This window comes from Notothenia rossii, assembly GCF_949606895.1.
Source record: "Notothenia rossii genome assembly, chromosome: 9".
NCBI lineage: Eukaryota > Metazoa > Chordata > Actinopteri > Perciformes > Nototheniidae > Notothenia > Notothenia rossii.
Window position 1 is genome coordinate 44,591,734 of NC_136907.1, and position 144,179 is coordinate 44,735,912.

The following is a 144,179-nucleotide window of genomic DNA, read 5'->3' on the forward strand; positions in this document are numbered from 1 at the left end:
ATGGCTGTTTTCTGGGTTGCTTTAAGGATAACTTTCCCAGCTTGTGCCATTTCGTCTGGAGTCCGAGGTAAGTTACATTTATGCCAGCCTTTGCACTTGCTGTCTTGGTTTGAACGTTTGTAGGATCTTGCCATGTGTACGAGGAATGCAACTCCTCTTACCAGTGAAGTAAAGGTGGAGAAGCGCTCGAAGCGTCCGGAGTTGAGTACCGATTCCTCCAGGTGGGTAGCAGAAGTTTGTACCTGAGGTCGGATTTCTGAGTCCTTTTCAGGGTCGATTAAACTGAACCTCTCAGCTGTCTGCGTTTTCTCTGCCGGTGGCTGACACAGGAAGGAAGGTCCAGTGAACCAAGAGGTCTGCGCCAGGCGGGATGCGGGTAAAGACCTTGATGCGTGGTCAGCAGGGTTGTCTTTGGTACATACGTAGTGCCGTTGCTCAGGCTTTGAGGACTGCCGGATTCGTTGGACTCTGTTGTAGACATATGTGTAGAATCGTTTTGTTTCATTACAAATATAGCCAAGCACTACTCTGCTGTCTGTGTAAAACTTAATGGCATCTAACTTCAGGTCCAGCTCATCCTGGATAAGGTCTGCCATCTCTGCTGCCAAGACTGCGCCACACAGCTCAAGCCTGGGTATTGTCGGTTCTGACAGGGGTGCCAGCTTGGCCTTACCCATAACGAAACCTACTTCAGTCTTCCCATCTTCCTGCACCACCTTCAAGTAGGCCACAGCCCCGATGGCTTTGATTGACGCGTCCGAGAACACACACAATTCCCTGTGAACAGCTTTCGTGAGGGAGGTTGTCGTATATGTGCGCTGAACGTGAAGCTGTTTCAGGTCTTGGAGGGAATCTCTCCAATCTTCCCATCTGCTTGATTTGTCTTCCGGGAGGGGTGTATCCCAGTCAGATAGTTCAGAGGTAAGCTCTCTAAGGAGGGCTCTTCCCTGGATCGTGACAGGTGCCAGTAGACCCAGGGGATCAAAAATACTGTTGACTGTGGATAGGACTCCACGTCGAGTGAATGGTTTATCCACGGTTGATGCAGAGTAGGTGAACGTGTCAGACGTGATCTCCCACAGTAGACCTAAGCTCCGTTGTGTGGGTGCAGTTTCTCCACTTAAATCCAGGTCTTTGACGACTGGAGCACAATCTTCCAGTGGAAAAGCCTCTGTGACTTCTGGACTGTTTGATACGAACTTGTGCAAGTGCAGGTTTGATTCTGCGAGAGAGGCCTGTGTTCGCTGGAGGAGGTCGATGGCTTTGGCTTCAGATGGTAGGGATATTAGGCCATCATCCACGTAGAAGTGTCTTTCTACAAACGCGACAGTATCGGCTCCATGCTCTCGTGAGCCCTCTCTTATGGCTCTTCGTAGCCCATAAGTTGCAACAGCAGGAGATGGTGAGTTGCCAAAGACGTGGACCTTCATCCGGTACTCAACAACTTCCTTGTTCACGTCACTGTCCTTATACCACAAAAACCGGAGGAAGTTGCGATGGTTTTCGTGCACTAAGAAACAATGAAACATCTGTTGGATGTCTGCAAGAATTGCAACCCTCTCTTTCCGGAAGCGTAAAAGCACTCCAAGGAGGGAGTTGTTGAGATCGGGTCCAGTGAGGAGCACGTCATTGAGGGAGACACCGGAGTACTGGGCACTGGAATCAAAGACAACCCTGATCTGATTGGGTTTCTGTGGGTGATAAACCCCAAACGTTGGGAGATACCAGCACTCCTCCCCTTCTGTCAGCGATGGTGCTTCCTCTGCATGTCCATTTGCAAATATCTTCTTCATGAATGTCACGTACTGTTCTTCCATTTCTGGTTTTCTTTTCAAGGTTCGTTGCAAGGATGCGAACCGATTGACTGCCTGCCCTTTGTTATTTGGTAAAGGCTGGCGTAGTTCTCTGAAGGGCAGTGGGGCGACCCAACTGTTAGCTTCATCTCTGTAGACGTTTGTGTCCATTATCTTCATGAAGATGGTGTCTTCCACTGATGGAGCAGGTTTGTTGTCGTTCTCAGTACGGTTGAACACTGTCTGTCCTAGCATACTCTCTGGTGCTGTACCAGACCTGTTAAGGCTACGGGGCGTCTCCTTGACATGCATGAAGCTTGTACAGGGTTGAAAGATTGAGTGGCGACCGCTGTCTAGCACGTTTGTCTTGAACGTGTTGACTGTTGGTTTATGTACATTACCCAAGCACACTTCTCCTATCACTACCCAACCTAAATCCAGACGTTGGGCAAAGGGGGCATTATGCGGTCCGTTGACCTGCTGCCTTACCTTGTGTGCCCTAAGGACATCTCTTCCGAGCAGCAGTAGTATTTCTGCCTCTGGGTCCAGTTCAGGGATGTGCTCGGCAATGTGATGGAGATGAGGCTGGTGAAGAACAGCGTTCGGTGTTGGAATCTCAGACCGATTATTCGGGATCTCATGACACTCAATGAGTGGTGGGAGAGAAATGAGCACTGTGCCGTCCAGTGACTCGATTTCGAATCCTTCTGCCCTCTTGCCGGATGTTTCTATGATGCCGGAGCAAGTTCTGAGATGGTACGGGAATGGTTTGCTCTTCACACTGAACAGCTTGAAGAACTCTGGTCTTGCTAATGAGCGATTGCTCTGGTCATCCAGGATCACATAGGCTTTGATGGCCATGTCCTTTGAACCCTTGGGGTAAAGCTTTGCGAGACACATCTTTGAGCATGAGCGGCTCCACTGGCCTGGACTGCAAACTTCTGTGCAGCTTGCTCCAACGACAGCAATGTCGGGATCATCTTCTCCCTCCCCGCCGTACTCTCGTGACGGTGAAGGAGCCTTGACGGTTTGAGGAGGTGGGCCAGGGTGCATGGCTGTATCATGACTGGTGCTGTTGCATTCAAAGCACTTCACAGAGAACCTGCAGTCTTTGGCAAGGTGAGAGATGGAGGCGCAACACTTAAAACATATTCCTTTCTCTCTGAGGAAGGCCTTTCTATCATCAAGGAGTTTATTCCTGAATGTTCTACACCTTTTAAGGGGATGGGGTTTGTTATGTAACGGGCAGTTCTTGTAAGGGTCGTTGGTTGTGGAAAGATCCGTTTTGTGCACTGAGATGGGTTTGTTGGTGTTAAAGTTCCGTGAAAATGGTTTGTCAGGTTTGGTGGGTGTTGTGGTGCTGCCTTGATGAATGAAGCTAGGGTCGCTACGCTTTTTTGCCTCGTAGCTAACAAAGTTGCAAAAATACTCGAAGGGGGGGAAACGCCCGTCGCTTCCTTCTTTGTACCGTGACCCTGCGGACACCCACTTCTCCTGAAGCCCGTAAGGGAGTTTGTCCACGATTGGTCCTATCCCGCGAGAGGTGTCCAGATAGGACAAGCCGGTCAGATATCCATCTTCTTTAGCACCTTGGATCTCTGGAAGTAGATCCCCAAGCTCACGTAACTTCAAGTGATCCTTGGCTGAAATCTTAGGAAAGTTGTCCAGGCGCTGGAACATTGACTTTTCGATGACTTCGGGGGCAGCATAAGATTCACGCAACCGTTCCCATGCTTTGTCTAGAGCCAGATTGGGGTTGTTGACATGCACCGATCGCATGCGTTTAACCTGTTCACTAGATTCTTTTCCAAGCCATTTGGTCATGAGGTCCAACTGTTGGGTTGCTGTTAGGTTGACTTCGTTGGCTGCACTTGAGAAGGAGGAGTACCATGCACGATAATTCTCGGGCTTGTCATCAAACTGGTACAGCCCTGAAGTCACAAGGTCTCTTCGTACCAAATACTGTGCCAAAGGCTCCCCTAAATTGGACGTGGGTGTGCCAGTTTGAGGGAAATGTCGTGGAGTATACGACGGAGCATGAGCATTCATGGTGGGGTTGGCTCTACTAACCTTAGCCTTTGTTTCAGTTTTAGTTGGGTCAAATAATTCTGGTGGAGACGGTTGCTTGATGTCTGCATTTTCCCTGCTGACAGGTTGTAATTGTGAATCGTCTTCCACAGGTGGATGCCATGATATGAAGCTGTCATGTGACCTTGCTTTGAGTGAGGGAGCAACGGGTAAGGGTGAGGAAGGAGAACGATTTTTAAGGCTGATCTGGGATAGAACGTATTCACTGGTGCGTTCGATTTTCCCCTTTTCGGATTCAGATTTCCCGTCTTCGATAACAGACTGCATCGCCTCTGCGTCTTCCAACACTCGAGCTGTCACTATGGCTGCGTCAGCTTCTCTATGAAGGGTTAGCACTTCCAACTCTGTGTCTAACCTTATAGTTTCCAATTTATTTTGAGCGTCTCTAGTAGCTCTTTCTGCTTCTCTAGCAGCCTTTTCCAATTTTAGCTTAGCCTCCTGGCTAGCATATGAAGCTCTCACCTTTGCTGCTTCTGCTTCAGCCCGAGCATGGGCTGCCCTTACTGATGATGCTGATGTTTTGCTGCTCCTAGCACTGCCGACAGCCGACCTGTTGCTTGTTGCCATCGCGACCACTTCAAAACATCCAATGCTGCCTTTTCACTGTAGTGTTCTCGTGCAGTGTGTCGAAACTCTGACTAAACACTGAGTTAAACCGTAGCCAATGAGACAAAGTCGTAGTAAGCTTGACCTTTTACTTTCACTTCTTCATCAACAGACGGTGAAAACTGCAAATACAATAATACAAAAATATTGTGTCTATTTATGACAACCTTATGACTAACATCACGTTATGCATAGTTATAAATAACAGAAACTGTCCAATACTGAAATGAGGCATTCTGATTGACAATTGCATCACTTTTTAGCTTGTATACAACTACAACTCAAATCGCCCTAAACAACACATCAAACAGTTTTTCGAACTAAATCCATCATAATATAACATCTTCAACATGTCCTTTAACAATCAAACAACTCACGGCATTGCCACTCTGATGCCTCCAAGTGGATGCTGATTGATTATGTTCCGATGCACATGTCGGCCATTCTTTCTACCCAGCTAAGTTCAACAGGAAGATCGCCGGAAGAGACTGAACCGGAAGTGACTAAACCGGAAGTGACGTCGTCGCAAAAACTAAAACAACAAAATAATATTAATTTTTACATTAGCTAATTTAAACTGTAAAGTAATTATTTAAGAAATAAATGTAATAATATTAAATGCCTGGAGAGGCAACACAGTGACAGACAAGAAGAGTATGTGACAGACAAGAATAGTCAATTCTAATGTGTAACACTTAATGTGGAGAAAGAGATGTGCTGTATGGGTTGATTGTGCGTTGATCTGTTGCTAATGCCTCGGGGTTCCGGTGGGCATGTAAACAAATGCATAATGCTGCGCTATACTTTGTGGCCACACCCAGTTGCATAGCGACACTTATTGTTTAGGTCACGGTGTTTTTTAATAAGCAGGTAGTCATAGCTTCCCTGCAGTCTCTGGATTTCCTTGCTCTCACGGAGACCTGGATCACTCCATCCAACACATCCACCCCAGCAGCTCTCTCCACAGCATATTCCTTCTCCCATACACCCAGACCCTCTGGCAGAGGAGGTGGCACTGGTCTCCTGCTCTCTCCCAAATGGAGCTTTTCCCTCTTCAAGCTACCTAATTTCACTCCTTCTACCTTTGAATTCCATGCCGTCACAGTAACCCATCCTATACAATTAACCATTGTTGTTCTCTACCGTCCACCAGGCGCCTTGGGGGACTTCTTGGAGGAGTTAGATAATCTCCTCTCACACATCCCTGAAACTGGCCCTCCCGCTGTACTTCTCGGAGATTTCAACCTCCAGACAGGGAAGATATCTGAACTTACATCTCTGTTAACCACCTTTGCTTTCTCACTGTCTCCATCCCCACCAACTCATAAAGCTGGCAATGTCCTTGATCTCATATTCTCAAGGAACTGCTCTACTTCTAACCTCTCTGTAAACCCGCTCCACACATCCGATCACTTCTTCATTTCATTCTCTCTACCCCTTTCCAAACATAACAACCTCATCTCTTCTAACTCTGCTCCTGTCCGCCGTAACCTCCGTTCCCTCTCCCCCTCTACCTTTGCCTCATCGGTGCTCTCAGCTCTCCCTTCCTCTGACTCGTTCCAACTCCTGCCTCCAAACGCTGCTGCAAAAACTCTCCTCTCTACTCTCTCATCCTCTCTGGACTCTCTCTGTCCTCTCACATCGCGGCCGGCTCGTCAGTCCCCTCCTGCTCCCTGGCTAAATGACGCACTGCGTGCTAATAGAACCATCCTTCGGGCAGCAGAGCGGAAATGGTGGAAATCCAAACACCATGACGACCTCCTAACCTATCAGGCTCTCCTCTCCTCTTTCTCTGCTTCCATCTCTCAGGCAAAAAGCACTTTCTTTCAAGATAAGATCCAATCTTCCTATTCCAATCCCAAAAAACTATTTTCTATCTTCTCCACCCTCTTGGACCCTCCCAAACCACCTCCCCCCTCCTCCCTTCTGTCAAGCGACTTTGTTAACCACTTTGAAAAAAAGGTTGATGATATTCGCTCTTCCTTTTCTGACTCACCTTTACTCACCGCTGGGTCACCAGACCCTCCCTTCACCCACACACTGACCTCCTTCTCCCCTCTCTCTCCAAGTGAGGTTCTTACCCTCGTTACCTCTGCCCGTCCTACCACCTGTTCTCTGGACCCTATCCCCTCAAACCTCCTTCAGACTATCGCTCCTGATATTCTACCATTTCTCACCCATTTCATCAACAACTTCTGGTCACTTTCCAAACAGTCTCAAGGAGGCAAGAGTAAACCCTCTCCTTAAGAAACCCACTCTCAATCCGTCTGATGTTATTAACTACAGGCCCGTCTCTCTCCTCCCGTTCCTGTCTAAAACACTTGAACGCGCTGTCTTTAAACAACTCTCCTGTTATCTCCATCAGAACAACCTTCTGGATCCGCACCAGTCTGGTTTCAAGGCAGGTCACTCAACAGAAACTGCTCTCCTTGCTGTCTCTGATGAACTGCACACTGCTAAAGCAGCCTCCCTCTCCTCTGTCATCATCCTTCTGGACCTGTCTGCTGCATTCGACACAGTGAACCATCGGATCCTCCTTCGCACTCTCCAAGAACTTGGAGTTTCAGGCACTGCACTTTCCCTCCTCACCTCATACCTCAACGACCGCACCTACAGGGTTACTTGGAGAGGGTCCGAGTCCGACCCTTGTCAATTAACTACAGGGGTCCCTCAGGGCTCGGTTCTTGGTCCCCTCCTCTTCTCCCTGTACACAAACTCGCTCGGGTCTGTCATTAGCCCGCATGGTTTTTCATACCACTGCTACGCTGACGACACCCAACTAATTCTGTCCTTTCCCCGCTCAGAGACCCAGGTCATCGCACGCATCTCTGCTTGCCTAGCAGACATCTCTCGGTGGATGTCTGCTCATCACCTCAAGCTCAACCTTGACAAGACTGAACTGCTCTTCCTTCCGGGAAAAGATTGTCCCACTCTTGACCTAACAATCAACATCGGCACCTCTGTTGTTTCCCCGACTCAGACTGCAAGGAATCTGGGTGTGGTCCTAGATAACAAATTGTCCTTCACTGCAAACATCGCTGCTACAACCCGCTGCTGCAGATACACGCTTTACAACATCAGGAGGATACGTCCCCAGCTGACCCAGACATCAGCGCAGATTCTGGTCCAGGCTCTCGTCATCTCACGCCTAGACTACTGCAACTCCCTCCTGGCTGGTCTACCTGCATGTGCCATCCGACCTCTGCAGCTCATCCAGAATGCAGCGGCTCGTCTGGTCTTCAACCTTCCCAAATTCTCCCACACCACACCGCTCCTCCGCTCCCTTCACTGGCTTCCAGTAACTGCTAGAATCCACTTCAAGACACTGGTACTTGCGTACCATGCTGTGAATGGATCTGGCCCTTCCTACATCCAGGACATGGTTAAACCGTACACCCCAGCACGTGCACTCCGCTCTGCATCAGCCAAACAGCTCGCTGCACCCGCACTGCGAGGGGGACCCAAGTTCCCATCAGCAAAAACACGTGGGTTTGCTATCCTGGCTCCAAAATGGTGGAATGAGCTCCCCATTGAAATCAGGACAGCAGATAGCTTACACATCTTCCGACGCAAACTGAAAACTCATCTCTTTAGACTCCACTTCGAGCGATAGAATTACTAACAAAGCACTTATATACTAATAAAGGGCTGGCTTTCTAAATGCCAGTTGAGTAGCACTTGAAATGTTTGGCTCTATGAAACCTGATGTACTTATATGATTCTGTTTTCTTAAAGGTTGTATCTTCCTGGTCGAATGCACTTATTGTAAGTCGCTTTGGATAAAAGCGTCAGCTAAATGCAATGTAATGTAATGTAATATCATTAGCTAGAACTAGCTGGATCTGATCGATATGGACATAAACGCGAGTGAAGTCTAATCTGACGGGAGAGAGAGATCAGCTGCTGCTGACGAGTCGACACGCAGCTCTGCATGATCACATGCAGCTGTGAGCGGAACAAAGCACACACTTCAGGTTAGAATATCACACGTAGCTATTTTAATTACCTCTCAAACTACCTAAACTAGTTATAGATATGTTTAGTTTTACTGTCGGGTCACTCATTACTGATCCGCGAGCTGCATTATACTGGTATAATAGATTGCCCGATCGAGCAACCAGCATGTGAGGCTTCATGGCCCGGGCTAAATAATAGATGGCCCCGGGCCATCGGGCAGTCCTTAATGTCGAGCCCTGTGACTGTTGAAACCAATAACTAATTTAACCCGCTGACAAGAGAGCCCACCTCCGAAGATCGTGACTGGGTGAAGGACAGATTCGGAATCAGGGCGTCAGGGCATTCACCACTGCAACCCAGATGCAGGTCCATGAGTCAGATTTGTGGCTCTCCCTATCAGGATTGTTGGGGGCATCTCCAGATGGTCTGGTAGGGTCTTCCGCTGTGCTGGAGGTAAAGTGTCCCTACAGAGCCAGGGAAATGACAATTAGTGAAGCATTGCAAATCAAGGGCTTCTGTGTCAGTAAGGAAGGAGAAACATTCAGCCTGCGTGAGGAACATCCTTACTGGCACCAAGTGCGAGGTCAGCTTCACCTCACTGCAAGGAAGAAGAAATAAAAAAATTGTGAATGGCTGCAACCCGGATCAAAGCAACAAACCATTGCATAGCTAACTAGTAGCGCTAGCTTTAGCTAACGTTAGCTAACGAAACGAACTGCCGAGTAAAATTGGAAAACACTGGTAATTAACTGGTTCAAAAGACCTCATGAAAGACGACACACGAAGTGAGGATACCCGGCCCGGAGGAAGCCCGGGGTCCCCTTCTGGAGCCAGGCCCAGAAGGAGGACTCGTCGGCGAGCGTCTGGTGGCCGGGCTTGCCACGGAGCCCGGCCGGGCACAGCCCGAAAAGGCGACGTGGGCAACACCTCCGCTTCTCCGTCCCGCGGGCCCACCACCTACGGGAAACAGCGATGGGGTCGGGTGCGCTGCCAGAAGGGTGGCAGTGAAGGCAGAGGGTCTCGACGGACCAGACCCGGGCGACAGAAGCTGGCTTTGGGGACGTGGAACGTCACCTCTCTGGGGGGGAAGGAGTCGGAGCTTGTGCGGGAGGTGGAGCGTTACCAGTTGGATCTGGTTGGGCTCACCTCTACGCACAGCGTCGGCTCTGGAACCTTACTTCTGGATAGGGGTTGGACTCTATTCTTCTCCGGAGTTGCTCAAGGTGTGAGGCGCCGGGCGGGTGTGGGGATACCCACAAGTCCCCGGTTGGGTGCTTCGTTGTTGGAGTCTACCCCAGTGGACGAGAGGGTTGCCTCCCTACGCCTGCGGGTTATGGGGGGGAAAACTCTGACTGTTGTGTGTGCTTATGCACCCAACAGCAGTTCAGAGTATACGGCCTTCTTGGAGACCCTGGAAAGAGTCCTGTATGGGGCTCCTGAAGGGGACTCTTTAATCTTGCTGGGAGACTTCAGCGCACATGTGGGCAATGATGGAGACACTTGGAGGGGAGTGATTGGGAGGAACGGCCCCCCTGATCTGAACCGGAGTGGTGGTTTGTTACTGGACTTCTGTGCTAGTCATGGATTGGCCATAACAAACACCATGTTCGAACATAAGGATGCTCATAAGTGTACGTGGTACCAGAGCACCCTAGGCAGAAGGTCCATGATCGATTTGGTTATCGTATCATCGGACCTGAGGCCGTATGTTTTGGACACTCGGGTAAAGAGAGGGGCGGAGTTGTCAACTGATCACCATCTGGTGGTGAGTTGGGTCGAGTGGCGGGGGAAGCCTCTGGATAGACCTGGTAAGCCCAAACGTGTAGTTCGGGTGAACTGGGAACGTCTGGAGGAGGCCCAAGTTCAGGAGGCCTTCAACTCACACCTCCGGCGGAGCTTTTCGGGCATTCCTGTGGAGGTTGGGGACATTGAACCAGAGTGGTCGGTGTTCAAAGCCTCTATTGCCGAAGCCGCGGCGGGGAGCTGTGGTCTCAAGGTCCTAGGTGCCTCAAGGGGCGGTAACCCTCGAACCTCCTGGTGGACACCGGTGGTCAGGGAAGCCGTCCGACTGAAGAAGGAGGCCTTCAGGGATTTGTTATCTCGGGGGACTCCCGAGGCAGTTGCAAGGTACCGACAGGCCCGAAGGGCAGCAGCCTCAGCCGTGGCCGAGGCAAAGCAGCGGGTGTGGGAGAAGTTCGGAGAAGACATGGAAAAAGACTTTCGGGCGGCACCAAAGTTGTTCTGGAAAACTGTCCGACACCTCAGGAGGGGGAAGCAAGGAACCATCCAAGCTGTGTACAGTAAGGATGGGACGTTGTTGACCTCAACTGATGGAGTGTTAGGGCGTTGGAAGGAGCACTTTGAGGAACTCCTGAACCCGACAACTCCGCCCTCTATGTTAGAGGCAGAGCTGGAGTATGAAGGGGGATCGACACCAATCTCCCGGGGGGAGGTCACTGAGGTCGTCAAACAACTTCACAGTGGCAAAGCCCCGGGGGTGGATGAGATCCGCCCAGAAATGCTGAAGGCTCTGGGTGTTGAGGGACTGTCATGGTTGACACGTCTCATCAACGTTGCGTGGAAGTCGGAAACAGTACCGAAGGAGTGGCAGACCGGAGTGGTGGTTCCCCTTTTCAAAAAGGGGGATCAGAGGGTGTGTGCCAATTACCGAGGCATCACACTACTCAGCCTCCCCGGGAAAGTTTACTCTAAGGTACTCGAAAGGAGGGTCAGGCCGATTGTCGAACCTCAGATTGAGGAGGAACAATGCGGATTCCGTCCCGGTCGTGGAACGACGGATCAGCTTTTTACTCTCGCAAGGATCCTGGAGGGGGCCTGGGAGTATGCTTATCCAGTCTACATGTGTTTTGTAGACTTGGAGAAGGCGTATGACCGGGTTCCCAGGGAGTCACTGTGGGAGGTGCTGCGGGAGTATGGGGTGAGGGGGTCTCTACTCAGGGCCATCCAATCTCTGTACTCCCAAAGCGAGAGCTGTGTCCGGGTCCTCGGCAGTAAGTCGGACCCATTTCAGGTGAGGGTTGGCCTCCGCCAGGGCTGCGCTTTGTCACCAATCCTGTTTGTAATATACATGGATCGGATTTCGAGGCGTAGTCGTGGGGGAGGGGGTCTGCAGTTCGGTGGACTAAGGATTGCACCACTGCTTTTTGCAGATGATGTGGTTCTGATGGCTTCATCGGTCTGCGACCTTCAGCACTCACTGGATCGGTTCGCAACCGAGTGTGAAGCGGCTGGGATGAGGATCAGCACCTCCAAATCTGAGGCCATGGTTCTCAGCAGGAAACCGATGGACTGTCCACTCCAAGTAGGGAATGAGTCCTTACCCCAAGTGAAGGAGTTCAAGTATCTCGGGGTCTTGTTCTCGAGTGAGGGAACAATGGAGCGTGAGATGGGTCGGAGAATCGGAGCAGCGGGAGCGGTACTGCAGTCTCTTTACCGCACCGTTGTGACGAAAAGGGAGCTGAGCCAGAAGGCAAAGCTCTCTGTCTACCGGGCCATTTTCGTTCCTACCCTCACCTATGGTCATGAAGGATGGGTCATGACCGAAAGAACGAGATCGCGGGTACAAGCGGCCGAGATGGGTTTTCTCCGCAGGGTGGCTGGTGTCTCCCTTAGGGATAAGGTGAGAAGTTCGGTCATCCGGGAGGGACTCGGAGTTGAACCGCTCCTCCTTCGCGTCGAAAGGAGCCAGTTGAGGTGGTTCGGGCACCTAGTTAGGATGCCACCTGGGCGCCTCCCTAGGGAGGTGTTCCAGGCACGTCCAGCTGGGAAGAGACCAAGGGGTAGACCTAGAACCAGATGGAGGGATTATATCTCTTCTCTGGCCTGGGAGCGCCTTGGGATCCCCCAGTCAGAGCTGGTTGATGTGGCCAGGGAAAAGAAAGTTTGGGGCTCTCTGCTGGAACTGCTACCTCCGCGACCCGACCACGGATAAGCGGGAGAAGATGGATGGATGGATGGATGGTAATTAACTATTCTATCATTTGTAAAACTACTGTGTTAAAAACGACAATTTCAAAAATACAGATTCTAATGGTCAGATATAGATATACAGATACTGAAGATAGGCAGGTACTTGCTTTCAAGCAGAACACAGGGGGAAACAAACTTAGCGGGAGTGTTTACGTGTTCGGCGTAATGACGTACAACGGCCTCGACAATTTCTGTAGTCCTGCTCAGCCACTCGGTAACAGCCATCGTTTTTCAGGCACGTATACTCTTCAAAAATCCCCAGTGGGGTCACTGCTGATGTATTTAATGTCGTAGAACAAAACGTGATTTATCTCTTAAATTTGTGTCAACCACAGACCTTATTTCGAGCTATTTTCCAAAACCCTATGGAAAAAATGCATTGCTTTTTGAGGAAGGAACCGGAAGTGCTAAAAATGCTAACTTACTTCCGGGTTTTACAACGCGTCACTGCGGTTCTCTGTAGGTGTCAACTGTTCAAAATCTGATAACGATTTCTATTTTTTAAATCGAAAGTTATACAAGTCTCTGTGTTGCAATTGGTTAGCGTGTTTGGCTGTTAACTGAAAGGTTGTTGGTTCAAGCCCACCCAGGGACGATTATTTTTGTGCTGACAACGACGATGCCTCCAACATTACAAGAAAGTAAATCAAGTTTTGCTAATCTAGCATCACATCCGGTGCCCACCATCTGCCGTTATAGCAATATTGTAATAGTCTTAAAGCAGGGGTCTGCAACCTTTTTGACCAAAATAGCAATTTTGCCCCCTTTTCACCAATGTTTTTGGTCTGGAGCCGCAAAACATATTTGATAGGTTATGAAGTTGTATATATTGTTATATCAGACAAAAACTACAGTTGTTTTGCATTTATTGTTTATTACATTATAGAAAACTGTTTACTTAGGAGAATAAAAAAAATACACAGTCCTACTTTAAAATAAACGTTCTTTTTTTTGGGAGGGGTGTAAGTTGATTACATATTATCAAATGGAATAATTCAATGTATACGACAGTGGCATAGCTAAATGTGTTAGTTCTAAAGGTGTGTTTTGCTCCGCTCACCGGTCCCTCACAGTTACTGTGATTTAAATGGGTGCGTTATTGCGTTAAATTATGGGATGGAACTGAACCGAATCTCCCTGCGGATGTAATTTACAGGTGAATACAGCGATGTCCTCTCACAGCACCATGGAAAAGTGAAAGTAACCAGAGAGGAGTGATGATTGGTTAACGCGGGGTAACATTGCAGGACAAGCCAATCAGAGACAGAGTTGGGCGGGTCTTGCCTTATGGGGAAAATACACACACACGAACACTTGATAATGCTAACACACACACACACACACACACACACACACACACACACTCAGCGAGAGCGGCAGCGCATTTGCAACTTGGAAATATAACCACTATTTTCAATTTGTGGGGACGCAAAAAATATTACGGTAAAATGTAAACTGTGTGCAGGACAGAAAGCATTGTCCACATCGAAAAACAGCAATGCCAATCTCCTGAAGCACCTAAGTTATGTACATAGTCGCCAAAGACCCCACCGTCTCAACCACCGGCAGTGACCCAGATGGAGCAACACCATCTAAACAACCAAAAAACGATTTTTTTAAATCTCCACATGTCGATCGATTGCCAGGTATGTTGTTGAGGACATGCTGCCCATCGCAACGGTCGAGTCTGTTGGCTTCAGAGAACTATTCAGCAAAAAACAAGACAAAAACTTGTATTTTTATTGTTATTATTTTTAAAGTAATGTATTACTAGTTACTTTTATAATTGAGTAACTAATAAAGTAACTAGTAACTATAACTATTACTAGTTACTTTTTTAAAGTAACTTGCCCAACACTGATTAAGAGTGATATTTAATTATTGTTGTGACCAGTCGGAACCAGATACTTAAGTTGCACGTGCATTGGTGTGATTACGGAGCCAGAAAGCAATGCACGTTTCTTGGTTAGGGTAATGCGATGTTGAAATATGTGTAACGTATTTCAACATCTCAAACGAATGTTCAAAGTGATTCAACTGATAAAGCTCAAGATGAACCCAACGAAAAGCAAAGAGGAAATGTGTAAAGTCTTGGGAGGCGAAACCTACAGTATGTTCAGTACTACATGCGTTTTACCTTCACCCATGGATGCACAATAAGAACGGACCCATATCGTCTTACTGCCAGCCCACGGAGCTGTAATAATGGATATATTGCACATGTTTGCTGTAATTCATCATTTGTAACATATTATACATGGGCTGTATGATGCAGCGACGTGCAGTCAGGGGAGCGTCTATCGTTATTCCAACCCAGTTTAGATTTAACCACTCCCATTTCCGCATTACGCAAGGATCGACGTAGCTCTACGCGATAGCGTCATAGACATGGCACACCCGCGAAATCTGAATCTGACAAGCAAAATACCGTCCTTATAAAAAACTGCATAATATACAATATAATAGTGCTTCTTTGTCGATATGACTGACGACCACACTTATGCAGTGCTGAGGTAATATTAATTCATCATTTAATATTAATTCCTGATGGATATAAGAGGGATACATTAGCAAACATCTGTATATATAGCCTATATATAATGTTTCGTTTTTTACAGGATCGTTTACTTTCAGTCAACAAATCCTTTGGAAAGACAAAAAACAACTATTCAATATCCTGCTTTACTGCGACCGCTATAACTGCCGAAGATGAAGTCGCTAAAGCTACGTTCTTGCGTAATGCGGAAGTGGGCGTGGTTAAATCTAAACTGGGTTGGAATAACGATAGACGCGTCAGGGGAGGCAGGGGAGGCAGAGCCTCCCCTGTCATACTCCAATGTAACGGAAAAACAACTAAAGAAAAACTAAATAGTAATCATAATAAAATGTCTCCACTGATCTATGATGTAAGTGTGATTAATGTATGATTCCAATCGCTTTTTAAAGTCAAAATCAGCTAATTTGCCGAGCTCCGCTACAACTATGGGTAGCGATGGCAGGGACGAGCTCTGCCTCTCGTAAGCCCATAGTAACTTGCTGGAGCACGGGCACTAATTTAGCGGGGGCACTTATTTTGTGAGCGCGCTCAAGCCAGTTACTGTGGGGTGAGGTGAGGCACAGATGAGCTCTGCCTCACCTCAGAATGCGTCACCCCACAGAATCTGGCTGGAAAGAGGGCCCTAAGCGCATGCCTGTCACTGTAGGTCACCAATGTAATGTTTGTGGATCCCTTTATTACATTTATTCTCGCCATCCATAGTCTCTAAATAACTTATTTAACGTTTATATGATATTTAGGCTCGCTGTTCTCATCATATAACGGCAATGAAAAAAGCAGCAGGAGAGGCAGCCATAACCTCTGCCGAACTGAAGGGGGCGCACGTGAGCCCACAGGTTCTTGTTGCTACTGTTATTCTACGCAGAGACGGTAGACACAAACAACAAACTAGACTTTTGAAACTACAGGAAGATAAGAAGGACTTTTACAAAAAACTAATAGAGATTGTTGTCCAGAAGGAGAGCATGGACTTAATCTTCAAGTCAAGGTAAAACCACAATTGTAATGAATATGGGATCTTACTAAGAAAGAACAATCCAATATTTAGATTTTGGGTATCCTTTTGTTGAACGGTCTGTTTAAAATGAATCGAAGCATCAGACTAAAAAAGCATTTGAAAATAACCGAATATTTTGATTAAGGTCAAAATATAATATTTGTAAATCTGACTCTGAAAGAGTCAGTGCCTCACCAGCCATGAAGCTCACTGGTATGATGTAAATCTTGTATTAAATAAAGTTAATATTACCGACGTAGATTAACGTCCCTGTAGCTTCTTATTGCTCATGCAACATACCAAGGAGTTGAACGTTGCTGTTTGCTATTACTATAATACCACGCAGAGATAAACCAGAGTTTACAACCTTTGCATGTGGGCACAACACGTTTTGACCCAGATTAATTAGTTATACCATATGATATCGCCAAGGAAGTCGTCATACTTATACATTTATAAATAAAGATATATGTGTCAAAGAAGCTCTAATCAATTCAACAGTTGTATTAATTATACTTGTATATATATATATATATATGTATATAGCCTGTGTTGTATATTTATACTCACAAATGAACAACCTTGTGTGTGTCAAATAACAAGTTGTATTGTAGTGTTTATTATAGTGTTGTTTTATGCTGCACATTTTGATTTCAGAGCACAGGAGAATGCTGGGCACAACATAAAGCTCAACAGTGAAGCTGGCAATGCTGAACACAACCATCTAGAGTTATAATATTTATTCAGCTAAAAAAATCTAAGCTCTACGAAAATGTAATTAAAAATACATAAGCATTTCAGGTAGAAATCAGCATTTTATATAGAAATTCACAAAAATAAGAAATGAAACCTAAAAGAGATGTTAACACATGTATACCTCTGATGGCTGGCATAGTAGAACTAGTTTGAAAAAATAGTGACAACAAATGTAAATACAATTTATATAGATTAAAAGGTAATATATATAATATTGATTGCAATTATTATATTAAAAAATCCACCAAACATGATCATATGGTTGGTATTTAGGGGTGTTGTAGTGTGTGACATTGGTATTTATGGAAACATTTTACACTTTTCCTTCAAGTAGCCTACTATATGTTTTAGTTACTTGCGGGGTACTTAACATGAATAATCACAGTTACTATCTTTTTACTCCATCACATTTCAAAGAGAAATAGGCTATTATTATGTTAACTCCACCACAGTAATCCATCATCAGCTTTACTTTTTAGATAATGATTGAACTCACAATTGATCATAACAGGCCTCAAAATACATATATATTTTATTTTTTATATATTACCAAGTGGTTTCATGTACAACCCACAAAAGTATCATGCTAAATTAAGCTCTGTTGCTTGGATATCACTAGATCCTGTAACATCAGCGTAATATAAAAGTACATAACGATTGATGTGTACATTAGCATAATTACTAATGTCTCGGACGTTAAACTAGTTAGCCACTAGCCGCTAACTGCCGCGGCCGCCTCGTTATATGTTCATATCAAATCCATCATAACAAACCAGAATGCGCGGTGCTGTTAGGTGTACGCAAATTGACGTGCTTGATGTGAACGATCCTTTTGGGGGGTTATGGCTAGAAAGGATCCGTCTTGTGTAAAACTTGCGAGAGTTTGCAAGTCACGTGGCTGAATGTTTACGTTTGGCAGGCAGCCTTTCAGTTACGATCGTTAACTAACATCAGCAAATGATGGTGAGAAGCTAAACTATCTATTAATTATGTCAATTACAGGGAGTGTGATTGTTGAAATAGGGTGTTAGCGGTCTTGCTGTTCAAAGAAGAATGACAACACTGTAGATCACCAACACTATGGTTTATTTTAAAGAGACGTCCATCGATGATGACAGGAGGAGGCACAGCAGCCTTCTGTCTCATGGACAGATGTGTTCATGACGACTTATTTACTTTAATTCATTCACAGTGCGGTATAATGAGACAATAACAGGCTACAGATGCGGACATATACACACACATATATTTATATAAATATATACAATTTCAGAATCAAACAAGTATGAGAGCACTCTCATAATAACGTAACACAATCAGAGACTGGATATATCCCCCCCTCTCTCTCTGGTCGCTGAAATGGGGAATTGAAATTACGGACCAAAAGTTTTATTTACAAGTATTTAAAGTAAGCATATGATACCAAACCAACTGAGACCCGTCTGTCCGGCGCATCTACGCACTGTACAACACACACACCTACACACTGTAACACGCACACACCTACACACTGTACCAAACACACCTACACACTGTACCACACACACCTACAGCTCCTAAAGCAGGCTACAGCCATGGTGAATTTTATTATGTGAAGCACTAAAGAGTCTTAGAAAGATATCGACTCTTTGTTTGTAGTTCTACTAAACTAAAGCAAATAGGCCTAAAGAGAGTACGCCTGGCTGTTATACTGAGTGATATATATTTTACACACTGCTCTGCTTTCTGCACGGACCTCACAGCTGTTCTCCCTGTAAACATTGGGTCGCGATGAAAGCAGTTACTAAAATAATATCCAGGGGATGCATGTAGAGCTGTCATTGGCTGAGATAAGTCCGGCCGTGCGTCACGCCTCCACCGTTCCCGGAAATGCATCCGTGGAGGAGCCGTGGAGGACCCATCAGTGTGTCCTCGATTATAGCTCCTCCAGAGAGCCTCCTCGACGCTCGATGCTCGGTCCTCGAAGTGCATTTAGAGAAAGGAGATGTCCTTCAACATGGCGCGCTGAAATTCATTTCTGGGTCACTACCGGAGGACCGAGGAGTCGAGGAATCGAGGAGGGGAAATTTGAGTATTGAGAAACCTCTATAGAGATATAAGAGTTAGGACACTCCCATAGACCTCCGTTGTAAAAGATGGCGGCGCCTACTTCCGGGGTATGGACATCGAAATAGTTCCAAATATTGTCATTTGGGCGTTGGACCTCATTCACATTACGGGGCGTCGATTAGTTCCAGAGGTAAGTTGCTGAAATATCGAACTCTTTTGAATTGTCAACTGTCTATATTGTGTCAGAGGCCCTTTATGATGCATACTGGTCTTCATTTGTATATGCCCAGCGTAATTCTCTATTTTTTTATCTTGGTTGTTACAACCAATTTTGCTAGCATTGCCTGCTAGTTAGCTAGCGCGACTTCGTCAGCTTTGAAGGTAAGATTTCAGTAATGAATCGCTAGCAGCTTATATATCAATGATGCTGGGTAACTAACAAGCAGGATTTAGATTGATTATGTTTTTTTGTTGTTATTTTGGCTTTTATCTGCTAAACCTGACCGTGTCAGCCATCCTTAGTCGGCTTTTTCTGTATGATATGACTTAACTGCTAGCACTAGTAGAAATGAGGTGGCGTTTGTGATAAATATTTCATTTAATATTTAATTGAATTTTGGGATATACTAACATTTCATTATGTGACATGTTGACTGTACTTTGTTTTTTTTGTACTGTTCCGTGTTAACTCATCTGTACTGTACAACTAGCCTAGCGCTACTTTTTAATGCTTGATGGAATGCTAGGATAGATTCCTTTGTATTTTAATATACACACTAGTTTAATGATTGTTCTTCAAAGGTATTATTCAGTATTAAAAAAAGAATAGCCGACTGAACAGGCTACTCTACAGCAGCAACAACAATGGAGCTAAAGGCGAGCGAGGCACTGCCCCCTGGAGCAGACACCAACTACGCAGTGTGGAAATGTCTAAACAGAATAAGATCTGGTGTTGGACGTGCAAAAGCCACTCTCGCCAAATGGGGATACCTAAATGACGGGGACCTTGTGTGTGACTGCGGCATTGAACCACAAACCATGCAACACCTCCTGATATGCCCCCTGCTGGAGCAACCCTGCACAACATCGGACTTGGAAGAGTTTAATGAGAAGGGATAGCAATGTGTTCAGCTGTGGCTGAACCACATCTAACCAAGCCCTGTAACTGACTGCCTTGTGGACACAATAAGAAGAAGAAGCAGTGAATGAAGGATGAGCCTAAAACATGGTCATGCATCCAAAATGTGTATTTTTAACAAAATAAACACTTAAAAAAAATAATAAGCACTTTTTTTTATTCAGCCTCATATGTCAGCCATGGCTGTTGCTGCTGCTGCTGGCGGAGGCTGCTGCTGCTGAAGGAGGCTGGTGCTGGCAACGGCTGCAGGTGATGACTGCTGAAAGAAGAGGAGGCTGGAGGCGGCTGACGGTGGACCGTGAATGGAGATGCCAAGTACATCGATGGCAACGAGTAAGGTATTTGGCAGTGGCCTAGATGTTATGAACTTCGGTGCAGAGGTCTGTTGGGTCTTCTTTGCCTTCTTACTCTGACTCTTGCTGCCAAGATACCCTTTATGTTTATCCTTCCTCTCAGCCCTGATGCATGATGCAATCATTAACCTCAGCCTGATGTATGCTTTGTTTTGTTCTCACACACATCACTTTTTCCATACACTGTTCTTAATAGAGAACCGCAGTGACGTGTCGTAAAACCAGGAAGTAAGTTAGCATTTTTAGCACTTCCGGTTCCTTCCTCAAAAAGCAATGCATTTTTTCCATAGGGTTTTGGAAAATAGCTCGAAATAAGGTCTGTGGTTGACACAAATTTAAGCGATAAGTCCCGTTTTGTTCTACGACATTAAATACATCAGCAGTGACCCCACTGGGGATCTTTGAAGAGTTTACGTGTCTGAAAAACGATGGTTGTTACCGAATGGCTGAATAGGAGTACAGAAATTGTCGAGGCCGTTGTACGTCTCGTCTGGTCTTCAACCTTCCCAAATTCTCCCACACCACACCGCTCCTCCGCTCCCTTCACTGGCTTCCAGTAACTGCTAGAATCCACTTCAAGACACTGGTACTTGCGTACCATGCTGTGAATGGATCTGGCCCTTCCTACATCCAGGACATGGTTAAACCGTACACCCCAGCACGTGCACTCCGCTCTGCATCAGCCAAACAGCTCGCTGCACCCGCACTGCGAGGGGGACCCAAGTTCCCGTCAGCAAAAACACGTGGGTTTGCTATCCTGGCTCCAAAATGGTGGAATGAGCTCCCCATTGAAATCAGGACAGCAGATAGCTTACACATCTTCCGACGCAAACTGAAAACTCATCTCTTTAGACTCCACTTCGAGCGATAGAATTACTAACAAAGCACTCAGTGTTTCCCACACAATGTTAATACTTGGGCGGGCCGCCCAGGTATATTAAGGCCCGCCCAAGTATATTTCGGACCTTTTTTAATTTTTTTTATCCGTCCGCGAGCGACGCCATCTGCGAGTGATTAACTAATGGACAATGAGCCCTCGCTCTACGCCTCCTGTGCCTGTTCGCTCTGCGGTTGATTAACTAGGGGACAATAATCCCCCCCTGTTCGCTCTGCGATCGATTAACTAGTGTATGATCCCTCGCTCGACACCTCCTGTTCGTGCTGCCATCGCGTGGAGGGAAACGAGAAACGGAGAAGACGACGTTAATTTAGAAGACGCGGACACTAAGGTAAAGTAACTATTTTCTCCTTATTGTGTTGTTGTTTTCTGACTTTGGTAGGAGATTCGAATTATTTGAAGTTAGTGGCAACTAAGAGTGTATTTAACGTAATCAGGCCAACTTTGCTGCGTGCAAGTTACGTGTGCTAAATTAAATATAAAAAAGATTATAATTCGTTTTCTCTTCGGGCTATGCCAGTTAGAAGGACACAGATTAACTTTAGCTAAGGTTAGACTGTTAATTTCCCCTGCATTACTCCTCAGATATGAGTATTCAAAAATATTTTAAGAGAATACGGCGTGAGGATGAGGAGGAGAGACGAGGAGAGGAGGAGAGACCACAGGTAACTTAGCCAATGTTAGCATTTTGCTTGCAATGGCAATAATAAATGCATAAGTCTCAATAATGATATATGTCGGTTCGTTTGACCTGAAATTATACAATTGCAGTCAACAGTGAGTTGCAATGCAGAGACCAAACTAGATTCAAGCTTGTTTTCAATTCTAGCCGGTGGTCAGTGAAGATGCTGGCACAACTAGTCAGAGTACTGAGGGAGAGGCAGCAGGTCCCAGTGTGGTAGAAGCAGCAGCAGGTCCCAGTGTAGAAGCAGGTGCAGGTCCCAGTGTGATACAAGCAGCAGCAGGTCCCAGTGTGGTACAAGCAGGTGCAGGTGAACAAGCAGCACAGTTCCAAGCATCACAGACACAGACACAAACATAGTATAATAGCAAGGAGAACTCTACCATTTAAATGCAGTAATAACAATGCATTATTTTCAGATTCCAAGCATCGCCACTCAGGATGGAACCCTGATTGGCTCAAAATGCCACAGTTCAAGAATTGGCTCTACCTCACCCAGCATGGTATGAATGGCATTTGCAAGTTCATATTTGTAATAAAACTTATTTTTTGTAAGAATTAACACGTTTTTCTTTTTAAAAAGGAATGTTTTGCCGAATCTGCAGGCTACACAAGCCTCCAATAAAGAAAGGCCCCTTAAAACGGGCTTTCATAGAAGTTGGGATTCTTGTTTTCCGCAAGGATTATATCGAGCGCCACATCTCCTCAGAGCCTCATCAATATAGTGTAAAGCATCAGGTCTCACTTGCATCAGGTATATCATTTTTTTATGTAAAGCTAATTTCTGCAACCTATCAACCATGTTTGGCTCATATAATGAATTATGTCTTTGCCCTTGGTCTAGGCTACTCAGTGATGCAGGCTTTTGAGCCCACAGTTATTATGGAGCATGAGGCCGTCATAGGTGGACTCAAATGCCTTTACTGGCTAGTAAAGAACGAGATTGCTCACCAAACCAACTACCCTAAGCTCTTAAGTTTAGCTCAGCTTTTGGGTTGTGATTACTTTGAAAAGCTGAAGGTAAACCTAGTACAAAATGATGCTTGTGAAACTAAGAACTTTAACCAGCTAAATGTTAAATGATCTCTTTTTCTCAGGTGGATCAAAGAAACAATTATCAATCACACAGAATAGTGGATGAAATGCTGGAGATCCTTGCAGAGATAGTAGAGTCGCCTATTTTGGAAGAGATAAGGTCATCTCAAGCAATCAGCCTAGAGGTTGATGAAACCACAGATGTATCTGTAAACCGCCAGCTGGATTTACATGTTAGGTGGGGTATTTTTTAAAGGAATGATGTGCATTTAAATAAAGGCCTAGTTAAACTTAATATTTATTAATATGTGTGAAAACCTATACATTTTTATTTTAGACACCTGGATAAAGAGGGTTATGTTTTCAACCACTTCCTTGACCTGGTAACTCTGGAAGATGGGAAAGCTGACAGCATTGTTGCTGCCATCAAGAGTGTACTACAGAAGAAGGATCTCCCGGTAGACAGGCTCTACGGACTCGGGACAGACGGTGCAGCAGTGATGACGGGTATGGAGTTTATTGTTAAATCTAATGGATTGTGTGAAATTTGAATTGTCAGCTGTTATTAAAGGAAACAAAATGACGCCCTCAACACTGCATTTAATTCTTAAACTTAGGCCGTCTGAATGGAGTGGCAAAGCAGCTCACAGACAGTTTTCCAAAGCTGGTTTCTGTAGCGTGTGCTGCTCACAGACTGGCACTGGCATGCAAAGATGCCTCAAATGCTGTCAGGTATATGGCAAACTTCAGGAACCACCTGCAGGAACTGCACCTATTCTTCCGAAATAGTGCAAATAGGTCAGCCACACTGAGTGCTGCCGCTACCACTCTTGGTCTGAACGACTTGAAAGTCAAGGTGTGTTTTCACCTATTTTCATAATACTATTGTGGTGTCATATTATTTACATATATTTTACTAACCAGTGTTTCTACTTGTTGTTAGGAGGTGAAAGATACAAGGTGGCTATCGCAGCACCTAGCCGTTCAAAACCTCCAGAGGAACCTTCCAGCTGTGCTGGCTGCTCTGGCGGAAGAAGCGAGCACAAGGAAGTGCCCAGTGGCCAAAGGTCTATACACCTTCTGTGCCACATACCGCTTTGTGGCTGCCCTCTACCTTCAGGCAGATGTGCTGCCCCACATTGCAATGCTGTCCAAGGTGTTTCAGAGAGCTGATGTGAACTTTCTCCACATAAAGGAGCAGGTAGATTACAAAGAAATGCATTTGATGCTCCCAGTTATTTGCATTATCCATCCTATTATATTGTTGTCTTTTTCCACATTTAGGTGCCAGTCACACTTGTTACTCTGAAGAGAATTCTGGAGGCAGGCGAGACCCCACTCCCCGGAACGTTCCTTGCTCGCCTACACCAAGACTTGGACAACCCAGGTGGACTTGGGGCGTTTAGCATTGCCGGAGAGGAGGAGAGGATCAGGAGGGGACACGGAATTCTGGAGCGGCCCCGGGAAGATATGTGGGCCAGATTTGTCAGAGATGTAAATACATCCCTTCTTACTTTTACATTCCAATATTTATTTTCCTTGAACTGAAAAATGTATAATATCATTCCAGGTCCTCAAACCTTACATCTGCAGCCTGGAGAGCAACATTGAGAGCAGGTTCCAGCATATTGAAGTGCTGGGGGCCTTCAGTGTCCTGGGTCCAAAGGCAGTTACCTCCAATGATGTAACCAACATTTCAATGTTGCAGACCCTTGCCAACAAATTCATCCCAGGGCAGGATGCCACAGTTATCCAAGAGTGGACCTCCTACAAGCAGCATGTTCTTGAAGGAACATTTAAGGTTGGTAAATACTTAAATTAATATGAACTTGACGGTTAGAATTGCTTGTTTTGACATCTGTAAATGTTTCAATTATACTGTATACTCATTTGCCCTGCCTTGGCTAATCTCTGAAGGACAAGACACAAGCTGAGATCATGCAGCTCCTGGCCAGTGAGAAGGACGAATGGGCAGAAATATACCCAAACCTCAGCCTTCTCTCTTCAGCGGGGTTGGTCATCCCTGTCTCCAGTGTAAACTGCGAGAGGGATTTTTCTACGATGAACAGGGTAAGTGTCATTCCCTGTTGCATGTCATTCTGTATAGTTCATTTAAAACAAACTGTCTGTTTTACAGGTGAAAACTGACATGAGAAACCGACTGAAAGGTGAGCACCTGGCTGCATGTATGCGGATAGCAGTCAGTGGACCAGCACCAGAGGCATTCCCATACACACAGGCGTTGGAGCTGTTCTTCAACAAACCCAGACGGATTAAGTGCTCTGACAAACAGTGCCATCTTTGTACAAAATGAATATTGCCATACAGTAATGTAAAGTTAATGAATAAACATGTTGTTAAAACTTGTTGTTTGTCACATGTGTTGCACGTCACAAAGCCCGCCCCGCGGTCCGCTCGCAGCCCCCCCCCCTGGCACCTTCCCCCCCAAGTATATTTCAGATCTGTGGGAAACACTGGCACTTATATACTAATAAAGGGCTGGCTTTCTAAATGCCAGTTGAGTAGCACTTGAAATGTTTGGCTCTATGAAACCTGATGTACTTATATGATTCTGTTTTCTTAAAGGTTGTATCTTCCTGGTCGAATGCACTTATTGTAAGTCGCTTTGGATAAAAGCGTCAGCTAAATGCAATGTAATGTAATGTAATCTAACACGTAAAAACTCCCGCTAAGTTTGTTTTCCCCTGTGTTCTGCTTGAAAGCAAGTACCTGCCTATCTTTAGTATCTGTATATCTATATCTGACCATTAGAATCTGTATTTTTGAAATTGTCGTTTTTAACACAGTAGTTTTACAAATGATAGAATAATTAATTAGCAGTGTTTTCCAATTTTACTCGGCAGTTCGTTTCGTTAGCTAACGTTAGCTAAAGCTAGCGCTACTAGTTAGCTACGCAATGGTTTGTTGCTTTGCTCCGGGTTGCAGCCACAGGTCTTCGCATGAAACGTGCTTGTTCTATCGTTTCCCGGCCAATGTTTTCCAAAGGAGAGTCTGGATTCGTGCCATGAGTTAAGCTGACGTTACATTTTTGTCCATGTCACGGTGAAATGTAAATGATGGGTAGTGACTGTATCGCCGTTTTAGAGATGGCGCTGCTGAAAAGACCGCAACATAAGTAAAGATAATGAATACATCCTATTAAAACCTGTGTGGCTTATATGATAAGTCTAATTAGTACAAGCAGCATAACGCTTCACCATGTAACTAAAGATTGTAGTCAGGGAAATCAGTTTGACATATTGAACTAATAACAAATCACCTCTGGCTGGCAGAGAACTCTCTGCTCCATAGCTTCTCTTGGATTTTCATTTTTACATTTATATTCAATTTAATATTCCATCCCTCACATACTTTTGTATATATAATAACTTATATTTTGTTTTTCTTGTTATGCTGCTGCAACACAAACATTTCCCAAATTGGGATCAATACAGTAATATCTTATCTTAATTAATTAAGAAATATAACTATTATAATTAGTGTAGCAGCTGACACCTATTTTCAATATGGATTAAGCTACCATTTATTTCTTTAGTTCAATTTTGATCTATAAAAATGTCAAAATAGTGAAAATGTTCACGAGACTTATCAAAGTGCAAGGTTATATCTTTAGATGTTTTGTTTTAGCCTATGTACTGTATGTCTTAAGGCTCTTACAGTATATGTGACGGTGTGACTCCCATGAAACTAATATTTTATATCTTCCCAACAGACGAGCTGACAGGAAACCTAACACTCTAACAACCACAACATCGCAAAGGCGAGTAAATGTAAATTAAAAACAATTCACAATTTTTTTATTTCTTCTTCCTTGCAGTGAGGTGAAGCTGACCTTGCACTTGGTGCCAGTAAGGATGTTCCTCACGCAGGCTGAATGTTTCTCCTTCCTTACTGACACAGAAGCCCTCGATTTGCAATGCTTCACTAATTGTCATTTCCCTGGCTCCGTAGGGACACTTTACCTCCAGCACAGCGGAAGACCCTACCAGACCATCTGGAGATGCCCCCAACAATCCTGATAGGGAGAGCCACAAATCTGACTCATGGATCTGCATCTGGGTTGCAGTGGTGAATGCCCTGACGCCCTCACATTCATTCATAGTCCCCCACTGTACAGACAAAACACCATCAAGGGCCTGTTGTTGCCCTAGCACCCTGGCAATAAAGGAAGCAGTCACACGCTTTGACCTCAGGAGAGCTCCAAAGTTGCTGGCAGTCAACCTTCCTTTCCTGAACAAATGCCAGTTCGGGTTGGTTCGCTGACCAGTGGTAGCCACCTGAATTGCCCTCTGTTGCTCTTCAGACGATGCCATGCTTGCCACAATTGCCTCAGGTCCCTGATGCCCAACAGATTTGATCATTTCAGGAACAGCAAGTGTTTCCAAACTGGAGTGTTCCTCTTCTGGCTCGGGGGAGAGAAGCCAAGGAATTCCTGAAAACCTGCCCCCGAGTCTGTCCCTCAGCCAGTCACGATCTTCGGAGGTGGGCTCTCTTGTCAGCGGGTTAAATGAGTTATTGGTTTCAACAGTCACATTAAAACAGTTACTAAATCAGCTTACTATCACCTAAAGAACATATTTAGGATTAAAATACTAATGTCACAGCAGGATTTGGAAAAACGTGCCCATGCTTTTATCTTCAGTAGACTGGACTACTGCAATGGTGTCTTCACAGGTCTCACTAAAAAATCTTCCAACACTAAGAAAGTGGATCACATCGCTCCAGTTCTGAAGTCTTTAAACTCGCTTCCTGTGTGTCAAAGAATAGATTTCAAAATACTGCTGCTGTTTATAAAGCACTGAATGGTTTAGGACCAAAATGCATTTCTGACCTCCTGCTAAATTATGAACCATCCAAATCTCTCAGGTCTTCAGGGACGGGTCAGCTTTCTGTCCCCAGAGTCAGAACTAAACATGGAGAAGCAGCGTTCAGTTATTTTGCTCCAAATATCTGGAACAATCTCCCAGAAACCTGCAGGTCCGCTGCAACTCTTACTACTTTTAAATCCAGGTTGAAGACTTTTCTTTTTGTCGCTGCTTTTAATTGAACTATTCATATCTTAGACTGCACTGTAACTTTTATCCATGTATTTTTTCTTTTAATGTTTATTTTATTAGCTTTTCTTTTTAATGACTGATTTTAAATGCTATTTTTTTAATGTCTTTCATTTTTTGTAAAGCACTTTGAATTGCCTTGTGTTGAAAAGTGCTATATAAATAAACTTGCCTTGCCTTGCCTAATAAAGATTTCATGTGACACATACAATTGATTTGTTGATGGGAATTAATGTGAATAAATGAACTCTAGGTTAACGGTACTACTCACCGACACTATAAACCTTGTCCCTCATGCTAGCCCTGACAACACCGGTGAGCACACCTTCATCTAGGCTGCACGGTTACGCGTCCTGACTTGTAGTGGTTCTCTCCTCTATCTACACTCTTCTTGTCATCTTTGTAAAACGATATCAGACTGGTAATTGACACAGCCATGACTTCTAGTTCAATTCAGTGTGGCTAAAATGAAAAGCTTTGTTAAAATATGCAAGCACGTAAAAGTGAAATTCAGCTTTATTGTCAAAAATTCTACATGTGTTATACATCCAGAAATATCGTTTCCCACAGTGTGACATGTATACATAAAACAAAACAAAAAGGGCCTCGATAAACGTGGTATACATTAAACAAAACAAAAAGGAATAGTTGTTTTTTGTCTTACTGGTGTTTTATCATCTCAGCTGGTGTAAGTATTAGCATTATTTAATGATACTGTTTTATATATATATATAGGCCTACACACATTTATTCATTTATAAACATATATATAAACACACACTTATATGTACTCACACATGTATTTATTCATTTATACACACAGATGTTTACTGGTGTTTTATCATCTCAGCTGGTGTAAGTATTAGCATTATTTAATGATACTATTTTATATATATATATAGGCCTACACACATTTATTCATTTATAAACACATATATATATATATATATATAAACACACACTTATATGTACTCACACATGCATTTATTCATTTATACACACATGTTTACTGGTGTTTTATCATCTCAGCTGGTGTAAGTATTAGCATTATTTAATGATACTATTTTATATATATATAGGCCTACACACATTTATTCATTTATAAACATATATATATATATTAATGTTAAAATAGACATTTATAACATATTATAAAATTCTATAAAAAATTAAATAAACGTTAACATGTTATCACTCTGGAGTGAAATAAGTCTTTGATAATTTGACAGTTTTTTATTTATTCTTGTATAAAAACAGAAGGACGATAGCCCATGCATGGGCTTCCATACTCCTGCTATCACACTGAAGTGAAATAAGTATTTGATTGACTTCGAATGACTCTTTGATTATGGACAGTTTACATTAAAATCAAAATATAGATGGACAATAGATCTAATTTGAGATTTTAAACCGCATACATTTTAAATTGTGCTTCAGAAAGTAATGTTATTTTAGGAGTGTTGTGAGATGGTGTCAACATCAATTGAAATTAGTCACCCAGTGGAAATGTCAGATGTCTTCATAACTGTATCCTTCATTTTACATTCACTCAGTTATAATGTGGTAGTTATACGTAGTTTCTTTTAAATTATTATTGATCACATTATATAGTACATATTTCTTGATTTAAGCTCCAGTATATATATATATATGTTTGGTGTGTTTTTTTAGGTATATTTGTTATTGACCGAGTAAACGCTTTTATTTTGAAGGCAGTTTTTACATGCCTCTACCGTAATGCATAGGATACTCGCGCACCGCAATACAACGTGCGGGCTGGCTTGACTGTGTTTTTCGAAGTAGGGGCTGGCTTGACCACAGTCTGTTTACGCAGTGTTTCCTGACATGAAACGTTTTATTTCACCTTGCTAGTGTTTTTAACGTATTTTAAAAAACGGGCACATTTCCGGGGACAGTTTCAACCGAGGACAGGTCAATACAAACGGGGACTGTCCCTGGAAAACGGGGACGTCTGGTCACCCTACTGTACGAGGGAATACCAAGGGTGAGCGAGAAAATTGCAGCCAGGAGAATGAGACTAGCAGGACATTGCCAAAGGCATCAAGAGCTGCCAGCCGGCAAATTGGTGCTGTGGGAACCAACACACGGGCATCGGTCACGAGGACGTCCCGCACAAACATACGTGGACGTACTCAAGAATGACGTAGGAGCACAAAGTACCAATGAACTGGCCAGATGTATGGAGAACCGGGATGACTGGAAGCAACGATGGAGGGCTCGTCTGAGGACGACCTAGAGAGAGATCAATGATCTGTTAACATTAAAATCAATAAATATATGCTGTAACTATTTTGCTCTTGGCAACTCAAGGGCTCAGGTAATGTGATTACTATATGAATAACATATAGTAAAAAAAATGGTCCAAAATAACATTAAATGCATAGGGTTTTTTGTTAAGTAACATACTTTCGTCGCCGGCCAGCCGATACATGCCGCGCATTAATGGCGCATTCACACTACAGCGCGGAGCTCGCTTTAAGCGTGCCGAGCCGTGCGGGGCCTGTTTTTGGTTGCGCTTACACTTGGCCTAGTTCCGGCCCGGGGGTACTTTTTCACAGTTTTTCTGGCCCCATAAAATCGTGGTTCTAGGGCCACGAACAACCAGGCTGAGTCGAGCTGAGTATGGTAAACTAGAGAGAGAATCGCTGGCAAGGGGGCTACAACTACAACAAGATGAACATATTTGACCGTGATTTAATTGTAATACACGTTTCAAAATGATGCCGAAGTAACAACATACTGATACCGGTTAGTAAAAACCATGAATTAATGCTTTGACAAGTCTGCAGACAGACGGCAGGCGAAAAACCCTTTTAAAATGCGTGTTTTCTAAATGGAGCTTGGCTAAGCTAACGTTATATATGCTCCGACCGTCCACACTCACAACAACGGCCTATACAGACATAAATAAACCAGCGACTATATTCACCATGACACAGGCAGTCTGTGGTTTGTACTTGTTTAACTTTTGTCTAGTTTCTGAACAGATATGAAGAGCTGTGAGCTCTGAGTGCTAAGAGCTAACGGCTGTGTTGTTTTACTGGGGCGCTCATTGAAGATGACGTCACGGCTCCGTATCATAGATCAATCTCACTCCAGGGTGATAGCAGGACACCCCATGTAGTCACTCAGAAAAAATCAGGACATTCTGGTGTACAGTTTCAAAATAAAAGACCTTTGGGGACAGGGATGATAGCTCATACAGGACTGTCTCAGAAAATTAGAATATTGTGATAAAGTTCTTTATTTTCTGTAATGCAATTAAAAAAACAAAAATGTCATACATTCTGGATTCATTACAAATCAACTGAAATATTGCAAGCCTTTTATTATTTTAATATTGCTGATTATGGCATACAGCTTAAGAAAACTCAAATATCCTATCTCTAAATATTAGAATATCATGAAAAAGTATACTAGTAGGGTGTTCAACGAATCACTTGAATCGTCTAATTAACTCGAAACACCTGCAAGGGTTTCCTGAGCCTTGAAAAACACTCAGCTTGGTTCAGTAAACTAAATCACAAGTATGGGGAAGACTGCTGATCTGACTGCTGTCCAGAGGACCGTCATTGACACCCTCCATCCGGAGGGTAAGACACAAAAAGAAATTTCTCAAAGAGCAAGCTGTTCACAGAGTGCAGTTTCAAAGCACATCCACAAAAAGTCTGTTGGAAGGGGGAAATGTGGCAGGAAACGCTGCACAACCAAGAGAGATGACCGCAGCCTTAACAGCATTGTGAAGAAGAGTCGCTTCCAGAATTTGGGGGAGCTTCAAAGACAGTGGACTGAAGCTGGAGTCCAGGTATCAAAAGTCACTGTTCACAGACGTGTCCGGGAAATGGGCTACAATAGCCGTATTCCCATGGTCAAGCCACTTCTGAACTCAAGACAACGGAAGAGGCGTCTGACTTGGGCTAAGGAAAAGAAGCACTGGACAGTTGCACAGTGGTCCAAAGTCCTCTTTTCAGACGAAAGCAAGTTTTGTATTTCATTTGGAAGTCAAGGCGCCAGAGTCTGGAGAAAGGCTGGAGAGGAGCAAAATCCAAGTTGCTTGAAATCCAGTGTGAAGTTCCCACAGTCAGCAATGGTTTGGGGAGCCATGTCAGCTGCTGGTGTTGGTCCACTGTGTTTCATCAAGCCCAGAGTAAATGCAGCTGTGTACCAAGAGATTTTAGAGCACTACATGCTTCCGTCTGCTGAAAAGCTCTATGGTGTTGGAGATTTGGAGGATGTTGAAAACCAACCTCGTCTCCGCGTGTCGTTTGATAAGCTGGGTGAATTCGTGAAAAGGAAGGGATTAAGAAACACCAGAATACAAGTTAAACAATAATCCTGCTTTAATGATAAACAGTAACGATACAAATACAAAGAAATCACGAAGCACTCTGCAGAGTACTCCGGGCTCAGGTTCTACCACCGTGTGAGACAGGTCTCAGGAACGGCCGGTGAAAAACAAGAGCGCGAACCAAAGGAAAACACAGGCTTTCATACTAAAACACAGGAGGAGGTGTGTGCCTGCTTTCCCCCAGAGGTCATCTTATTGGGAGAGACCAACACATGGCCTGTCGCACCCAATCAGTGCGACACAGCAGAAGAAACCCGGAAACAAAAAGTCTCTTTCAGTTTGACGAAGACCAGACACCTTTTGGTGTCTGGTACGAACCGGCTCTCAACAACAAGTTTCCTTATCTTATTTCACATCTTGCAGCCAGCACACACACATCTCCTTTATGGCCCTTTGTCCCTGAGTCCATCTTCCCGCCTCAGGCTGCCACACACAAGTTAAAAGTATGTTTTAAGATATAGTTGTTATAGTTGGCTAAATATACGTAATACATGTTAATTACTTTCATATCAATAACAACGAGGAACACATTACCTATGCTCTTAAGCAGTATTAGAGATGCTTTTCAAATAGTCAAACTTCACACAGGCCTCATATAGAGAACACACTCATTTGTCCTATAGCCCCTCCATTTGTTTGAGCTATTGTTCACATCTTTACTTCAAATAAAAAGTTTCACATTGTATATTTCCAGCTTCCTTTACACATACTGTTATTATTAATACAAAGTAACCAACCACACATATCTATTGAAAACAAGTCGATTCCCCTGATAATTGACATGCTGAAACTCTTCGGAATGTGTCCCCTCCCCCAACTCTCTCGTCCCTGTCATAAAAAACTGCTTCCATTTCATATAGAGTAATAAAAGATGTTTAAGCTAATTTCTCCACAATGTTTGTAGCCACTTAGTACCCACACATGAAAGAATAAGAACAGAGGTATAGTTGACCAGTAATCCTGTAGCACATATATTTACTGCAATGAAAACACACACACATCTGCTACAAGATTGTGTAACGCACACCCTTCTTTTACGAGGGAAACATTCCAGAGTTTCGGCACTATCTCCAAATAAGTGTGTCCCCTGCTCCCATCTCTTCTCTAAACACAAGGACTTCACCTCAATACATTGGGGGAGGGAAAAGATACTTTGTCCCTTCAAATTTAACACACATGAATATATATAAGGTGACATTAAAAGGAATATACCAGATTGAACTTTCCTGCCATAACACGTTACTTTAATACTTCAAATAATTCAAATAATCCTTCAATGGAGATGAGGAATTCATTTTCCAGCATGATCTGGCACCTGCCCACAGTGCCAAAACCACCAGTAACTGGTGTACTGACCATGGCATTACTGTCCTCGATTGGCCTGCAAATTCCCCTGACCTGAACCCCATAGAGAATATGTGGGGTATTGTGAAGAAGAAGCTGAAAGACACCAGACCCAACAATGCTAATGAGCTAAAGGCCGCTATTGAAGCATCCTGGGCATCCATAACACCTCAGCAATGCCACAGGCTGATTGCCTCCATGCCACGCCGCATTGATGCAGTAATCCGTGCAAAAGGATTCCCAACCAAGTACTGAGTGCATTAATGGACATTTTCAAATGTTTGATTGTGTTTTGCTGTTATAAATCTTTTTTTTTTACTTGGTCTGAGGAACTATTCTAATTTTTTGAGATAGGATTTTTGAGTTTTCTTAAGCTGTATGCCATAATCAGCAATATTAAAATAATAAAAGGCTTGCAATATTTCAGTTGATTTGTAATGAATCCAGAATGTATGACATTTTTTTTTTTTTAATTGCATTACAGAAAATAAAGAACTTTATCACAATATTCTAATTTTCTGAGACAGTCCTGTATATATAGTGCACCTTGTAATATTGCTGCCTTCTGTGTTGCGTAGTTAAAGGACCATTTTCATACAATGCCTTGTTCATAGGGCTCTGCTCGTATGCACTCTTCCCAAGACATGTTAATGTCTCTGTTGGAACACCATATTGCTCAAGTTCACCAGCTAACACATCCATGGTATATTCCTGTTGAATATTAGGGGTGCACCGAATGGGAAATTTTTGTCCGAAACCGATACCGAAAATAGGAAACAGTTGGCCGAAAACCGAATGCCGAAAGGCCGAAAATGATTAATAGAAATAATGTATACATTTTTTACCAATGTTGTTCAGCTACCTGATTATGGAAAAAGACATGATTATGGCAAAACTTAACTTAAATAATGATCACTATTATGGGGCCATAAAACATTTATTCAGCACTTTTGAATGCATACAGTACATTTATTCCAAGTCAAGTGCATTTTCTTTTCTCTGTAGGATAACTACAACAAAGTGCATTCAGAACAAAGCCAAGGTGCTTTAAAACTGCATAAACATCTAGGCCAGTAGGCCTACAACAAAATAGTTTAAATAAAGACTGTAACAGCCAGGCCTTCAACAACAACAAATGCACCTATAAGTTTGGTAACCTAACGTGTTGTTGTGATGACGTAATCAAAACGCGGCGACAAGCACGGTGCGCGACCATGCTCGCGGCTGGCTCACAGCCAACATGTCTGCCGCTTGGAGATATTTCAAAATATCAGAGAAAGAGTAGCGGATTGCAATTTGTAAAACGTGTTAAAAAGGCCCTTTCGGCTGAAAGCCGAAAGGGCCTTTTTAATCATTTTCGGCCGATAATTTTCGGTGGCCAAATATTCGGTGCATCCCTATTGAATATCATTTCGAGTTTTCATTTCATTTGCTATCTCTGTAATTGTGGAGGCTGGGACCAAATACTTTGCCTGCAAACCCAAGTAAAACTGAGCAAGACTCTCTGTGTAGGTGTCTTTCTCTTGATCACTCCCAAAATTGTCACTGTGTTCTGCATCAACAACATTAGGCTCAGGCTCTACATGTGATCCTTCACCTGGCAAAGACCGTTCTGCGAGTTCACAAATATGAACAGGGACTATCTTGGTCACATCCCACCCTTTGTGGTATCTGGAGATATGCGCTGAAAAGGATGACTTTACATTAAACGTCTTAGAACATCCATCAAAGGGACACATTACAGTCAGACCCTCGTGAATGTGACCACTCAAATGAGACACAAGACTTTTAAGATCTGCATATTCAGTACTGCAAAAATTGAATGAGCACTTCAACTGTACAGACACACTACGGTTCCAAGTTTGTCTGCTCCTGTCTGAGTGTGTCCGTGCCATATGCACAGCAAGGCTATTGTATGTGGTAAGCTTCCTTCCACAGTCCTTATGGCCACATAAAAAAAACACATTACTAATATTTCTTTGTGATCTGCAGTGTTTCAGGTAATCGGTCGAAGACCGACAGTTAAAACCACAAATGTTACAAGCCAACATGTTGAGTAGACTGAATTTGCCAGGTGAAGGATAGACAGAATCAATAGGCAAACTAAACTCAAGTCAATAAAGCGTGAAGATTAGACAGCTAGTTGATTTCCGGATGCGGAAACGTTTCTTGCATATGTGTGTGCGTGCAAATGATCGGATACAGTAGGCGGGCTCTAGACCGGATCACACTATAGAAATTCACAACAGAAGCTTCCCACAGGTGCTGCGCAAAGCACGTTGAAGCTATGTTAATAACAATACTACTTTGAATCCAACTGTAACCACAACACACACACCTTCAAATGTCAATGAAGCCTGTCGGATATATATTAGTCGATATGATACTATTATAGCTGAATTTACTGCAGTGTTTGAGCAGGAAAACACTGTGCCATTGGAAGCTAACGGGAAGCTAGCGTTAGCCCGCGGCCTTTTACAATACTACTTTTAATCCAAATGTAACCACAACATAACACACACACCTTAAAATGTCAACGAAGCCTATCGAATATATATTAGTCGATATGATACTATTATAGCTGTATTGACCGCAGTGTTTGGGGGTAAAACACTGTGCCAATGGAAGCTAACGTTAGCCAGGTTGGAAAGCTACTGATAAAACAACAACACACAAACCTGCGAAAATAAACTAACCATAAATACAAACTTTACCTATCAATTCAATGAACTGGCCCACTTTTGCACTGGGGGATACTGCTTAAGGACTTGTTAACTGTGTTCATTATTCTCCCGTCCAGGAGAGAAGCTTTAAAATAGGAGACTAAATGGAGTCTCTGTGAAAGTTCAATTGGGTACTTTAATTTAAAAAGGCGCGGGTTGGACACAAGCATGATATTGTTCAGTCAGCTTTCTGATGGCATAAATGCATATTCACAAAACATTTCCCATTAGCACTTCTAATAGTTTACTTGTTTCAATAATGGCTTTTGTCATGGTATTATGCATCATCGTTGCTGCGAAAAACAATACCCCTGGTGTCGCTAATACGTCTCAATAACTCTAGGATTAGAGGATTGGTTGACACTGCTGAACGAACATATGATAAAATAATCTGTCTCCAAACTGGAGGGAAAATATGAACTATTCTCACAGAGGGTGACCTGCATGAAGGGCTGGTGCCCCTCACTCAAATGAGATATTGCCTTATGCGCTACACTATAAATCAGTAAAGTTACTCAAGAATAAATAAATAAAGACTGGTTCTTGAAACTGTTGTAAAAACCCTACAACTTCTTCATCAGTGTTATGTTATTTAATTTGCGGCTCATGCCTTAAAACAGACACTTCAGACCGATTATAAAATTGTGCTTATGAGAAAAATGTAATCTGACTCCATAAATCACATAATTGTTTGATTAAAAACTGCACTTCTGGCTAAGAATAAATGAAGTTCCCCTTTAAACACAGCCCCGGTCTTCTGACGGGGTCTATCTATGTACTGGCTGGAAAATGTTGGGCCAGTCTCTGTCGCTCCGTCACATCTTGACCTCACTAGTTGTGTGTACACAATAGTTTTCTGTGTGGGGGAACAACATCACTTGTAATCTGTATCCTTCTCATAATTACAAAAATAGTCTGCTAAATGTTCTACTCTGCTACTTCTAATTGGTGGATGCTCTGTGTAAATGCAAATTCAAAGCAAAAGGAGCAAATTGAATTTGCATTTCACGAAATGGCGATTGCACTGTCTTTGTTTTTCCACATGTGGGGTGTAAACAAGATGGCACCCGATTATTTCGCACTCTGACCTGTAGACAAAGAGATTTGTCCATGCGGCTCTCAGGTGGGAGTTTAAACAATGGCGAGGTGATCTTTAAAGGAACCGTAACAAAGTAAACCACTGGTGTGGTATTATAAACCCTGAAATCCAAGCCAAAAAAACACTTAGTTTAAAATAACAACATTTCTAACTAGCTTACTATGAAAAAAATGGGCTTTATCTTATTGATATCATCACTTAAAGTTAGGAACCCTTACGCACTAGCTATAAACCTGTTCACGTAATATTTGACTTTATAGTCGACTATGGGCTTTATCTTATTGATATCATCACTTAAAGTTAGGAACCCTTACGCACTAGCTATAAACCTGTTCACGTAATATTTGACTTTATAGTCGACTATGGGCTTTATCTTATTGATATCATCACTTAAAGTTAGGAACCCTTACGCACTAGCTATAAACCTGTTCACGTAATATTTGACTTTATAGTCGACTATGGTTAACTGTTGCTATTTGGACACGCCAAACTGGGACTAATATGGAGACCTATCAGCCACTGATAATAGACCGTCGTCTTATTACTGCACTGCTGCTGTAATTCCGATTACCGTAACCCACCCGCAATATCTTTTTTTAAACAGAACAGTTTTAACCACTGATAAAGGCTTAGACCAGGGGTGTCCAAACTTTTTTTCCTGAGGGCCACATACAGAAAAATATACGAAGGACTGGGCCACTCACTAGACGTGAAGTATACTGCCTCACTTCTAATGCACTAATATTGGTAAAATCAATCAAATGCAGATAAATTACGTTTGATAATTGAACATGTTTGAAGAAAAAAAGCCTCCATCACAGCTCTCCATTAGTAGATTTTAATTTTGTTTTTTACAAATAAATAAATAATTGGGCTTGTTAACACATCAACTAATGTTTGTTAAAAAATTCAACTTTAATTGACTGAATTTATTAAGTATTTGGGCTTATTAACACATGAAAACTGTGTGTATATTTTTAACTCACCAGTAATGGGAAGAATGTTGCACTCAGTGGGAGCAGTGATGCTGCGCTTTGGTCTGAAGGATAGCTGGCAGGTCAGGAGTAAGTTTGGTGGTTGAGATGCGAAGGACGTCACAGAGATGGCTGTCGGTCATTCTGGTTCTCAATCTGCTTTTGTTCAGCGTTAACAGAGAAAATGTCTGCTCACAGATGTATGTTGAGCCAAACAGACTCATCATTCGTTTTGCGTGGCGTCTCATCAGAGGAAACTTGGCCTTTTCCAAGCTCCGGTAGAAGTCAGGTAGGGAGAGAAGCTGATGTTGATTCTTCAGAGAATCATCACACTGCATTTCAATCAGTTCTAATTGCAGACTCTCTTCCACTTCTTCTGCATCCATTGAAAACGGAGCCGCAAACAGTGTGATTTTCTTCTCAATGACAGAAAAATCTTGAAAGCGCCGACTGAACTCTGTAATGAGAGATGTGATCACAGACACATATTCTCCCATTTTAGCAGAGAGGGCATCTGGAAACGCGCATTTGATTTCGGTCAGCGTGGGGAAGTGCGCTACATTGAAGTTGCGCAGTTGTGACTCGAAGAGACGGAGCTTCGCACGGAATGCTTTCATGTGCGCATACAGCTGTGATACCAGCTGCTCTTTGCCTTGTAGTCTCTTGTTCAGGGTGTTGAGATGATCAGTGAGATCAACTAAAAAAGCCAGGTCTGCCAACCATAAAGGGTCACTGAGCTCATGCAGAGGTCTGCCCTTTTCTTTCAAAAACGTGTCGATATTTGATCTCAGGGAATAAAACCGCTGCAGCACAGAGCCACGGCTAAGCCAGCGCACATCAGAATGGTAGAGTAGGTCCCCGTATTCAGCATCGACATCAGAGAGGAACGCTTGAAATTCTCTGTGGTAGAGCCCTCGTGCCCGAATTATATTGACAGTTTTCACAACTGTGTTCATCACATCGCCAAGCTGGACTGACTTGGCACAGAGGGCTTCTTGGTGGATGATGCAGTGCATTTTGACAGCCTCCCCTCCGCTCTCTCGCACCTTGGCGCATACCATAGATGCCATTCCTTTGCGCTCGCCTGTCATTGCTGGAGCCCCATCCGTTGTTAGTCCACACAGCTTGTCCCATTTAAGTCCAATCGAGTCAATTGCATCTGACACAGCTTCAAAAATGTCCTTACCAGTTGTTGTCCCCTTTAGACTCCGAAGATCAAGCAGTTCCTCCGTAATGCAAAAATTATCATCAACTCCCCGCAAAAAGATTAACAGCTGTGCAGTGTCCGTGGCATCTGTACTCTCATCACATGCAATCGAGTAAAAATCACAAGCACAAGCTTTATCTGACACTTGCTGCTTTAAGTTAGCCGACAAGTCTTCAATTCGCCGCACAACCGTATTTCTAGACATGCTAACGTTGTTAAAATCCTGCATTTTCTCCGGGCACATTATTCCCACGACTTTAGTGAGGCACTGTTTGATGAAGTCACCGTCTGAGAAAGATTTCCCATGTAGGGCAATGAGTTGAGCTACTTCATAACTGGCTATTGTAGCATTTTCTTGAGCTTTGTTTGCACGGAAAAAAAACTGTTGCTGGGTTAGCAGGCTAGCTGTCATTTGCTTCACCTTCTCTTCCCGCTCGGCGCCAGTGTAGGACGTGAAGGTCTGATGTTTCGTCTCGTAATGTCGTCGTACATTGTACTCTTTCATAACGGCAACCGTTTCATTGCAAATCAAACACACACACTTCCCCTTGGTTTCTATGAAAAAATATTCATTTTTCCACCGAGTCTGAAATTTTCTGCACTCACTTGCGATCTTGCGTCTTTTTGGTTCCGCCATTTCTGGTGACCCTGAGCAAATTTTTTCTTTGATTGCTTGCTTTGTAGGGACGCTGCCTTGTTAAAGACAGTAGCTCCATCTAGTGTTGAAACTAAGAAGTACAATACAGTTAAACGCAAATATTATGTGTGGGCCATAGTCCATTATACTTTTAGACTTTGAAACGGGCCAATTAAAAATGGTTGGCGGGCCGCAGTTGGCCCGCGGGCCGTAGTTTGGACACCCCTGGCTTAGACCTTAACCAAGCCTTTCTTGAAAAGGACTTTCTTTAAAGCACTGACTTCGGTCTTAACCCTGAGTTGATTCACTATGCCCCGCTGGTTTTCACTTACTCGGCCCTTAACCGATTCGCTATGTCTCCAGATCTTAACAAAAAATCGTCAAATGGGATACCCTTACGTCATAGGCTAAATAACTATTAACGTAACAAGAGACACCCATGTGAAAGCAGCAAGGCACCTATCCGAAGTACAATGTCCACACACTATATATTTAAAATTCAACACCCACACGTGGTTAATAGCATGCAGGGTTAATGGAACAAAAGAAAGTGTGAACTCACCCTGCTTGTGACAAAACAACGCCTCGTGGTTTTAGAGTGATTATTTTATCAATTTGGGTTGTTTTAACATTAAAATGCACAGCTATTTTCAGGATCAGCCGGCTGCCATCAAACACACAAATCTAACTTTGCCTAGTTTAACTAGTGAAGAATCTTTGTCATAACAGGCATCTTCTTACCGATTGATTTGAGCTCTTGTGTGTCGAATGGCTGCAAGCGTCTCCAGGAAACAGCCGGTTGGTTTTCTCTCCTCGGTCAGCGAGATCACGTCAGGGAACTCACCAGATTGTTAACTGTGTTCGTTATTCTCCCGTCCAGGAGAGAAGCTTTAAAATAGGAGACTAAATGGAGTCTCTGTGAAAGTTCAATTGGGTACTTTAATTTAAAAAGGCGCGGGTTGGACACAAGCATGATATTGTTCAGTCAGCCAAACAGCTGTGATCTGGCTCTCCTCGATAGGGAAGAGAAGAGCATGGATCTCTCCTCCGGTGCTGTTTATATATCCTCTGCTGGCTCCTCCCCGCCAGCCGGCTCACCTCGTCTCCAATGTCCGTTATTGCATTTAAACAGAGGATAGGTTCTTTTCACATTCAATATATGCTTAACACGCCGTTTCTCCTCATATTCTCTTTCATCACTTTTCATTTAACACATTCTAAACGCTGTAATCAATACTCTAAACAATACTTCTCGGCTCGTTTGGTTTCCGGTCATTCCAGATGTTGTCACATGCTACTCTCGTCTGTAAACAATAATGTATTCAAATAAACTGTACCTTCATTTAATATTCAGCATGGTAGTATCTCGACATCTATAGTTGTAGTGTTAAGTCAGTAGGCTTCGGTTTGCACCACTCTCTCATTTCGCTACTAAATTCACCTCTTCAGGAAATCGTATATTAGCCACATGCTAAATGCTAACCGTAGATGAAGGATTTTCAGAATAAAAGCTTAACTGCTTGTGCACAAGAAATTCTGGTTTTTCAGTATAAAAGAGCATTAAAACTGACGGCATGTTTAAACTACATTTCCCCATTAAAACATTGATTTTAATTTCTAACAGTCCCTCCTTACACACCTAAAAGGTGTGTATAATACTGAAATCAATGAGTTCTTCATCTGAAATTTGCATATTACATATCTCATATTAACAAACATACAATCAAATGGAATGGTTTTACAGCCGGCTTTACAAAAATACAAAATAAATTATTGTCTGTGTTCAAACATAAAAGTTTTCCCTTGTGCATAACTTCTAGTGTTTACATTCAATATCATTCTTCAAAATAGCAGCAATGGCTTGGTATCAGAACATTTCTTCGTCCCTCCTTTCACAGAAACCGTTCTCATACCACGCTCAGTGTTAAGGCACTTGTTTTTACAAAGTGAAAAGAAACAAACCATTTTAGAATAGCAATGATTTTTACAACATGAGATCCACCATATTAGAATAGTATAAAGTAATAAAGAATAAAATAAAATATCTTGGATTGGCAAAGTAAATTGAAAAATAAAAATAAACTATCTTGTTATAGTGTAAAGTAAATTGAAATGGATTCACTCCATTTTAGCATTTTATTTTGCTCACTTCTTCACATGATTTCATAATGTAAAGAATCACATCAGCTGGACATTCATTGATCAATCTCATCTCCGAACATCCATATCATTTAAACTAACTCATCATTGTCATCAACATCTGAATACGGGGGTTGGTCGTCTTGTTCTGCTAGCATTTGTAATTATCTCCTCATGAGAAATTTACCCTCCCTCCTTTCATACCATTTAAGGTATGAAAGTAATATGTTCTCTAGAAGGGGCCGTCGTGATCAATCGGTACGTTCTACTCTGGGGTACGGCATGCTAGACAGTCATTTCTGGGAGAAGATTTTGGTCAGTTACAACAGTTGTAGAGTTTCATCACTTAAAAGTTCCTACTCAGTAACTTTGGGTGGTCTGTTCTAATGCAGTGATAGAGTCCCTGAAATGGTGTGAGAACCAGTAGAATATTAATAACGCATTATACTAATTTATTTTCAATTATGGTCTACTTAAATACCTATGCTAACCCCTTTAACAGTGTGTGGAACCTTGGGTGCTAGAGCATGTGATAATTACTCCCTCCTTTAACAAGAACTTTAAAACAGAAGTCATTTCATTAATGGTTTGCAGTTCAATTCAGGAATTTACACCTATGGCAGATATGTTTCTCCTTTAAATAACATCTCTAAAAGTCAGGTCATCACTGATTGAATGGATGACCTTTAGGAGCTGGTGGCGCTTGTCTTTTAAAACTCATACTCTGGTGCCGTGCGCTCCCTCTGAAGCTGCAAGTAAGATTTAAAACATCTGCAGGGTGGATCGAGCGACCCCTTCTCCCTGAACGATATTTGTTGTAAAATATGCACCATCACAATGAGTGATCCAAGGCCCCGCATGTATTACTCCCAATTATATTAGTTTTTTTTAAATTAAAATGTGCAATCTCTCTTTTGTCTTTTTAAAACTCTACATCTTGGACAAAAACAACTGTTATTTCCACCTTAATCTTCCCTCCTGAGGTAATAACCATGCTACAATGGAGAAATCAATACTCTAGATTGGAATACTATCTTTGGCTTGGTACTAGCTCTACCTTTAACATTTTCCATACAAATAAAGATTTGTCTGCTTTTATAGAGTGGTTACTAAAACCATCCCTTTAAACTGTAGGTCTATACTGTAACAAATTAAATCTTACCCAAATTCACACATGAATAAAAAAAACTCTTAAAGAATAATTTGTTCATATGATGAAAAGATTGAATAATATGTTCTACCCTCAGTGTGTTTTTAGGGTTATTTAATAGTTTCCTCTTTCTTACTTTATAAATTCACCAATTGATTAATTCATGGCTAATAAACCTTTTTCTTTACGTATTTCTCGTTGGTGAATAAGTGTGTTTATGTGTAAACTCACTCACTCCCGTTTTCCTTCTCTCCCCCTCTGGTTGTCAAGCCACGACCCCCCTCACGTTCTGCCGGACCATGCCAACTCCTCCGTCCTGTCCTCTTCTCCGTCCACCTTCTCCTCAGTCCATCCGCTCTTGGATCCTTCCGCTGTAACTCTTTTCAGTGTCCCATCTGCTTTGCATTTCATCTCTTCCTTTACAGTCTCTACTGGTTGCATGGAGGGCGTATTCTGCTCTCATGTCCCACACTCTGCTCTTGTGTCCAAATCTTGTGGCTCAGCTTGGAACTTCATGTCCTGTGGGGGACCGATGAGAGTGTGCCTTTTTATGTCACCTGTAGTTCTGGATGCCTCAGGTGGAGATGGTTCAGCTCTGCTTCTCTGTCTGTTCGACGGAGGAGGAGGAGTCTTCCGTGGTGAGGTCTTTTGTCTGCTTGGAAGTTGGGGTCGTAGCGTTCTGACAGGCGGAGAGAGAGAGAGAGATCTCGGGACGCATTATCTATAGTTAATTCTAACACACTGAGGTAAAATAAATCCAATCTTTCCCACTCTATTTTCCTAACCATACTATCTTTCTTTGATGTTAAATGTCATCTAAGCCCAGTTAATGTTTTCTAATAATTGTACCATATCCCTAAACATTGTTTTCACCCACCGTAACATGTTTACTCCAATTAACTCTTTCAGGAAACCACTTTCTTTCATAAATTTAAATACCTAGATGCTTCAAGCACCACATATTTCACACACTATAAAGGAACGTCTCCATATTTTCTCCATCACTTTAAATCTCACTGTTATTTAGAACATAAGTAACTTTGGTGACTGGACATATCTGCAATGTCGCCACTGTCTGCTAGGAAATTTTGTTCATAGAGTTTGCACGTACAAAGCTGCACTTGTGGGTTAGTAGCCTGTGTCTAACTATCATTTTCAATAATTGTGCTCAGGTCACCGGTCGGTTGTTCATAAACTTAACAGGGGGTGTTTCTGGTACAGACTAAAAAATGGATCCAGTGTATTTAGAGATTCCCCTAATCTGTAAATCCCCATCACTTACATATCCCGATCACTTAAACCCATCTCATCATTTGATACAAGAACTGCATATAGGGGGGGTGAATCATCTTGATTATAACCGCCTCTTGTTTGGGACCGAGTATTTCTAACTCCTCCTCTTGTTGCTCAGCTGATCTTTTGGCTCTGAGGATAAGTGAAAGTCTGTGAAACACAGCTGGAGTCTTGTTAGTGATGTGGGCATTCTCTATGAGTGAACTAATGGTTCCATGTTTTACTTGATATTGTACTCCCCTTCCAACCAACAAGGTGCCAAGTGTAATGAGCACAATCAACAATGCTATTCTGACTCTTATCCCTAGGGGACCCCACAATTGGTTTGGCTTTGTTCTCGTCATCATCTCTATTTTATCCCTGGTTGTGTCCGTTACAGAATTTAAATAATGAGTCCAAAAATAACATACAAAAATTGGACTCTTTTTCAGATGTAAAACAAAAAAAAATAGGTTTTCACATTAATGTACAATCTATAAAAATCTATAGACAATTTGTCTTTTGAGCTGTTTCTATCTTTATCTTATGTCTATTTATTGTTTTGTTCCAGCTCTGCCAAATCAGTCCTAACTCCCAATAATGTTCTGGAAGTTGCCAGTGAAGGGTGACAATGTGTGAGGTGGTGTCAATTTGCTCCTTTTTCTTTACCTTTAAACCGGAGCGCGTGTGAAGTTTGTTACAACCTTTCACGCTTCCGTCCACCGGGGATGAGCCCACTGTCTTTTGTGAACTTTCACCCTCACCCAATCACCTGGCCGAACAGGAGTCTCTTCTGGTGTCTCGTCTGGTATCTCTGTAGTTTTCCTAGCCTGTGTAGACAAAACTTGCATAATATTACTCAGAGTTCTGACATATTCATCCACTTCTATTTGTCTAATATCTAAAACTGGACCACTCCCTCCTTGGAGAAGGCCCAAGCTTCGGCATACCTCTTGTTGTTTTATGACCTATTGTTGACTACATGTTATTATTTATTAACTACGTCACTGAAATCATCATATCTGTATAATCATGACACTCCCTCCTTTGAGCATAAAATGCTCAATTAATATTGCAATGATTACCCTATTATGAACAGAACATGTAAAACGCATAACGTTGCATTAAATACATATAAATTCTCCATGTACCCACAAGGCGTACAAAAATATCATATGATGTATGGCTTTCTGATGGCATAAATGCATATTCACAAAACATTTCCCATTAGCACTTCTAATAGTTTACTTGTTTCAATAATGGCTTTTGTCATGGTATTATGCATCATCGTTGCTGCGAAAAACAATACCCCTGGTGTCGCTAATACGTCTCAATAACTCTAGGATTAGAGGATTGGTTGACACTGCTGAACGAACATATGATAAAATAATCTGTCTCCAAACTGGAGGGAAAATATGAACTATTCTCACAGAGGGTGACCTGCATGAAGGGCTGGTGCCCCTCACTCAAATGAGATATTGCCTTATGCGCTACACTATAAATCAGTAAAGTTACTCAAGAATAAATAAATAAAGACTGATTCTTGAAACTGTTGTAAAAACCCTACAACTTCTTCATCAGTGTTATGTTATTTAATTTGCGGCTCATGCCTTAAAACAGACACTTCAGACCGATTATAAAATTGTGCTTATGAGAAAAATGTAATCTGACTCCATAAATCACATAATTGTTTGATTAAAAACTGCACTTCTGGCTAAGAATAAATGAAGTTCCCCTTTAAACACAGCCCCGGTCTTCTGACGGGGTCTATCTATGTACTGGCTGGAAAATGTTGGGCCAGTCTCTGTCGCTCCGTCACATCTTGACCTCACTAGTTGTGTGGACACAATAGTTTTCTGTGTGGGGGAACAACATCACTTGTAATCTGTATCCTTCTCATAATTACAAAAATAGTCTGCTAAATGTTCTACTCTGCTACTTCTAATTGGTGGATGCTCTGTGTAAATGCAAATTCAAAGCAAAAGGAGCAAATTGAATTTGCATTTCACGAAATGGCGATTGCACTGTCTTTGTTTTTCCACATGTGGGGTGTAAACAAGATGGCACCCGATTATTTCGCACTCTGACCTGTAGACAAAGAGATTTGTCCATGCGGCTCTCAGGTGGGAGTTTAAACAATGGCGAGGTGATCTTTAAAGGAACCGTAACAAAGTAAACCACTGGTGTGGTATTATAAACCCTGAAATCCAAGCCAAAAAAACACTTAGTTTAAAATAACAACATTTCTAACTAGCTTACTATGAAAAAAATGGGCTTTATCTTATTGATATCATCACTTAAAGTTAGGAACCCTTACGCACTAGCTATAAACCTGTTCACGTAATATTTGACTTTATAGTCGACTATGGGCTTTATCTTATTGATATCATCACTTAAAGTTAGGAACCCTTACGCACTAGCTATAAACCTGTTCACGTAATATTTGACTTTATAGTCGACTATGGGCTTTATCTTATTGATATCATCACTTAAAGTTAGGAACCCTTACGCACTAGCTATAAACCTGTTCACGTAATATTTGACTTTATAGTCGACTATGGTTAACTGTTGCTATTTGGACACGCCAAACTGGGACTAATATGGAGACCTATCAGCCACTGATAATAGACCGTCGTCTTATTACTGCACTGCTGTTGTAATTCCGATTACCGTAACCCACCCGCAATATCTTTTTTTAAACAGAACAGTTTTAACCACTGATAAAGGCTTAGACCTTAACCAAGCCTTTCTTGAAAAGGACTTTCTTTAAAGCACTGACTTCGGTCTTAACCCTGAGTTGATTCACTATGCCCCGCTGGTTTTCACTTACTCGGCCCTTAACCGATTCGCTATGTCTCCAGATCTTAACAAAAAATCGTCAAATGGGATACCCTTACGTCATAGGCTAAATAACTATTAACGTAACAAGAGACACCCATGTGAAAGCAGCAAGGCACCTATCCGAAGTACAATGTCCACACACTATATATTTAAAATTCAACACCCACACGTGGTTAATAGCATGCAGGGTTAATGGAACAAAAGAAAGTGTGAACTCACCCTGCTTGTGACAAAACAACGCCTCGTGGTTTTAGAGTGATTATTTTATCAATTTGGGTTGTTTTAACATTAAAATGCACAGCTATTTTCAGGATCAGCCGGCTGCCATCAAACACACAAATCTAACTTTGCCTAGTTTAACTAGTGAAGAATCTTTGTCATAACAGGCATCTTCTTACCGATTGATTTGAGCTCTTGTGTGTCGAATGGCTGCAAGCGTCTCCAGGAAACAGCCGGTTGGTTTTCTCTCCTCGGTCAGCGAGATCACGTCAGGGAACTCACCAGATTGTTAACTGTGTTCGTTATTCTCCCGTCCAGGAGAGAAGCTTTAAAATAGGAGACTAAATGGAGTCTCTGTGAAAGTTCAATTGGGTACTTTAATTTAAAAAGGCGCGGGTTGGACACAAGCATGATATTGTTCAGTCAGCCAAACAGCTGTGATCTGGCTCTCCTCGATAGGGAAGAGAAGAGCATGGATCTTCTTCTTCTTCTTCTCTTTTTTAATGGCGGGTCGCAAACAGCTTTTGGTTGCATACCACCACCTACTGTACACGAGTGTGTATCATCATGTCAGTCCTCTAATAAACCAGCATATCAAAAAGAAAACCATAAAATTAAATAAAATAAAATAAATAAAACAAAACAAAAAACAAATCATCCATGGTCTACTGTTAAATTCTTTTCCCTATCCCAGTTTCCCTCAAAAAGGTGAACAGTGCTTTTCTGATAGCTCTTACTCCTTCTCCTTCTGTTCCCAGAATACCCGCTACATTCCACTCCCTCTTTGCCTCTAAAACTGTATCCCTTAATTTCCCTCTTTCAACTCTATAGGTGACACAATGTAATAAAATATGTTCCACATTTTCCCTAACTCCACAGTTCCCACACTTGTCACTGTCACTTTTCCCCATGACATACAGCGTACCATTTAATGCAGTGTGATTTAGTCTGAGCCTAGCTATCATTACTTCCTCCCTTCTGTTTCTTTCTTTATAAATATTAATTGTAATTGTCTTTTGCACTTGATGGTATTCTTTGCCTTTCTGGTCTTTCTCCCACCTTTTCTGCCAGATCTCCATCCCTTTCTTCTTAATAACTGCTTTTCCTTCTCCTTTTCCAAGTTGAACTGGTAATGTGATTTCCTTTTGTAGTGCACTTTTTGCTAATCTATCAGCACACTCGTTCCCTTTCACCCCCTCATGCGCAGGCACCCAGCAGAACTGCAGATCTATGCCGCTTCTGTGAAGTCTTAACAGGCTGTGATTGATTTCTATGAGTATGTCTTCTCTGGCAGTTGTTGTTGACTGTATGCTTTGTAAACTGGATAATGAATCTGTGCATATCACCACCCTGTCTGGTCTGACCTCTTCCACCCACTGTAATCCTATTACTACTGCCAGCATTTCTGCTGTATACACTGAAAGTTGGTCTGATGCTCTTTTTGATATTGACACTTTAAATTCTGGGATATATATACCAATTCCGACACACTCTTCTTTGTTTTTAGAACCATCTGTATATATTTTGAGGTAATTGTGATAATTATTCCTGAGGTACAAACTTGTTTTGAGTCCTACTTCATTTATTTGCCACTCTCTTTTCTTTTCTACAATACTCACATCTATATTTACTATTGGAAAGAGCCATGGGGGTACACTACTGAATGGATTTGATGGTGAAAACTCTAACTCATGCATGCCGTATGTCCTTATTTTTTCTTTATTTGTCCATCCAAACCCACGCCCCTGAAACTTAGAATATTCCCAGCACTCCTGTAGTATTTTGTTTGTGATATTTCCTTCCCCACTTCCTTTTAACCTGACCCAATAAGCAAGAGCAATTTTCTCTCTTCTTAGCTCCAATGGAGTCTCTCCTGCTTCAACTAATATTGCATTAGTAGGGGTTGACTTAATTGCACCTATACACAACCGTAACGCTTTATATTGTAACCTATCAATTTTTAGTAATGACGTTTGTGCTGCTGCTGCATATATTAAACACCCATAATCCAGTGTTGTCCTCATAATTGCCCGATAGATGTCGATTAATGCCTGTTTGTCTGCCTCCCAGTCACATCCAGCCACTGCTCTTAATAGGTTCAACAGTTTTTTGGATTTTGTTTCCAAATGTTTAATATGAGTTTTCCATGTATATTTACTATCTAACCATAGCCCCAGATATTTAAATTCATTGACCTCACTCATCGGCTTTCCATATAATGTAAGCTTCTCAGTCTCCATCTTGCGTTTATTCGTAAATTTCATAAAGCAAGATTTGCTTGCTGACAGCTTGAAACCCCAGTTGTATGACCACTTCTCCACTTTCTTTATAGCTTTCCCTATTTTTTCAAACACATATGGAACATTTCTTCCCCGTATCCATATGGCCCCGTCATCTGCATATAGTGCAGATTTTATGCATCCATCCAAATTACTAAAAATGTCATTTATCATAACATTAAATAATATCGGGCTGATTGAACTCCCTTGAGGAATACCATTTTCTATACTGCACTCTTTTGAAACCTCTGCCCCTACTTTAACTCTGAATGTTCTGTCTGATAAAAAAGCCATGATCCAGTTATACATTCTCCCTCCAACACCCATTCTACTCAATTTGATGAGCAACCCATCCCTCCACATAGAATCATAAGCCTTTTCAATATCAAAATATACTATTGCCATAACCTCTTTCATTTTCACTGTCTTTTCCACCTCATTGCTTACTCTAATCAAAGCATCTATTGTGGATCTTCCTTTACGAAAACCACTCTGAAAATGACTTATTAACCCTCTCTGTTCTAAGACGTGTGATAGTCTATGCACTATCATCTTCTCCATCCATTTACATAAGTGTGATGTTAATGCTATGGGTCTGTAATTATTGGGATTAGCAGGATCCTTCCCTGGCTTATTAAATGGCAATATAACTGCCGTTTTCCAACTCATTGGTAAGACTCCGTTTCTCCATATTTGATTAAATAGTCTCAGGACTAATTTGAATGTTTCCTCTGGTAGCTGCCGGAACATGGCATAGCATAGCTGGTCTTGTCCTGGTGCTGAGTATCCTGTACCTTGCAAAGCTATTTTAAGTTCTGCTATTGAGAAGTCTACATCAAGAGCTCTCACATTTTCATTTTCTCTTAATACACACTCTTTTTGCTGTCTATGTTTGTCATCAAGGTGTTCCCCACTATGCACCGCAGCAAATGCCCTACCTAAACATTCTGCCTTCTCTTCATTTGACACTGCCACTTTCTCCCCATCAATCAAAGCGGGAATTTTAACCGACTTCCTTTTCCCATTCATCCGTTTAAACATCGACCATACATCCCCTAACTTTACTCCTCTTCCAATGGCGGAACAATACTCTCTCCATGACGTCTTTTTTGTGTATTTTACTGTTTTACGGGCTACTGCCCTTTTCCTTTGATAATCTGAAATATTGTCTTGTGACAAGTTTTTCTTTAAAGACCTAAATGCCTTGTTTCGTTCTTTAATGGCTCTGCTACATTCCTCATTCCACCACGGAACCACTTTCTTCCTACCCTCTGTTGTTCTTTTAGGTATAGTTTTATTTGCTGCTTCTTTAATGTGCATTGTGACTTGATTTGAGCACTCCTCTATACTTCCTTCTAATGTTAACAATTGCGCTGACTCCTTACAGTAAAGCCTAAATGTTTCCCAGTCAGCTTTACCAAAGCACCACCTGGTAAATACACTCCCTTCCTGTCTACATACCTTTGTATTGATGATTTTGAAAACTGGGTAATGATCACTTCCTATGGTAGGATCACTTTTAACATACCATTCACATGATTTAACTAACCTATCCGTCACCAGTGTGAGGTCCAAACATGATTGTGTCCCCCTATTCACGTCTATTCTTGTTCTTTGTCCATTAAGGCAAAACAGTGATCTTTCCTCTAGCATTTCTTCTACGACATCCCCATTACTGTCTGTTTGACTGCTTCCCCATAGGCTGTTGTGAGCATTAAAGTCACCACACCATACTTCCCTTCTATGAGCCGTCCCTGCTATTGTCTGTAAGGTTTCAATGTCCAGATTTTTACACGGGTTATAGAAATTGATAAGCTTTATGTTCCCTTCTTTCCTTGGGCTGCATATTTCTATTATGACACATTCCTTGTCGTCAGGGGATGGGACTACCCTATAGGCCAGCCCATCCTTTATGAAAGTAACACACCCTCCACCATTTTGATTGCTAACTCTATCATATCTGATAGAGCTGAACCCTGGAATCATAAAGTCTAGATGAGGTTTTAACCAAGACTCTTGCACACAAATTACATCTGGCAATGTTTGTAACTCATAGACATATTTTTTAAACTCCTGTCCATTAGCTATGAGGCTTCTAGCATTCCACTGGAGTATGTGAATTACCATTAACAACGTGCTAACCCTCATCCTGGTTGTCCGTTTCTCCCACATCTTTTGTTGCTAGTAATTCATGTATCTGGTCTGCTTTTATATCTCTAATGTTAAGGAATTTCTCCGCTGCCTGCACGATGGTTTTGATTCTGTCACTTTTCTTCTTCATCTGTGCTGCAACATTAATGGTATGGCAGATGAATGTCATAAAGTTGACTTTCTTTACCACGAGAATGCTATCATCTTCTTTAATTTCCACAGGTACTTGGCTTTGATTTGTAACCTGCCTTTCTGAAATGTTGCTACCACTCTGTACTAAGTTTCTTTGAACCCTTCCACTAGAAGCCTGATTGTTTGCTTCCGTTTCCCTAACCTTCTTTAGAGCTTCTGCATATGAGACTTTACTGAGTACTTTGACCCTCTGAGCTTCTCTGGCTTCTCTCTGCACTACACATCCACCAAACGCCGCACTGTGCTCTCCTCCACAATTACAGCATTTCATCTTTGCCTCTTTTTCACATTTCCCATACTCATGTTGGCCTCCACATCTCGCACACCTTAGTTTTCCTTTACACTGCATTGCTGTGTGTCCCATTCTTTGGCATGCATAGCATCTAAGTGGTTTTGGGATGAATTCCCTCACACTGTAGTTCATGTATCCTATTTGCACAGATTTCAGTATATTTTTCTCAAACTGAATAACTACTGAAAGTGTTTCCTTCAATGTGCCATCTCTTTTGCTCATAAGTCTGTTTGCCTCAATAACTTTTCCTCCTTTAATCTTCTTTTTAACATCATCCATAGACATATTAAGTGGAACTCCAGATATGACTCCTCTCAACATTGCCATTGCTCCTGGGATATGAGCCTTTATTTTTTTCCCACTGAGTGTCGTCATTTTAAGTATTTTTCCCTGCTGTTGCTTGCTGGTTGCTTGTATCAAAACTCGTTTGTTGTTCATAAACTTGGCAAATTTGATTTTACCCATTTCTTTCTCAATTGATTTTGTCAGTTGAATCGGGTGGTAATGCCCACCATCCCGGTTGAATTCTATTATAACTTTCCACTCCTGCTCTAGTTCTGTATTCGAAATTGCTTGTTTTCCATTTTGACTGCCTTTTGTTTTTTTGTTTAAGCCTGCACCACTCGACCAATCCGACCAACTTTGTGTTCTTGGTCTGCTAACTTTTTCCCTCAAAGCCCTTTTCTTCCTCACAGCTTTGGTTTCCTCCCATTCCATATCAGCTCTTTGGGTCCCATCTGAGCTGGTTGACATGATGATACAGTCAATGTACAGTTTATGCTAACCAGTCCAATGCTACCGTTTCTGTATGTTTCGATGATTTCCGACTCTCTCTGAACTTTCTGCAGCGTGTCTCCAACTTCACCTTCTTCTTCCGGCTTCCTCCGTCCGTTTCTCCCTCCCTCCGTCAACAGCTCCTCGTGACAGCAGACTCTCCAGTCGTGAGCTGCCACTTCCATGTTCGCCACGCAACCAGGAATGTGACCAATCTTCTTCTACTACTACTACTACTTCTTCTTCTTCTTCTTCTTCTTCTTCTTCTTCGTCTTCTTCTTCTTCTTCTTCCTTATTCCTCTTCTTTCTCTTCTGCAGCTTTTCTCGGTGTTTTTCACACTCCTCCGACTGAATCTCCAGCGACCTCACACTCGTCAATATCCAGAGCATGGATCTCTCCTCCGGTGCTGTTTATATATCCTCTGCTGGCTCCTCCCCGCCAGCCGGCTCACCTCGTCTCCAATGTCCGTTATTGCATTTAAACAGAGGATAGGTTCTTTTCACATTCAATATATGCTTAACACGCCGTTTCTCCTCATATTCTCTTTCATCACTTTTCATTTAACACATTCTAAACGCTGTAATCAATACTCTAAACAATACTTCTCGGCTCGTTTGGTTTCCGGTCATTCCGGATGTTGTCACATGCTACTCTCGTCTGTAAACAATAATGTATTCAAATAAACTGTACCTTCATTTAATATTCAGCATGGTAGTATCTCGACATCTATAGTTGTAGTGTTAAGTCAGTAGGCTTCGGTTTGCACCACTCTCTCATTTCGCTACTAAATTCACCTCTTCAGGAAATCGTATTGTAGCGATCTGCATTTATTGTTCAAGTGTTCTGTTAACTGTTTGTGTCAGGCTTCTGTGAGGAGAGCAGGTAGGGGCGGGGTTGGGGAGCAGAGGGTTTGGTGTGTGTGTGTCTGTGTGGGCGCGTGGAGGTGAGTGAGAGGTTGGCGCGAGAGGAGAGAGAGTGAGAAAGGACGGATGAGAGCCTTTGGTTGTTAATAAACCTGTTTAACTTGAGAACGCTTCACTCGTCATTCCGACACGTCCGGGTGGACGTTACATTGGTGTCAGAAGTAAAAAAAACAACAAAAAAAACAGAGTTTTATCCGCTAATCGCCGGTAGCCGCAGCTAGCACTGACTCGGCTAACGTTAGCTCTGCTTCATCGGCCGGTAAATAATGGAAGCACAGATGAACCGGACCGGAGCTCGTCCGAAAGTCAAGGAGGAGATGGATGGCTTATGGCGTGACTCAGAAGACAATTTATGGCGTGAATTAAATGCTGCTGCCGGTTTCGACTCGGCCGGCGGGAAGCGGCACGTCGGCGCAGGGACCTCCCCCGGGAGTGGCGCGGCGCCGGTTGTAAACAATGATGGCGGCGCCCGGCTCCAAGTTAAAACACCGAAATACAACGGTAAAGCCGACTGGGAAGCCTTCCATGCCCAATTTGAACTGTTATCACGGGCTGTGGGCTGGTCTGAGGACAATAAGGCGCTCCAGCTGGCCCTGTGTATTACAGATGAAACTTTATCCTGTTTGCTACTGCTCAGCCCGGCTGAAAGAACTGACTATGGGGCCTTGGTTGGGGCTCTGAAGCGGCGGTTTGGACAATGCAGCCAGCCTGGGGTGCTGCGTTCGGAGCTGTCAAGCAGACAGAGACAGCCGGGTGAGCCGCTCCGCATATTGGCTAATGACATTGAAACCCTGGCGAGAAGGGCATACAGCCACATGTCCCCTGAGGTGCAGAGCGAGCTGGCTAGGGACCAGTTTATCCGGGCCATAACCCCCAGGGAGCTGCGCGTCCAGACACAACTGGCACATCCCCGCTCTCTGCAGGAAGCACTGGAGCTGGCGTTGGAGAGAGAGGTTGTAGGAGGGGCGGCAGAGAGCACGCACACGGGAGGCGGCCCGGTTGTGAGAACGGTGAGACAGGAGGAGCCAGGACAAGAGAAACCAGCATGGGCGGCTGAGTTGACTGAGCTAATCCGTGCTATGGCACTGCAATCGCCGCAGGGCAGCAACCGTCCTCGTCGGGGTCCTCTGGTGTGTTGGGGGTGCGGCCAGGTCGGCCATATTAGCACAAGGTGCCCCATGAATGCTGATATTCAGGGAAACGCCCCCGGGTCTGTGTAAATGGGACGTCACAGACCCCCGCCGTTGGGTCCCATCCTGCCTGGTCTCCAGTGGACAGAGCCCAGCTGCACGGAGGGGGGAGCGGGGCTCCGCTTCCCCCAGAAGCAAACGACATCGCAGAGTCTGTGAGGGTGGTGGGCTGGACTCACGCGGGGGATTTCTGCCATGTCCCCGTCACCCTGGCAGGGGCCCCATGGACGGCCCTTGTTGACACCGGCTCCACAGCGACACTGATGAGACCGGACGTGGTCCCAGCGGGGACACGGTTGACACCCACTCTGGTGAAACTGCGAACAGTAACCGGTGAGCTAGCCCCTATGCTTGGGAGAGGGGTGGTGGTTATACAGGTGGGGGGGCTGTCAGTGTCTGTTAAGGTGTGGGTTGCGGCAGTACAGGACTCCTGCATATTAGGACTTGACTTTCTGCAGGTTGCACGCTGTGTGCTAGACCTGGGGAGGAACACGCTGGCCTTTCCAGGGGGTCCCACAGTTGAAATGGTGCACCCCACACTTGCCACGACACCACACCCACCTACATCAAGAGTGACTGAAACACTTCCCCCACCCCAAACCCCCCCCCCCCTGCAGCCATGCCCCCTGTCATCAATGCTAACCCCAGCCCCAACCCCACACCCCGTACTCCAGTTGATGTACGGCCCCCGGCCCCGGAACAACAACCTGCAGCTCTAAAGGGGGACAGACGGGCGGCAGTGAAGGAGGTGTGGAAACGCAGCTGTGATGACTTAAAACCCGAGCAGCGGGAGGAACTGTGGCAAGTGCTGTGGGAGTTTAAGGACATTTTTGCTCTGACAGAAGAGGAAGTGGGCCTGACACACCTGGTGCAGCACGATATCGACACGGGCGACGCACGGCCCGTCAAGACACGCCCCCGCCGCCTTCCCCTGGCCCATCAGACAGCAGCAGACAGCGCTATTGCTGAGATGCTGTCAGCTGGCATTATTGAGCCCTCTGACAGCCCCTGGGCCTCGGGGGTTGTGATGGTCAATAAGAAGAAGAGTTCAAAGATGAGGTTTTGTGTGGACTACAGACCGCTGAACAGTGTGACCAAGAAAGACTCATACCCGCTGCCCCGCATAGATGAGTGTTTGGACTTGGTGTCTGGCTCATCCTGGTTCTCCTCTTTAGACCTGCGCAGCGGGTATTGGCAAGTTCCCCTCAGCCCAGAAGCCAGGCCAAAGACAGCTTTTTGCACTGGGAGGGGGCTGTGGCAGTTTCGAGTCCTCTCCTTCGGCCTGTGCAACGCTCCGGTCACGTTTGAGCGGCTGATGGAAAGGGTGCTCGCTGACGTTCCCCGACAGGAGTGCCTGGTCTACCTGGACGATATCCTGGTCCATGGTAGCTCCTTCCAGGCGGCTTTAGGAGCCCTGCGGCGGGTTCTACAGAGGATAGCAGCAGCGGGGTTGAAGCTCCACCCCGACAAGTGCTGTTTCTTGAGGAGAGAGTTGGAGTTCCTGGGGCACCGAGTCGGAGGAGAGGGCATCAGCACGCTGGAGGAGAAGGTGCGGGCAGTAAAGGACTGGCCAGCCCCCATCAATCTGCGGGAGCTGAAGAGCTTCATTGGGTTAGCGTCGTACTACAGGCGGTTTGTGCGTGGCTTCTCTTGCATAGCTGCACCCCTGTTCCGCCTGCAACAGAAAGACTGTGATTTTGCTTGGACTCCAGAGTGTGAGCTGGCCTTCAGCTCTTTAAAGAAGGCCTTGACGGAGTCTCCCATCCTCACTCCCCCAGACCTCAGCCTACCGTTCGTCCTGGATACGGACGCCAGTGACGTCGGGATGGGGGCGGTGTTGAGCCAGGTGGGGCCTGGGGGGGAAAAAGTGGTGGCGTATTTCAGCAAAACCTTCAACAAAGCTGAACGGCGCTATTGTGTGACACGCAGAGAGTTGCTTGCAATTGTGAGAGCAATCAGCCATTTCAGGTACTACCTGTGTGGCCTGTCCTTCACAGTGAGGACTGACCACGCAGCCCTCCAGTGGCTGATGTCCTTCAAGGAGCCCGAGGGACAGATTGCACGCTGGCTAGAAGGACTGGCGCCGTACGTCTTCACAGTGGAGCACAGGGCGGGGGTTCGCCATACCAACGCTGACGCCCTGTCCCGGCGCCCCTGTGCTCCCAGCGGCTGTCGGTACTGTGAAAAGAGAGAGGACCAAGAAAAGGAGCTCTGTGCAGAGGAGGAGCGAGACCACAGGCATAAACCAGCTGAGCCGGTCTGCAGAGGTGCACGGATCATCGACTCACCCGAATGGAGAGCGTGGCAGGAAGAGGATGCTGACCTACAGCCAGTGCTGAGGTGGGTGGAGTCAGGACAAAAGCCACTGTGGAATGAAGTTGCTGGGTGCTCGCTTGCCACCAAAGGACTGGTTGCAAAGTTTGAGGCTCTCCGGACGAAGGATGGAGTGCTGCAGAGAGCCTGGAAAGAGCCTGCAACGGGGGAGGAGAGGTGGCAGGTGGTGGTCCCCAGGGCGCTGAGGGAAGAAGTGCTTAAGGCCTCCCATGGAACTACTGGGGCAGGACACTTTGGGGTCTCCAAAACCTTGCGTCGACTCCGCCAAAGCTGTTACTGGGGCCAGCTCAGGAGAGATGTTGAGGACTTCTGCCGCCGCTGCGACCTTTGTACGGCGTACAAAGGTCCCACTGATCAGTCACGTGCCCAGCTTCAGCAGCTAGCGGTGGGGGCCCCGATGGAGAGGGTGGCGGTGGACATAATGGGCCCATTCCCGTGCACAGAGAAGGGGAACCGTTACGTCCTGGCCGCCATGGACTATTTTACAAAATGGCCAGAGGCGTATGCTATACCAGACCAGGAGGCGGTGACCGTTGCAGGTGCCCTGGTGGAGGGCATGTTTGCCAGATTTGGAGCGGCCGAGGTCATTCACAGCGACCAAGGAAGAAACTTTGAGTCGAGGGTGTTCGCCGCTATGTGTGACCGGCTGGGCATGCAAAAGACGCGGACTACTCCTCTGCACCCGCAGAGTGACGGACTGGTCGAACGGTTCAATAGGACTCTGGGAAAATAACTCGCTATCCTCACCGCGGAGCATCAGCGTGATTGGGACATGCACCTCCCTCTTGTTCTTTGGGCCTACAGATCGGCTGTGCAGGAGTCCACCTCATGCACACCGGCCCTGCTCATGCTGGGGCGAGAGCTGCGGACACCAGCAGAAATGGCTTTTGGCCGACCCCCCGACACACCAGCGGTTCCTCCGGGACCGGAATATGCCAGGAGGCTCCAGGATAGAATGGAGTCAGCACATGCCTTTGCCCGCGATCAGCTGCAGAAGGCGGGCATGAGACAGAAAAGAAACTATGACACGAGGGCTAGAGGGGGGGACTTCAAGGCCGGGGACCTGGTGTGGGTGTATAGTCCAAGAAGAAAGAAGGGCCGGTGCCCTAAGTTGGACTGTCACTGGGTGGGCCCTTGTGAGGTGCTGGAAAAGCTGGGAGAGGTGGTCTATAGGGTCCAGCTGCCGCCTAGAGGGAGACGGGTGGCCCTCCACAGGGACCGGCTGGCCCCATACAGAGGCGATGCACATCCGCGGCCTAGACCCCCAGCATCGTCTAGGAGAAACCAGACAGTCACTTCCCCCGATTCACTGACTGTGTCCCCTGCTGACCCCCCACATTCACCCCCACCCCCAAACTCACCCCCTGTTCCGGGACAGGATGTTCCAAGCCGGCAAGCGCAGCCGCCTGTGTTCACTCCAAGGCGGCCTCAGAGACCAAGAAGAGCCCCGGGCCACCTCAGAGACTTTTTATGCATTCCCTTGGGGCGAGGGACTTAGTAAGGGGGGGGCAATGTAGCGATCTGCATTTATTGTTCAAGTGTTCTGTTAACTGTTTGTGTCAGGCTTCTGTGAGGAGAGCAGGTAGGGGCGGGGTTGGGGAGCAGAGGGTTTGGTGTGTGTGTGTCTGTGTGGGCGCGTGGAGGTGAGTGAGAGGTTGGCGCGAGAGGAGAGAGAGTGAGAAAGGACGGATGAGAGCCGTTGGTTGTTAATAAACCTGTTTAAATTGAGAACGCTTCACTCGTCATTCCGACACGTCCGGGTGGACGTTACAGTATATTAGCCACATGCTAAATGCTAACCGTAGATGAAGGATTTTCAGAATAAAAGCTTAACTGCTTGTGCACAAGAATTTCTGGTTTTTCAGTATAAAAGAGCATTAAAACTGACGGCATGTTTAAACTACATTTCCCCATTAAAACATTGATTTTAATTTCTAACAGACTATATTCTAACTGGGGCCAGTTAGAAGAGAGTTACCTGCCAGACGTCCACGTAATAAAACAAATATTTAACATTAACACAAACTTTATGTTTACCACAAATGTCCTTTTTGATTAAGAGATGAGGTTCCATTCCCAAATTAAACACAATGAACCAACCTACCGAGTAGACTTTCAGTTTAACTTTCAGTGCGGACGGATTCCTTTAATGGCGGCAACAGATATTTTTTACTGGGCAAAAGCACCCGCAATGCTATGCGCAACCAGTGTTGCCAGATTCTGTGAGGGACACAAACAAGCCACAAGGTCTAGGGAAAAAAAGCCCAAAAGAAGTGAAGTGGGCCACATGAGCACTTTAAACCTATACAGCAACTATTAGAAAATAGCAGATCACAACGTGCCGCGACGCGTTGTGAGCTTGTCGATCTGCTATTTTCCAATAAAATCTTGGGGGAAACTTATAATAAGCAGACCTGTCAACGCTGTTTTCAACGGCAAAAGTAATGTAAAAGTCGATTACAGTACTTAAACAGTAAAATTTGACACCACATTGGCCATCATTTTACAGATTTTTCTGAGAGTGTAGCTTCTCTTGGACGTAAAATCAAATGTACATTTTACATTTATATTCAATTTAATATCCCATCCCTCACATACTTTTGTATATATAATAACTTATATTTTGTTTTTCTTGTTATGCTGCTGCAACACAAACATTTCCCAAATTGGGATCAATACAGTAATATCTTATCTTAATTAATTAAGAAATATAACTATTATAATTAGTGTAGCAGCTGACACCTATTTTCAATATGGATTAATCTACCATTTATTTCTTTAGTTCAATTTTCATCTATAAAAATGTCAAAATAGTGAAAATGTTCACGAGACTTATCAAAGTGCAAGGTTATATCTTTAGATGTTTTGTTTTAGCCTATGTACTGTATGTCTTAATGCTCTTACAGTATATGTGACGGTGTGACTTCCATGAAACTAATATTTTATATCTTCCCAACAGACGAGCTGACAGGAAACCTAACACTCTAACAACCACAACATTGCAAAGGCGAGTAAATGTAAATTAAAAACAATTCACAATTTTTGTATTTCTTCTTCCTTGCAGTGAGGTGAAGCTGACCTTGCACTTGGTGCCTGTAAGGATGTTCCTCACGCAGGCTGAATGTTTCTCCTTCCTTACTGACACAGAAGCCCTTGATTTGCAATGCTTCACTAATTGTCATTTCCCTGGCTCCGTAGGGACACTTTACCTCCAGCACAGCGGAAGACCCTACCAGACCATCTGGAGATGCCCCCAACATTCCTGATAGGGAGAGCCACAAATCTGACTCATGGACCTGCATCTGGGTTGCAGTGGTGAATGCCCTGACGCCCTCACATTCATTCATAGTCCCCCACTGTACAGACAAAACACCATCAAGGGCCTGTTGTTGCCCTAGCACCCTGGCAATAAGGGAAGCAGTCACACGCTTTGACCTCAGGACAGCTCCAAAGTTGCTGGCAGTCAACCTACCTTTCCTGAACAAATGCCAGTTTGGGTTGGTTCACTGACCAGTGGTAGCCACCTGAGTTGCCCTCTTTTTCTCTTCAGACAATGCCATGCTTGCCACAATTTCCTCAGGTCCCTGATGCCCAACAGATTTGATAATTTCAGGAACAGTAGGTGTTTCCAAGCTGTAGTGTTCCTCTTCTGGCTCGGGGGAGAGAAGCCAAGAAATTCCTGAAAACCTGCTCCCGAGTCTGTCCCTCAGCCAGTCACGATCTTCGGAGGTGGGCTCTCTTGTCAGCGGGTTGAATTAGTTATTGGTTTCAACAGTCACATTAAAACAGTTACTAAATCAGCTTACTATCACCTAAAGAACATATCTAGGATTAAAAGACTAATGTCACAGCAGGATTTTGAAAAATCTGTCCATGCTTTTATCTTCAGTAGACTGGGCTACTGCAATGGTGTCTTCACAGGTCTCACTAAAAAATCTATTAGAAAGCTGCAGCTGATTCAGAACACCGCTGCTCGAGTCCTCACTAACACTAAGAAAGTGGATCACATCGCTCCAGTTCTGAAGTCTTTACACTGGCTTCCCGTGTGTCAAAGAATAGATTTCAAAATACTGCTGCTGTTTATAAAGCACTGAATGGTTTAGGACCAAAATGCATTTCTGACCTCCTGCTAAATTATGAACCATCCAGATCTCTCAGGTCTTCAGGGACTGGTCAGCTTTCTGTCCCCAGTCAGAACTAAACATGGTAAAGCAGCGTACAGTTATTATGCTCCAAATATCTGGAACAAACTCCCAGAAACCTGCAAGTCCGCTGCAACTCTTACTACTTTTAAATCCAGGCTGAAGACTTTTCTTTTTGTCGCTGCTTTAATTGAACTATTCATATCTTAGACTGCACTGTAACTTTTATCCATGTATTTTTTCTTTTAATGTTTATTTTATTAGCTTTTCTTTTTAATGACTGATTTTAAATGCCATTTTCTTAATGTCTTTCATTTTTTGTAAAGCACTTTGAATTGCCTTGTGTTGAAAAGTGCTATATAAATAAACTTGCCTTGCCTTGCCTAATAAAGATTTCATGTGACACATACAACTGATTTCTTGATGGGAATTAATGTGAATAAATTAACTCTAGGTTAACGGTACTCTTGCTATCACTACTCACCGACACTATAAACCTTGTCCCTCATGCTAGCCCTGACAACACCGGTAAGCACACCTTCATCTAGGCTGCACTGTTACATGTCCTGACTTGTAGTGGTTCTCTCCTCTGTCTACACTCTTCTTGTCATCTTTGTAAAACGATATCAGACTGGTAATTGACACAGCCATGACTTCTAGTTAAATTCAGTGTGGCTAAAATGAAAAACTTTGTTAAAATATGCAAGCACGCGAAAGTCAAATTCAGCTTTATTGTCAAACATTCTACATGTGTTATACATCCAGAAATCTCGAAATATCGTTTCCCACAGTGTGACATGTATACATAAAACAAAACAAAAAGGGCCTAGATAAACGTGGTATACATTAAACAAAACAAAAAGGGCCTAGATAACCGGGGTATACAGTTTAAAATGTTAATATATTTAATTTAAAGTGTTCAAAGTGCAGTTTCAGTGCAAGTCAGTTGAAACGATCTTAAGTTGGCGTGACGTTGAAGTCGTGCGACCCTGCTGCTGTACTGGCTTGTAGTTCGTTTATAGCATAACGTTAGCATTTCGCTTTTGGCGACTAGATTTATGATTCAGAAATTATAAAAGTAGGGTTGACATGTGGAGATTATCCGGCTGAACAAAACGTGATCCCTCTCTTAAATGTGTGTCAACCAAAGACCTTATTTCGAGCTATTTTCCAAAATCCTATGGAGAATTTGCATTGGTTTTTCAAGAAGGAACCGGAAGAAGTTTACTTCCGGGTTTTACGACGCGTCACTGCGGTTCTCAATGGGGGCAGAGTGGAGAGGTGGGTTCCGCATCCTCCAGCAAATGTCATTTGCATGTAATATTATTTATTAATATGGAATTATATAACTGGAGTTTGTTATCCTTTAATTTTGCTTGATTAATTAGATTGCAGGTTGTGGGCCAGTCCATGGTGGCAGCACGGGGACAGCTTAATCCTCTGAACTTGTGTGCTTTCCGTTCAAAAACGGCAGGAACCCTAAACACAGACAAAAACCCCTTCCCTTTGTGGTGCATCACAATGCACAATCTCAACTATTGTAAACACGATAAGTAGAGCAATCCTTCCTAAAAGTAAATCTTGTCTTCCAGTATTTTCCACGAGTCCAGTATAGTATTTAACTAGACCAGGGGTCTGCAACCTTTTTGACCAAAAGAGCCATTTTGCTCCTTTTTTCCCAAAAAAATTGTCTGGAGCCACAAAACATATTTCATAGCTTGGTAGCTAATAAAGTTGTGTTTATTGTTATATCAGATATTGCATTTATTAGGCTATTTATTACGTTATATAAAACTGTTAACCTCTAATAAGAAACAAAGAACTCCTATAAGGAGAATTAAAAATAATACACAGGCCTACTTTAAAATAAATTAAACACAGCACTTGGGGAGTCCTCTGCCCATTTGAAGGAAACAAATATATAATTAAAATGTGCCAACTTTGAAATAAATAAAACATATAGCTGCACCCTAAAAAGAGTTAAAGGTAGAGTAGGTAAGAATGGAGAAACCAGCTCGAGTGCGCTAGAATTTGAAAATACACAACCGGGAAAAATCTGTCTCTTCCTTCAGACTTCCTTACAGAGCCCCTCCTCCAACACACACGAACGCGCACATGACCAATGAGGGCACGAGATAAATTTGTGCACAGATGGAAGGCTGACAGGCAGGTAGACCATCCAGTTATTTTACCTGGGCCGGCTCAGATGATTGGTCGTGCTTTTTACAGCGCTACGGCTTCCAGAGATTAATTTGTGTATGTATTTATTGTCAAAGCATTTAATATATTCATTGCTATCGGGATGTTAAGAGCATTCCATGGAATATAACAAGTGTTTTCTGAAATAAATTACATACCCCATTGAATTATGACTGAAGATCGTCAGCTGTCTTCCTCTCCCGTGTTGTTCCTCGATACGTAAAGGCTGCAGCACCTTTGACACTTCTCTCTACACATCAAACATACCGGTAAACCAGCATTTTTTGCTGTGAAAGCATAACTCTGTCAACGCAGAATTAAATCCTGTATTCCTCCGGTACTTTTCTTTGATTTATCCATAATTCCCTCATGGAGCCGGGGGTCAGGTTATTCACCCGCAGGAAAAGGCGCTGGCGCGGGACCGTAGCAGGATGTGACGCATATTTTAGTTGCCTAATTAAAACCGTTTTGTTTTTTATTTATGTGTCACAGTATCACCTCAAAATACAAGATATGAAACGATTTCAACCATGCAACAAAATATTAATAGTGCTACAAATACTTTTATTTTATTTCCTTCTTATTTTTGTCTAAACTCAAGGGAGCCAGAGCAGAGGGCTTAAAGGGCCGCATGTGGCTCGAGGGCCGCGGGTTGCCAACCCCTGAACTAGACCAACGTAGCAAGAACTAGTTTATCTTTGTTAGAAATACAGAACACATTTGCAGAATGTGTAAACGTCATATTTATAGGACTAAGCATGTACAGGTACAAAGTATACATAGACATTATTTATGTTTGCATTACAAAACATATACTTCAGAGTCACACAGTCAAACTAAATCTAAAATAGCTTAAATGTTTTCAACGGTGTGGCCTGGCTTGGTTGAAAGCCCATTCACCACGACAAGGTGCAGGCCAGCTCTGGAAGTGAGTGCGAGATTGAGAGCAGCTGGTGGAATGGCTTCTTTGAGTCCTGGAGAGGAGGATATGGAAAGTGCATCTGAAGGAGGATGGAATGAAGTAAGGAAAAATACTTCAAGAAAGAAGATAGACATGTCAAGTGACAGTCTTAGTGAATCTGATTCACAGAATGAATTGAAGAGAGTAAAGAAAAGGATTGAGAATGAAGAGTGGAAAGTGATTGTGGAGTTTGGTGAGCAATCCGCAGCTAAGCTACATCCAGTGGCCCTGACTAAAGCAATTCACAAAGAAATTGGATCGATAAAACAAGCAAGATTTCTGAGCAAAGGACGGATGTTGGTTGAGTTGATTAATGCAAGACAACAGGAAAAGTTACTGAAAATGAAGACCCTGAATGAAGTTCGAATTAAATGCCATGTTCCTGGAGCAAATCGGAAAATACTTGGAGTTATCAGTGGAGTTCCCATAGAAATCGGCATAGAAAGGGGGAAAGTGACTGTAGTAAAGCGTCTTCCTAATAGGTATCAAGGTAAGATAGTGGATAGTTTGTCTGTTCTTCTTCAGTTTGAAGAAACAATACAACAGAAGATAATGATCGGTTGCATAAGCTTTCCAGTGAGGGAATTCATCCCTAAACCTCTGCGGTGCTTTAAGTGCCAAAGGTTTGGGCATGTGGCAGACAAGTGCAAAGCAACTAAGCCCAGGTGTCCAACATGTGCGGGGGAACATGAATATGGTAGTTGTACTGCAGGTGCTAAGGTGAAATGTTGTAACTGTGGTGGGGAACATAGTGCTGCGTATCAGGGCTGTGAAGTGCAGAAAAAGGCCAAGGAGGTGCAGAGATACAAAGTGCAAAATAAAGTTTCATATGCTGTAGCAACAGAAAAGGTTTCACTAAACATAGCTAGGAAGTCCCAAGTAGCATCAAGTATGTTCTCTTCAAAAGATTTTCCCAAACTCCCACAGGCAAAGGAAAGCTCCACAAAGTGTTCACATAAGTGGGTGATAGGAGAGGATGCATTGATTGTTAATAAGTACAAGTTTGTGGCCTTAATTGGAAAAGTAGTGAATGTTGCTTTACAACAAACAAAAAAGAGGTCAAGACTGAAAACAATAGTGGAGGCAGCAGGTGTATTTTTGGGGATAAAGGATATAACCGTTGAAATGATACATGAAATGCTAGCCACCAATAATGATGATTCACAGATTAGTGAGTAGATGAATGGTTTTTCTCATTCTGCAATGGAATGCTAGAAGCCTTATTGCAAATGAACAAGAATTCAAGACCTATATATATCAGTTAAAAGAAAAACCAGACGTTATTTGTATTCAAGAAACATGGCTGAAGACTCATTTGGACTTCATAATTGGGGGATATACTGCTATAAGACAAGATAGAAATGATGGCCAGGGAGGGGGATGTGCAATCTTTATCAGAGAATTAATGTCTTATAATAGGCTAACATTTAAGAACAGTCATGATTTAGAAATAGTGGGTGTAGAAGTTTGGATTAATAAAAGGAAAATTAGTGTCCTGAATTTTTATAATCCATGTAATAAACTCAAAATAGAGGAATTAGACAGTCTTTGCCAAGGAAATGGAATAATATGGTGTGGTGATTTTAATGCACATAATACAATGTGGGGAGGGAGATCCACAGATTACAACGGACAGGTGGTGGAGGATTTAATGGAGGCAAAGGACTTAGTTTGTTTAAATAATGGGCAAGGTACAAGGATCAATTTTAGAGATGGAACAGAGTCTGCGATCGACCTAACTCTTGTAACAAGTGAATTAGCTTCTGGTAGCAGTTGGGAAGTATTGGCAAATAAAAGTATTGGGAGTGATCATCTTCCGATTATAATCAAGGTTGATATAAATCATGTGGTTGAGCTAGACGGTATCATGAGATGGACTTTTTCTAAAGCAAATTGGGAGATGTTTGCTAAATTGTGTGATAATGAATTGGATCAGATTGATATGGCAGAAAGTATTGATGAATAAATGAGCAATTTACTTCAAATATAATTAAAAGCACTAATCAAACTATTGGGAATAAAACTGGGAAACTTGGTAAATGTGTTAAGATGGTACCGTGGTGGAACAAAGACTGTAATGATGCAATCCGAAACAAAATCAGGCTGTTTGGAAAGCTAAGAAAGACACATTCATTACATAATTTATTAGAATATAAAAAGGCACAGGCTCAGGTAAGGAACATTGTTAAAAGAGCAAAAAGGGAGTGTTGGAGAGGATTCTGTTCAAGTATTGGGAGAACTACACCATTAGATAAAGTATGGGGAATGATTAAGAAGATGAGGGGAATAAGACATCAGAGTAACCTGCCAGTATTAGAGATTGGAGGGGAAGTTGCCACTGGTGCTTTGGAGAAGGCAGAAATTCTAGCTGAAAATGTTGTCAAAGTTCATTCTTCGGAAAATTTGACAGAAGAAGGTAAGATCAGGAGGCAGGAAGTGTTAGATGAACATCCTAATGTATATGAAGAAAGACATTCGTTGCAGAGTGTTGTAAATATACCTTTCTCTATTCAAGAGTTGAGAAGAACATTAAGTAAGTGTAAAATGACTGCTCCTGGGAAAGATAATGTATGTTATATAATGTTGACCAAATTAAGTGATTTTGCATTAGGAAAGCTGCTGGAGATGTACAATAAGATCTGGGAGAAAGGGAAGCTGCCAATAATATGGAAAGAGTCAGTCATTATTCCTATTAGGAAACCTGGGAAAGATCCAACCAGTCCAGGCAGTTATAGACCTATAGCTCTGACATCACACTTGTGTAAAGTTATGGAAAGAATGATAACAGAAAGGCTAACATACTACATTGAGAAAAATGAACTAAGGACTCCTTATCAGAGTGGGTTTAGAAGAGGGCAGAGTACTTTAGATCCACTGCTGTGCCTGGAGTCTGAAGTCAGGAAAGCCCAAGCGAACAAGGAGTGTGTTGTAGCTGTATTCTTTGATGTGGAAAAAGCTTACGATATGATGTGGAAGGAAGGATTATTAATAAAACTGGACATTATGGGTCTGGGAGGTAATGTGTATAATTGGATTATGGATTTTTTGTTTGGCCGTGCCATCAGAGTCCGAGTTGGCAAGTCATATTCTCACAGGCATGAAGTTGAAAATGGAACCCCGCAGGGGAGTGTCATCAGTCCTCTTTTATTTTCTATCATGATCAATGATATATATACACAAGTAGGATCTGATAATGGTAAGTCACTTTTTGCAGATGATGGAGCTATTTGGAAAAGGGGCAGAAATGTAAAATATATTGTAGCTAAGATTCAGGAAGCCATGAGGGAAATTGAAAGCTGGTCTCTGACATGGGGGTTTAGATTGTCGGTGGAAAAAACTGAAACTTTATTTTTTACGAGGAAAAGGATAGGTGAGGAGGTTAGGTTAAAACTTTATGGACAAGATCTAAAGAAAGTGAAGACATTTACATTTCTGGGAATATGGTTGGACGAGAGAGTCACATGGAGAACTCACATTGATAAAGTAGTAGATAAATGTAAAAGGGTTTTAAATGTTATGAGGTGCTTGGCAGGCACTAAGTGGGGGGCTGATAAAGCTGCTTTGAGGAACGTATACACGGCCTTAATAAGATCAGCCATAGAATACGGACTAATAGTGTATGGGTCAGCTGCATATTCTTCTCTTCAAAAATTAGATAGAGCCCAGGCACAAGCACTAAGGATATGCTGTGGGGCAGTAAGATCTACACCAGTGTCGGCACTTCAGGTAGAGGTCGGAGAAGTACCTATTTCTTTGAGGAGAAAGGAGTTAATTGTTAATTACTGGGCAAATCTACAGGGTCATAAAGATACTCATCCTACTAAACAAACTGTACAAACAAGTTGGGAAAGTAACAAAATAAAAAAAGAAAGTTTTTGTTTTTGTGTTTCGGAAATATGTAAGGAATTCAAAGTTAAAGAATGGAATATTAGTCCGACGGTGTTGTTATCAGCTGTTCCACCATGGTTGCTACCTCAACCTATATTAGATTTGTCACTAGTGAAACGGGTACATTCAATGAAAAACAAATTCAATGTACAGGCTTATGTGAACACTGTTCTACATGAACAATATGGGCAGTTTATAAAAATATTTACTGATGGATCCAAAAATCCAGAAAATGGTCTAACTAGTTGTGCATTTTATGTTCCTGAGTTAAAAGTCAAAGTGGGAAAGCGTACAAGTGATCACATTGCAGTATATACAGTAGAGATGATGGCTATCTCTCTAGCACTTCAGTGGGTAGAGGAAATACAGCCAAAGCGAGTGGTCATTTGCTCTGACTCCAGTGTAGCTCTGGAGAGTATTTTACATGAAATTTTACAAAGCATGTTTAGGTTAGTTCATCTGGGAATTGTTGTTCAATTTGTGTGGGTTCCAGCGCATGTGGGTATTAGAGGGAATGAAGTAGTGGATCAACTGGCAAAATGTGGTTTGAAAGCAAACCAGATTGATATTATGGTACCCATCAGTAGAGCAGAAGTCAAATCTTTTACAAAAGTGGTTATCAAGCAACAATGGCAAAAACTATGGGACAGCAACACCAAAGGAAGACATTTATATCAGATACAAAGGGAAGTAGGAACAGGAAGCACGTGGGGGAGTAGTAGAAGAGAACAGAGCATTAACAGCAGGATAAAATTGGGACACTCTGGACTAAACTCATCACTGCATCTGATTGGAAAACATCCAAATGGCAATTGTGATGGTTGCCAACAACCAGAGACAAAACATCATGTATGTTTTAGCTGCCCGGATTATAACAGACAAAGATTAATTTTGAAAACTGCACTGGAACAACTCAACATCAAGGACATGTTTTTCAAGGCAATATATGAAAGTAAATCAAGAAATGAAGCAAACAAGCTGATCTTCAAATTCCTCAAAAGCACTGGTCTGAGGATAAGGATTTAATATGAACATGTAATAACTCAACAGTAGGTGGCGATATATGCTCCAAGTGAAAGCGATTCGCCATTAAAGAAAAGAAGAAGAAGAAGAAGAAGAAGGTGCAGGCCATGAGCGGGAAAAACAAGGTGGGTGGGTGTGTGCGCGTCTGTGTGTTGGGCACTAGCCAGCGTCCAGCCATAATAGCGTGTGTGTGTATATGTGTAGGGCGGCACTAGCCAGCGTCCAGCCACAAGAGAGTGTGTGTGTGTGTGTGTGTGTGTGTGTGTGTGTGTGTGTGTGTGTGTGTGTGTGTGTGTGTGTGTGTAGGGCGGCACTAGCCAGCATCCAGCCACAAGAGTGTGTGTGTGTGTGTGTGTGTGTGTGTGTGTGTGTGTGTGTGTGTGTGTGTGTGTGTGTGTGTGTGTGTGACTGTGTGTAGGGCAGCACTAGCTAGCGTCCAGCCACGAGAGACTGAGAGAGAGAGAGAGAGAGAGAGAGAGAGAGAGAGAGAGAGAGAGAGAGAGAGAAGGGCGGCACTAGCCAGCATCCAGCCACAAGAGTGTGTGTGTGTGTGTGTGTGTGTGTGACTGTGTGTAGGGCAGCACTAGCTAGCGTCCAGCCACGAGACAGAGAGAGAGAGAGAGAGAGAGAGAGAGAGAGAAGGGCGGCACTAGCCAGCATCCAGCCACAAGTGTGTGTGTGTGTGTGTGTGTGTGTGTGTGTGTGTGTGTGTGTGTGTGTGTGTGTGTGTGTGTGTGCGTGCGTGCGTGCGTGTGTAGGGCGGCACTAGCCAGCGTCCAGCCACAAGTGTGTGTGTGTGTGTTTATTCAAAATTCTGATATTACAGAATGCTTGGTTTTATACTTCAAAGACAGTGAGATCAAAAAAGGTGGTTGGAATGGAAGTCATTGAGGCCTTTATGGCCACAAAGGTGTCCAGAGGGAGTATCTGACTACATAAAGGGTATTTAAAAGGGTTAAAAACCTGACCATTTTGTTGCTTTATCTTGTCACGCACAATGTTGATTATTCTCTCAGAACTAGCTAAATACATGGGTCTGGGGTAGAGTTCTTCAGCACATTTCTTGTGAATTCTCCGGCCAACGCACCATAAACCATCAGTGTTGCCAATGCCATCAAAGTTCCTCTCCCCGTGTCTCTCTGAGTCTCCATTGATCGAGAAATTTCCATCACACTTTTCAAATACCTATTTTTTATTTTAATGAATCATTGTACTTTTCAAAGTGCAGTATCAAAACCTCAGACCCAGAGTTAGCTAGTTAAAAACTCAGTTAATGGGGCTCATTCACTGGAGCTTCCACAAACAACAATCAACTTAATTATTACATTCAAATTATGTACATTATTCAAGTTTACATTCACTTTGGATAATAACACGGGAGAAATGAGCGGCTCTCTCTCCCTCCTCTCTCCCTCTCCTCCTGACAGCCTGACCTGTCAGTATCGTCTCATGCAGCTCACTGATCCAGTAATGAGTGAACCGACAGTGAAGAATAAATATATTTATAACTAGTTTAGCTTGTTCCAGAGGTAGATAAAATAGCTAAGTGTGCTAGGTCTAACTCTTGTGTGTTTCGCTCACCGGTCCGCCACAGCGGGTGGAGCTGCAGGATTTCTGCTTCACACACTTTGCATTCCGCTATTTTACTGTCTTTTTCGGACACCTTAAAATAATGCCAGACCGGTGAAGCCATTTTGGCGAGCTTGTTTTGCCGCGCACAGAGAAAAGTGTATTTTACGTTATGCGATCGGGATGTTTAGAGAGCACCGATCGATCGGTAGAGAGTGAGTATCGGCCGATATCGATTGGTAGTGAGTGAGTATCGGCCGATCTCGATCGGTGACCGGTCGATCGGAGCATTCCTAGTTCTGTTTATGGAAATTTGATTAGCTCAAATGTATGTTATTAGCATGACATAGGCTACCTTTGCACAAGGCTTTCTCCGTCCTGTTGAGGATTGTGACGTTCTTCAGAATGGTCGAAAAATCGGTCCAAGTTCTGGTTCATCATTTGCTGCAGTTCTAGAAGTCTTCTCCGCATTCTGCGTTGGATTCAGTACGTTCTGGTCTATACAGTCTATGGTTCTGGTCGAGTGGTCAGAAACTAAACCGTGCGTCGGTAGTTATAGCCAATTATGATACTATACCTTTATACAGTCTATGTACTATACTCGTTGGCGGCTGGCCCATAGGGGGCGATAAGGTGCATAATCCAGTCTATGTGCAGAATATATAATATGGGATAACCTTTTGAAGGACTGAGTAGTCCAGATCTGTCTCTTACTCTGGTCCAGTATATAATATATATATATATATATATATATATATATATATATATATATATATATATATATATCCTCCTGGGACCCAGCCCATTGAAAATGTCCACTGTAGTGGACATTTTGTTAACATGCATCTCTTTTGACTCTTTTGAGCTAATCTATCAATCCCTGATGAACTGTAGAGGACATCCTGCACTGCAAACAATTACCAGTATTTCACAACATTTAACACAGTATTATTTTACAGTGACATATTGTAATCAAGACCCCCTGTAATATCCCAACAAATACATGTAAAAATGACTGTATCCTTGGATTTCACAGCATTTAACTATTATTTCACAATAAAATACTGCAATCAAAATCCTCTGTAATATCACATCAAATGTTGTAATATCACAACAACATTGTAAAAATTGCAAGGATTTCACAGCATTTAAGAGTATCATATTACAGAGAAATATTGTAATCAAAAGCCCCTGTAATATCAGAACAAAATATCTATAAAACAGTAGAATTGGATTTCAGATTATTTAACTATTATTTCACAGTAAAGCAATGTACTCAAAATCATCTTAGCACAACCATGATAGACCATATATATAAAGAGCACAACTCATTACAGTAAAATTTGAATTGTGCACCATTGCACATGTGCAGAATAGACTATTCTAACCGGCGTGTGTCCTGGCAACCCTGTCTCCTAAAAATTACGTTCCCACAGAACTAAACTGCAATCTCAATTACATTTAGCTAGAAATGTATTTTTGCAACGATTCCAGTGATGCCTGACTTAAGTTTCTAGCACCAGGGAAAGTGGAAAAAGTGCCCCAAATCAGCGTCTTAATTTACCCAGGGCCTAGTGCTTGGCTTTCGGCATGAAAATTCAGGAAACTCCCCTGAGCATTTTAGTAAATATCTCAACTTTGGAGAGGACATCCGAGAGGAGTTGGGGGACAAACGACACATCAAATCACATCTCCACATCAAGCCGAAGCTAACTAGAATACTCTTGACTGCCTAGCATGCGGGGAAATTGGCGTGCTCTATCACCACAAGAGCGAGAGTGAAAGCGGCTTAACGGAAGGCTTTTTCCCGTTTTAAGCCGTAACGTTTGACATTCGGAGCAGCAGAGGGATGAATCTGCATGTACTCTTCGAGACGATTCCAACGACACCAAGTTCAAAGCTGTCGGACCTTCCTTTGTGCCGTCTAGAGTATTGAGAGCCATGAAAACATGACCTTTAACCTTAGTTTGCGACCTGGTTGAAGGTCACAGCGGCCCCAAATGTTGCAAGCGGGTTCCACACAAGTTAAGCAACATACTCTCAAAGTCTCGGAGCGCCAAGCACCTTTTTTCAATTTTTTTCAATTTTCTCTCCCTCCCTCACCAAAGGGTGTCCAACCCTTAGCTCTAGACAGGATTTTGTGAGAGTTTGACATTAGATTGAAAAAAATTCTGGGTGGGTTACGGTTCCCATATTTCAGATACCTTATCTGGACCCTATAGAGTCCCCTGGTGAAAAAATTATCTTTCCAGCCCTTTCCAAAGTCAGGTTATTAAAGATTAAAGATTATTCAACAAAACATTTCAATAACGTGCTTTAACCACTAGGTGTCTCTATTTACCAATTGGATCAAATATATAAGTCAGCCGAATTAGTGTTGAGAAAGTTGAAGATCACGTGACATACACGCCAGAAAAAACGTCATTTCCGGGTATTTGTCAACCGTAGGTGTCACGTTTGAAGGGACGAAACGGAACGTCATCGCTCGAACGGCCAATCATATCGCGCTTTGAGGAACCCAAAGCCTCCTGACAGAGATGCCTCGATCCTTTCGAAAATTCGCACGGAGGCAACAGTCAAGGTGAACATCTGTAAGTTTCTCCAAGGCGGTTACCATCGGTAAACAGCAAGTAAGTACTGCCCATAATGTGGAGTAGTGTTGGATATTATGTGCTTTCGATTGCAAACGCCAGTGGAGTAGTGTCGTTTTGGTTTGTACATGGTAGCGAATAGATAGCTAGCGTTAGCTAGTAACATTAGCTTGATAGCAGCCATGTCCACCTTCAAGCAGGTGGCCTTAACGTTAGCCTAGCTAGTGCTAGCCAGCGCCGTATATGGCTATGGTAGATGGCTCTGGTGCTAGCCAGCCAACTGTTGCTGACTGTTCCATTTGTTGGCAGAAGGCTTATGCTGTATTCGAATGAAAGAGCGAACAATGAATACTTTAACAGGTAAGACTGGCATAATTGCCATTGGTATAAGCTAGTTAGCTTACCATTGCTGCTAAGTTTGTATTCTGAAGCCATGGTCTAACTAACTTACTAGTAGGTTAGCTGATGTTAGCTAGCTTATGAATGTTTCTTGTGCTAGGTGGTTGGTGGTTTCATGACATTGTCTAATCAAATTAGGCCTAATCTAAATCGGTGTCAAAGTTGGTAACGTTAGTTGCTCTTATAATGTTCTTAATGAATTCGTCACGGACCCTATTGCACATTCGTGTCCCCACGTGTCTTGGCTTTCAGAATATTAAACTTGTGCTCTCTCCTGACAGACTGAGAGGCTGATAACCTCAGCTCAGTGACGTAAAGGCACACCTTTTATATCATCATTATAGTTTAAAAAAAATAAGAGACTAAATGAAAAACAGGTATAAAATACTATATGACATTAACACAACAGTTGTTAAAAATAACAAGAATACAGTTTGAAAGGGGAGTGATTTGTAAGATATCCATAAAGAAAAATAAAATCTGTTTACAGTTCTGTTTCATATGGGTGTTGAGAGATGTATCCATATATCTCTTAATGTTGCTCTGAGACACAGAGTTCAACATTTTATGACTGAGCATGCTGCTCTCAAAACATGCTCAGACATAAAAAGTTGAACTATTTTTTAGCCTCATTGTAGCCTGTGGCTTACTTAGAGTTTAAGCCTCGCCTAGCAAGCAAAGTTTCAATCACTCAATACTTTCATCAGCACTACTCTGGATGATAAAGGATTACCAAACTCTCTCTCCCTCTTCACAATGTTTACAGGTTCGCAATGTTTATAGGTTTGAAATGTTTATAGGTTATTGCAATGCGTAATGTTATTTCTCTGAAAACAAAAACATTTTTTATCTTATTTTATTTCTATACTATTCTAGCCTAAATTAGCTTCTACTTTTACCTGCATTAGGTACACTGTCCTGTTTTGCACTTTTCCTGTCTTGTCCCTGCACCCTGTCAAATGTTGTCTTTATGTCAGTACCTACAAGCAACACATTTCTAGTATGTTGTAAAACTACATGTCAAATAAACAGATATTGTATCTTGTATCTTCCTCTAGGCCTACTGATTGCCTGCCTGGTGTTGACCGACGCGACGAGGTGTATTGCCTAAATCCTAAATCCAATCCACGGATTGTTTCCTAGTTGGAGGTAGGCCTAGTATGCAACACAGACCATAGTTTATAGACTGTGTATAACTGCAGTCCCCAGCTCCAGTGCTTCCCTCCATGAAGTACTGAAGCTCAGACATTTGTTACCTGTGCAGCACACCTGAGATTAATCACTTCATCCAATACTGTTTGACAGTACATTTATGTGAGCTTACCTCTCTTGCTTCCCTGTGGTGGTTTTTTACTGCCTCTATTCCAGATTTGACATCCTCGTGATCCTGGTGTGCGTGCGCCTCGAGAAAATCGCTAGTGACTGTTCGAGTGTTGTTGCAGCTAAGGTAGTTAACATTTCGATATGATTGTGTGACTGCGGTCTCGTCTAAATGGGATGCTCAACTACCTGACTGAATGGCTACACCTTTACAACATGCTCATGTTCATAATCTGCATACAAACTGAAAAAATTCCTTTTGTTGGTTGCCTTTGTAATTTCTCCTTTCTCTGGTCTCCTTTTTTCTAGGTCATCAGAGAGGCCAACCATCCTCTTCAGTGTCAAGCAGCCAGGCTAACCATCCTCTTCAGTGTCAGGCAGCCAGGCTAAACATCCTCTTCAGTGTCAGGCAGCCAGGCTAACCGTCCTGTTCATTGTCAGGCAGATTGAATTATGTTTGGGTAGGTAACTAGTTACCACGCACAACAATGTTCCACTGTAAATATATTGGATGTCAGCATGTGTCTGAGAAGGTGCATAACTTTGTTCAGCCCACAAAGCTGCACAGTAATGCCCCCAATTTTCACTATCAGTGTGGGGTGCCTGACTGCTCACAGAGGTACAGAAAACACACAGCACTGAAATCGCATATATATATATAGGCTGCATAAGTACTACCTGCAAGCTGCTCGGCCTATACCGCCTGACATATCAGCTCTACCACCTGACACATCCTTGAAATGTGTGCTTGAGGCTTGTGCATTTAAGTGTGACACTTTAGCCTCTCTTATTAAGCATTTGAAGACACACGTAAGGGGAGGAATGGAAACTAGATGCCCATTTAGAGGTTGTGATTGCAGGTTCACAAACGTGATGACTTTTGCTTCACATATTAACAGGAAACATAGGCGTGCAGAGGATTCAGTTTTAGATGACTTGGTACTAGACAAGTCTATTACTACAGAGTCATTGCCAGAACCCATTCAGTCATCTTCAGAAGCTGCTGGTGAACATGATGATGAACCAGAAGTGCCATTAGTTGTGGACGAAACCCTTATTTTACATAACCTTACACTTTTGTATTTGAAATTGCAATCTAAGCTACTCTTACCGGCAAGCACCATACAAACCATTATTGATGGCTTTCAAAGTGCTCATGAACTTGGTCTGTCTCATTCACTTAACATTCTGAGTGAGAAATTGAAGAAACTTGGAATCCCTCAGGCCACTATAAGCAGCATCATCGATGAACTGAACAGAGAGGATCTACTCACACTCTATAACAGGGGAAGACTCAGTACAGATGCAAAGAGGAAGGCTGCTTTTAAAGAGTGTTTCAACTATGTTCATCCCGTGCCTTTGCTCTTGGGCAATGATGAAAATGACAAAGAATGCTTTGCTCAGTATGTACCTATACATGAGACATTGGTGACACTGTTCAAAAATGAGTCTCTAAAAGAACAGTATATCATGACACGTTTGCAGCCATCTACTGATGCTGTCTATCAGGATGTCAAGGATGGAGAAGGATTTTAAAGTAATCCAATGTTGAAAGCTGACCCTTCCTCACTTGGTTTGATACTGTACCAAGATGCCTTTGAGGTTGTGAACCCACTGGGCTCAGGGAAAAAAAAAACAAGGTTTTAGCTGTTTACCTAACCCTGACTGACATCTTGCCTCACAATAGATCTTCTATAGAGCAGATGCAACAAACATGTATTTGTATGTCTGTACACAGAGCAAGGGATGGGTGGGGCAGAGAGAGCAGAACCTCTGATGGTGAGGACCTACGTCATCCTGCGGAGGTACCTCAACAGAATGCCTGCTCAAGCGATGTTGTAGGTCAAAGAGGAATGGCCTTTTCTCTTTTCTCAGAGAGGGCTTTTCTCCCACTTTGGCCTCCTGACGGACGTCAACATACTTCAGAAGCTCCAAGAGGCCCTGGGTCAGAGAGGACAAACCATCCTGCATTTCTGCCAGAAACTGGACAACCCGAAGATCAGGGAAGTTCTGGCCAGCTATGATCCAGAGGGTTCGGAGAAGGCTGCCTGCATCCTCCAGCTCCTTATGGTCTACTTTAAGGAGCCTACGGAGAAACTGATGCTCGAAGTTGATGTACGTTTTTTTAAATGTATTTAAAATGCTAAACGAGTGATTACATTAGGGGCGACTGAAGCTCAGTTGGTAGAGCTGGTCTTTCATCGACCGTAGGGTTGGTGGTTCGAATCCTGGCTCTGACTGTCCGCATGTCGGAAGTATCCTTGAGCAAGACACTTAACCCCCAAGTTGCTCCAAATGGGCCGAGCTGATCTGTGTTGAGCTGGAGTGCGCGGATTAGCTGTTGCCTTAGCATCACCCAGGCGGGGGCTAAACATTGGTTTGCGGACGTCCATTTGTAAGCGCTTTGGGTGTCTTGAAAAGCGCTATATAAAGGCAAGTAATTATTATTATTAGACCATTTATTATGTTCTGATTTACCTCTGACCAATGAACGATCTTCATCCTTGCATAAACATAAACATTTGGACTACCTATGTTGCAAATGTATTATCTTTTCAATTTCCACACGGCATCTATTGCACGTCTGTCCGTCCTGGGAGAGGGATCCCTCCTCTGTTGCTCTCCCTGAGGTTTCTCCCATTTTCCCCTTTAAACTGTGGGTTTTCTCTGGAAGTTTTTCCTTGTATGATGTGAGGGTCTAAGGACAGAGGGTGTCGTATTGTCATACTGATATTCTGTACAAACTGTGAAGTCCACTGAGACAAATGTAACATTTGTGATATTGGGCTATATAAATAAACATTGATTGATTGATTGATAAGATGCAGTCTCTGTGACATTGCTCGTAGTGCAGCTGCTTCTGGGTTTATCCGCTTCATGCTGTACTCTGCGTCTCTGTATCCACATCTGCTGGGCCTGCAGCTGTGCCCTGACAGATTCGGGGCCAATCTGGTTATTCCCAGCCACTATCTCCTTGATGAGGTCGTCTAGAGCAGCATCTGAGATGGTGGAGTATGTCCCAGAGCGCAGCATGTGGAACTGCCTGAAACATAAACATGTTTTAAATATATGAGACCTACGGTATTCAGATTTACTTTACAACATGCATAGTGTAACATGGCTACAACCCCTCCTTGGGATGTTTACAATAAAGAGACAAGAAGCCCATTCCAATATTGAAGAAATTGCTCAATCGCCGTCTCACTGTGCGCAGAGATACTTTTAATATCTGTGCCATCTTTGTAGCTGTAAAACCACAGCTCCTCAAAAAAGAGAGTTGCTCCCTCGAAATGCTGTATTGTGGGGGACCTCGACCACCCAACAGAATGAGTGGGGCGTGGTAGCCAGAATGACCTGCAACAACAGCAAAAGATTAGATAACATTTATTGTCATTGTTGCATTTCTGTCGTTGTGCCAGAAACCCACACTTTAGTGTCATTGCCCAGCCAAAAATTACGATGGAAATGCAGTTTGGCATTAAACCAGTCGACATGCAACACAATATAGTTGTAGTATACAGTATGAACAAAAACATAAAATGTGGATGGGGATATATCCAGTCTCTGATAGTGTGACGTTGTTATGATTATGTTTGATTCTGAAATTGTATATATATATATATACACACATATATATATATATATATATATATATATATATATATATATATATGTGTGTGTGTGTGTGTGTGTGTGTGTCCCCGCATCTGTAGCCTGTTATTGTCTCATTATACCGCACTGTGAATGAATTAAAAGTAAATATATAAGTCGTCATGAACACAGTTCTGTCCATCAGACAGAGGGCTGCTGTGCCTCCTTTCATCATTAATGGACGTCTCTTTAAAATGACCGCTCAGATGAGACGAGTTCTCATTTCTCTAACCGCCTGCTGCTTCCCCTCCTCTCTCCTCGGTTCCCCTCCTCAGTCCTCCGCTCGCATCTCCTGTGGGCGGGACTAAGACATGAGGATAGGAGTCGAGGAGGGGAATTAGAGAAATGAGAAAGGGCCAGAGACTCCCCCCCTGGCACACTTTCAATGTCCTCATTCACACGTTTAATGATATGTGGTGTGTACTACAATGACAGCTGGCCAGACTGCCCACGATAGGGGAGGGGGAATAGCGTCGAGTGCAGCAGGAGATAAAGGTGGAATTTGGAGTCAAGTTTTAAGGTTTCAGTGGACAACTCCAGACTCAGCGTCTCGCCAGAATGTGCTAATTAATAGCTGGCAACTACAGATTAAAAATGTTTTTATATTGGTATTACCGATATTTTAATAACAAATAATTACTTTAACCCTCCTGTTGTGTACGGGTCAAATCTGACTGATTTACTACTTTCATCAATCATAACTTTTTAGTTTTACATTCGATTGCATTAAGGCTTTATGATATCCTTCACAGTAGACATTTGAATACAATTGCTGATGATCACCACTTTCATTGAATTTTGGATGATTTACTCAAAAATGACCGCCATAAAGAAAAGGAATTAGTAACCATCCGGATCAGATAAAACACACACACACTGTAGCTGTGTCCCCCCCCCCTTATGTGCCCATCCCCCCATGTGAATCACACCTGGCACACGCACACACACACAACAATTTGATACATTTCCCGCTCTTATGTGCCCATCCCCTTAGGTGTATATTCTTTGTATATTTACTGCAGTTTTTCATGTATACCAATAGTCTGATACAATATCTACAGTTTGAAAGGGTGTTAAATTAAATGTGGTGATGATTAATGGTTTTTGTGTTCATGTAATAGCAGTTAAAACAGGACCTGTCGCGAACACCAAAGTAACATCACATCGACCTACCTTGTTGTGCGGTTGTGGTAGGCCAAGATCTCCGGACTTCAACTATATATTCCCGAAGGTCCTGAAGTAAAAGATCTGTATGGACGTTAGTTAGCCTGCCCCGTGACCACTCGATGCTCCTCTCCATTGTTTCTAACCTGCCAGTAAACGGTTTGGTGTAATAGGGTAGAAGACAGAATTTGTAAGTGTGAAAGATCTCACAGCCCCTCAGTAAGTTACATGCAAAAACAAACTACATTCCTTTGTGTTCGATAGTAGCGATAGGCTGGGCCCTTACCTCACTATTGTGGATTGTAACACAGCATGACCATCATCTGTTTGGGGAAGTCTTGTGCAGTCATTTATTGTCCTTTTGCAATGCAAGATTAAGTTTCTCGTGGACATTTTTCGATGAGTCTACTGTTTCTACAACTAAGATTCTTCTTCTTCTTCTTCTTCTTCTTCGCCCCGCCCATTTCTTTAGCTTCCGGTTTAGTAGACAACGAAAAAAGTAAACAATGAATTATATTTAGCCTTTAGGAACAGTGCTTTGTAATAACTCGCAGTATCAGATTAATGACCTAACCTAAACACATTTACTACCCAATAGCATAGCTCCATCCCCTGAAGACAAGGAATGTGTCATAGTAGAAATTTGGAGCCCAATGAAAGAAGGAAGCATAAAGCTAGTACATTTCTATAACCCGTGTAAAAATCTTCACATTGAAACTTTACAGACAATAGCAGGGACGAGTCATAGAAGGGAAGTGTGGTGTGGTGATTTTAATGCTCACAACAGCCTATGGGGAAGCATTCAAACAGACAGTAATGGGGATGTTGTAGAAGAAATGCCAGAGGAAAGATCACTGTTTTGCCTTAATGGTGGACAAAAAACAAGAATAGATGTGAATAGGGGGACATGTTTGGACCTCACACTTGTGACGGATAGTTTAGTTAAATCGTGTGAATGGAATGTAAAAGTGACTGTACCATAGGAAGTGATCATTACCCAGTTTTCACTGTCATCAACACAAATAGGAAGTGAGTATATTTACCAGGTGGTGCTTTGGTAAAGCAGACAAAAATGTAGACTTTGCTGTAAGGAGTCAGCACAATTGTTAGCATTAGAAGGAAGTATAGAAGAGTGCTCAAATCAAATCACAATGCACATTAAAGAAGCAGAAAATAAAACTATACCAAAAATAACAACTGAGGGTAGGAAGAAAGTGGTGCCGTGGTGGAATGAGGAATGTAGCAGAGCTATTAAAGAACAAAACAAGGTATTCAGTAACTACAGACCCATAGCATTAACATCACACTTGTGTAAATGGATGGAGAAGATGACATATAGACATGTCTTAGAACAAAGAGGGTTGCTGAGTCATTTTCAGAGTGGTTTTCGCAAAGGAAGATCCACAATAGATGCTTTGGTTAGAGTGAACAATGAGGTGGGAATACAGTGTAAAGACACTGAAAATGAAAGAGGTTATGGCATTGGCAATAGTATATTTTGACATTGAAAAGGCTTATACCTATTAAGAGCGGTGGCAAGATGTGACTGGGGGGCAGACAAACACGCACTAATTGACATCTATGGGGCAATTATGAAGACAACTCTGGATTACGGGTTTATAATATATGCAGCAGCAGCAAAAAAGTCATTACTAAAAATGGATAGATTACAATATAAAGTGTTACGGTTGTGTATAGGTGCAATTAAGTCAATAATTATCACAAATACCTCAAAAATATACACAGATGGTTCTAAGAACAAGGAAGAGTGTGTTGGAGTTGGTATATATATCCCAGACTTTAAAATATCGATTTCAAAAAGAATGTCTGATCAATTATCAGTATAGCAGAAATGCTGGCTGTAATAATAGGATTGCAGTGGGTTGAAGAGGTCAGACCAGATAGGGTGTTGATATGCACAGATTCATTATCCATTTTAAAAAGCATACAGTCAACAACAACTGTGAGAGAATAATTACTTATAGAACTTAATCATAGCTTGTTAAGTCTTCACAGAGGCGGTATAGATCTTCAGTTCTGCTGGGTGCCTGCACATGAGGGGGTGAAAGGGAAAGAGTGTGCTGACAAATGAGCAAAACGTGCACTACAAAAGGAAATAACATTACCAGTTCAACTTGGAAAAGGAGAAGTAAGCACTAATTAAGAAAAAAGGGATGGAAATCTGGCATAAAAGGTGGGAGAAAGAGCAGAAAGGCAGTTCAAAAGAAAATCAGAATTAATATTTATAAAGAAAGAAACGGAATGGAGGAAATCATGATAGCTAGACTCAGACTGGATCACACAGCATTGAATGTTACTCTATGTCAGGGGTCGGCAACCTTTTTGATATGACGTGCCATTTTGAAATGTTCTTGTTAATCAGCGTGCCCATCATTTTCATCGCACACCGGGCTCTTATATCCGCATATATATATATATATATATATATATATATATATATATATAAAGGTGCGCTGCATTTACACATCAGATGAGGCTCCCTCTGCGAGGGGGAGGGGCGGCCCTAAGTGTGCCATATCAACATTAACCTTAATTATGACACCACTTCCATTTTTTTTTATCTCCATCGGATTTTATTCCATCCATATAGGCAACCTACATAGCAACATTTTTAATAAACATTTTTCTCCCATAATCAGAACATTGAAATTATATATGAGCACTATACAACAATGCTTCAGCAATAAACTTAACAAATCTCTGCATGTAATTTGTTTAAAGCCCTGTGGTAACAAATGACATGCACAGTTGCCATTTCAGCATACTGCTTTCAATGAGACTCCTTCATATACAACGTTTTGCAAGGGCAGCAAATGTTAAAAAAGGGAATTAAATGTAACAAACAGAAATATGAGCACTATATAACAATGCTGCTATGCTTATAAACATATCCACATCGAAGAAGAAAAAAGAGACCGGGACAAAGAGCTCCATTAGGCAAAACCATGTGTGCTACACATAAACAGAGTCATGTGTGCTACAAATAAACCAGTCAATGTGATCCCTGGCCCTGCTTTCCTTTGCTGAGCTCCATTATCTGTGGATCGTACTTTGTCACTTTAAGTTGCACACAAGCTTCAGAGTGGTCAGTTGTCAAACGACTGCGGGAGGGGCTGAGCACGCTCTTCATGTGCGAGAATATCTGCTCACAGAGATATGTTGAACCAAAGACTGTCAGCAAAGCCAATGCAATTTTCCTGACACAGCTGAACTTCTCCGGTAGAGATATCCAACAGGTGAAGATGCAAGAGCTGTGATCATGTCTTGCCGTGGTTTCCAGCTGTTTCCGCAACTCCGCAAACTTCGTCATCCACAGTGTTGAACTCTTCAGCTCAATCATCTGCATCATCACGTCCTGTGTATCCAGCCAGCCTATCACAGATACATCCAGTTCATGTCCATCAAAGCTTTCAGGTTTGATCAAGAAAGAGAACATGGGTCCATACTTCTGAAATTCCCCGAATCGTGTTGTAAACTCCGACTCCAGCTCGCTGATGTATTTGCATATTTCAGCTGTGCTGATGCTGTGCTGCGTGGACAGCTCCCTCAAGTGGGTGAAGTAGCGGAAAGTGGAGGTGGCCACATCATCTGAAAAAACTGCCAGCTTTCCAACAAAAGCCTTCCATGTGTCAAACATGTCCAAAACAGTTTGACCTGCGCCTTGCAGTTTCAAATTGAGCTCGTTGAGGTGTCCAGTAATATCTGTGAGAAACATAAGTTTCACGACCCATTTCTCGTCCTCGAGCTCTGGAAAGTCTTGGCCTTTTTCAGCCAGGAAGGCCTTTATGGCATCAAAGCAGCCAACAAACCGCTCCAAAACCTTTCCACAGCTTAGCCACCTAACTGCCGAGTGGAGAGGGAGATCTTTGTATGAGCTGTCCATTTCCTCCAGCAGGGATTGGAACTGTCGGTGTGTCAGAGCAGATCGCTTAACTATGAAGTTAACAATCTTCATCACTGTGGCCACAACCTCGTTAAGATCTGAATTTGACATCTTTGCACAGAGGTTTTCTTGGTGTAGTATGCAGTGGAGTCTCATGATGGGGTGACCGACTTGTTTCTCAATTAATGTGACCGCTCCCTTGTTTCGCCCGACCATGGCGGGAGCGCCATCTGTTGTCACTGCAAAAATCTTGCTTATGTCAATCCCTCGCTCCTCAAAATGCTCCATACAAACTTTGGCTATGTCCTCACCTTTTGTTGTTTCAGGCATTGGTTTTAAGCAGCAGAGCTCTTCTCTTACAGTCGAATCACAGTATCTTACCATGACTGCCAAGCGTGGTATGTCGTTCACGTCCACGCTCTCATCCAGTGCAACGCTGAATACCGTGGCTTCTTTCAAACCAGCTGTCTGCTGCGCGCAAACGTTTTCTGCCAGTTCCTCAATGCGTCGTTCAACAGATCTGGCTGACACTGGAATTGCTTTTATTCTTGATTTTATTGTCTCTTTGTTTGGTAAAGAATTAAACAAAACCTCTGAGCTACAGAGGAAAGCCTCCTTAATATATTCACCGTCAGTGAATGGCTTTCCATGTTTGAGCAATGCAATGAGCAATGCGATAGCTTGCTTCGGTAGAATCATTGTTAGCAGTGGCAAAGGCTTTGAGAGTGTTTGCCTGTTTCCCATAACCAGACACGGCACATTTTTATGGATTCAGCCTTGTCTGCCTCAGTTGTCTTGTGTTTGGTCTCAAAATGCCGTTTGACACTTGACGTCCGACAGACAACATTTTCCAGACATAAAGTACACACAGCACGGTCCTTCTGAAACATAAAACCCCACTCTTCTGTCCACGAGGGCTGGAATGTCCGAATATTTATTTTAGATTTCTTAGGTAGCGGACCTGCCATTGTCTACCGGGCCTGCTCCGTCACTGATTAAAACAATCTTTAGGCAGGAGTCGTAAATCAATTTACCGTAAATAAAACGTCGTGCATATCTCCCAATTGCTGTGAAAGAGGTAATTTGGCATGCAGATGAGAAAGCACTTCAACATTTTCCCCAAAACAGCTCATTATGGCTACTGCAATTTGTGAAGTGCGTTCCTCCGTGGTGAAATGAACAGCACTACACCACAGTGGAAAGCAGCAGCAAATCGCCTGGAGTTAAAGAGAGCGGGGCTGCGTTGCGTGCATGGCTTCCTTCTGCACGTAACGGGGAGACGCGCTCTGGCAGCGGTCTCGTTCAGGATCCTACATTTAAATATTTTGCACACTTATTCCTAGCGTGCCACTGGTTACGGTTCCGCGTACCACTGGTTACGGTTCCGCGTGCCAACGATGGCACGCGTGCCAGGGGTTGCCGACCCCTGCTCTATGTCATGGGGAAAAGTAACAGTAAGTAACAGTGAAAAGTGTAGGAACTGTGGAGTTAAAGAAAATGTGGAACATATCATATTACACTGCAACATGTACAAAACAGAGAGGGAAAAACTAAGAGACAGGATCAGAGAGGCAGGAAGGGAGTGGAGCCTGATGGGGATACTGGGAACAGAAGGTGAGGGGGTAAGAGCTATCGGGGGTAAGAGCTATCGGGAAGGCCATTCTTAAGTATTTGAGTGAAAAAGGATTGATTGGAATCATTTAAAACACCGTAAACACAGTGGTATAATTCCACAAGTGGTGATAGGATGATATGATGATACACACTCTTGTACAGTAGGGGGCGGTATGCACCTTAAAGTTGTTTGCAATCCGCCCAAAAACTGAGAAGAAGAAGAAGAACGATTATAGAACGACCATAGAACGACCAGACACATGGCAGCAACTTTCCCTCTGCTTCATTTATTTCTCCTGTTCAACGGGTTAGTAGTGTGTACACAGATTATGTCATATTTCGATCTAAGAAGTGTGTTTGAAACTGTTTTATGTGTAGTTTAATGTCATTCTGTGAGCTACGCCACTAGCGTGTGGCTAATGGCGTCCGCTAGCTTCTTTAGCACAGGCTGTTGCTCCCTGAATAACGTAGGGCTCTACTTACCATGTGTATGACTCCTGTGCACTAGTTTGGCTTACATTTCAAGTTTATTCTGTTTGTATAAATATGTGAAATGCTGGTCTGAGGTCATAATTGTTCATATTATTTAAATGCTAAAGCGCTAATGCTATGCTAATATTGTGCCTGTACAACATAGCCATGTTAAAGTGAGTACAGTCAACCGGGTTGTGTGTGTTATCTGTTATCACTGTATTATATACTGTAAATGAAAAAGGCTTTAATCTATATAATAATAATATAATTTGTAAGTGAATTTATTAATGTGTTAATACATTCTGGCTAGAACGACCACACAAACGGCAGTAACTTTCCCTCTGCTTCATTCTTTTCTCCTGATCAACAGGCTTATTATCTGATTACCAGCTCTGCACAGCGGACTTGTAACACTAGCAGCAGTGGAGATGGAGCAGCATCAGAACCTGGAGACTTCTACTCTTCTGAAGAAGAAGAATACAGCAACAAGGATCCATTTGAAGATAGGTAAATGTAAATATTACAGTAATAGTGTACTTGCATTGTGTGGGTGCAAGGGTGTAAGGGTGTAACTTTGGTTTGAGAAGTGGGGGGGACACAAAACAGGGGGTCCTCCGCAATGAAACATTTTCTCAATTGAATTCCATTTCCTGCCTTTCTACAAATATATTAGGGACTATAGTGTTAACAAATCCAAGAAAAATGTGTAGTTTGTATATAATGAGTGTGCACACTTATCTAGTATCCTATCCATGTATACCTGTTTTATTTGTGATGACCTCACATCCTCTAGGGGGGGTACTAGTATATATTTCAATCATCAAAAATCCATTAGAATATGCTCACAAGCAATAACACATATTTGATCAACTCCTCTCTCCTATCTTTATCTTACCTAGTCTGCATTCTTTCTTTTTATTTATGCATATTTTACTAATCACTCCCCTTTCAAACTGTGTTTTTTATTTTATACTGACCTATTGCACACAGTGGAATGATTTATTAACTCATTTTATATACAACTAATATTACATAGATGGAAATATTTGTTTACAAAGATGACCAAACCGTTTGAGACCCACTGAGATAACGTAGACTAAAGATTACAATCTAATAGTCCTTTACCTCCCTGAGCTGACCTTATCTCTCTCAGTCCCAGAGGAGAGAGCTCTCCCTCTCCTTATTGTTGAAACAGCTTCTAATCTCCGTTAGCTCCGAGCTAGCACCAAATACTAACAACGTCTCTCTTTCTCTCTCACTTCCTCCTCCTCCTCCTCCGGAGAGAGAATTTTATTTTGAGTTGTGCATTGTTATTTGTGCTTGAGAAACATTCCACTTGAACTTTATTTTAACAAATGTAATAGTAATTATTGTCCTATATTTTTTTTCAGATTTCACAGCTGCCTGGGCTTAGCAGCAACAAGAACCTCCATTTGTCCCTGCCCCCAGGTCAAGATCTACTGTGGCTCAAGGGCCTTCACCAGAGCCATCACCACCAAGGACCAGAGGACCATCATCACTACAGTGGCCTCCATCTCCGTCTGCCACAAGATTAAGATACACCTCGGTACAAAGGCCTCCATCACAGCCATCACGATCAACCCAGCCAGCAAAGAAGTCTCGCCTAGCAGACGTACCTCCCACACGGCCACCAGCATCAACCTGGGACAATCACACCTACCTCCCTCCGACACAGCCACCAGCAGCCCATGCACCATCACCTACACAGCAGCCAGACCCCCTGTCCTGGAAGGGGGTCCCGGCCCAGGCAGCTGTGAAATCGGAAAGAAATATAGGACAATAATTACTACTAAGTTCATTAAAATATAAAGTTCAAGTGGAATGTTTCTCAAGCACAAATAACAATGCACAACTCAACCGTTTCTAGGAATCTAAACTAAAATGGTGAAACAAAAACCTACCGCACCCACAACATTTTCTTTTACATGTGCAATGTCCGATGTGAAGACGCCATTGTGCTAATACAGCACTAGGCCATGTTTTGGCCCAGAGGAGGAAAACATTGTTTTGTTTGTCGTTACTCTGAGCTTTGAAGTCTGCCCTACAGACTTTGCACTTTGGCGGACAACTTGTGTTGGTCAAGCTGCATGATTATTTTCTGAAGTACTTCAAAAGTGAAATGAAGGGGGTTTTGGATATGCGTGCATATAGCAAACCCAGAAGGAGGGCACAAGCTGAGGCAACTGAAGGCAGTTCATTCAGCACCTCCACGCCCTCGATGATGATGCCGATGTCTGCTGGTGGCTCCTGCAGTCCTTCCTCCTCCTTCCGTATCACAAACACACCCATTGTGAGCTCCTCCATCTCCTTCTGAAGATCATCTGTTCTGGAGTCCTAGAGTAGGAGTAAATGACAACAAACATCACTGGCATCACTTTGCACTAATATGCACTTAATATGGGACAATAATATCACTGGCCGGAGTCCTACTCTGTGATTACTCACTGATTATTCTGACAACTCACATGATCAGAACCTAATATTTAATTCATTTATCTCATCTGATCCATCTGTATTATTGCGATTATGTTGAGAAGGATTAATATTAATATCATTCAATTGTTGTCAAATGGTGGACGTGCTGTGTGGCTGTCTGTGGGGGTGGGGGGGGTTGTCGTGCATTGTTCTGTGTTTTGTGTTCAAATGTGTAAAATTCAACAAAGAGTATTTAAAAAAAAAAAAAAAACATGCTAGGACTACTTTTTACATATACATGTTGTGTTTCGCGGTATACTTGGGAAAATTACTAAAAACCCAAATTCCGATGCTATGCTTTAGTTATTCCTGATGAGCAGTTGGCATGGTCCATCAGTGTATGAATGGGTGAATGTGAACGTGGTGTTAAAGTGCTATGAGGAGTTGGAAAACCATAAAGGTGCTTTAAACTTACATGATGTCAAATGTCCAAGATTATGAATATAATCAAACCCGACAGGTGTTATTTTAGTAGAGAAATTTCCCTTTTACAGCATTAATATCAATTTAATATGTATTAACAAGTGTGCCTTTGACAAGCTGTGCTGACATGCAAATTGCAGTTAAAACTTACTAGATATTCCTTGATCAGCTCATCTGGATCTTCTCCCAGGAAGATAATGAGGGCTCTCAGGACACACTCCCTCCGAAGATGAATGTCTTCAGTCTAGGACAACATTATTTTGGTTAATTTTATTTTTCAAAATGTCTATTGACAGATTTCCTTACTCTTACAGCTAAAATCCTTCACTTTATTTAGAAACAAATGGACAGTCCTAGTTACAGAGTTTCATAAAACAACGGTTGCCCTCCCAATGCATCTATAAAAGGATACACAAAATGTATCCCATTTAGCTGGCAAGGACTAATTTGACAATGCAGATGTACCTGGTCAAAAAAGGCCATGATGTCAGCAGTCTTTTGACGTGTTGATCCTCCTTTGGCACGGATGACTGTGATTAGCTGACTTGAGTGAATGTCCAACTGGGCCATGAACTTCTCCTCAAGAGGAATGGTCATTATCCTCTGGAACTCTGCATTGATCTATGAAAGAATAATACAAAAATGACAGTGAGTTAATTCATAAAAATTCAATTGAACTCAGTCTGTATGCAATTAATATTTGAAAAAAGAACCTTTGAAGCAAGTGTAAACTTCTTCCGACCCCTTTTCGGACGTGTAATTAGCTAAAGCTTTGTTGTTTATTGATACCAGACAATGACACTACAGATTATTCAATTATTAATTAAATGTTTCGTTATTGCATTCATTTGTATAGTACTGTATCACCTTATGTTTAATTTGTATTTTCTTTGGTTTTACACGCTCGAGGAAAAAAAACTAAACTAAGCATGCCTACACACTGGCAAAAAGTATAACAAACTAAAAAAGAAAATTCAAGAAAATTCAGTCAGTAAACACTGTTAAACATAATCTTTACCACACCATATTATGATGAATGGATAAAAGCTTACTAAAAAATGGATACAGACTAGATTATTACCTCTTTTTGTTGGAACAGTGCCGGCCACCTGTCTTTGAAGTCCTTGATTCCTGGCTCTTGGTTTACCACCTCCTGTCGTCTGTAGGCGAACGTGTGAGCCATTTTGTCTGCGATGACCCTATTATTGTTCCTTATCCTGATGTCGGTCAGAAGTTCTATTCTTTCTTTTTCCAGGCTTTCCAGATTGGCACCAGTGGGGAAGGATGGATAAAAGTTAGACTCAGCTCGCTTTGGCCTCTTGACTTTTTTAGCAGGGAAAGCATCTGTAGCAGCTTTAGATTTCAGGGAATTTACCACCAGCTCTGGGCACCCCTGCAATTTGAGCTGAGTCCTGTAGTTTCCCCATCTTATATTTCAAGCGCTGTTTCCATCCATTGCAGCCATTGAATGAGCCAGGTTCTTTCAAACAAGGATGCTTTTTGATAAGAGCCTCTGCTACTGTGCAAAAATGTGAATCATCTGGATAGGCCTTGTATCCAGAAATTGTTTCTGCAAGTCTATTCAGAATATCAGACTTGCTTCGGGAGCTGACAGTCAACATTTTGTGGCTTCCATTAAACTCAGAATTCCCTTTCACTAGCTGCAGCTCCGTGTCATATGAAAATTGAGGAATCGGAAAGTCCGCTGGCCACTGTTTGGCTCGAGAGGACACAGATTCAGGGAATGAGAGGATTATTGTTTCATCTGATGCTAACGAAACATTGCCATCACACTCAAGTGAAGACGATGATGCGGTATCAGTGGCAATGTTCAAAGGTGTATTTGTTTGCTGGTGGATCACTTTGATTGTTCCCAAATCCTGAAGTTGAGTGGTGGAATTCAGATTGAAGAAGTCGTTGCCAAAGTCTTGGTCCATGTATTGCAGTCTGACGTCGCCCTTTAACCCAACGAAAGTCTTTAACTTGCTGAGAAGGTCATCCAATGATTCCGGTATGCCATTTGGAAGTGACAGTTTTTCAATGTTGTTCTCCCCCAAAACCACTTTCAGTCTTGCAGGCGTCGAATCAGCCATGGCAGTCTGAGAAGACAACACAAGCACAATACGTTTTAAGAAAGGCACATTAAACATAATTCCTTATTATTCACACTGTTAATGTATCATCTTATAGATGTGTTATCAGTTTTCAGTAAAAGGAGTACAACTTCGTGTTAATCCCTTTTCCACTGGCGGCATTTGCTGACTGGACTACCCTCAATGTTACGTTCCTTTTAAATAAATGAAATCTGCAGTTGACAACTTGTATGTGCAAAAAAGTTGAATGTTATCATTTGCAATCTCCAAAGGGTTGATAGTTAGTCTTGCACCAATAACAAATATGTATAGGAAGTCATAAAAAAAACAATATATTGTTGTTCTGCAGGTGAAGCATTAAAACTCTGACCACTCAAAAAAAGCCCACACACTGTTTGAGTGTTCTCACAAATTATTTTCTGATATTTACCTAGTGTAATTATTTGTTGGTGAAATGATAAATAAAACCTTTGAAAACAAAAAAAAACACTGGTATGAAATAAATCTGTTTTGAGAACACAATAGTTATGAATTATTTCTTTTTCCACCTAATGAAATATCACTTTTCGCTTCCTCACCCTTTAAACATGGACATATCTTTTCAATGTGACAAGACGCATAACTCGGATTTTGAAGTCTGCCAGTGGGTAATCATCTTGTGGCTCAAGAAGTTCCACTTCCTTGCCTGGTGACGTTTTGAGATCATAAGCTCTATAATGTTCAATGTACCATCCACTGAGCTTTTTCACAATGAAGATCAACTTGTCCTGCAGTATCACCATTTGGAGGATTTCACAAAACTCTGGGAGTTCTCCCAGTGACCCATAGATCAAGATCATCCCACACTTTACTGGGAGTATCTTTGTAGGTAAAAAATCATTTGTGTATTAGCTTTGGCTGAACTCTAAATTGAATAACTCCACAAAAAACAAAACAGTGGATTTTGTCCTATAATCACCTCCTGCACTTTGCGTTTACGTGGAAATTACTTTCAGAACACACAGCAACATTAAAGTACTCTCTATATCACTCACAGTAGTGTAGCTTCACGTACCTTAGGTAGTATTCCAATACGATGTGTCAAAGCCTGAAGAAACCACCACCGGTCAGGCATGAGAAATCATGAGAAGAAAAAGAAATACATTTATATACTGTATTAGGGGGGACATTTCTATTCGTTGTTAAGCTTTCACAGTCACGTATTATCACCCCGAACGTAGTAATGGTCTTATCAGCAACAGCAAATTACACTACAAGGCTTCTTATTAGCACATTAGCACAGCAACACAGAGCTGGATAACGCTTTAACCACCGAGCTACTATAAATGTGAGGCTTTATCAACACTGCATCAATCACTTCCAGCATAAACAAGAAGGGAGTCCCGCCATCGAGGCGACGGGCACAACAAATTATTACTGCATCTCCCACACAGCGAGGTTAAGTTCTATGTTCGTCAGCCGGATGCATCACCGGGCTTTCCCCAGCGCAACATGCCCCCTCACTGCTCGGTGATGCCGTATCGTCTTTATAATTACACTCGACGCAGCGGCGGTGACACTACATTAAACCGTTCACACACACACGCCGAAATAGTAAAAAAAAAATGTGTGCAGTTTGGTGACAAGCTATGTACTAATAATGATAGTACTAGCCTTAACATGACCCAGTTTGCGCATTAGTTTGCGCTAATTTGGTAATAAGCAGCTACGCCAGTACACAATAGGAATAACTTTAACACATTTGACAATATTAAACCAAGAGAGTAGGCTTCTACCCGCAAGCAACCAACTATCTTCATGTTTGAGCTAAAGCTAGCGGTTTAGCTAACAGTGGAGCCAGTGCATCATAGCTTGGTTTGGTTAAACAATTTAGGTGGAACATGTTATATCTGACATTGTACATTATTTTTATATAAGAAATATAACTTGTCTGAATCACACTTACCGTATGTCGAAGTCACGTCTCAAAAGAAAAAGGCGGCACATGTGACGGTGGAAAGATCTGGCAAAGACGTTGACGTCATAACGTGACACGCACGTTAGATGAGAGGAACTTGATTGATTTGCTTTCACTGATAACAAAATAGCAAGTCAAATCAACGAACAAAAACATCACATGAATACAACCCACAAAAGTACATTGGAATCTCTAAAGCATAAATCTGAATCAGATTTATTAAATGTATTAAGTTACTTCAACTACTATCAAGTACACTTTTTAGAGTGTACCACAAAATGGTTCTGAAACTTATTCAGAAATGTATACAAAGGTTCATCACAAACACTGCAGCATGTTCTGCTTCTATTTCATTGCAGGCTTTAGAATAGATATATATATATATTGATATATATTGATATATAGTGCTTGTGAAGGAAGAGGGGACACATATATAAATATATATATATATATATGAAAACAAGAGGGACATAATATCACAAAACAATTAATGATGATGATTATTTCAGCCATATGTATAATAGTGTTAATATCTATAAGATTTAAAGTAATAATAATAATTCCCTGCAAAAGCACTAATTACAATACAATAATGGCAAAAATAGCAATTCGATATATAGTACAAATCAATCATTGTCATATGAAGCAAGGAGTGGTTGGACCCAAATGCGGAGACAGCAGAAAACTTAACAAAAATGTATATTTAACAGGCAAAACAGGAACTCAAGTAACAACAATCAACACGGAAAAAAACTGAACTTCATGACATAGACAAACAAGGAACCGACAAGAACAGGACAGAAAACCAGGACTTATATACTAACAGGGTGACGAGGGGATGAAGTGCAAGTGGACACACAACACAGTGTGTAGCTGTGATGGAGATATTTTCAGTTTAGCTGAATGCCATGGCACACATGTATGACATACATCCCAGGTCTTAGAACACCAAATGTATAACTTTATCAGCTTGAAAAAAATATATAAACGAACCTGAAAACGTGATCAATTCCCAATTATGCATTTTCACAAGAATTTTACATTATCCGTTGCTAGGTTTTAGCTTATAAGTAGGTAAAAGTGGTATCACAATTAGTCAGTCGGAATATTTTATTACATTATGCCCAGGTACTCACAAGAACATATCCTAGATGTCTGAGAACATCCAGAGATTACATTATAAACTTAATTTTAGCCTCTTCACCTCATTGGAGTCAAGAATTACTGTCAAGCTCACCAAGAAACAGCATCACGTATGAAAACTGAATGAAAATGGATAGTGTGATATATTTATTTGAATATCACCTTATATATTCGTGTGTGTTAAATTTGAAGCGACAAAGTACATTTTTCCTCTTTTAAATATAGCGCAATAGTCTTTTCTTCCACTTTTATTTGTAATCAAAAGGGTGGTTTTTTGGCTATCTGTGGTTGAGAATAATACAAATGACCTTTGACATCTGCTTTGCAGTTCCCAGACCTCTGAAGAGGCCCTGGGTCTCTGGCTTCCTATGTTAAGTGCTACAACCATTATTGATTAAGCCAAAGGGCATTTTCCTCAAATATAATGCAGTTAAAGTCCTGTTAATTAGTGATTCATGTCCAGCATGCATTAGTTAGACCCTCCAGAAAAACGCGGGCAAAACTCCTTGATTATGCGGGCTAAATTCCTTGATTATGCGGGCTAAAATCCTTGATTATGCGATTAAAAATGCGGGGTTTTTATGTGATTTTATGCGGTGAAATTGCGGGAAGTTGCGAAATATGCGGAAAGTTGCGAAATATGCTAAATATGCGGGGGAAAAGAATAACAATTTTTTTTAATATTGGGCTGTCTTATTTATTCTCTCTCACACACAACCTGCCACTAACGTTAAACCCCTTTACTATTCAATTAAACACATTCAATGTTTATTTATTGTAAAAGCAATTGGGCTTTTTTAATCTCACACACACACCCCCCCACACACACACACACACACACACGCACACACATACAAACACACACACACTTCTCCGCCTCATTGCGTTTTCATTTACTCGTTCGTTATCTGACCAGCTTCAATCTTGTAGGCTACTCACTTCGTTTCTTGTAGCCCTCGAAACGGTTTTGGAGGTTGATGCCTCGGTGAATGTGAGTTGTTTGGCTTTCTTGTCCGCAGCAGCAGAAAGCATTTTCGAATGTTTGAATGAATCAAAGTGGGTCGTCACCGTCAATTTTCTCTTATGCTCCAATACACAGTTGCACGGAGTGCAGAATAGTTTCCCCCCACTTTTTGCCCGGTCTTTAGTAGAAATGTTCGTCGGTAAATGAGATGGATTAGATTTTTTCATCTTGGTGTTTTCTCTATCGTGTGAGCTCCACACGTTCACTCTATACAGTGTTGTTTACATTCTATGATGCGCGAGCTGATGACGTCACGTCAAGACGAGTCAACTTTTATTTTTCTCAACTTTGTGTGGAAAAATGCGGGGATTATGCGGCCTTTTGATAAATATGCGGCCTTTTAAAAATCTGCGCCATTTTGCTGATGATGCGGTAAATTCTGCGATCGCAGAATCACGTTTTTCTTTTCTTTTTTTCTAATTAGTTAAGAAACGATAAGGATGTTGGGGTGTTGAAATGTACGTGCGTTTCCTGCAAGACTCTTATCAGATCAGGAGATGATTGGGTCACACAAGTTAGAGAGACAATGGTCCTTCTGATTCTAAAGTAACCTAACTTGAGGTGAAAGGAAGTTCACAGAAGCCATTAAGCCACAAGAACAATTAACTTATGTTGGTTGACTGATTCGGTGACTGTCATGGGACGATGACGTTTGGATATTTAGAAATATGGCTTTCATAAAGAAAAACATGTGACTGTTGTGTGATAAGATACATGATAGGATGTGTGTGTGTGTGTGTGTGTGTGTGTGTGTGTGTGTGTGTGTGTGTGTGTGTGTGTGTGTGTGTGTGTGTGTGTGTGTGTTGAAGATGTTTAGGGGGAATGAGTATGTGTCCTCTCAAAGAGTCCTCTGTCATGACTCCAAATCATTGATTGGGGGATCTGCCTAAGGGCAGAGGGACACACACACACACACACACACACACACACACACACACACACACACACACACACACACACACACACACACACACACACAGTGAAGCCACAGATGGAATCAACAACTGCGGACTCACTACCTGGGGTCCCGCCCAGAAGTGAAACCGACCAATGGAACACTGCCAACTCACTGGCTAGCTCGCTCAGAAGTGAACTCGCCAATAACAAAGAGCTAGGGAAGAGCAAGCGATAAAACTCCTCCCCACCTGTGTATAAATGTTGTGATCATTTTGAAGATCGGCGCTCTTGTTTTTGACTTGCCGTTCCTGAGGCGTGTCTCACACGGTGGTAGAACCTGAGCCCGGAGTACTCTGCAGAGTGCTTCGTGATTAGGTGATTAGGAGATTGGGTGATGTATTGTATGTTTTTACCATTAAAGCAGGTTATTGTTTAACCCTTATCCTGGTGCTTTGACTTTTCCTTCTTTTAAAACAAACTCATATAGGAACGCGCGAAGCAGAGGTTCTGCCCAGTGCTTGAATTGGAATAAAAAAGGTGCCAGTACTCTAAATCAGCAACAAGTATTTGGCACAAAGTCATAGTATATCCTATAATGCTGGTGGGTTTGTCTCTTTACTGTATATTTTAGAAAGGCTCACTGTACTTAAACAAAATGACTCAGGGTGCATCTGAGATTAGAGGGGGTGCAGTGGTAAAGTGCTAATATTGAAGTTCGATGCATCAATCTGGTGCAATTTGAGAGCAAAATGAAGAGATATATGGATACCTCTCAACATCCATAAGGAAACAACTGTAAACAGATTTACTTTTACTTTATGGATATAAAAGAAAGTAAAGCTTGATTCCTACTGGCTGGTTAAATGACTCCTCGTCCCTGAGGCCACTACCAGTTTTTTGTGCCATTTTGCTGGATTTATTTGTCAATAGTGTCGCTGCACAAAGTGATAGCCCTCTAGTTTAAATCTACTACCCAAAAAGAAACATATGGAGATGGGTTACTATTTAAAAAAAATTGCAAATCTATTTGGGAACAGTGGGGCCGGGCCTCAAATCCTATAGGGGGGTCCGGGGGCATGCTCCCCCGGTAAGATTTTTTTTTAAATGTTGGACTTAAATGCATCAATCTGGTGCATTTTGAGGGGGAAATAAAGAGACTACACCCATATGAAACAAAAATGTATACATTCAAATAATCATAAAATCATAAGTACATGGCCATAACCAATAACATACAATATCCAATATGAAAAAACATTGAAACTTGTTTATTTATTTGTTTTTGGTTCATTTATAGTTGTGAGTGTGTCTGGGCTCCTGAATCGGCCTCTCCTGTCTCCCTCCTCTCCCCCCTGCTCCTCTTTGAGGCAACAGCAAAGACTAGTTTTAGCTCTCAACAAGTTTATCTTACCTTTTTTCACCTAGTTAACATTTTGTTTGTATTATTCATGCATATTTTACTAATCACTACCCCCTCAAATGGAAATATGTGTTTACATAAATGGTGACCGAACCGTTTGAGACCCACTGAGATAACTTAAACTAAGTTAACTATCTAAAGACTCAGAGATTAATTTACCTCACCAGAGCTGTAGCTCCTTATATCCGTTAGCGCAGCTAGCTAGCACCATGCTAACAACAATACACGTAACCGGTGCGCGCGCTTTCTCGCTCGCTCGCGCCAGACATACACCAACACACACCCTCCCGAGCTTGAATGACACACAGAGACCAATCGAGGGCATTAGTATGATCTGTATGAAAGTGGCAATGTCGGCAGGCCACGTCATGTAGACAGCCAGTCACCCTCTGTGAGGCAGAGTCAGACCCACATTTGCGCTGCGTTGCGTTTACAATATATACGTATATTGCCGGCGGCTGAGTACCGGCATTTTACTGAGTACCGGCACCTTGCCGGTACTCAGTAAAGCAGGCAGTAAAGCAGGCAGCAATGCATAGTGCATTTATCTATAGCTTTTTTTTGTTGCTTTCCTACAGTATGTGCTTATGTACCGTGGCACTAATGAACAATGTTAAACTCAGGGATATGTTTTGTAATATATCAATGTCAACACATTATGTTTTCTTTAAAAATACATTTAGTGGCTATTATTGAATTTCCCCATGAGTTCTGGACTGTTATTTGTCGAAATCACATCCCAATGGATGACTATATAAAGCCCAGTCACCGTCACAAAGTGCAGGCCACAAGCGGTCTAGTAACTGTCACAACATCAATGAGAGAGACCATTGTTTAAACTAAATAATTTATTTAAGGAAAATTCACTCGAATACTACAACAGAAAAACATAGGTTCACACATATATACACTGCACACTAGAAAAATGTGCAAAGTAGTAGTTTTAAAAAGGCAATTAGTGTGAGTTCAAAGGGCAAAGAACAGCCTGCAGGGGAGCCGCTGTGAAATATGTGTCATGTCCGTGACAAAATCAGACAACATTCAATGTTGCCATGAATGACAGTATATTTTGGATGACGTCCAGTCCAAGATCTCCTCTACGATCAGCAAGAGGATCAAACTGTGCGGTGAGTGGCTCCATGTCCTCATCGCTTAGCAGGTGCTGGTTTCGAGGTACGGTGACCCTCTCTGGCCAGTCCAATGCAACATCCCCTGCATCAGCTCCACCCTCCCTTTCTGGCTCCTCCTGAGCATCTCCTTGTCCTCCACCAAAGAGGCTCTGCATGGCAGAAGTGGTCTGGCCCTGCCGTTCCAGGCAACCTTGGACAAAAAGTTGTATGGGACTCTGGTATCTTTCGGTCCTCAACCCATGATTGTTCCACTTGTCCAAAAAACCCTGTAGGTCATGGTTTATGCGTGGGAGATAGACATAATGCAGGGCCCACATGTGCATTTCATTGTCTACGTCTATTATGCCTTCACTTGTTGAAGAGGTCATAATAGACATTGCTCACAACTCTCCACAGGTCACTCCAGAGCCGTTCTATTCTCTGGTTGTGAGTGCTTCTTCCACGGAGAGCACTGCCTCTGTGAGAGCCTCTGAAGATGTTCATCATTAGGCAGACAGCGTTGTTTTCGCCCCCATGGTTGGTTCTGACCCTCGAGGGCACACCATACTTGGCCACTGCATCCATGAAGCTCGCCATCACGGCAGTGCTCCTGTTGTTGTCTGAGGCCCGGAGGAAGACGACCAGGCAGCTATACCCATCAATACCCTCATGAATGACAATCACACTTATTAATTTATTAATGTGTTTAATAAATTCTGGCTAGGACAACCACACAAACGGCAGCAACTTTCCCTCTGCTTCATTCTTTTCTCCTGTTCAACAGGCTTATTATCTGACCAGCTCTGATTCACTTAGAAATTATATCCGTTTTCTTCACAATCAGAATCTGTTTATTCACACTTCGTTTCTAAAACGGAACAAAGAACACAGTGCCCCTTTCACACCAACGCGGTTCCCGTTCTAACTCCGTGCTAGTGCTCTTTTGGTTCGGAACCGGTTCTTCTTTTCAGCCCCCAGTTCCATCCCCTGAAGACAAGGCATGTGTCATAGTAGAAATGTGCAGCCCAATGAAAGAAGGAAGCATAAAGCGTTAGAGAAACGGCATATATATGTATATATACATGTGTATATATATATATATATATATATATATATATGTATATATGTGTATATATATATATGTGTATATATATACGTATATATATATATATATGTGTATACCACAAGATGGTGGTATATATATATATATATATATATATATACCACCATCTTGCAGGTTTGGATGAGGTATCTATGAATGAGTTTTTTTTATCTGTGGGATCAGTGGCTGAATCGTCCTTTTTTTTTCATGTGATTTATTATATATATATATATATAACTGTTCTTACTCAGACTGTGGACATCACCATCAGAAGAGAATGCATCCTCAAATCTCTAATGATCTACCTGGGTCAACCTGTTGACCATCTCATCAAAGAATTCCAGGTAAGACCTCCCACTCACTCACAAGATGTTTGTTCATAAAAGAAAAATAACATATTTGTACTGCATGCAAATAACTGCTTGGTTAGAAAGCTAGTCATTTGTGATGACCTCCTGAGCTTTCCTCTTGGGCCGACTAAACTGAGAACTTTCCTTTTTTCATCTATCCACTATAATCTTGTATTTTTAAAAGGTAGCTGCAAACTTGGGGAAACTTTTGCGCCTCAGGCCTGTTGAACTACACTCTGTGGTCCTCACCCATTTCCCTTTTGTTTGCATGATATGCAGGACGCTGATGCTGGAGAACTGGAGCAGGCAACAATGGCAATCTTTGTCATTGGGAAAGAGGATCAGTTTCATCGACCCAAAGACGTCAAGGTTCTCATCGAAGGAACAGAGGTCCTCAGCGGCTTGCCCTCGGTTTGCGACAGCTTTTGCCATGCTCTTCGGGCTCATATACGCACTGAACTTAAGATATCCGAAATAACTGCAATCCACTTTTGAAGTTGTGCAAAAAGTCCTGATGGAGCTTGAGGGGGAAAAGATGAGACCGAAAGTGAATAGACTGAGAACCCAGCTGTTCATCCCAGAGTAGACACTTTGTTGCACTCACTCACAGTTACCATTGTTACATGGTATGGTTTCTAAATCCAAGGTTTTACAATAATGATGCATTATAAAACATTTGCAAAAAAGTGTTGTGTTCAGAAATTGCACTCACAGTATGACCGATTTTCACTGTAGAAGCATGTCTAATCATTTTCAGAGATTACATGTCTCACAGGCGCAAGTTGTCAGTGTTGCTTTAAAAAAAGTGAGCAGTGGATAATAAGGACAAGTCTTTTTTCTAAGAGTTTGATGTTTGGAAGCGGCACATATTACTGCAACTAATAACTGTGGTACTTATTAACATGTCTAAGATCAGGTAATGGCTGCCTCAAAGGCCAAAGCTGGTTGTGTGAACAACTTGTTTTTCATTCAAATAAATTGAGTTAAAATATACAGATTGATCTGAAGAAATGGACTTTCATTGAGTCAATGTAAAATATTTCTCTACTCTAATTTTTTTTTGTTGATACAACGTTTTACTTTTATTAGTGTACCTTTCAGTTGCATTGCAGACTTATTTAAGAATACGGTAGGAAATTGTGGAGTAAAATTAATATCTATCTTGTACACACACACTTTTCCTCTACTGATATGAGGAAACGTTGCATTACATAGATTGTTTTGAACACACCTTCAAAATAGCATTGTGATTATATTTCTGGATGGAAACTGAAAGCACGGGAACATTAATAAACTACATAACAGAAAGTATGAATAACAATAATGAAGTTGTGACTGTAGATATGTTTATACTTTATATTATTTACTGTAAATGTTTAATTTAATTATTCTGATTATTCTTTATTCTTTCTATCTATCTATCTATCTATATAAATCTCACAATGAATAGTTATATTACAGGAACTTTTCCTCAACAGATTGCTTTAGTCTGGCTTAACTCTTCACTGATTGGTTGCACACACTTTAAATGTACTGGCTATGCAAAACAGAAGGTGGGGCTCATTATCATATGAAAAACCGCGCGAAAATACGCTCGTATGTTCGCCCGTTTTTTCGCACCAACTTACGGGCCTCCCCGTATGTTCGTCCGTAGTTTTTCATATGATTTTCTGATTTTACTGCAAATGTTTATCGGTTCCAAATATCGGTTATCGGTCTGCTTGATTACTAATAGTCGGTATCGGCCTTGAAAAAGCCATATCGGTCGATCCCTAGTTAAGAGAAGTGATACGCAGTTTATGCCAGGAAGTCATGTATGTATGTTTTGTCTGGCAGAAGATTTGCCTCAAGTCCAATATATCTTTGATTGAATTACAGAACAGATGAACGAATTTAGGGACTATGAAACAATAACTTCCAACACTGTGACACAATCAACTTCACACATGTTTTCACAAATTAAACAGCCCGGCTAGCTCAGTCGGTAGAGCATGAGACTCTTAATCTCAGGGTCGTGGGTTCGAGCCCCACGTTGGGCGTCTACCTTTTCCCTAAATATAGAAAGATATAACTAAGTTCTTCTTATTTTCATGCAAGCTCTCCCATGTGGTCACAACAATAGAAGACCGAAATCCCCCATTCACACTGCCGAAAACTATGAACTGGCCAATGATCTGAATGTGTTTTACTGAAGGGTAACTAAGCCCACATTGACATTATTGTCCTTACATCATTGTAAGTCCCGCCCCCCCCCGAAACAAACACACACACACACACACACACACACACACACACACACACACACTGCCCACTGACCACCAGACATGATCTCAGAGGACGAAGTGCAGCAGCAATTTCTGGGGTAAACGTTCAGGGACAAGGGTTAATATATATTCCATGCCATATCAACAACCTGGAGTTGTATAAATAAGTCTTATTTATTGTGAACAACTGGCCGATAAAGATAAGGCATTTAAAATACTCAAAAACACAATAAAGTGTTTCCGCCCGGTCTCGAACCGGGGACCTAAGGACTAACTCTCTTAACTTTACCATTCATTCTCTATGGTAGTTCTTACACTGTGACTGCAATATATTTCTGGCCACAAGCGAGAAATTGGGGGCGCTGTTGCACCCTTTTGGTAGAAGTAAGGAGACCCCGTTTCCAGAGACAGAGAGTGAGAGACGGAGCAACAGCAGCAGGATCTTACAGATAGAGACGACATTACCGACATAATTCGACTTCTAGTTCTAACATCTCGTCAAACTTATCAAACGTAAGTGGGGCTTCTTTTTCTACGACTGAATTAACACTTATGATATTGTTACACTGTTTTTGCAATAGTTGTTAGTTGTTAGATTGTCTTTAACTCTGTGTGTTGTTAGCGCTAAGGTACTGTAACTTTTGTTAGCTAATGTTACACTAACGTCAGTGGCGGCTGGTGGAAAATATTTTTGGTGGGGCTATGGGAATGGTGACAACCATACTAGGGTATTTAAAATCAGGAGCCTAAATACGAACTGTGTGTGTGTGTGTGTGTGTGTGTGTGTGTGTGTGTGTGTGTGTGTGTGTGTGTGTGTGTGTGTGTGTGTGTGTGTGTGTGTGTGTGTGTGTGTGTGTGTGTGTGTGTGTGTGTGTGTGTGTGTGTGTGTGTGTGTGTGTGTGTGTGTGTGTGTGTGTGTGTCATACTTGCCAACCCTCCCGATTTTCGCGGGACAAAATCAGATTTACTCACGACTGTTTCCACTCGGACTTTAATACAGGTACACCATTGTTTGGTTTCCATGGTAGCGCGTCTCTTTAGCAGCGTGCGCAACTCAAAGTCTGAGAGGGTGAGGAAGATGAAAACTGAACAAGAATTGACAAATCGACCCTCTGATCACTCCTTTCCTGTAAAATACAGGTCCAGCCCACACATATGCTCCATGGTGCCACAGGCCTTGCCCTTACAACTACAATAAGCATGCAAATGTTAATCTACAGCTCCGGCGATCCACTAGCACCAGAGTCTACAACTGCAGACGCAGCCATCCCCTACTGTAGCGTCAGAGTCTAAACAGACACACAGGCCAGGGCGCTGAAAGGGCGCCCTTTGAGCATCAGATCTGACGACGCTGATTGGCTGAAATTATGTTTCGGCGACATAGTTTACAGATAGCAACAGTCAGCTTGTTGGTTGCAGCTGCTCTGGCTGAGGGCTCTTTTCTACCGCCCGGAAGAGAGAGGGTAATGATACACGCTGCGGCCAGGCAGGAAACATGTGACTTATCAGTAACTTTAGACATGGTAAAACAATTTTAAACAAGATTTTATTGTAGATTATACATTTTACTGATACCAACTATATAATATTTACCTTGTTCTTTAAAAAGAAAAAGAAAGAATATATATTTTTTGGAAATATATTTTTTTATGAATTTTTAATTGTTAATGACAATCAAACATGTGGGAAGAGGGGGTCCGGCGCCCCTATGGACCGGCCGCCACTGACTAACGTCATGTATTTACAGTAAATGTCAGCGTTCACAGCAGCTGATTTATTACTCATTACACATGGCAAAAGAGCTGTCATTATTTGACTCTTTTCATTGCAGCAGTTCTACTTACTACAGTACATTTTAATTTGGTAAATACTACAGTATTCAGTCTTAAAACTTTTGTGTTGCTATCTTCTATTATACTTTGTTATTATTTTATGGCTAAAGATTAGGGGTGCACCGAATGGGAAATTCTTGGCCGAAACCGATACCGAAAATCCGACTGACTCGAGGTGATGGGGGAGTACGTGCTACAGTTCGGAAAATATAAGGGGAAACTGTACAGGTGGCTCCTTGAGAATGACGTCGGCTACACCCTCTACCTGATGGACAAGGTGGACGAGGAGGAGAGAGGTGGGACCTTCATCCCCCAAGGGCCTAGCAAGGACAGCCTGCTGTCGTTTCTGGACTACGCCAGAAGCTTCCAGGAAATTCAGGATCTGAGGAAGTACCTGTGCTCCAGGAAGCCTGCCCCACCAGTGGCGTCAGAGGGGGAACATACTGTCGGCTTTGGAGCCAGGGCCAAAGACACCTGTAAGCAGATCTGGGATAGCAGGGCTGATGGTTATGCTGCCTTTGTTTTAGGAGTGAAGTGCATCACTAACAGCAAGATGTACAACCTTCAGGCAGCAGAGGGCTGAGTCCTGTCCACCACCTGCTGAAGGCTGCATTGCATCAGATACCTCCACTCTGACATCCAGCACTCCAGGTCAGCTCACAGTAATATGCAAATACTGCTTTAAGGTGAACATGACATTGACATAATAAATGTTATTGTTTAATCTCCTAGTGATGGAGGAGGACAAGGAGCTGGAGAGGGGGATGTTGAATCTGTCTCCTTCAAAATTCTACAACTTCTTAAATGCTGCTTCTTAATTTCGATGTTTATACGTCACTTGCCTGTTTGTATCTCATCATCCCAGATTCATCACCACATAATATGGCCCCTGTGGAAGCGCAGGGAGACACTGTCCTCGATGAAAGTATGGATATCTGAGTCACTGTATTATAGCAGTCATAGAGCTTTATTCAATTTTATCTGATGTAACTATGATGTTTTACTTTGTTTTACAGCTCTGACTTGCCCAGTGCCTCCTTTCCCCTTAGCTCTGACTTGCCCAGGGATGTATATCTACTGCCCCTCCAGAGTCTTCTCCTTATATAATGCACAGGGCATGGAGAAGGAGATGACGTGGCCGGAGTTCCAGCAGTCGGACTTCTATGATGCTGAAAGGGACAGATGGATTGCAGACAAAAGGAAGCCCTAACCTACCCTCACATACACACATGCATGCGCCAATTCCTGGGTCTACTAAGTTTCATATTAAAATACAAACTAAGACGTTTTGCCTGCAACAAAAATGAGACCCCTAAACTATCAGCCTTTTCACCGTCCTGACATTCCTGCCAATAACAAAACAGTTTTGGTTAATGCCCTCAAAAAACTCAATTCATAATAAAGAATAATAATTATTTCAGGGATTTCTATAGGTCCTCCACTCCAACCTTGTCGGTGCTGGGGCCTGCACTAGAATATTATATACTATACTAGAATAAATATAATTATTGCACTACAATAAATAAAAAAACAAATACCAAGTAATAGGGTATAAATCACTAAAATGAGAATAGAATGCAGAATAGTAACCATACAATAACATGAGGTGAAAAACATTTCAGATAATGGATGGTGGTGATATAAAATAAATCTATAACAAAACAATACACTATCTTCTTCTAAATTATAATATTACATATTAAGGTGCAATACAACATATCATATAGTCCAAAAATACAAAGAATATAATATGGTTCAATTCTTTTTTCAGGATCTGATTGTTCTCTCTGTATTGTGTTTTCAGTATTTTTTATATATCTGTAGTTATATTTATATTATTTCCTATATTTGATGTTTCAGCTGTTTTTGAATAAATGATCTTGAATGCATCACTGTGTCGTCTGTCTTTACTTGATAGAGGAAGTAATAGTGATAGAAAGAAGAATTAAGCACACTCATATGCTCTATGTAAACATCTGTACAATCAACATATTTCAAACATGTTTATAAGTAAAAATACAAAAAAATTATATAAAACATTATTATTACTAATATTAAGATATTATTTGTGTTATTATTGTTATGATTGCTATATATTAAGGTTAAAATAACTTGTAAGAAGCAGCAAGAAAGAATAATTCATTTCGAACTCCAAATATCTGTTTCAACTCTAAATTTAAACGTTTGAAAAGATAAATGTAGTATTTGTGTATAATGAGCAACATTTTGAAACCGAATGTGGGGATTTTTGTTTGGATCAGGTGGGATTCGAACCGTCGTTCTTTTGAAGAGGCTTCTGGCCAATAGAAAGTCTTCTATGGGTATACACGGCTTACCTTCGCGTGTTAGGCGAACGTGATAACCACTACACTACAGAAACAGTGACAAGACTATCGCTAGTTAAAAATGTAAAACATTGAACATTCCTTAAAGATATTCGTACAAACACATAACAAACCTAGACCTAACAACATCAACAGAAAGCTTATTATTTAACTTTAACTACAAGACGTACTGACACATTGGAATGGTGTGTATGGACTAGTGTTGGGCGGATCGATAAAAAATATCGATGTATCGCTACCAACGTTGGTGTGATCGATACTTAAAGCGCATCTTGCAGGGTTTTTTTTTTTCTACATTTATGCTTAAACTTGCTTGAAAATTACAATTAAAAAAGTGAATGCAGGATTTGATATGTTTTCCGAGACATAAGGGCAGGAATTCAGGGGGAAAGGAGCAATTTTGAGCTCTGCTCTTAAAAACGGCTTTTTTTTAAGGTCATACGTGAAACGCATCATATTACATCACACAGGGGACACATCTCCGCTCTCTATTTTTCGGTAGTTTTACATTGTATTTCACCATTTGTAATCATGGTGCAGTATTGTGTTTGTGCAGGTTGCACAAATACCAGCCTGTCAGGACATCGAGTCCACAGTAAAAAGGACCGGAGCTAGCGTTCGTTCCTGGGTGCGTTGTGCATCCACCTCCCTGCAGCACATACTCTCCACAGCTTTATTAGGAAACCGTATTACTTCTCTCTCCCCCCCCCCCCCACCCTTCGCTGCTCTCTCTCTCTCTCTCCCCTCCGGTACACGGCACCGTAAGACATTGTGTGGAGTTGCATTAGGTAACGCTGTGGTGGCTGTACTGTTCCAGCCGTCTCCTTTGTGTTTGTTTGTTTACCCCTGTCTTTGTTGTTTGTGTGTGCGTGGTGGCTGTCACTCCTGGCTCCCGCCTCAACCTCCACTCACCTTCTGAAATCAGCTGTGCACCCTCCCCGACCACACACCTGCTTTCCATCAAGCCATTTACAACGACATATCAACGGAGGCTCCAAAACCTTTCTATGCCAGATCGCCAAGAATCAGCCGTATCTCGCGTCTCTCCTCCGGTACACAGCACCGTAGTGTGGAGTTGCATTAGGTAACGCGAGATACGGCTGATACTTGCGCATTAGTTTCTGTTATGGATCAGTATCAACAGTCCTGCCAGTAACGTTACTATATTATCAATGCTACTTTAGTTATAGCCTGATATATGATAGCTGTTGGAGATTTGGAGGATGTTTAAAACCAACCTCGTCTCCGCGTGTCGTTTGATAAGCTGGGTAAATTCGTAAAAAGGAAGGGATTAAGAAACACCAGAATGCAAGTTAAACAGTAGTCTTGTTTTAATGATAAAAAGTAACAATACAAATACAAATACAAACACAAAGGAAGTACTTCCTGCTCTTCCTCCAATTTCACGGATCTGGTCAGTTTGAAGAAAAGAAGAGGCTGGTCTAAAGAAAACATAGGCTTATATCCAAAACCCCAGGAGGAGCTATGCGGCTGCCCCCCCCCCCCCCCCCCGAGGGGTCCTCCACTTAGAAAAGACAGCCAATCAGCGCGAGCCAGAGGCGACCCTTACATTCGAGATAACAAACCCCTCCTTGCAAGTTTCACATACTTTTGGCATTTTATAAAGATAGTTTTAAGATATAGTTTTTTATAGTTGGATTATACAAATAACACATGTGAGTTACCTTAACCTCAAACAATAATAACAAAAGGAAAACATCAGGTCTGATCTCAAGCAGTTAAAAAGTACCGCACCCTCATTTAGCCTGCAGCTCTTCCAGACACTTGAGCTATTGTTCTTTAAGAATATTCCCTGCAGAATCTTTATTTCAAATAAAAGGTTTCACATTGCATATTTCCAGCTTCCTTTAAACATACTGCTATTACTAATACAAAGTAATCAACCACACACATATATTCTCTATGAAGTGACCCTTGTTATAGGTCCGAATGTCCTGTCCCCTGAAAGTCATGAGTTTTGGTTGATTAACAGAAGTTTAATTGTTCTTGTGGCTTAATGGCTTCGCTGAACTTCCCTTCACCCCAAAGTCAGCTTACTAGGAATTAATACATTTTATTGATAAGCTCAAAAGGACGTTTATCTTGGTCACTGCTGGGTGACCCAAGTCTCAAGGCCTGCAGGATGTGTAGGAGATAAACATTAATTCTACAAGACTTTAACTACATTATCTGAAAATGTATCTGGGACTTCCCCTGTTAATTGCACGGACTATTGATAATTAACAGAGAGACCCTAGGGGCCTCTTCTTGGTATCTGCTAGGCAGAAGTCACTCAATGCAGAAATCACACGTTTAACACACATTCTATATAAGGTGACATTAAAATGAATATACCAGATTGAACTTTCCTGCCATAACACGTTACTTTAATACTTCAAATAACTCAAATAATACTTCATAGCTTACTTTACAATGTTGTGATGTGACGTTAGCTAACATTCTGTAGCTAACGCCGGTCACTCACCAAGATAGCTGCCCAGTTCTCCACTGGTTCTCCTCACACCACAGCTCAATTTCTCTCCGATGGCCGTTATTTCTTTTAATCCTTGGCTGCTCCTGGTCTCTTGGACGCCTAGCAGGCTCATAATTATAAGGTTGTGGTCCGTCATATGCATTCGAATATTCATGTTCAACTTCTTCTGTGTCTTCTGTGTCGAAACTAGCATTGGGATCCATGTTTATTAGTACGTTACACCGGCCGCTCTCGCCCTTGTGTCCCCCGTGTTACGTCACACGCGGGAGGTCACGTGCCTAGGCTTTTTTATGCGGAAGTGAACATTTCTTACAAAAACGACGTCAGATGTCACTGTAGTGTATATTTCTGTATATTTTTTTGAAAATCTAGTGTATTCATCATTTTCCTACACATTTATTCACTGGTGTCTTTAACCAGGAAGTTGCTCTTTAAGTTTCAGTTTCTCTTCTCTGTTCAGAGCACAATTCCTGTTACATCATAGTTGTTGTGCATGTGCAAAAACCACTCTCACTCACTTTGCTCATGCTCACTCTGCCCCTCCCCCTCCTCCAAAGCTATATACTTTGAGTGTTGCAGGCGTGCAGTCACATGACTCAGCAGCGCACTGCTGGCTGCTTGGCAGAGAATAACGGCTCCTACACACGGCGGCGTGCGTTGTCGCTTGCCGGCGGGGGGGGGGGGGGGGGCGGAAACTCGACCAAAAACCAATCAAATGAATCTCCCGCCCCAGAAACACAAGCACGCGGTTTGATTGGCTAGAGCTTGTACTGGCATATGATTCGATTGGCTGACGCCTCCGTCGAGGCGGCAAAAGTAGAACATTGCTCTACTTTTGCGAGAAGGGTCTAGCTGCGGCCGCGGACAATTCAGTACACTACACGACACGCCCACCTGAAACGACACTACGGTGGCTGAGAAGGGTCTAGCTGCGGCCGCGGACGAGAAGCCCCTCATTGCAGTGCTCAGTGCCTCATGTGGGCCGGAGCTCAACGTGGGCGGAGCTTCACAGATGACGCGTTGCATCCTCTTTCCCGGGTAGCAGTTCTCTTCCCTCCCTTCAATCCAGCGCCATATAGACTGAGAGTTACGTCATCTCCGTTCACTCCAATGGACCACTTTTTTACAGCAATGGCGGATCGTGGAGCCTCTCAATCGTTCCCCGGAAGTTAGAGCTGTAGAGTTGCAGCATAATAGCCCGTTCGTGACGGACTTTTAAAGGTAAGAAGACGTTTAAAGACTTATATTGCGGATATTATCAGTACATCTGATTCAAATTAACATGTGTATTAAAGGATGTCAGTGGATTATCCCTAAATTAATAGATTTAGGGAACGTTTACAGATAACAGATTAAGCTAGGATACCATACCATAGTACCATACACTATACCAGGGGTCGGCAACCCGCGGCCCTCGAGCCGCATGCGGCCCTTTAAGCCCTCTGCTCTGGCTCCCTTGAGCTTAGACAAAAATAAGAAGGAAATAAAATAAAAGTATTTGTCGGACTATTTACATTTTGTTGCATGGTTGAAATCGTTTCATATCTTGTATTTTGAGGTGATACTGTGACACATAAATAAAAAACAAAACGGTTTTAATTAGGTCAACTAAAATATGCGTCACATCCTGCTACGGTCCCACGCCAGCGTCTTTTCCTGCGGGTGAATAACCTGACCCCCGGCTCCATGAGCGAATTATGGATAAATCAAAGAAAAGTACCGGAGGAACACAGGATTTAATTCTGCGTCGACAGAGTTATGCTTTCACAGCAAACAATGCTGGTTTACCGGTATGTTTGATATGTAGAGAGAAGTTGTCAAAGGTGCTGCAGCCTTTACGTATCGAGGAACAACACGGGAGAGGAAGACAGCTGACGATCTTCAGTCATAATTCAATGGGGTGTGTAATTTATTACAGAAAACACTTTTTGTTATATTCCATGGAATGCTCTTAACATCCCGATAGCAATGAATATATTAAATGCTTTGACAATAAATACATACACAAATTAATCTCTGGAAGCCGTAGCGCTGTAAAAAGCACGACCAATCATCTGAGCCGGCCCAGGTAAAATAACTGGATGTCCTACCTGCCTGTCAGCCTTCCATCTGTGCACAAACTTATCTCGTGCCCTCATTGGTCATGTGCGCGTTCGTGTGTGTTGGAGGAGGGGCTCTGTAAGGAAGTCTGAAGGAAGAGACAGATTTTTCCCGGTTGTGTATTTTCAAATTCTAGCGCACTCGAGCTGGTTTCTCCATTCTTACCTACCCTACCTTTAACTCTTTTTAGGGTGCAGCTATATGTTTTATTTATTTCAAAGTTGGCACATTTTAATTATATATTTGTTTCCTTCAAATGGGCAGAGGACTCCCCAAGTGCTGTGTTTAATTTATTATAAAGTAGGCCTATGTATTATTTTAATTCTCCTTATTGGAGTTCTTTGTTTCTTATTAGAGGTTAACAGTTTTATATAACGTAATAAATAGCCTAATAAATACAATGTCTGATATAACAATAAATACAACTGTATTAGCTACCAATCTATGAAATATGTTTTGTGGCTCCAGACAATTTTATTTTTGGAAAAAGGAGCAAAATGGCTCTTTTGGTCAAAAAGGTTGCAGACCCCTGCACTATACCATAGTGGTTGAATACACAGTATTAGGAAACACTTTATACTTACTAGACATGTTATACTCATTACATACTGTATATAAAATATGACCAAGAATGTGAGACAACTTTATAGAAATTCCTATCACATCTGTTACTGATGCCATTTGTCATACTTTGTTAAACTCACAAATAATAAAGTTCCATAACTTCAGTTGGGAACAAAGACCACACCTTATCTCCCCAAGGCAATTTCCCATCCAATAGGTGTGCTATATAGGTGTGTATAACCCTTTCTCCTGTCTGTTACTCCCTCTTTCAGCACAAGAACCAGAGGGGTATTCAATGGAGCCTGAATACCTGCACTGAGACCCTCACCCTGCACCCTGAGTCTCAACTCTCAGTGTTTTTCAAGCCTTTCCCTGTTTTTTTGTATTAAACAAAACATTAAGCTTTCCCAATGGTGTGGTTTTCGTTTTGTGAAAAAGTGCAAATGCAGTGTTTGTATATAATAACCTCACATATTTTTTTGCTGTTGGTCGTGAAATTGCTCCTGCTGACTTGAGCCAGCCATTTTTTCCTCCGCTCTGTGTCAGTGGGGAAGCCGTACATTCGTACTCCTTTCTCGGAGCGATTTGAGCATCCCCAGGCAGCACAGCAAACCATGGTGGCGACTAGGAGGCAGCACAGCAAACCAGGACAACACGGAGGAAAAGGTACAGACAAACTGCATGATATGCTATTCAATGTTTATTGAATTCCATGTATTTGCAATGGATGTTCCTAAAACAACACATTTAACATCATCATCATCATGTTGCTGCTGCTGCTGCTGCTAGTCCTTCGATAGTCACCTGTCGGTCTCCTGTCCTTTCTGAAAGCCATAAAGATGACATTAGTCATTTAGATAACTTGTGTTCTCAATTACCATGGGATTACTGAAACTACCATGAATTTAAGAAAATGGTAGAAATGAATCTAATCTGAATTTTGAAGCATTCCTTTAGATCCCCTCCCTCTAAATATATCAATAAACATTAGAAAGTAATGCTCCTGACTACCATACCAGTTTAAGAAGATAATAATGGTTTTAAAGAATTCAAAGCTATAAATAAACAGCAACAGGCTCTTTAACCAAGGCACTGTTAGCCTAACATGTAAACTAGTTGTTCACACTAATCCTAATATTATCAATTAATATTAGCAAATTCTAGGGATGTCCCGATCACCTTTTGTTGCTCCCGATCCGATTCCGATCATTTGATTTTGACAATTTGCCGATACCGATTTTTCCCGATCCGATCTTTATGAAATGCATTAAGAGAAAAAAAAGAATCTATGTCTATGAAAACAAGCCCCAAAGAAGCAACACATACATGATGTTGTGTCATTTGAAACCAAAACTAAGGCCTCAGGATGACTTTAAGACTTGAACATGTTCATTTTTGTTTTGTAACTATTGATAAAAAAAAAAAAAGTATTTAAAAAAATAATAATAATAAAATCCCGATCCCCGATTTTTTTCTCCCGATTCCGATCTTTTGAAAATCACGTTATCGGCTCCGATCCCCGATCACGTGATCGGATCGGGACATCTCTAGCAAATTCTATTTTATTTTTTAAAACATATTGATGTAAATACATACACATATCGATTTGTTATATAAATATTGAAAATCAAAACCTTTATTCACTAATAATTACCAAAAATCGTAGTTCTATCTCCTGTTATCAATGCATTCACATTGCCCGCCATGAACCTCCGGGGAACGATCCTCGTCTACATGAACCACGTGACGATAACCGTTTTTGGACTTCCGCTGTCGTAACTCTTCTATCTATATGGCGCTGCTTCAATCTAACCCTTCCCTTCCCCCCATCCTAACCCTAACCACTCCCTACCTTTTTACCTAATCCTAATCTTCCTTCCTGCCTCCCAAACCTAAACCCCAAAACCTCTCCTCCTGTCGTGTAGTGTCATCAATTCGCTTAAAAAAAATTTTTTTTACATGAGTTTTGGTCTTAATATGCTCTGCTCATTATGGGCCTAATAAGGCAGTAGTACCACAAGAAAAGTAATTCTCCCATAATAACACTTAACAAATATGATCTCTTCTTATGTAACACATGAAAGACATAAGACATGAAATTATAAGTGTTAATTGTGTCTAAATAACTAAACAAATTAGATATTTATATCTAAGAATATTTAACTTTTGGGGTATTGACAGTTCAGCTACCAATAGCTAACAATGACTGTACGTGTAAGAGAGAGCCTTACCCCCTGATCCCACCGGAAGCGTCTGCGCTGCGGCGCGGCTGCGGCGTTTTTAGCGATCGCGTCCACTCTAGTCAATGGGTGCTATTCCACCAGACCCGCTGCGCCGCGGTTCGAAGCGTCCCAGAAGCTCCTCGCCGCAAGGAATTTCTAAAATATAGGATGAATCCTATTTTTGACGCGGCGCAGCGCAGGCAGGAAGTGGAATGTTCATCCGAAAATATTGGTGATGTCGTTGGCTGTCCAACCTCAGCTCAGCCACGAGGTGATGAAAATCACCTTGTTGTCTCCTTTGCTGGTTGAGGGGGTGCACCCAAAACCGGCTCCTTCTCCTCCCCCCACCCCCCCGTAGTCTTTTAAGTAGGAGAATACATGCCAGCGTTCTCCTCCGGTTTACAGGCACTGTAAATTATATATATATAGAATAATTATGATGATGAATGCATATTTTTTTACCACTAAAATACAACACAACAAAATAGGAAATAACAACAATAAACATGATTTAAACAGACACAAACATAAACCATTTAACTACGTAGCCTACTTACTTGTAAAAGTACAAATGTCCAGGAAATATTCCAAAATCAACAACAACTGCGAGGCTGCACACACGACGCTCCGCTTCCGCAACGTTTTGAAACGCGCCTGATGGGTTATGACGCAGGAGGAGGTCGCAGCGCGGCGCAGCCGCAGCGCAGCGCAGCGCAGCGCAGCACAGCGCAGCACAGCGCAGCACAGCGCAGACGCTTCCGGTGGGATCAGGGGGTTACACTTACACTGTAAGGATTAGTAACATGTATTGTGTTTATGTGATGACATTTGGAGATGTTTAAACACAATGAGAACATGCGTTAGCATTCGCGCTAGCGTTAGCATACACGGTAGCGTTAGCCATACTAGCCTGTATACATACTTATTGCACAGCTAGCAATAGCTATATTTACCTTTTGTACACTTAGCGGCCCTAGGTGTTAATCTGTGTATGTTACCCTTGCATGTATGAGATCATTAAGTGCCTTGTAACTTCTTCTTTTTTATAGTTTCACTCCGTTTGAATTTCAGTGGACTGCAAATAAGTCAATAAAGGAGCATGGCTGCTCATTCCCTGGCTCCCAAAATAGTTTAATCTATGTTCACACTGAGACACATAGAGAGAACAGTACACCTACAGATGTAGCACTGAATTTCAGACTCCAGTTTACAGCTTCCTGCCTACGACCTGCCTAAGACCAGTATAGAGGAATGTTAAGCCCTCCCACTATTTTCCAAGAGGGCGTTGCCAGATTTTCAATTTCAGGTTTTAACCAGGAGATGGCGCTTCATTCACAAATACAGAAAGACAAGTTTCATGGACTTTCAGTTGTGTTTTGAAGAGCATTTGAACACATCAATATTTTAGATCAACTAAAGTATATCTAATCTTGTAATTCAATAATATATAGTCTTTATATATTAAATAATCATAATTATAATGTAAATGTTTACATTACACTTCTTTATTTGTTATGCTCATACTTTTACCTTTACAATCGTTTGCTTTAATATGCAGTATATGTTTTGTCTATTTTTGTGTTTGCTTCCTCCTGCTCCCTTTCGGACACATACTGTATGATTTATTATTATTATTAATATGAAGATATTATTAAGATAAGATAAGATAAGATGTTACTTTATTGATTGAACATTTTAGTTTAGAATGTGCTGTCCCACGGTAATTCAGAAGGCTCACAGGTCACATTCCGACCATTATTTAAAACAATAGGTGCTTTCACACCGTCTACAGTTTGATTTGTATAGAGGGAGCTCTGTGGCTGAATGGCCAGATTAGGTGTGGCGCATTTATCATAGGTGATCAGAGCTAACTGCCTGCCGTCAGATTTCATTTAAAAATCAGATCTGATTTTAAGACTACTTCAGCACTCATAAAGAATGATAAGAATAGGAATAATGCGTATTGAACTGGTTTAATTAATTAGTGAGTTCATTTAACACTAGAACCGCCAATCGGGTCAATTTGTGTGATGTGTGTTGTGTGTTTGCAATGTAACTTTTTTTCCATAAAATATTAAAGTCTCCCAGTCCGTGACTTTTCCTGAAAGTGTGTTATGTAGCACCCTATGTTGTTAAAAATTGCATTCTAATAGCGGGATTTGACAGGTTTAGGTAGGCCTATACAAAAACCTCTGGCGGTTCTAGTGTTAAGGTAATTAGGTACAGTAGAAGCCCTTTTTTATCGGTAACGAATTTAGCAGTTGAACATAAAAGTCAACTAACTGAGGGTCACTTGCAATGACAGTGTTGTGTCTACTGTAAGCTTGTCACTCAGAGTAACCTACAGTTAATTTAGCTGCTGGAGAAGAAAGATCAGGGGGGGAGGGGGGGGGAGAGAGCTGTGGTTGATGGGCCATTAGTTGTGTAAATACACAGGTGAGAGCTGCCGTTTCATTCAGACTGTTTAAAAAACGGTAACAACGGAATATTTTTCTTAGCGGATGCATGTCAATTTAAATCAATCCATAGAACTATTTTTTAAATCAATACAACTATTTTTTAAATCAATAAAAACATTTTCTAAATCCATAAAAGCATTTAAATTAATATTGGGAGGCATGTTGTTACTTTGTTGAGAATGTGACCATGTAATAAGCGGAATAATTTGCAGCGACTTGTTCCTTAAGGGTAAAATAACACCCGTCATGTGTGTGTAGAGGTGTGTGTGGTTAAAACACTTTCATGAAGTGAGGGAGGTTTTCCTTCTATAAAACAGCTGTGGGCAGCAGTAAGTGTCAAGGACATGAATTCATAGATCAAGGCAGACTGGTGCACACACTCTCCTGTCCTGTCAGGCGACACACCCGTTCTAAGCCGTGTCCCTCACTCCTCACATCCCAAGCTGCATCCCCACAAGTGTATTATGTTGTTACATCGTTTCAGATGTTATGTTTCAGTTGTGCTCTGTCTATGTTCAGTGATGCAAACTTGTCACCTTTCGGCGAAATTCGCCGTCTTGAATCCAAAATAGGTCGTTTGTGTGATTCATGTAGATCTGCAATAAAAATATTTTTGGGGTATGGGGGGGTCTGGGACCCGGAGTAATCTGCGGCCGTGAGCTGTTATGTGCCATCATGACACGCATGGTGTTCTTTTTTATATATATTATAATGAAGTGCGAGCTGTGTGCTCGAGTCTTCCTGCCTGTCGGCTCTGCTCATGGTGGATGTATAATAAGGCTCTGCTGCTCCGACATGATGGTCTAGCTTCAGCAGCTACATTACCTACGGGTGCGTTCGTTAATATTAACTGTGCGTCCGGAGTCACTGTGGCACAGACTGGACCGCTGGTGAACAGCTGTTAGAACGGGCCGTTCAGGTGTTCAGAGCAGAGCTCCCTGTTGGAGCGGCAGAGCGTGATGTGAACTGAAAAGTTTTTCTGTGGCAATATTATTTAAGGAATCGTTGAGCTAGCTAGCTAGCATACATTGTCACTATCTGCTAACGTTAGCTTTAGCCTTCTATTTCTAATAGTTTTTTCCATAGGCTATAAGCAGAGGTGGTATGAGTATATATATATATTGTACTTGAGTAAAAGTAGAAGTACTCAGATCTTGTACTTGAGTAAAAGTAGAAGCACATAGATCTTGTACTTGAGTAAAAGTAGAAGCACTCAGGTCTTGTACTTGAGTAAAAGTAGAAGCACACAGATCTTGTACTTGAGTAAAAGGAGAAGTACTCAGATCTTGTACTTGAGTAAAAGTAAAAGTACTCACAACTTGTACTTGAGTAAAAGTAGAAGTAACAGAGTGTAGGAATACTCTGTTACAGTAAAAGTCCTGCATTCAAAATGTTCCTCAAGTAAAAGTAGAAAAGTATTCTCATCAAAATATAGTCAAAGTAGCGACAGTAAAAGTAGTTATTGTGCAGATTTGTCCATTTCAGAATAATTTATATGATATGTTTTATAATGATTGATCATGAAAGTGTTCTCAAAGCTGGTAAAGGTGCAGCTAGTTTGAATGACTTTGTATACTGCAGGGTAGCTTGTGGATTTGCTCCAGGTGGAACTAAAGTCTGATTTAACACTTGATTATATTTCACATCATTCATCCACATCTGTAAAGTAACTAAAGGTATTAAATACATGTAGTGGAGTAGAAGTACACCATGTACCTCTGAACTGTAGTGGAGTCGAAGAACAAAGTAGCAAAACATTGAAATACTTCAATAAAGTACAAGTATCTCAAAATTGTGCCCAAGTATAGTACTTGTTGAGTTTATAAACTTAGTTACTTTACACCATGTGGCTATAAAGATAGAAAGACTAAGCCTTGCACAGAGGCATGAAAATACATTTTCAAAATGCTCAACAGTGCTGCCAAAATTATAAACTGACTGCTACACAATTTAAAATAAATGCTTTTATATATTTCTATTAGATGCAGTGTTGGGACTAACGCGTTACAAAGTTACTGTAACGCCGTTATTTTTGGCAGTAACTCGTACTCTAACGCGTTATTTTTTTAACTCAGTTACCGTTACTACATGGTGCGTTACTCCGTTATTTTTTTTATATAGTCTCGGCTCCCAGACGTTGGTGAGCGGCGCCAACAGCGAGGCGAACAGAGATGAGAACTGTACTTAAGTACAGTACTTGAGTAAATGTACTTAGATACTTCCTGTGTCACATGCGGAGACGCGCTGTGGGCGTGTGTGTGTTTACTAACAAGACTATCATGGCGGCTGCGGAGCTCAAGTCGAGTTTCTCCGCCTGGAGATATTCTCACTATTTCACTTTTGTCGAGCACAAAGAAAAGAACGTTTTTGTTAAATGTAAGTTGTGTCTTGGCGGGTCAAAGATCCTATCTACTGCCCAAAACAGCAATTCAAATATGTTGAAACATCTGCAGAAACAACATGCTGGGAAGAAGCTAGTAGCCTAGCTAAGACCACAGACCCAGACTCATCCGACGCCACTCCACCTCCACCTAAGCAACAGCGGCTGGATTTTAACCGAGGGACTGCTGGCCAGGGAAAAGTTGATAAAGCCATTGCACGGTATGTTGTAGAACACATGCAGGCTATTTCTACTATTTCTATTTCTATTTATTGATCAACAGATTGTATTGTTCTCCAATGCAATAACAGTCCTGAAATGAAGGCTAGGGCATTAATGGGAGCCCTTTTTTTAAGTAACTAATGCGTTACTGTTCACAGTTACTTTTGAAATGAAGTAACTAGTAATGGTAACTAGTTACTGGTTTTCAGTAACTAGCACAACACTGATTAGATGTGACTCTTTGGCGTTTCTGTTATTATTAACACTGCTGCTTTAGTTGTTCTGACTGCTAAAATCCTCTGTTATTCCTAATTTTAAAGCCGATATTCCGTGGGGTGGGGGAGCCGGGGGCTCGGATCCTTGTCACCTTTTTCATACCTGATGAGTTTGCATCCCTGTATGTTAAGAAGCCTCAGTCACCTTAATTCATGTAATAAAAACGTCTCAGGTCAGTAACACTCAAAGCTAAATGTGCAATACCATGTTCAGCTATGTTACTATTTACAATGTTATTGTTTTTACATCAGAAGATGTACATATTGGAATGATTTCTTAACTTACAGTAGGCTATTTTTTACAATGTGTGTTGGAAGGATTTATTAAATTACTATGAATATTGTCATTGTTGAAGGCTTTTAGAGAAGGGTGAACTATAAGCCTGAATTACATAACATGTTATACCTAAAAACATAAAGGCCACAATAAATGAATCACAATTATTGTAGTTATTTTTACCTCCCGTATTGCTTTCAACCCACCAGCTTTTATGGTTTTTTTTACGTCACTAACTGTAAGCTTGTCACATACAGTCTATGGTCACTCAGAGTACCTACTGTTCATTTAGCTGCTGGAGAAGAAAGATCAGGGGGGGAGGGGAGAGAGCTGTGGTTGATGGGCCTTTAGTTGTGTAAATACACAGCTGAGAGCTGCCGTTTCATTCAGACTGTTTAAAAAACGGTAACAACGGACTATTTTTCTTAGCGGATGCATGTCAATTTAAATCAATACATACAACTATTTTTTAAATCAATAAAAACATTTTCTAAATCCATAAAAGCATTTCAATTAATACTGGGAGTCATGTCGTTACTTTGTTGAGAATGTGGCCGTGTGACAAGCGGGATAATATGCAGCGACTTGTTCCTTATGGGGAAAATAGCACCCGTCATGCAGATCAGGATCCCTCCGCCACGCTTTGGGATCCTGATCTGCCGACGAGGCTCCATTAAAATATAAATATTTTTAGTGAATTACTGAGTTTAAGCACGTTAATAACGTTTTAATGAAGTTGAATACAGTATATTCATATGTGTCAGTGATTTCATGTCAATTCAGCGAACATAAACATAAATGATCGTGGTGAAGATGATGATTAAATTAGGATTAAAAATCGAGAGCCGGGCTGCATTTCCTCCTGTTCATTTTTTTCGACTAAACAACATTATTTAGTTAAATAACAACATGGTGATGTTTTGTAAATGATTACATGTCTCTTATTTAGCACAGAGTATGATATCCGTGACATATGGATCTTAACAAAGTTCCGCTGTACATCCAGCGTACTGTATCTGACTTTATTTCACATGAGCGCCAGTGTGGAACCCCACTGCACCCCCTGGTGGATCAATGATCCATTGCAGCTGGCTTCATTATAATTACATTTATCTATCACGGGGAAGGTCTCAAGTCAAGCTGGTGGTTTTCCCTTGAGCGAGGGCAGATCACGTACCAATCACGGCCCTCGCGTTTCAAACTGTCTGAAATGAATCGCTACATCTGTATTATGTAAGTACATACAAGCACCACAGGTCACACAGTATGATCAGAAATACATAAAATCTGTTGTTTTTTTTAAAGTACAGGCTGCATGTGTTCTCAGCCTTGGTGAAACTTGACACTTGTATGTGTCTGAACCTCTCTTTCGTGGTTAAAACTGATATTTGAACGTGTGCCTACTTTGATCATGTACTGTTAAAGTTAATTTCAGTAGTTGTGTGCTATAATGTATTTACAAAGTGTGAAAATGAGGCAACTTTAGAATAGGGAACCTGTTCAGGTCAATTATACCTCATTCACATCAACGCAACTCCGGTTCAAGCTCCGTGCTAGAGCTTTTCAGGTTCAGAACCGGTTCTTCAGTTTAGCTCCGGCTCTTTTCACACTGCCCAGAGTCCGACTGGTGCTGCGTCATTGCGTCATCGTTTGCGTCATGACATAACCTTTTGCGTGCCTGCTTCAAAAAGCCAAATCGCGCGGAAACCCCTCACAGCTAACCCCTCACAGCTGACAGACCAGATTCCCAGTAGGTATCTGGTCTCTTCAGTGGACCACTGCTGCTTGTTAAGTTTCTCGTTGTGTACAAACTGGATAAAACACGGGCTCTTTGTTGTTGTTCAGGAGTTGATCCCGCCCCTGCCTCGACATAAGCGGGACGTATGTGGTGCTTTTGCTCTGGCCGGAAAAACATTTGGTGCTCGAAATGAACCGGATTCCGGAGCTAAGAGGCTGCTCCGCTGCGGTGTGAAGAGGAAAACCCGGTGCTTTTCAAGCTCCAGCTCCGAACCGGCCCTGAAACACCGTTGGTGTGAATGAGATATGAGAGTCAAACTACTAGCTTATTGGTTATGAACAAGACTTCACTTTAAAATAGGGAACATATTCTTAAATAGAAATACCTAATTAGAGTCAAACTACTAGCTTATTGGTTATGAACAAGACTTCACTTTAAAATAGGGAACATGTTCTTAGATATAAATACCTAATTTTGAGTTATTTAGACACAATTAACACTTATAGTTTAACCTGTTAAGCCTGAGAGACCCCGGTACCGGGGCCCTCCCGCAACATCTTGCAGGAAACAGTGTCTGAGGGCATGTTTATTTAATAAACTACAGTGTTTCCCCTACCATTGTCTTGGCGGGGCGCTACGCCCTGCCAACGGAGCCCCATGCCCCGCCTGAAATTCAAGGTGTTTTTTTTTATTTAAAAAAAATATATATATAGCACCAAATTGCAACTGAAGTAATCTATTTACGGTCACTTTCCACATTGAACATGTGCTCTTTTATTAAATCAACTAAACGCCTATGTTATTTATCCAATGTATGTGCATGTTTCAGTGTCCACTGCTTTGCATATTCACATTCTCCCTCAGCTGTTTCTGAAGGGCGGGGCTCTGCTGCCCCCCCCCCCCCCCACACACACACACACACACTAATGCACACACTCACAATGAGAGACAAGAGCGGAGGAAAGGAGGAGAACAACAAAGTGTAAAAAAGTCAAACAAATCTGCATTATTGCCCCGAGCTCTGCTGTCTGCCTGTTTGTGTGTCCCCCCCCCAGTTTCAAATTCGTTTATTATTATTTTTTAACCGCAAGCCCTTATCGTCACGGGAGAAGGACACACACAGCCTGCCCAGGTGAACGCGCACGAACGCGCCAACAAACGTAGCATGCATAATCTAAAAATAGCTCACAGATGGTGAGCAGTTACCGCGGTTTTGAACTACAGTATTGAATTTGACAGAAAACAACAATGAAACGCCTGCAGAAGAATAGTTTAATGCGTTGGGTGAAAAAAAAGACAGGAGATGTGAGTTGGTTTATTCAGTAAATTATCTCAGGATAATTGGATGTTCTGTCTACACCTGTTGATGTGAGGCTAATGCAGGACTTGCTAGCTTGATGCTACCGGCATTTAGCGGCAGTGACTCAACAAATTGCCTCTTAAAATGTATCGTCAGCAATGTATGAACAGCAGACTGCTTGTTTAACCTCTTAAGCACGAGGGTCCCCCCAGTGGACCCCCCCCCCCCCCCCCACCGTTTTTTTACGAGACTATGTCTCAGGGCTTCTTAACATTTATGAAACTATTAATGTTCCATACCCTTTTAACGATAAGAAACTCAGCTAACTAACAATATGAACAATGTTTAGCTAAAAGAAACACAAGAGTAATACCAAGCCTTTGAATTAGCATGGAGCGAAAAAATGCTAACTAATGCTAACGGACATTTGCACAGCACTCACGGTAGCAATGTGCTTATTACTTATCGTCACTGCACAAACAAGATATCTGATTAAAGCTGAGACTCCACAGATTCCACACATGTAATGTCATCACTGTAGGACCCCGAATTGCGGAGCTATCAGCCAGAAAAGAGAAAGTAAACAACATCCGGTTTAAAAAATATTACGATAATTACGTCTTACCTTTTTTGATTTGTGATCAAAAGTTGTGTTCACCGAAATAAAAACGCCGCTCAAGGTTAATCCAATGTCTTTGTGTCACGTAGAATTTTGCCATTGAAGACCAGTTTAGACCAGACAAAGACAAAGGTAAGCCACGTTAGCATTGTGAAGCTACCTAGTGCCACTTCTTTTGATTTACGTTTTTGTTGATAACGTTACAAGTGTGTATCTTTCAGTGTTGAGGTGGGCACCGTTAGATTCTGTCATCATAACAGAAACGATGTGTTGGATGTGCAGCTGGGATAAGTAATAAGGGAGCTAGGAGTGATTTCCGGTGCATAATAGGTTAGCATTTTTTGCTCGGGGCTAATCCAGAGGCTAACTGTTAGCATTGTGGGGCCTAAGAGGATAACAGAGTATGTTTTTTAAATTTTTAAATTTTAATTTTTTCACAACAGTTGTATTTGGATGGAATGAATACCTATAGTGATAATTCAAAGTAATACAATTATTTTTACAGTGAAAAAGGTCAAATGGAACTGATGGTTCCCAAATTATCCAGAGGTGAGTCCGCCTGAACTTTATTTTTCTAAACCTCTCTAAAAAGGTCATATTTCGCTTGTTTTGCATCAATCTTGATACAGGGTACTTATTATATGTTATATTTTGGATTCCTAAAGCTTTTAGTCTACTAACCCATCATTCAAGGGTGGTTTTCACTATAAGTAATGGTTTTTTTTAGGCGGACATTATAATTTACATGTTTTTACTATGTTCCATCTGAATTTACTTAAAAAACATTTACTTATAAAAACATCTAGATTGATTCTGACACTTCTCCATCCAACTCACAGATGTAACCTTGCTTTGAGAGAAAAGATTATTAATTTATCCCTTTTAGAAGGCGCTACATGATAGGCTACATGATAAGAAGGGAATACAGTTTGAATAAAAGTAATACAGTACAGTGTAACACTGTACTTTATTACTTTTGAATGTACAAATACTTTGTTACTGTACGATATCAATAACATAATCCACAGCTCCTCTCTCTGCTCCAGAGGATAACAAAAAATGGGGGGGGGGGGGGGGTACCCGAGCAGCACCCTGCCAAGGTAGTAAACCTAGGGGAAACATTGAACTATGAATGTTTTATATCCATGTAACTGGAAGAAACTCATCTAACTGATAATTTTGCTGACGCTGAGCCTCTGAATTAGCAACGAGCAAAAAATGCTAACAGATTTACTGCGGCGAAACTCACTCATAAAACCTTATTATTAATCCATTCTGCACATCCAACCCATCGATCTGATCGTGAGATGACACAGAATCGATGGGTACAGACATTGTCACTCTATGATACGAACTTGCGACTTTATAAACAAAAACAGATATCAAAACATGTGGCGCTAGGTAGCTAAAAACGCTAACATGGTTTACCTGTGTCGTAGTCTGGTCAAAAGTGGTCTTCAATGGCATTAAAACGACAAAAACGCTGCTGAAGTTAATCCATAGGTTAATCCAATGTGTCTGTGTCCCTTTGAAATGATTTCTGATAATCCATAAGCAATAAACCTGCTTTTCCGTTTCCAGATGTCAGAGCTAGAGATCGCTTCACTCTCATGCAAAACTGCCTGTGCGAAGCCCCCACCTTTTTGTTTTACCATGTGTGTGTGTGGGGAAATCCCCCTTCGATTCTATTGGCTCTAATGGTCCGAAGGAGATGTCAATCAGCAACATTGACGAAGGGGGGCCAGAGATATGGAAAATCCACCCAAATGATCCAGGAAGTGTTTTTCTTTTTGCTAAATCTCTCTAAAAAGATCAGATTTCACTTGTTTTGCATCAATCTTGATACAGGGTACTTATATGTTGTACTTAGGATTCCTAAAGCTTTTAGTCTACTAACCCATCGTCCAATGGTAGCTTTCAATATAAGTAAAAAAAGGACACTATAATTTACAGTTTTTCTTTATCTGAATTTTCTTTAAAATAAAAAATATCTATATAGATTCTGACTTTTCAACATCCAACTCACAGGTTTATCATTACTTTGAGAAAAAAGATTATTAATGTAACCCTTTTAGAAGGGAAGATATGGTCATTTGTTCTGGGAATGTCATTTTCGAGCCTGAGACCTGAAAAACAGGCTCAGGGCTAAACAGGTTAATGTCTTGTTACATAAGAATAGGTCATATTTGTTAAGTGTTATTATGGGAGAATTACTATTCTTGTGGTACTACTGCCTTATTAGTCCCATATTGAGCAGAGCATATTAAGACCAAAACTGTACAACAATTTCCTTACTTGCAATACATAAGCACTCATTAGAGGGTTATTGAGGAAAAATGCTCAACTAATGGATTATTACTTGTAGAATATGGTCATGTAGAAGGCATTAATAAGTGTTTTATAATGACTAATAAAGAGTCAATGTACTGCTAATATGGATGTTAATTAACAACTAGTTGATGGTTAATTTGTGTACCTTAATATAAAGTGTTACCATAATAACGTGTGTTCTGTTTTATTTTCGACTTTTATTATTTATTTATACATTCATTACCATATTTATTTATGCATTTATGTATTCTTTTATTTATTTATTTGTGTATTTATTTATTTGTGTATTTATTTCCTCATTTATTTATTCCTGTATTTATTTATTTATTCCCGTATTTATTTATTCCTGCATTTCTAAATACATTTATTTACACATTATTTATTATTTTATTATTTATACCTATGTCATGTTCCGTCCTCCATATTGGTAAGCTGAATTTATCAATCATTTGTCAATAAATATGGGCGAAAAATGTCACTTGTTCGTCGGACACGTCAATGGAAATATGTACTTGTCCGATATTGTAAATAACATGTCCTGGAAGATCGGACCTGTGCTTTTTCACACACTGAGTATTCGACATTGATCTGTCGAGCGTTGGTGGTATAGTGGTGAGCATAGCTGCCTTCCAAGCAGTTGATCCGGGTTTGATTCCTGGCCAACGCAGTCCTTTTTGACACTATTTGTGTGTTGCCTTGATTGTTAGTCGACCAAATGTCTTCAATTTAGTCGATCAAATGTCTTCAATTCAGACGATTAGTAGAATAAACTAATAATGCAGGGTATATGCAGGAATCCTCAAGTCAAATGTAAGACATTTCTTAAGACCCTTTCCATACATTTTAAGACCTCATCGCCACTTACCGGTTACATTGGCGACACACTTTACCTCACATTTACTATATCCTAAACCCTCCAGAAAAACGCGGGAAAAAACCTTAATTATGCGGGCTAAAATCATTGATTATGCGGGCTAAAATCCTTGATTATGCGATCAAAAATGCAGGGTTTTTATGTGATTTTATGCGGTGAAATTGCGTAATATGCGGAAAGTTGCGAAATATGCGATATATATATATATATATCACATATATCTGTGTCAAACACAATCACATCCTCATTTTGAATGCTGTATTCTTGTAGGCACTTCACGACAGCCACAGATACAGTGGAATGATTGCACTGCTCAAGGAACACGGTGTCTGCAAGGTAGGCCAAGATCCGACCAGAATGAGTGGTCCTTCTTGAGTGGTGCAAGCAGGATGTTCAGCACGCATCTCCCCTCTACATCTGGAGTCTCATCAAATATCACAGCAACAGGTTTTCCTGCAAGAAAAGTCTTCAACTCTTCTTTTTCCTTCACATATACTGCTCCCAAGTATTTGTCTTGAAGCTGGTGAAATCCTGGAATGGCTCCGATTACATTTTCATTGAGGAATTTCCTCATTGCAGGATGGTCGCTCTTAGAGAGTGGAATGTTGACAGCAGTGCAGGTGGCGACCCAGGACTCACAAATCTACCAAAAAAAGAATAGATTTTTTTTAAAACATTGGGCTGTCTTATTTATTCTCTCCCACACACAACCTGCCACTAACGTTAACCCTATTTTTTCTTTTTATTGAGTCAGGCCCAATGAGTTTACATTTATACAGTCAATATTTATTTTTTTGTTCCCCCTTTCCCCCCCTCCCGGTCCTAGCTAGTAAATTAAATAAGTAAACTAAATAACTAAATAAGTAGATACATGTATAGGTAAAAGTAAAGTAATGTAGAAGATAATTATTAAAAGAAAATTAATAGATAAGGGAATAAAGAATAGTAACAGTAATACATGTACCCATTGTTGGAGATTAGGAGGATGTTTAAAACCAACCTCGTCTCCGCGTGTCGTTTGATAAACTGGGTAAATTCGTACAAAGGAAGGGATTAAGAAACACCAGAATACAAGTTAAACAATAATCTTGTTTTAATGATACAAGGTAACAATACAAATACAAAGGAAGTACTTCCTGCTCTTTCTCCTGTCCTACTCTCTGGTCAGCCTGAAGAAAAAGAGATCGAACCCCCGGAAAACAGAGTGTTTCATACTAAAAACACAGGAGGAGGTGTGTGCGTGCTTTCCCCCAGTCATCTTATTGGGAGAGACCAACACATGGCCTGTCGCACCCAATCAGTGCGACACAGCAGAAGAAACCCGGAAACAAAAAGTCTCTTTTAGTTTGACGAAGACCAGACACCTTTTGGTGTCTGGTACAAACCTGCTTTAAACAACTAGTTTCCTTATCTTATTTCACATCTTGTAGCCAGCACACACACATCCCCTTTATGGCCCTTTGTCCCTGAGTCCATCTTCCCGCCTCAGGCTACCACACACAAGTTAAAAGTATGTTTTAATATATAGTTGTTATAGTTGGCTAAATATACGTAATACATGTAAATCACTTTCATATCAATAATAACGAAGAACACATTACCTATGCTCTTAAGCAGTATTAGAGACGTTTTTCAAATAGTCAAACTTCACACAGGCCTAATATAGAGAACACACTCATTTGTCCTATACCCCTTCCCGCCATTTGAGCTATTGTTCACATCTTTACTTCAAATAAAAGGTTTCACATTGTATATTTCCAGCTTCCTTTACACATACTGTTATTATTAATACAAAGTAATTAACCACACACATCTATTGAAAACAAGTAGATTTCCCTGATAATTGACATGCTGAAAATCTTAGGAAGAATGTCCCCTCCCCCAGCTCTCTCGTCCCTATCATAAAAGCTGCTTCCATTTCATATAGAGTAATAAAACATGTTTAAGCTAATTTCTCCACAATGTTTGTAGCCATTTAGTACCCACACATGAAAGAATAAAAACAGAGGTATAGTTGAACAGTAATCACGCAGCACATATATGTACTGCAATGAAAACACACACATTTGCCCTAAGCATGTGTAACGCACCCTCTTCTTTTATGAGGGAAACATTCCAGAGTTTTTGAGCTATCCCCAAATTAGGATTTCCCCTGCTTGCATCCCTCTCTAAACACAAAGACTTCACCTCAATATATTTGGGAGGGAAAATATACTTTTTCCCTTCAAATTTAACACACATGAATATATATAAGGTGACATTAAAATTAATATACCAGATTTAACTTTCCTGCCATAACACGTTACTTTAATACTTCAAATAATTCAACTTAATCCTTAATTTCCCCCTTTTGGTCTCACCACACGAGACCAACACACATAAGACATTTGAAACAAAACTACTGTCATTCTTTGATACTGTGTCTGTCCCCCTTCATTAAACCTTTGGGAACAGAAAACAACCTCCAATGACAGTGAAGAAAGACCAAAATATGTTAAAAAACTGTGTCCTTGTTTGCCGAATCATCATACTCGTCCTCTCCCTCCGCATATGCCAACAAGGGCATTTGTTACAGTGGGGGAGGAGCAGCTTTTCCTTCAATGGTGGAAATGATAAGTTTGACACACAAGGAGCGGATGCACGGCACACAACAACAACCACATGTTATTAAAATGGCCACAAAAGTAGCTACAGAAATAAAGAGAGACATTATTAAACCTTTCCATTGACCAAACATGTTAGCAAACCACTCCTCTAAGAAATGTTGTACCCCTGATTGTTCATGCATAGTTCAGGGTACGAAGGCCTTCTAAAGCCCTTGTGACGGAACCGTCCGGCGCCGTGTTATTGGGAATAAATGTGCAGCACATTGCCCCAAACATTGCACAAACTCCACCCTTCTCTGCAAGAAGCATATCCAACGCCATCCTATTTTGCACAGCCATAAGGGACGTTGGACCCAATTGTTCAGCCAGGCCTTCTACCACGTCCCTAGTGAGATTGGCCAATCGGAGTATGTTGTAATGTACATAGTTGATCCTTTCACATTTTTGATAGGGGTCACAGGGAAGAAGGTAGAGATAAATGGCAAACTTTCAAACCCTGCAGCTATGGAATCGATGTAGGTGGGAGAGTCGACAGACAAATCGAAGGAGCCCGGGGCGTGGCGTTTGGACAGCGCGTGTCTCCTACGTCGAGTGATTAGGTTGGTGTTAAGGGAGGCTTTAGGGTCCGTGAGCCCCAGTTTTTTGCCTAATAACATTAGGGGTGCCTGGAGGCGCACCATAGCACACAATCCTACAGATAGTTCGGGAATACGGGTGAACAGGCGGTGACCCCCACAATAATAGTAGAGCCCAGCTCTGGCCCAATGTCCTATATTAGTGCTAGACATGGTGAGGTTACACCAATCCGTAGAGACATTTCCTAGGTCAAAACGTGGGGATTCTTGAACCATGGAAAAACATGTGTACCCACCGGCGCCTTTGTCAGGCGTAAATGGGCCTGTCCTAGTGTCATTATCAATTGGAGGGAAAACCTTTGGCTAGGGTGGCACAGTTAGGAGGGCTGGCCATCCTAGTCAGTTGTAACATACAGTTGTATCCCCAGGTATCTGTGGGAAACAGGGGCGCAGGGTCAGTGACTAATTGCGGGCGGGCCGTAGCACAGGCTAGGCAATCCCCTGCCATTTGTTCTTGGGCTGTTTGGGCAACCCATTTTAACCATAGGTTGTCATCTGTGTATCCTGTGGCCATTTGGATGACGTCTAGAGGTTGAAGTTGGCTATAATCCCCCGTGCATTTATCCGTACATGTAATTTTAGACAGGTATTTAATATTAGATGCTGCATGAGGAAGGTTTCGTTCTACCTTTGGTTTAACTTTAATTTCGAAGAGGCCTTGTGGCGAACCCCCCCCTGCATGTACCGCGAGGACATAAAGTCCAGCATCGGAGAGCACTACATTTTTTAACGTTATGCATACTGGATTACAAAACCTGACAACGCACGGGACGTTTGGGTTTCTCCTAATCACTTTCATTCTATGTTTGAGGGATCTAACAATTTCCGCCGATTGGTAAGGTGGCGTGTATCCCCAGTCATCAGGACCCGAATTTGCTAGGACACCGGACCAGGACCCGCAGGTGCACCCGTATGTGTATGTGACGGACACATAAGGGTCGCCTTTGGTCTTGTATGTACTGCCTCTGTAAATGTAAGGAGCACCTTTAACCGTATCTGTGGTGATTCTGTTACATACCGCAGGGGCTAAGCAGACATATTTGGCTAGGTAGGAATAGGTACTGTCGAGATTTCTGCAGGGGGCAATTTTGCACAGGTCGAGTTGTATTATTCCATCACTACCTGCATGGAGAGTGAAGGTTTGTCTAGGAGACATTGGGGTAACTACTGTCTCATAATGGCCCCGTTTGACTCTAGTTACGGATTCATTTGGCGGGGGAGTGGAGTCTGGGTGGTCAATGGAATCACATAAGATTAAAATAATGGCAACAATCACAGTAGAAACCAGGGCTAATCCTGCCAACCATTTCCAGTTACCATACATAGTTATACTGTGAGCTCCAACCCTTCTAGTGTCAGTATACGTCTATGCTAACGTCTGGTGTTAACACCCAAGTTATTAAAAATGCTGTGGACCACTGGGTCACTCAACCATGATTTTAAAGGTTACAATGTACATACAGCAGGGCGAACAAGTAGATTATTACTCCTAACACTAGCAGCGACCAACAGGTTATCAGGAAATTCAGGGCTCCTTCAGACATTTTCTATTCTTCTCTGAGGGGTTTTGGTCCCTGTGTCAGTATTACATGAGGTAAAAAGAAAGAAAAATCCCTTAAATATGGGTTTTTTAGAAAACAACTCCCTAAATTTGGGTTTATAAATGGGGTCTTCTTATAGGTTAATACATGACTTTAACCTGTGGATTAAGATACCACTTCCCTCAAAAAATGAGTTATTAAAATAACTTTACACTGTGGGTTAGGATACCACTTCCCTCAAAAAATGGTTTAGTAAATGAGGTGCTATGTGTAGCTTATAGCAACCTGATCAGAGGGGAGTAGGTTCCTCTGTCTTCCCGTGAAGTCCTGTGTCTTCGTGCTCCGGCCTGCTGATGGCGACTTCTGGGCCGTCTGTTGTAGGGATGTCCTTGTTGTCCTTCTCCTCCAGTCCGCTGATGCCTGCTTCCAAGTTGTCTGCTGTAGGGATGTCCGCGAGGTCCTTCTCCTCCAGTCCGCTGATGCCTGCTTCCAAGTCGTCTGCTGTAGGGATGTCCGCGAGGTCCTTCTCCTCCAGTCCGCTGATGCCTGCTTCCAAGTCGTCTGCTGTAGGGATGTCCGCGTTGATGATAGCCAGGTCCGTCCGGATGTCGTCGAGGGTCCTTCCAGGTGATTTCCCCTCTGCACACTGGCTCCAGTGGTACCAGATGTCCCCCTTTCCTTCTAGGCAGACAGCATGGGATGTCCGCTGGGTCACTCTGTAGGGGCCGGTGAACCTGGGGTTGAGCCACTTGGGCCGGATGACCTTCAGCCAGACGAACTCCGCTGTGTTGGCCTCGTGTTTTTCGGGTCCCCCTTTGGCATCAGCAACTTGTGTGGAAAATCCTGACACCAATCCTTTAAGCTGCTGGAAATAAGGTTTTGGACTCAGGACCTCTACTTCCTTTCCTACACTTAAGGCTCCTGGGCCAGGAAACTGATGGCCATGTGTCAGCTCAAATGGGGAGAAGCCTGTCCCTTTGTTTATAGAGCTCCTAATTGACATGAGAGCCAGAGGCAAGGCCTCTAACCATTTCATGCCTGTCTCCTCACATGCTTTGCTGAGTTTCTGTTTGATGTTCTGGTTCATCCTTTCTACCTTTCCCTGAGATTGGGGGTGATAGATAGCTCAAAAACTGTGTCTTAGTCCTAAAGACTGTTCTACTGTGCGTAGGTCGTGGTTCTTGAAATGGCTGCCATTGTCTGACCTCACTTTCCTAGGAAACCCATGTAGTGGAATGTAATGAGTGACTAAGAACTTGATCACTGAGTCTGCATCTTCTCTCCTGCATGGCATAGCTTCTGGCCAACCTGTGTATGCATTGACTACAACTAGTAAGTATCTGAACCCTCTTACTTTGTCAATCATGACAGTGTAGTCAATTATGATTTCTTCTCCTGCCATCTTAGGTAAAGGAAACTTTCCCTGGTGTGGTTTTACAGTGGCTCTGATGTTATGGGTTAAGCAAATTACACATTCCTCTAGGTAATTAGCTATCATGTCGGGTAGGTAGGGGTGCCACCAGTGAATCAGGTGTCTGTTCATTTGAGTTTTGCCGCAATGTGTTGGGCCGTGTGCTTCTTTAAGCATTGATCTTACCCATCCTGGGGGTATCACTGGTCTCCCATCTGGGGAGTACCATATCCCGTCTTTTTTTTGTAGCTCCTCTGTCTAACCATACTGTCTTATCTTGAGGAGACCCTGCTGCTTGAGCTTCTTCAAGAGTATCATCTGTTACTGCGGGCAGTAAGTCAGCAGATTTTGAGACCAGCATTTGAAACTGGGGCATATACCCTGCTTTGGCTTTGGCTGCCTTGTCTGCTGCATTATTACCCCAAGCCAAATAGTCGTCTACCGTGCTGTGACCTTTACATTTAAGTAAAGCTAGTTTGTTGGGTAACATTACTGCTTCTGCAAGCCTTTTGATCTGTTTTTCGTGTTTGATGGGAGTATTGGTGGATGTTACAAATCCTGCTCGCATCCATTGGCGCATTTCCACATGTATGACACCATGAACATATGCTGAATCTGCATAGATGTTTACATCTTTTCCCTTTGATAGCTCTATTGCTGCAACGACTCCCATTACTTCTGCCAACTGTGCTGAGACTTTCCCTGTTACTTCTCCTGTTGATCTTTCCTCAAACTCTCCCTCAGCTGTTTGACTCACGACTGCGTAGGCCGCTTGGAGCCCTTTGGTGGGGTGTCTAAAACAACAGCCGTCTGTGAACAGGTTTTCTGCATGTGGCATAGGCTCGTCTCTGAGATCTATTCTTAGCTTCACATCCTGGATGATTCTTTCCTCACACCTATAGGGTTCTCCGCTGCCAATGGTGTCTGCGCTGTTAACTCCTTCATGTGTGTAGGTGATGTGTGCTTGCGTCAGAGTTTTCTCTAACCTGGTCTGTCTTGTGGAAGTCATTGTGAATGCACTTGAGTTCACAAAAGAGACAATGCTATGTGTTGTCAGTACTGTCAAAGGGTGTCTCATCACAATGTGTGAAATTTTGTTTAAGATACGTGCTATACCTGCTGCATGTCTTGTACATGGAGGTTCCCTGTTACATTACATTACATTACATTGCATTTAGCTGACGCTTTTATCCAAAGCGACTTACAATAAGTGCATTCGACCAGGAAGATACAACCTTTAAGAAAACAGAATCATATAAGTACATCAGGTTTCATAGAGCCAAACATTTCAAGTGCTACTCAACTGGCATTTAGAAAGCCAGCCCTTTATTAGTATATAAGTGCTTTGTTAGTAATTCTATCGCTCGAAGTGGAGTCTAAAGAGATGAGTTTTCAGTTTGCGTCGGAAGATGTGTAAGCTATCTGCTGTCCTGATTTCAATGGGGAGCTCATTCCACCATTTTGGAGCCAGGTTAGCAAACCCACGTGTTTTTGCTGACGGGAACTTGGGTCCCCCTCGCAGTGCGGGTGCAGCGAGCTGTTTGGCTGATGCAGAGCGGAGTGCACGTGCTGGGGTGTACGGGGTGTTCTCCACTCTGTCCAGTGTAATACTAATGTACATCAGTATTGACCTACATCCCCCCTTTTTCTGAAATAGAACACCATTTACTGTGTTTTCATTTTCAGAAACATCAAGGAAAAATGGCAATGCATAGGATGCAGAGGCGAGAGAGGTGACCTGGGACATGGATTGTTTGAGAGAAATGAACGCAGCTTCTGCAGTTTGTGTCCAGGCCAGTGTGGCAGTGAGATTGCGCATGCATTTCTCATTGATCAGTGTTCTCAGTACAGCTGTTCTTGGGTTATACTCTGGGATGTAGTGTCTGCTGTAGCCTGTGAGACCCAGACAAGATAACATGTCTTTGACTGTCCTGGGTTTTGGGTGATGCAATATAACCTCCTGATGTGTTGCTGACATGCCTGTACCTGCTGGAGAGATAACTCTGCCCAAAAATGTCACCTCTTTACGGGTGCATTGTAGCTTTTTCTTGGAGACCTTGAACCCTGTTGCGTGGAGGCGAACCAGTAGGTTCCTGGTGGCCTCCAAACAAGAGGCTGCGGAGGGTGCTGCAATGAGGAGGTCATCTACATACTGGATCAACACCACCCCCTCTGGTAATGAAACGCCATCTCGCTGTTCCCTGAGTATTTGGTTAAATATCCCTGGGGACAGACTGAAGCCTTGGGGCAGTCTGGTGTACTGTAGTTTTTCCCCTCCCATTGTAAATGAAAAAATAGGCCTTATTTTCTCCGCCAGAGGTATGCAGAAGAAAGCGTTGGCCAGGTCAATACAGGTGAACCAGGTATGTTCAGGTGTGATATTACAAATAGCCGTGTATGGGTTAGGCACTGGTACCAGAGCTGTAGTTGTAATAGCATTAATGGTCCTTAAATCATGAGCCATTCTGTACTCCCCGCTAGGTTTTGATACCGGGAGTATTGGAGTGTTCCACTCGCTTTGTGAGGGTTCCAACACCCCTGCTCTCTTCAGACCCTCAACTGCCCTGCTGATACCCCCTTTGGCCTGTGGTTTAACAGGGTACTGTGATAGATTTACAGGCATAGGGCTGCTCACCTCAAATGTTATTGGTGCAGCCTTTGAGCAGAAACCTACGTCATGAGAGTCAGATGCCCACAGGTCAGGTGGGAGGTCACGCAACATGTCTTCAGTAAATGAATTGTCAGTTTTTTCTCTACCGTGATGTCTCTCCACTTCGTGTCTCTCCATGAAGATGCATTCTCGTGTGCAGATTTTTAGAGCATAAGCCTTGTGTGAGGGAGAGTATGTGAGTGCTGCTATTTGTGTTGGTTCCCAATCCTCGACTTCTAGCAGTGTCTTTACCATAGGACCAAGTTCCCTAGCTTCATAGCCCTTCCCGATAGCTAATGAAATGTGTGGTGTGGCTTCAGCTGACATACTGTACCAATAGAGTTGTTCATCAGTGAGTTCAACAGATGCAGCCACCCCCGCTTGTCCCACAAATAAATTGGTTGTGGCTACGTCCCAAATGGACATAGCGACCTCTGCGTCATACGCATATGCATAACTTTGGTCGTCCATTCTATCATAATTCAGCGTCAAATGGGGAGGATCTGGAGGGGAACCATAAGGCCTGAGGAGGTTAATCCACGGCTTCCATTGTTGAAAAATGGAAAATAGTCCTGGTGTCTTGTCTTGGGGCCGGTCGAGCAACCCCCAGTATATAGTGGCATGCTGAGTTGCTTCTGCTGCAGTGGATTGGGCCAACATCATTTGAGAAGCTGACTTTATGGTTGACAGTGAACAATTGAGGCGAGTGCCATTTGGGAATGATATTATTAGTCCGTCGGGGGAACAGAGGATGGAGGCGTTAGCTTTGATAAGAACATCCCGCCCCATGAGGTTAGCCGGACTTTGGGGTGCCAAAATGTACTGATGAAGAAATAACTGGCCCGCTATTCTGGTGGTTAATGGCGTAGTGAGCGGCACCTGCTCTATTTCTCCCGAAAACCCTATGACTGAGACCGTATTACTGGACTTGGATGTGTTGAAAACGGGGGAGTTGATAGTTGAATATCGAGCTCCTGAATCAACAAGGAATGGTAATTTCGCGTTTTTTACAGTCATGTCCATGTAAGGGTCCGCCAGGCCCGCACATTCAGGGTTCCCTGGGCCACCTCATTGTGGTGGGTAACAGTCTTGTTCGTACTGGACAAACTGGCCATAGGGAGCAGCCATCACATTTGGTGCAACGTGACCCTGGTCTTGGTGTTGGGCCTGTGGGGCTGCCTCGTGGGGTTTCTGGACATACTGCATGTCTGCTCTGTTCCCTTGTCCCTGCCCTCTCTGTCCCCGCCCTCTCTGTGGGCATCACCTGTACCAGTGGGTGGCCTGTCCACAGATGTAGCACCCGTTCTGCTGATATTGGATCACTCCAGGAGCTGTTCCAACCCCTCCCAAACCTTTAGCCGTGCCTCTGAACCCGCGCCTCCGTTGCTGAAAACCATTATTGTAGCCGTATTGGGGCTGGTTATAGAATGGACCTTGGATGGGAAAACCCCCTTTTGGGTTTTGCGGCCCCGGTGCCTGCTCTGCTGGCGCCACAGGATGAACAATCAGCTGTTTGGCACTTTTCTTCTCATTTTGAACTGTTTTACGGGCTATTTCTAGCTGAGCACGGAGTAGTTGCACTCTCAACTCTTCTTCCTCATTTTTATTCTTTGTAAGTTGTTTGTTAAATTTGCCTAAATGATGGCCCAGATGACGCTCCCATGTCTGCGTGTTTAGTAGATCCACTTCTGGGTTGTCCTCCATAAGAGCTTTAATCTCGGCAGGTACTGCTGCTAATATTGCTTTACGGAACATCTGCATATGTTGGTCACTATTTTCTGGACTACAGTCAGTAGCTACTATGTATTGTTGGCGTGACCTGAGCAACATGGTTGCTGCGGCCTCTCCAGGTGTGAACGTGAAAGATAGTGAGCCGTAACCTCCTCCCGTCTGTGGGAAATGTTCTCTCCTTGCCAAGCTCAGCAAGCTGTGTACATTGTTGGAAGAGATAGGCTGGTTATCGTTCATTCTTACTGTTCCTGATCTTTCCTCAACTTTCTTTACGTCATGGCTGGAAGTCTGTTGTGCTAATATCCTCCTGAAATCTCCAAGGCAGATTGTTTGTCCTACTGACATATCAGCAAACTTTCTCATCCAATGTCTCCCTCCCTCAGTAGGTAGCGGCATTTTGTCAACCAGTGCATGCACATCTCCTAGTGAGAAAGGGTGGTAAGCGGTATTCCCATTGGGGAGTGCCACCAAAGGAGCTTGTAATACTGGAGCAATAAAGGCAAGAGGTTCAGGGTTTTCTGAGGTGTGTTGGGATCTCAAACGCATACGGGGAAGTGCAAGAACCTGTGTAGCAGTCAGTTCAGTGATCGTTCCTGTCAAATTTATGTGCTTAACCTTGCTCTTGCACATCCTGCCGTTGACCCCTCCCTGTTCTGCTCCAGAGGAACACTCACCACTATCATCCCCCGATGCCCCTCCCCTGCTGGTGGAGAAACGGCCTGTTTGTGCCTGCCGCTCTTGGAACGGCACGTCACACACACCGCCCTCATTATGGGGAGAACTGTCACCATACCATTCCCCACCTGTTTGTTGTTGGCTACCGCCCTTTTGCTCTCTATTCATTCTGGTCTGACTTTCTCGTTCTATTTCTTCCTTCTCCCATCTCAGTAATTCTTCCGCTTCCTGGTGATAGTTCCCCTTACTATCCTGACTGTCCTTACTACCATCATCTCTGCTTTTCTCATCATTTGCTCTCTCTTCCAGTTGCTGTCTGTAATCGTCGGCCCGTGCTTTCTCCTGTCTCTCCCTCTCGTCACATTGTTCTACAATGGCGATCAATTCTTCCGGTGTGGGGCTGCTGTCGCCCTTTTTACTGGAGGTCTTCCTTAAAGGAGTTAGCGAAACATTACCCACTATTTTAAAGTTACCCCCCCTTACACTTGCTTTTTCTTGGGCTGACCCAGAACCCACTGGGTTCAGTGGCATCTGTAGACTATACCTGGGGGGTGCGTTCGGGACAGGGGAAGAGTAAGGAGGCGGTTGTGTAGATACACTGGATAAATCCGGATAAATCAGGGGGGAATGAATTGAGACATACTGATCCCCTATATCTCCTGTCTGAGACCCCTCTCCTGAACTAGCCGTTCTTGCAGTGCACACGTCATTTACAGCACTGCTGAGATTTCGTCTCCTCCTGTCTGAGGCAGAGGTGTCCTTTTGAGTCATATCCCTATAAAATCTGATACGTTCTGCAACATATTGATGTATGTCGTCATCTGTGGGTGGTGGTGTCAGCACGCACGTTTCCCTAATGTCCTGGGGGAACAGGAGAGTGCCAACGTCACTAGAGCGTTGAAACTCCCCCCCCTGTGTACGGGCTGCTACCATGATTGGGGGATTGTTGACTGGGGGGAGAACCACAATCATCCCCTTCCTGACAAGTGCTGCATTGCGGCAAATCCTCCTCAATTTATCAACCGCCTCTTTCTCTGCCTTTAGTTGCTGACGGGCAAAAAATCTGGGTTTCTGCTCGTGTAGGTTACCCAATTTCCTAGAGTGTCATCCCCTCCCACTCTATCTTCTTTTATCATTTTATCATGGAGGAACCTAAGGTCGGCACAAGCCTTCTTCTTGTCTCCCTGTTTTGTTCCACTTAGAATCAATCCCTCAATCTGTCCCCATTGTTCTTGGAAACTTCCGGGAATTGGGACATCTAAATCACTTTTTTTGAACTGCCCTTCCATATTGACTTCGCGTGTATTTATCTGACTAGGTTAATATGTGTTCACTAGTAATTTGTGATATACTGGACAATGCCCGTCGTCACTCCTAATGTAGTTATTCATCTATTTAACTGCCCTGCCTTTGTCTAGACGTGTAAATAGTTTGAGTGTATAAACACATGTATTCGAACTCCACCTTGAGTGATACATTTAATAACAGAAAAGTACCAATAAAGCACCTATATAGGAACAGCGGACTGGCTTATTGAAAGCCAGTTGAATAGCACTTGAAATGTTTTGGTACTTATAAAACCTGATTATAGTTTAATGATCCTGTCTTCTTTGATTGTATGTCCCTGGTGAAACGCAGTTATTGTGAGTTGTTTTGGATTAAAGCGTCCTCCAAATGTAACGCAATATTGCAAGAAATACTACAAAATACGTCCAGCAGATGGAGCCAACAAACTCTACTATTAAGCAATACTTGAACCGCTAGTCTGTTTTTTCTGTGCCACACCCTGTTGGCCACCAGATGGCGGCACCCGACCAGGAATGAGCTCCACCCCACTGAGGGGAGAAATGATTTTGGAAGAAGTATGCCTAAACTTTGCTCCTTTATCTGACTTTCTGTCTTTGTTACTAGTAAATATTCACCGAAAAAAATTTCCCCGTACAGTTTATTCAGCTTTTATTGTCCGATGTTTATTCCAACAAGTTTAGCAAGCCTCTCAGCGCGCTTCAACACCGTCTTTCAACAATGTGACGCTGACATGGAGTCGTTACCCAGGCTTACAGAACTCTTTATCGTGATGTTTGGCTTTATAGATTCAACCCCACAGAACAAAGGATTAATGAGATCCGGTCACTTCAAAATTGGTTTTTGAAGGTTGCGTTTCTCTCCTTTGGATGTACTTATAACTCAACTTCGGTTCCTATGAACCTAAGAATTGTTATTCTGATTCGTCCCCGGATGCCGTCTGAAAACGGTCACTGGACGTCCCCCAACGAGTCTTCAGCCGTCTCCTTTCTGAAAAAAGTACGGGGCCTTTCACCTTCGTCTTACATACCTCGTTGATTCACTTTTATGTTATATAACTTTCCTACCTATCTAAAATATGTATCTGTACTGTTACTATAAAAACAATGTAAACTTCGTCTGACAACCCTAAAATGTGGAATATGGTCAAATCACAGATTTCGAATTAAACTGGTATCTGCTCACCTGGTATTGTACAGAGTTCTGTTTTTAGTTGTCAGAAGAGGCCGAGATGTTTAGCCCTGGACTATTCCGTCCGCCTGCCGCTGGTGGTCTCTTCCCGAAAACACCCCACTCAGACACGTCGGGTCACCATTTGTTGGAGATTAGGAGGTTGTTTAAAACCAACCTCGTCTCCGCGTGTCGTTTGATAAGCTGGGTAAATTCGTACAAAGGAAGGGATTAAGAAACACCAGAATACAAGTTAAACCATAATCTTGTTTTAATGATACAAGGTAACAATACAAATACAAAGGAAGTACTTCCTGTTCTTTCTCCTGTCCTACTCTCTGGTCAGCCTGAAGAAAAAGAGATCGAACCCCCGGAAAACACAGTGTTTCATACTAAAAACACAGGAGGAGGTGTGTGCGTGCTTTCCCTCAGTCATCTTATTGGGAGAGACCAACACATGGCCTGTCGCACCCAATCAGTGCGACACAGCAGAAGAAACCCGGAAACAAAAAGTCTCTTTTAGTTTGACGAAGACCAGACACCTTTTGGTGTCTGGTACGAACCTGCTCTAAACAACAAGTTTCCTTATCTTATTTCACATCTTGTAGCCAGCACACACACATCCCCTTTATGGCCCTTTGTCCCTGAGTCCATCTTCCCGCCTCAGGTTACCACACACAAGTTAAAAGTATGTTTTAAAATATAGTTGTTATAGTTGGCTAAATATACATAATACATGTAAATCACTTTCATATCAATAATAACGAAGAACACATTACCTATGTTCTTAAGCAGTATTAGAGATGTTTTTCAAATAGTCAAACTTCACACAGGCCTAATATAGAGAACATACTCATTTGTCCTACACCCCTTCCCGCCATTTGAGCTATTGTTCACATCTTTACTTCAAATAAAAGGTTTCACATTGTATATTTCCAGCTTCCTTTACACATACTGTTATTATTAATACAAAGTAATTAACCACACACATCTATTGAAAACAAGTAGATTTCCCTGATAATTGACATGCTGAAAATCTTAGGAAGAATGTCCCCTCCCCCAGCTCTCTCATCCCTATCATAAAAGCTGCTTCCATTTCATATAGAGTAATAAAACATGTTTAAGCTAATTTCTCCACAATGTTTGTAGCCATTTAGTACCAGCACATGAAAGACTACAAACAGAGGTATAGTTGAACAGTAATCACGCAGCACATATATTTACAGCAATGAAAACACACACATTTGCCCTACGCATGTGTAACGCACCCTCTTCTTTTATGAAGGAAACATTCCAGAGTTTTTGAGCTATCCCCAAATTAGGATGTCCCCTGCTTGCATCCCTCTCTAAACACAAAGACTTCACCTCAATATATTGGGGAGGGAAAGTATACTTTGTCCCTTCAAATTTAACACACATGAATATATACAGGACTGTCTCAGAAAATTAGAATATTGTGATAAAGTTCTTTATTTTCTGTAATGCAATTAAAAAAACAAAAATGTCATACATTCTGGATTCATTACAAATCAACTGAAATATTGCAAGCCTTTTATTATTTTAATATTGCTGATTATGGCATACAGCTTAAGAAAACTCAAATATCCTATCTCTAAATATTAGAATATCATGAAAAAGTATACTAGTAGGGTGTTCAACGAATCACTTGAATCGTCTAATTAACTCGAAACACCTGCAAGGGTTTCCTGAGCCTTGAAAAACACTCAGCTTGGTTCAGTAAACTAAATCACAAGTATGGGGAAGACTGCTGATCTGACTGCTGTCCAGAGGACCGTCATTGACACCCTCCATCAGGAGGGTAAGACACAAAAAGAAATTTCTCAAAGAGCAAGCTGTTCACAGAGTCCAGTTTCAAAGCACATCCACAAAAAGTCTGTTGGAAGGGGGAAATGTGGCAGGAAACGCTGCACAACCAAGAGAGATGACCGCAGCCTTAACAGCATTGTGAAGAAGAGTCGCTTCCAGAATTTGGGGGAGCTTCAAAGACAGTGGACTGAAGCTGGAGTCCAGGTATCAAAAGTCACTGTTCACAGACGTGTCCGGGAAATGGGCTACAATAGCCGTATTCCCATGGTCAAGCCACTTCTGAACTCAAGACAACGGAAGAGGCGTCTGACTTGGGCTAAGGAAAAGAAGCACTGGACAGTTGCACAGTGGTCCAAAGTCCTCTTTTCAGACGAAAGCAAGTTTTGTATTTCATTTGGAAGTCAAGGCGCCAGAGTCTGGAGAAAGGCTGGAGAGGAGCAAAATCCAAGTTGCTTGAAATCCAGTGTGAAGTTCCCACAGTCAGCGATGGTTTGGGGAGCCATGTCAGCTGCTGGTGTTGGTCCACTGTGTTTCATCAAGCCCAGAGTAAATGCAGCTGTGTACCAAGAGATTTTAGAGCACTACATGCTTCCGTCTGCTGAAAAGCTCGATGGAGATGAGGAATTCATTTTCCAGCATGATCTGGCACCTGCCCACAGTGCCAAAACCACCAGTAACTGGTGTACTGACCATGGCATTACTGTCCTCGATTGGCCTGCAAATTCCCCTGACCTGAACCCCATAGAGAATATGTGGGGTATTGTGAAGAAGAAGCTGAAAGACACCAGACCCAACAATGCTAATGAGCTAAAGGCCGCTATTGAAGCATCCTGGGCATCCATAACACCTCAGCAATGCCACAGGCTGATTGCCTCCATGCCACGCCGCATTGATGCAGTAATCCGTGCAAAAGGATTCCCAACCAAGTACTGAGTGCATTAATGGACATTTTCAAATGTTTGATTGTGTTTTGCTGTTATAAATCTTTTTTTTTTACTTGGTCTGAGGAACTATTCTAATTTTTGGAGATATGATTTTTGAGTTTTCTTAAGCTGTATGCCATAATCAGCAATATTAAAATAATAAAAGGCTTGCAATATTTCAGTTGATTTGTAATGAATCCAGAATGTATGACATTTTTGTTTTTTTAATTGCATTACAGAAAATAAAGAACTTTATCACAATATTCTAATTTTCTGAGACAGTCCTGTATAAGGTGACATTAAAATGAATATACCAGATTTAACTTTCCTGCCATAACACGTTACTTTAATACTTCAAATAATTCAACTTAATCCTTCACCATATACTCAAATATATACCCACATATACATA

At 42.3% G+C, this 144,179-nt stretch overlaps 3 protein-coding genes and 2 long non-coding RNA genes across 19 annotated transcripts; 4 read left to right on the forward strand and 1 right to left on the reverse strand.

Moving 5' to 3' along the window:
* Positions 1-18,621: 18,621 nt before the first annotated feature.
* LOC307018904 lies at positions 18,622-62,638 on the forward strand. Its single transcript, XR_013802535.1, has 4 exons — positions 18,622-18,983; positions 20,096-20,269; positions 61,044-61,091; positions 61,283-62,638. It is a non-coding gene; the product is annotated as an uncharacterized lncRNA (long non-coding RNA).
* On the forward strand, positions 20,276-28,185 carry LOC307018890 (zinc finger protein 862-like). Of its 4 annotated transcripts, none has more exons than XM_079649386.1 (14): positions 20,276-21,513; positions 21,768-21,847; positions 22,012-22,174; positions 22,284-22,367; positions 22,448-22,884; positions 22,962-23,137; positions 23,237-23,406; positions 23,517-23,755; positions 23,843-24,100; positions 24,184-24,393; positions 24,470-24,700; positions 24,817-24,969; positions 25,037-26,680; positions 26,872-28,185. In XM_079649386.1, the coding sequence occupies exons 2-13, from the start codon at positions 21,770-21,772 to the stop codon at positions 25,211-25,213; spliced, it is 2,376 nt and encodes a 791-aa protein (XP_079505512.1). In that variant the 5' UTR covers positions 20,276-21,513; positions 21,768-21,769; the 3' UTR covers positions 25,214-26,680; positions 26,872-28,185. The 4 variants fall into 4 exon arrangements, with proteins under 4 accessions (XP_079505512.1, XP_079505513.1, XP_079505511.1 ...); XM_079649387.1 differs by lacking the exon at positions 21,768-21,847 and having other exon boundaries at positions 22,448-22,618; positions 22,709-22,884; XM_079649385.1 differs by lacking the exon at positions 21,768-21,847.
* Positions 62,639-72,743: 10,105 nt separating the features above from the next.
* LOC307018899 (uncharacterized protein) lies at positions 72,744-88,828 on the forward strand. Its single transcript, XM_079649400.1, has 7 exons — positions 72,744-74,496; positions 75,915-76,005; positions 76,225-76,303; positions 76,486-77,955; positions 78,103-78,291; positions 87,354-87,490; positions 88,375-88,828. The coding sequence occupies exons 4-7, from the start codon at positions 77,923-77,925 to the stop codon at positions 88,811-88,813; spliced, it is 798 nt and encodes a 265-aa protein (XP_079505526.1). The 5' UTR covers positions 72,744-74,496; positions 75,915-76,005; positions 76,225-76,303; positions 76,486-77,922; the 3' UTR covers positions 88,814-88,828.
* A 377-nt stretch (positions 88,829-89,205) lies between these two features.
* On the reverse strand, positions 89,206-96,899 carry LOC307018905. The gene is made up of 3 exons (XR_013802536.1): positions 90,984-96,899; positions 90,054-90,523; positions 89,206-89,338 (listed from the first exon to the last, which is right to left on the reverse strand). It is a non-coding gene; the product is annotated as an uncharacterized lncRNA (long non-coding RNA).
* A 4,005-nt stretch (positions 96,900-100,904) lies between these two features.
* Positions 100,905-106,982, forward strand: LOC307018901 (uncharacterized protein). Of its 12 annotated transcripts, XR_013802527.1 has the most exons (4): positions 103,783-105,569; positions 105,662-105,744; positions 105,959-106,018; positions 106,110-106,982. XR_013802527.1 is itself a non-coding variant. In XM_079649406.1 (3 exons), the coding sequence occupies exon 3, from the start codon at positions 105,272-105,274 to the stop codon at positions 105,674-105,676; it is 405 nt and encodes a 134-aa protein (XP_079505532.1). In that variant the 5' UTR covers positions 100,930-100,991; positions 101,277-103,774; positions 104,224-105,271; the 3' UTR covers positions 105,677-106,982. The 12 variants fall into 12 exon arrangements, 6 of the variants coding, with proteins under 6 accessions (XP_079505532.1, XP_079505534.1, XP_079505530.1 ...); XM_079649406.1 differs by adding exons at positions 100,930-100,991; positions 101,277-103,774 and having other exon boundaries at positions 104,224-106,982; XR_013802526.1 differs by having other exon boundaries at positions 103,783-105,744.
* Positions 106,983-144,179: the final 37,197 nt, after the last annotated feature.

Bases quoted from the DNA above. Each gene is read 5' to 3' on its own strand.
- LOC307018899 (XM_079649400.1), top strand. From the start codon at position 77,923: ATGGGTGGGGCAGAGAGAGCAGAACCTCTGATG. The intron at 77,956-78,102 runs GTGAGGACCTAC...AACATACTTCAG, and splicing joins AGAGAGCAGAACCTCTGATG to AAGCTCCAAGAGGCCCTGGG. The intron at 78,292-87,353 runs GTACGTTTTTTT...CCTGATCAACAG, and splicing joins AACTGATGCTCGAAGTTGAT to GCTTATTATCTGATTACCAG.
- LOC307018901 (XM_079649406.1), top strand. From the start codon at position 105,272: ATGGGGGAGTACGTGCTACAGTTCGGAAAATATAAGGGGAAACTGTAC.
- LOC307018890 (XM_079649385.1), top strand. From the start codon at position 21,415: ATGATCCCTCGCTCGACACCTCCTGTTCGTGCTGCCATCGCGTGGAGG. The intron at 22,368-22,447 runs GTATGAATGGCA...CTTTTTAAAAAG, and splicing joins GCTCTACCTCACCCAGCATG to GAATGTTTTGCCGAATCTGC. The intron at 23,756-23,842 runs GTGTGTTTTCAC...ACTTGTTGTTAG, and splicing joins TGAACGACTTGAAAGTCAAG to GAGGTGAAAGATACAAGGTG.